This window comes from Mus musculus, chromosome 18, assembly GCF_000001635.26.
Source record: "Mus musculus strain C57BL/6J chromosome 18, GRCm38.p6 C57BL/6J".
NCBI classification, from domain to species: Eukaryota; Metazoa; Chordata; class Mammalia; order Rodentia; family Muridae; genus Mus; species Mus musculus.
The window spans coordinates 24,417,323-24,561,501 of NC_000084.6; the positions used below are offsets into that span (position 1 = coordinate 24,417,323).

The following is a 144,179-nucleotide window of genomic DNA, read 5'->3' on the forward strand; positions in this document are numbered from 1 at the left end:
CACATACAACCACACACTCACAGGCATCACACATGTATACACATGACAGTACACAAACACACATACATACACACACATACACACACAACTCAGCAAGCAGGTTTTCCAGGGTGTACAGAGAGAATAAGGCCAGCTTCAGGAGCTGATAAGATAGTTTAATGGGCAAAGAATTCACTACATAAGGGCAAGAACTTGAGTTTAACCCCAGCACCCAAATACAATGCTGGGCTTGGTACTGTGTGCTTGTAATCCAAGCTCTGGGGTGGGGGATGGAGACAGCTGGATTCTTGGGGTTCACTGGCCAGCCAGCTTAACTGAATTGGAAGGCCACAGGTCCCAGTGAGAGACTTTGTCTCATAAAACAAGTTGGATGGTTCCTGAGGAACAACATTGAGGTTAATCTGTGACCTCTGTGTGAATGCATACACCAGCAGGCACACATGCACACACACACAAACCATCTTCCAGGAGATAACCTTGCCTGGATAATGTGACCTGGAACCCAGTGACACTGTAGAAACAACTCCAGTGATGCTAGTGAAAAGGCAGAGCTGAGGACTGAGAAGAATGTGAGAGAACCAAGGCTAAGTGAGCACTGCTACACTCTCATCATAACCAAAGGGAAGACACAGGATGAGCAGTGTCTTGTAAGGCTACACCCACAATGCACTTCACTAAAGCCAGAGGATGCTCGTGGATGAGACATTCACTAGAAACTGAACACAGCAAACGAAGGGAAAGTCCTTCGCCTGCACAGATGATAAATGGCTCTCCAGCATGCCTGGGATGTGACATTTACCTTAGTCACATTGCAGAGAGGATCTATGTGGCTGCAGGCATCAGTTGGGGCTCCACCAGGTAACTCATGGCTGCTCCAAAGGGCAAGTGAGGAGAGCTTAAGGGAGGAAACTGTAGGACTGAGGAACCCGAGAGGCAAGGAGGCACTCCTGGGGTGCGATCTTGTTGCACCCTTAAAGCTGTAGGAGTTAAAGAGCAGGATCTGCAACAAGAACCCTGTGGGAGCTGTGGGATAGGTGACGTTGGGTGCTTGGGTGGAGAGCAGTTGTCTCATCTGGACAAAAGCCTGAGGCCAGGAACTTCCAGCTTTCATAGTCTATAGAAGTCAGCCTGTGGAGGGGGTGGAGTGGGGCACAGAATCGGCCCAGGAAGGTGGAGTGCATAGAAATATTCATCCACTGCCTGGTCGTTTCTCAGTGATTCTAGAAATAATTGGATTTGGTGAAGCCTTCGCAAGGATGCCAACTATACAAACTTTCATTTGCCCAGGATTGGGGTGACATGGAAGGGAAGCCCCAAGAGGAGAAACCACAGGAAGAAAGAAGTGTCCGTGGGGGAGGGTTGGGTGTGGGGGGGGGGGGAGTGGCTCTCTGCGCTTGCGCACATCCCAGGGCTGAGCAGAGCTGTCTACTCACCTGGAGCACTCTGTACAGCCCCGCGTCTGTTCCGATCTTGGGTGTACTCCTGAGACTCTCTTGTCCCTCCTGGGCCCATTCTCTGTTTGTTAAAGCACTTTTTAAATCGTCCGTCTTCCTGGGCAGAGAAAGCCTTATGGAAATGCAGCTTGAAACCAGCAGCAATCAGCAGAGATCCATCAATTAGCATTCGGCATTAAGCGATGCGGAATATCTTCTGAGGCTCTCAAGGCCTCTCCACACCTGAGCATTTCACAGGCTCATTCTCTCCTGTTGGAATATGTTCAGAGCTCTTGACTTGCAGTTCTGACTGGCTAGGGATTTTTTTGTTTTCTTTCTTTCTTTCTTTCTTTCTTTCTTTCTTTCTTTCTTTCTTTCTTCCATTGGATATTTTCTTTATCTACATTTTCAATGTTATTATCCCCTTTCCTGGTTTCCTCTCCGAAAAACATCCTCCCCCTATCTCCTCCCCCTCCCCCTGCTCACCAACCCACCCACTCCCACTTCCTGGTACTGGCATTCCCCCACACTGGGGCATAGAGCCTTCATAGGACCAAGGGCCTCTCCTCCCATTGATGTCCGACTAGGCCATCCTCTGCTACATATGCAGCTAGAGCCATGAGTCCCTTCATGTGTACTTTTTCGTTAGTGGTTTAGTCCCTGGGCGCTCTGGGGGTACTGGTTAGTTCACACATTGTTGTTCCTCCTATGGGGCTGCAAACCCCTTCAGCTCCTTAGGTCCCTTCTCTAGCTCCTACATTGAGGACCTTATGCTCAGTCTAATGGATGTTTGATTTCTTTTTTGATGCTTTTTTTAGGCTGCCCAAAGAATACAGAGCTTCTTTGGGTAGCTCTAACACAAATGGTTCAGCGCCTATAAAGCTCTTCACAGCCCCCTCCCCACAAATCTTTTTTTTTTAAGTATCTGCTTCAAACCACTAATTATAATTTATTATAACAATACTACTCAGGAAAAAGTGTTCTCAGTATAATTAACTGCTGGAGAGTAGGATGCATACTTGGTTTCAATCTACTTGTTTGGAATTTGTTACCACTTGAAAGTTAACTCACAATCAGATCTAAACTCTAAATGTTATAGAATGGTCACCGAAATTTGCTTTTTTTTTTTTTTTTTTTTTTTGGAGGGGGGATGACGCCTGCCATTCTGTGTAGCTGAGAGGGAAAGATCTTATCCTAAAATGTTAACATATTTATGCCTTTTCTGGAAGATGAGATGCATGGCTCCCGGGCATCGGGCACAGCTTTCAAGTGCTGGGTTGTGAGAACTGGAAATGCTCTTCTCTCCGGTCATGCTCCATCAAGCATCGAAATGAAGAGGCGTTGTCTCCTGTGGTCTGTCCCGAGACTTGCACTGATTCTGTCTCCTTATCTGAAAAATTCGGTGATGACAGAGTGTCGTGGCTGAGCCTCATCTAAAGCATTTGGCAAAGGGCTTGGCAGCAAGCAAGCAATCCTGACTTCATTCTGTGCCAGCTAACGAGGTCACGGTGGTAGCGCTAAGGCAGATGGGAGAGTAGATGCTTGGGCTTCGGCTGAGCTGGGACAGGTACTGCCTACAAATGAACAGCAGCCCTTTGTCTCCATGCAGGTCAGACTTCTAAGGCAACGTTCAGTGCTTAATTCAAACAGTGGCCAGAACCAAGTGGTTTTTAAATTACTTGGCTCTCAAGTGGTTGGGTGACAAATCCCTCAGTCACCTTCTTATCACCCTGTTACTGGCTTTCAGGTCCTTTGGCCCCCAGACTGAGATTTTTCTTTTGAGAGTGAAGTGAAGAGTTTTTGTTCCTGGCCTTGAGTGGTGTAAATTCCTGAGGATATTTGCCAGGCCTTGGGAATGCCTACCAATATTCATGCTCACATAGTACCATGTCCCCTGCAGTTATTGAAATGTCACTCTGGTAGTTCAGAAGGCTGGCACATGGAGATTTAGCTTGATGACACAATATTAAAATAACACCGTGCAGATGTGTTTGAAGCATTGCCCTTTTTTGCAGAATAGAAATATTAATAGTTCAGTTGTGCCGGAGGGCCCTCATTTGACAAGAGTGTTTGCATACTGTGCACAAAAGTGCGGGGCTCAGTCCCCAGTGCGGCAGAAACTGGGTATGGTGGTCCACACCAGGGTCATAGGGATAGGAGTTTCAAAAATTCAAGACCACTCTTGGCGGCACAGTGAATAAAGTATAAACTCACCAGCCTTGGGTTGCTCAAACTCTGAATGCTCCCCCGCTGTCAAGAGTGTCCAGGGTCTAGCTCTCGGGAGCATCCTGTACAGAGCATCTGTACACCGGAGGCCTTGGTATTAACAATGACGTTTATGGTGAACAATGACATTTGTCAAGATTTTGGGCCACATTGCATTGCATCTTTTCTGAAGTGTTGAGTGTCCTGGTCAGTGTTCTACTGCTGGGAAGAGACTCCACGAGCAAGGCAACTCTTACAAAAGGAACCATTTAATTGGGAATTATTACGATTTAATTATCGTAATTGTGGGAGGCAGGCAGAAATGGTGCTGGAGTGGTGGCTGAGAGCTTTACATCCTGATCTGTAGGCAGGAGAGAGAGAGAGAGAGAGAGAGAGAGAGAGAGAGAGAGAGAGAGAGAGAGAGAGAGAGAGAGAGAGAGAGACTGGGCAGGTGGGCAGCAGGGTGGAGCCTTTTAAAACCACAGAGCCCACTCTCAATGGAGTGAGTCCTGTAGTAAGGCCACACATAGACCAACAAGACCACATCTCCTAATCCTTCTCAAACAATTCAAGTAACTGGAGACCAAGCTTTCAAACATATGCACCAATAGGAGCTGATCTCCTTCAAACCACCACTCTGGAACAAGGAGCTGAGGCTAGCTACACAGGCACTGTGTGTCCATGTGATTGCCCCTGAATTCCAAAGCTCAAAGCATCCCTGCATGGGAGCAGTTCTCATGTGATGTCACATCACAGCTGGGGGAATCTCAGCTGTATGTGATTCTCCAGGGGAGACAGTCAGAAGGGGTCCTTAGTTTCTCCTGTGCCTTTCCCCATTGTTGATATTCATCTCTAGCATCCTGCTATAGTAAACAAACTGAACCATCTTTTGGAGATCCTATGAATCTCCCAGTAAGTCATCAAAAATGAGGATCATCTTGGGGACCCCCAGTGCAAATAAAAAAGAAGCAGAAGTGGCGCATGCCTTTAATCCCAGCACTTGGGAGGCAGAGGCAGAGGCAGGAGGATTTCTGAGTTCGAGACCAGCCTGGTCTACAGAGTTACAGAGTGAGTTTCAGGACAGCTAGAGCTACACAGAGAGAAACCCTGTCTCAAAAAAATCAAAAAAAAATTAAAAATTAAAAAAAGAAAGAAGAAAGAAGGAAGGAAGGAAGACAGACAGACAGACAGACAGACAGAAAGAAAGAAAGAAAGAAAGAAAGAAAGAAAGAAAGGAAAATTACCCATTTTAAACCTCTTAAAGGCAAGTTAAATACATGACAATCATACACACACTTGAAGGTTTGTTTGTTTGTTTTTAATGGAAAACAGATTATTCTGTTTAACAAGCTTTTCTTGATCAATACACAATGGATGTGTTTTCCTACAGCCTTAAATACAGGGATGTTATTTGTATGACATTCCATTGTATAGAATATATAGAACTTGAGGTACATTTGTTTAATCAATTATCTACAAATAGATACATGGTTGCTTTTCTCTGTTCTTTGTGTTATAAACAATGCTGCAGTAAGCCTCTCCATAGAGAATCTCTCTGTGAGCTCATCTAAGTGTTTGTGGTACAACTGTGATGCAGTTATTGTATAACAAGGATAGTAACTCTGAGCCAGGAAGTGGGCTCAGCAAGCTCAGGCACTTGCAGCTGAGCCTGATGGCCTGAGCTTGATCCCTGGGACCCACAAGACAGTAAGAGAAAATCCCTGTAAGTTGTCCTCTGATATCTACAAGAATTTGACACACATGTGTACCACACATAAATTAAATAAATACAATACAAATTTAAAGACTGTAATACAAAGATTTCATAACTGTGATGAAAACTCTTTAAGTGATAAAATGAGGTGTGTTACAGCAGATCATGATTTTAAGACTCCCTCCAAGAGGGACTCTGATATTTAAAATGATTGGAATTGGTCTAGATTCTGAAGAAATCCTCACTTACATTAACGGGAGCCTGCATCCACACTATTTCCAATATATCAACATCATAGGCTGTTATTTACTGTAAGTCTGAAAACATGCAAGATTTTTCACTGAGATTTATTACAATCCATTTGTCAAAAGTTTTCAGCTGTAAAGGAAAAAAAATAATAACCTGGCTCAAAGCCCAAACGGTATGAGATCAAGTGTAGCCACTAATAATAATCTAGCCATCTCTAGGACAAAAGCTATCCAACCTCAAACAAAAGCAGCGGAGCCCAGAATCTATACACATATCATTAACAATGTCTGACAACGTCAGGAAAAAATGATCACAACACGAAATCTTTAATCAAGAGGAAACAGCAAATTAATAAAAATCCATGCATGGCTAAGATATCAGAATTACCAGACCAAAAAAAAAAAACCTTATAAAAACAATAACTCTGTGTGTGTGTGTGTGCATGTGTGCGTCTGTGTGTGTGTGTGTGCGTCTGTGTGTGTGTGTGTGTGTGTGTGTGTGCATGTGTGCGTCTGTGTGTGTGTGTGTGTGTGTGTGTGTGAAATGAGTTAAAATGAAAAACGTAAGGTGAGTGAGCAGGTGTAAAGGTACAAAGGGAAGGAAAGGAACTCTGAAAATAATCAGAATTTTATTCTACTGGAAAAAAAGTGGAATTTGCAGAAAAACAGATGAATTTGGGAAGTATATTTAAAGAGGTGACCCACGGTCAGAAGTACAAAATCTACACATTCTCCTTCATCCTCGTGCAAGCCCAGGCTGAGCTACATCTCAAGATCATGTCTCAAAAAAATCAAAACAGGAAAAAGAAAGAAATTGGGCCAAAAGCATTAATGGATTTTTCACCAAGCCAGACCAGCGGGTGGCAGATAACCATGAGCAAAGACTTCAACACTATTGACTGTGGGGAAATGAAGACTTGAACCACCATAAAATGGTGTTAAAAGTCTAATGGGATGTCAGTAAGTAGGCTGCTCAGACTGTGAGGGAGTGGCTCTCACACATAGGCCCATGACAGGGTGTGAGGTGGATACACTCTGGAGAACACCAAGTGGTTACAACACCCACCCACAACACCTACCTACCACTGGCCCAGCACCTGCCATCTTGGGAATTTATCCCAGAGGAATGAGAACTATTGTCTCACATAAAACCTTGTGCATGAGTGTTTCTAGAAGGTTTATTCATAACTGCCAAAATATAAAAATGTCCAAATGCCCTCAACAGGTGCAGTAATCTGAATGAGAATGGCTCCCAAAGGCCCTTAAGTTTGAATACTTGGTCTCCAGGTAATGGAACTGTTTTGGAAGAATTAGGAGGTGTGGCCTTGTTGGAGGAGATGTGTCACTGGGTGAGGGCTTGGAGGTTTCAAAGCCTTCACCATTCCCAGTGGTACCCACACTCCGTTTTAGCTCTCTGCCTGCTTCCTGCTTGTGGAACAGATGTAAGCTTCAGCTACTGTCGGCATCATACCCACCTGTGCACTGCCATAATGGTCTCAGACTCACACTCAGAAACTGTAAGCCCTTGTAAATTCCCACCCCTCTAAGTTCCCTTGACCATGGTGTCTTATCAGACCAATACAAAAGTAATTAAGGCAGCAGGTGAATAGATAAACTAACTGTGATAGATTTCTATAATGGAACACTACTCTGTAATTAAAAGGGGCAAAATGTATTGATCAGTGACACACATGGTTGATTGGATTTTAGGGCATCATTAAAGAATGAAAAGCTATCTCAAGACTATATCCTATAAGAGTTAAATTCTACAGCATTCTCAAAGTAATTGTAGAGATGGAGAACAAGTTCATGGGTGCCAGGAGAACAGAGAGTGGAGGGACAAGAAATGAGCATTACACCAAAGCGCCCGGTCATTCCTGTGCAGCAGTGGACAGGTCTATCTTCATGGGTAACTATATAAACCACACAAGCGCACACTGCAGAAAGGCACACTTATGCACTTATCTGCAAAAATCTGGGAAAGAAACAGTCTAAAGTCCTGAACCAATAGGCTTCCTAGTTCTATGGTAGTGATCAGGCAATGTGGCACTATGTGGTGAGGGATGGGCAGTCAGGATTTCATGTTACTTTCTTCTTGTGAATCTAAAAAAAAATTTAAGACAGAAGACTTTGAAAGACTATTCATTGCCAAAGTTGAAAACAGTGTTTAGAGGGGTTTATAACACATAGAGAAGATAAAATGCACAACAAAACAACACAGGATGGGAAACAACATGAAGTACTGTTGTGTCTCTGAGAAATAGAGTAATGTTAATTCAAGGTGAGTTGTAATGACTCAAGAGTCTGTACTGACTCTTTACGTAATAAATTCTCTCCCTAGATCAATAAGTGATAGAAAGACAGATGGGAGAGTTAGAACTCTGCTGGGTGTAGCTAGAAAGCAAACGAGGCAAATGAGAACACTGCAAAGTTCAAGGCTAATCCTCAAGAAAATGAGGACAAGTCAGGCGAACAGAAAGGGCAAAATGGCAGACTGAGCCTAACCATGCTAGGAGCTGTGGTGACTCCAAGTGGGCTAAATACTTCAGTAAAAGATATACCTTGTCGTGTGTGTGTGTGTGTGTGTGTGTGTGTGTGTGTGTGTGTGTGTTTTAAATGAAGTTCCTGCTACTAACAGAAGGTACACAATAGATATAAACATAGAAGGACCAAAAGTAAAAGGCTCAAAAGAACCAAACACTAATCCTGAGAATGTTAGTGCAGCTCTGTTGTTATAAAAATGGGCTTTGAGATCAGAAGTATGGCTGATGATGTGGGGAAATGGCAAATGAGCGCTGGAGGTGTAGCTGAGCATGCAGTGTTTGCTGGAATGCTTGAGGCTCTGGGTTCTCTCTCCAGCATGGCATAAACTGGATTTCAGTGATATATGCCTGTAATCCCAACACTTTAGAGATATAGTTCAAGGTCATTATAGGCTACACAGTGAATTTCATAATAGCCTGAAATACACGGAACCCTGAATCAAAAATAAAATTAATAGTAATAATAATAATAATAATAAAAATAAACAATTCCCTTAACAGGACATAGTGACCTTAAAAATGCACATTGTCCAATCTTCATGTGCAACTCATGAAACACAAACAAGATTGGTCCCAGGTGTGGTCCCAGCACTGTGAGTTTCAGGCCAGCCTGGTCTACATAGTGAGTTTCAGGCCAGTGTGGTCTACATAGTGAGTTCTGGGTCAGCTTGGTCTACATAATGAGTTCCAGGACAGCTACAGCTACAAAGAGAGACCTCGTCTCAAAAAAACCAACCCACCCACCCATCTGGTATCATAAACAAAGGAACTGTGTAAACAAACAAACAAACAAACAAACAAAAAACAATGATGGAAGGCATGGGAGACAGCTCAACACACAAAACAAGCACTTGTTTGTGGTTCAGAGTAGTCCTCTGACCTCCACGTGTGCATCCATACACCCCACATATATTGCACATACAGTGGTGGCTCACAGCCATGGGTGGCTCCAATTTCAGGGATCTGACACCCTCTTCTGAGCTACACAGCCTCCAAGCACATACACGCAGGCAAAACACGCATGCATAGCAAAACAGATCTAACAAAATGTTAAACTGAACCAACAGAAGTAACCTCTACAGGCCCATTCGGAGATTTTGGCATTCCTGTCAGTGTGTGCCTGCTTTTCAGAACACGGAGGTTTTGAATATTATCAGCCGGGGATTTTCTAGACTGCATCTCAGTCTCAGCTCCTCTGACGTTTCCTTGTGAAGAGATTCAGGTCCTTCAGCTTTGGCAGGAGGCTACAGGAGTGATCGTGTGTCTGTGGTTCTAACAGAGATTGCGACGTTGCAGTCTGTTCTCTGTGGATGATATCCACCAGGTCGTTTGCTGGAGGGCAGGGCCTGCCAGGTTCCTCCGTAGCAATGTCCTCCCTGGGCCTCTGGGAATGGTGAAGCACCCGCCCCTCACCTAGCACTCAGCTCGTGTACTTCTATTTGTTTGGTTTTGGTTTTGGTGTTTGGTCAGCATGGGCTCATATTTTACTTAATTCAATATGTAATTTGGTATGTTGGATGTGGTGGCACATGCCTTTAATCCTAGCACTCAGGAGTCAGAGACAAGTTCTATGAGTTCGAGGCCAGCCTGATCTATATACATAGTGAGACCCTGTATTGCCCCACCAAAACCTGCCACAGTACACATGTATATTTTATTGATCAAATAGTCCCAAATATGGTCATGGTAGCCTCTTCAGCTGGTTTCTATGTCCTTTTTGATGAGTATCACTTTTTTAAAGAGTTGTTATTAGTGTGTGAGATGTATGTGTGGGGTGGGGTTAGATGCACACGTGGGGGTCAGAGGAGAACTCTGGAGTCATTCTCTCCTGTCAGGCAAGCTCTTTGCCTGTGGAGCCATCTTGCCAGCTCTCTCATCTGACATTTCTTTCGTTATGGTATCAGATGACCCAGGCTTATCTTGTATGTCTTATCCCAGACCCAGAATCAGCCACTTCTTTAAGGAGCTCTGGACACTGTTCGGGTAACGTAGTCTTTGCAAACAAAGATCTGGGTATGAGGTGTGCTCTGTCTTCTTGGGATAGCATAGTCTTCTCTGTGGATGAGAGTTAAGGAAGAGTTATGCATGCACATGCCCCCCCCCCCCCGTGTGTGTGTGTGTATGTATGTGTGTATGTGTGTGTATGTGTGTGTGTATGTATGTGTGTGTGTGTGTATGTGTGTGTGTGTGTGTATGTGTGTGTGTGTCCATCTACACTGATCGTGTGACCTTTGATTCTACAGTACCATTGACTCTGGGGTGTTTGTCCTCTTTTAGTTATGAAACAGTCTCTTTCCATCTTGTAAGACTTCTCAGGGTTGAAGAGATGGCTCAGCCATTAGGTGCATTTTTGTTCTTGCAGAGGACCTGGGTTCGATTCCCAGCACCAAAGGTGGTTCATAACCATCCATAACTCTAGTTCAGGGTATCCAATGCCTTGTTCTGACCTCTATAGACACCAAGCCTGCATGTTATACACACACTACATGTAGAAAAAACACAAAAAAATGAATAAATCTAATAAAAGAAAAAATTCAAAGACTTCTCTTTCTGGTAGTAATATTGCTTATATTGTCCTTAATGTGTTTACGTACCTGATTACTCCACTGTATGTCACCCATTTTCCTGACAATGTCCCTCAACACAGTCATAGAGCATTTTACAGAATACCTTACCTGCACAGGGGTTTATATGCAGCATCTGTTTCCTTCCTTCCTCTGGATCGTCTAACTGGTGTGAGCCACATTTCTCCTGACCTGATTTGAATTTCTCGTTAGTCTTTACTAAGCAGGACATCACTAACACAGTGTCTAGTTTATGGATACCATGCACCATGGCCGCCTTAGCTTGGGAGTTTGCTATCCTGAGGCAGAGCAGCTCTAGACTCTCAACCCTTTCAAATTCCTGGCTTTCCTATTGGTTCAGACTAAATCACAGCCTCCAATGTTACTCAGTTTCCCTCCAAGGCACGCAAGAGAAGGAAGAAATACTGAACTGAATGTATTTATGTATTTAATACATTCCTTGGAAAAGGGGGGCCCTATAGATAGTGTAAGGTTCATTGAAAGTGCAGCATTTGATGCTTTCTGCGCAGGATACAGGGCAGACATTGAGATTCACAGCAGGCAGTCCTAGGTGCTGGAGAGAATCTGGTCATAACTGAAGGAAATAAATGAGAGCCTTTGGATGGGGAACTGCAGAAAAGTGACCCTCAGGCCCCAAGTAGGAAGCCAAGCATCACTTATCCTGCGCTCTCAGGACTGCCCCAGCCTCCATGTCCTGTCCAATCTTTCAAAATTGCAACACTGTTACACTATGTTGCCACCCACAACATTCAAGGCTAAATACTACAGAGAATTTAGCCCCCACCCCCCACCCCAGGCTAACGCCTTCCCCTTCCTCCAGCTTATCTTATTTCACGTTTATGGCTTTTGTCTTGTGCTGCACTCCTAACTGTGCTCAGCACACGCAGCCAGCCTCAGGGCCCAGGTTCAACATGCCTGACTGAATGGATGAAGGAGTCTTAGGTTCAAGATCTGCTATACAACCCACTCCCCTTCTGCCCTAGCCTTTCCAAAGTGCCTTGCCGTGTGTCAAATCCCTCAGGGGCCACCAGGCAGGCTCTGCTGCAGACCTGCGTCCCTCCGGCTGCAACACAAGACACGAGGGGTCAGAGCAGCGCCCGGGTCCTGTGTTGTAGCCTGAGGACCCGCATTGTATCCTGTGAGCCCAGGGAGCCTGCCCAGCATGGCTCCTCCTCTGGGTGGGCTACTGGCTTCTGCTTGGGGAGTCCCATCTGCTGTGTACCCAGTGAGGAAGCTATAGAACAGAGAGTAGCATGGTTAGTGGGTCCTGGGACTGGCACTGTGCTGCCCCCTAGGGGAAAACCCAGTGGTGGAAATGAGGCTGACCTTGCATGGTGAAGAAACCCCGCCTAGGCCACAAGCCTGGTGCTGATGTTGAGAGACAGAGGCTATGTGCACGCCCATGACCATGTCCTTCCTCCTCTAAACAGCAAATTATGGCTGTGTATAAGCCACTAATTATAGTTTAGTACAATGACACCTCCTAGGAAGTGGCTCTCACTCTAACACCACGATGAGAATTTTATAAATGCCAGGCTGATACAATGAATTGCCCTGGATTATAAATATCTTGACTGGGAGAATGGCAGAAAACACAACATTATTGCTACCCACTTGCACCAGGCCTATGGAGAATTTATTGTTTGTTTATGGCTTATTTTTATTCAAAAGCTCATGTATAACATTTTTGTGTGGACTCTTTTTGGTGAGTCATTCAGTGCTTTCTTATAAAATTCAAATGAAGTTGGTCTAAAATCAAGACAATGTCCTAATGTCAGTTCCTCCAAAGTGACATGTTGATATTTTTTCTCCAGACTCACTGTCGGGTAAACTCTTTGCAGAAAAGCCCATGGGCTTCAGGACTGAGGAGTGAACAGCAGTATTCCCCTCCCTCCCTCCCTCCCTCCCTCCCTCCCTCCCTCCCTCCCTCCCTCATTCCCTCATTCCCTCCCTCCCTCCCTCATTCCCTCATTCCCTCCCTCCCTCCCTCATTCCCTCCCTCCCTCCTTCATTCCCCCTCCCTCCCTCCCTCTCCCTCCCTCCCTCTCCCTCCCTCCCTCCCTCCCTCCCTCCCTCCCTCCCTCTTCTCTTCCCTCTTCCTTTCCTTCCTGCTCCCCCTCCCCCTCCTTTTTCTCTGTCTCTCTTTCTCCCTCATCTGTCCTCCTTTCCCCTCCCTCTGTCAATCTTCAGTGTTTCCTAGCCAGTCTCTACCCGCCCCACCCCCCCCCAAAGGCTCACACAATCAGCCTCTTGGGTAGCTGGGACCAAACCACACCACTGGGTCCAGCTCTCACTGGCTTGTGTCTTCAGTAACGCGACATGGCTTTTGGTTCCAGCAGAAGGCAGGAGACTCTGGGGACAGATTAGAGGTCAAGCTTCAGTGCAGAACTTAAGTGTCACACGTTTTTCTACCAATGAAGGAAGAATCTCAAGACTTGCCAAGCAGGGGGTGGGACAATGTCCACTCATGTCCACCTTTGTACCTGGATTTAACATTAAACAATTTAGAGGGGGAAATAAAATCCTGCCGCTTGCCCAAATTATCTAAACAATGTCTGAGAGGCTCTTACCAGATGGCATGGCACTCCCTGTGATATCTGTGGAGCTCTCCTCTCGCAGGACTGTAGGACATGCTGGAAGTGACCAAAGGATGCATGAGAGGCAGCCATCCCTGCTGGCAGCCATTCCCCTCTCTTCCCTCCCTTCTTCCTCTCTAGCAGAGCTGGTGAGCACAGCCAAGTGACTGTTTTCTCTAGACCAGAGGGAGGCAGGAGGCTCATAAAACACCCAAGGAATGGCTAAGATTCATAAGCTCCTCCCAGGGATTACCTAAGCATTAAAAAATTACTGAGGGAGGGGGAGACTCTTGTGTGGAGCTGCCTATAAGTTGCACAGGGTGCCCCAGGGATGTAGTCTTGTGAATTGTCACCATGCTAGGGAGGACTTTTTGCAAGGCAACAGCCACCCATGGTCCTGTAAGTAACCCCAATAAATCCACTGTCACCACAATAGACTATTTGTCATTAGTACCCCATCTGGGATAGACAGGTGTTTGTTCATTTCCCTAGGAAAAGTCACACAACATTTGGAAGTCAAGATGAACACAGTCACACAACACTGGGATGTCAAAATGAACCCTCACATCCCCAGGAACCAAGGACAAGCAACTGGAGTGTGGACCAGCAGAGACTGTGTGAGCCTGTGTGAGCCTGTGTGAGCCTCTGCACCTGCAGCATGGCATGTCTTCCCAGGTGCCATGGGCTGGGTCCTCTCTCCACACTACATTCAGGACTAGAAAAGCAGATGAGCACGCAGGGAAACACATGGGCAGACATAGTGACAGGCAATGAAGCAAGCCAAGGAAAAGAAAAGCCTCCTGTCCCTGCTGGCTGCCAGGGACTGTCCACCTCCACCTTCACCCGTGTCTCCACCTCAACCTCCGCCTCCGTCTCCACCTGCACCTCCTGCATACTGGAGAGAACCAGCCACTCCCTCAAACCCACACTGAGAAGACTGCCTGGCTCCACATGCCAAGGAGAAGTAGATGGAAGAAAGAATGAAAACCAGAAAGGAGCTGCCCCCTTTGGTGAACTCGGGGCTCACCCCACCCCCCTTCCAGAGAAGGCAACAAGGAAAGGGAGGGTGTTACACAAGGACAGGGAGAGAAGGCTCTGGTTATCACAGTGCCTGTGACAAGTAGAGGGTCAGGAGCCTTCTAGGGGTGGTAAAGCCTGGAATGGGGTAGGACTCAGGGTGAAAAAAGAAGTTCCTATTGAGTAGCCAGTATGCCTTGTTGCAATGCAAACAGATTCCAGGGCTTAAATAGGAGGCACCAAGTGTCCCAGGAGCTTTTCCTACAATCAGGAGAGGAGGCATAAGATGGACCAAAGCCTGTAGGAGAGGACAATGGTAGAGCTCCTGCCAAGCTTGGGGGACACAGATTCCCTAGTGTCCCTGGAAACTGGAAAGCACATAGCAACCTGCCCAGTACTTTTCTGGGGGAAAGACTGAGCCAGAGGACAGGGTGTTGGGGGATTTTGAAGCAAGCCTGTCTGGCTTACAGCATGCACAGATGTGGTCAACTTTAACTCAAAGAGCCTCTGTGACAGCCATTGTTCCATCCCTGCCTGACCAGCACAGGTCAGGACAGGTCAGCCCAGGTGAGGATGAGACCACTAGGAACAGAGGAAGGAGACAGCAGGATAAGACACTCCTCATGCCCCGAGAGTGCATGCAGAGAAACTGGGAAGCTACAGCTGTTGTTTGCAAGATAGCCACTAAGAGGCTGCAGAAATGGCTGTTGTCAAGCAGGTGTTGCTGTTGCACACAAAGCAGGCCTGTTTGCCTTCCATTTGCAGCAGGTTCTGTTTGACCTCTACTTTCCTCTATTTATTTCTATACCCTAAACAGGGGAGCCTGAACCTTAAATAATCGCCTTTCAGCCATTTGCAGTTCCGTCCCCCTGGTGCACCATACATCTCCCTGGTATGATTGTCACAGTAGAGAATAAGTATGTTTCTGTCTTTATTTTCGATGTGTAACAGGCCGGAGACCTTAGCACAACTGACTCCAGGATGGAAGCAGCATTCAGGCCTCAGAACCCAGCATGAAAGCAGCAACACCTGACAAAACAAAAGTCACAGAAAGCTTACTGCATTTAGTAAATGTGACCACTAGTAAAATAGTTATGTTCACTTCTTATAATGCTAATGAGAAACTGCGCATGCATCGAAGAGTCTACCTTAGACTCTTTAGAGGAGGTGATGGAGAAAGAGTACTAACCTTAGTCAGACTCAGTCCTGCAAAGCCATACTCTGTGACTTTAGACAAATCACTTAAATGTTCTAAGCTTTGGTTCTTTACTCTGCAAAATGGAGTTACAAAAACATATTCTGGCTGTCTTAGTTAGGGTTTTGTAGCTGTGAACTGACACCATGACCAATGCAATTCTTATAAAGGACAACATTTAATTGTGGTTGGCTTACTTACAGCTTCAGAGGTTCAGTCCATTATCATCAGACCGGGAAGCATGACAGCAACCAGGCAGGTCTGGCACTGGAGGAGCTGAGAGTTCTACACCTTGATCTGAAGGCCTCTAGGAGAAGACTAGCTTCCAGACATCTAGGAGGAGGGTCTCAAAGTCCACCCCACAGTGACATGACACACTTCCTCCTTGTGAAGTCGGCCACACCTACTCCAACAAGGCCACACCTCCCCTGGGCCAAGCATATTCAAACCACCACACTGGGGCTGGAGCAATGGCTTAGTTGGTAAAGTGCTTATCACATGAATATGAGGACCTAATTTGATCCCAGAACCCATGTAAAAACATCAGGCATGGTGAGATGTGTTTATCATCCCAGAGCTGGGGAGGCAAAGACAAGCAGATGGCTGTGGCTTATTGACCAGCCAGCCTAGCTGAATCAGTGAGTTCCAGGTAAAGTGAGAGGCCCTGTCTCAAAAAAAAAAAAAAAAAAAAAAAAAAAAAAAAAAAAAGAAAAGAAAAAAGAAAAAGAAAAAGGAAAAGAAAAAAAAAAACAAGATGGAGGGTGACTGGGGAAGGCACCTGGGAGTGTGACCTCTGGCCTCTAATTGCATAGGCACACATGCACCTCTGCACCTGCCCACGCATGAACACACACACACACACACACACACACACACACACACACACTGATCTAGCCTCTGTACTGCTGTATTTATAGGCAGTATAGGGTGGGTCTTCTCTGTGACTCCAGAAATAAAAGCTTAAAGAAAGGGTTAACAACAAAATATTAGCAGAATAATTACTTAAGGGAATGTTTCACCCTGAATTCATTCATCAAACACATGTTGGGCCTTTTTGTATACCAGGGCTATGCTACACTCTGAAAAGGCCGTAAACCCCTCACCTGCTTGGGTTGAGGTCAAGGTTGTTCTGAGTTCAAATCCAGCCATTGAGCTATGTGACTAGAAGACTGTTCCTCTGAAAGCAAGCTTCTACATCTGAGAAGTGGGAGTGGGTGACGAACATCACAGGTCTAGAACAACAGCAGGAGGGCTGCAGTGTGTCATCTGTCAGAAAGGGCAGATTCAAGGGGAGACACCAGCTTGGATGTCCCCCAAGCACTTCAGGTCCAGAGGAGTTGATTTGCTTCTATCGCACACACACCCTTTGCCTTTGCCTCTACCGTCTCCCATGAGGCAGCCCCTCCTGCATACTCCCCAGGGTCAGCTGGGGTGGTGGGAAGGAGCTGGGGGTGGTTCATGTCTCATCTTCTCATGTGTTCAGACTCTATGGAGCTTCTGAGATTTCTCTATATCATACATCTTTTGCAATAGTAAATGCATCTGGAAGCTGTGGGGTGGAAACTCCTGTCCTGCCCATCAGGAACTGAATCTTATATCCCAAGGTCTCTAATAAAGATATTAAATATTAAGGGTATATAATAAATATTTGCTAGATAAGTTACCTCATAACACGCCCCTCCCCCATTTTATCATTGAAATGGCCTTTTTCTTGCAGATATAACACAACTCAATATCTCAAAACTTTAGCTGAGATCATTTTCTCAAGCACGGTTATTAATAATTTGCCTTAAAATGCTCATTTAAGTGCCCAATGCAGAGATAAGAGGTCTGCTTTCCTGTTGATGCTCACGCTCAACCATAATTATCTGTCACAAGAGGCCTGAAGAGGTGTGAAGATGAAAGCTCAGAAGGGCCAGTGTGTCACTTCAGAACCCTGCCGGTGAAGCAATTAGCAGCAGCCTTAAGTGCTGGGGTGGGGAGGGGCACGGCTAATCATCCGAGGCGGTGAGTTTGTGCACGCACGCGCGCACGCGCGTGTGCACACACACACACACACACACACACACACACACACACACACACAGACACATGCGCACACAGACACACACACACACACAGACACACACACACACATACAAACACACACACAAACATTCTTCTCCCTGTCACAAAGGAATACACTGAAGCCTGAAGAGAGCTGCACTGTGTAAGGATACGCATGGGATTGTCTTGCTCTCCTAAGCGTGAGATTGTTGGCACTACTCAGCCATCCTCCTTCACTCGGGGTCACTGTCACAAACATTATTCACAGCACCATGCGTCTGTGACTTCCTGAGACACTCCGTGCCCTTTTTTTCTTGGTTGCTAAGATATTTAGTTTCTGAGTCTGTTCTTCATAACCTTTCAATCTTGCCCTGACTGCCAAATTCTCTGTTGTGAGGGGACAGACTGCAGAAGCCCAGCAGATACTTTTACTAAGGAAGCTGAGCAGGTTGGCTGATCATCACCAAGCAAGATGGATGCAGCTGGCACAGAGAGCAGCTGCCCCAGTACGTTTATTCTGGGAAAGCTGGCACCTCTTACCGTGTGGTCCAGCTCGTTTCAAACCCATTTCAATCCTCCTGCTTCAGGCAGTTGAAGGTTAAGATGGAAAGCTGGTACCAGGACACCAGGGTCCTAGCAAATCCAAGCAGTAAAGAGACTCAGTTCAGAATGAAGATGGCAGGACAGCTCTGTCCACTCTGTGAGTGACAAGTTAATTTCATCACACCAACAGTCATCAAGTGAAATAAATACCACTAACCTGAAGTGTATTGGGCTTGTAGCTTTTATGACTTTTCATTCAGGAATGGGTGTTGGCTTTACAACTGTCGGTGAGTTTGCATATACTGAAGTAGCATATATATCAAACTCAGCCCTGGGAAGCTGCAAGAATTCTCCTCCATTCAGCTGTACAGAATCTCCGCTGCCTGACCTTTGCCATGCCCTCAGCAGGACACTTGTCCTTGCCTTGGCTCTTGGCTAGCACATGCTGCTGGTTGGTGCACCTGAAGGTCAGCTCACTTTCTGCCTTTGCCTCATGCAGGGTGGGTCTCCTCTCCTCAGTAAAACCTCTCTATAAACTCCCTCAAAGTGCATCCAGAGGCGTATCTACTACCAGAGGCGTCTCACCCTGAAGACAATGAAGGGTCAACATTCCCTCACTTACACAGATAGAGTGAAGCTCTGGCTTCAGGGTCTGTGTCTCTCCAAGTTTCTTCTGAAATCCTGAATGTGATCGTAAGTCGCTGTAAATTTTCCATAACTCATGTTATAACCACAACTGAAGTCACTCCCCATCTCTAATCCCATCCCCCCCCCACCCCCGAACACACACACAAGGTAAGGAGGGAGGAGTGGTCATGGGTACTTGGAAGAGACCCAGAGGAAGTAAGGTCAGGATGACAACTAATCCAGACTTGATGGTTTTGCCGTCCCTGTGTGTAATATGATATGTCTTCTTGGACTTCTCTGGACATGACTGTCTCCTGGAGAAAGTTCTCCCAGTCTCCCCTCCTGGCCAGTGCCCTTGGTCTGGTCAAAGCTTGTGTGTGACTTCATCACTCAGCCACAGGAGTATCTAGGTAGAGTGGGAAACAAGATTTGATGTGTACACACTGGCTGTGCACAATCTTCCGTTCCCACATGGTTGAGACAGAGGTTCTCTCCAACCAGGGCCACTGTGATGTCTCAGTGAGGAAATGCGGTGCTTTGAATGTTTGGCTCAGGGAGTGGTACTATTAGGAGCTGTGATCTTGTTGGAGTGGGTGTGGCCTTGTTGGAGGAAGTATGTCACTGTTGGGGTGAGCTTGGAGACAAACCCTCCTCCTAGTTGCCTGGAAACAGTCTTCTCCTGTCTGCCTTTGGATCAAAATGTAGAACTTTCACTTCCTCCAGCCTCATGTCTGCCTAGATGCTGTCATGCTCCCGCCTTGACAATGTACTGAACCTCTGAACCTGTAAGCCAGTCCCAATTAAATGTTGTGCCTTGGTCATGGTGTCTCTTCACAGCAATGGAAGTCCTAAGACAGAAAGCTTGGTTTTGAGAGACCTAATCCATGAATGTTTCCCTCTACCCACCACTGAAGGAGACCATGCCTGTAGCCACACATCATAAGGTGCTGAGATGGAGAGCTAGGAATTTGGCAGGGATTTGTCATTGGGCTAGGACAAGAAAGCAAGCTCAAGATGAATACAGCTGAGAAATGTGGTTTTTTATATCTTGATGGGTTTTGTTAAGATCCTGAATACAACAATCATGGGGCCTTTGTTTATGCCTTGTTTGTTCCTTGACTACTTTGTTTATGCCTTAGGACTGACCGTATTCTTAGTATGTACCTAAAATGATTTAAAAGCAGACTGGAAAGAAATAAACCCATGTCAGCTTCAACTTCAGAACTGGTCAGGGTCATGTTCTAGTGTTGTCTAGTTGTCTTTTTACTTTCAATCCTCCCTCCCTCGAGCCCTGTTGACTGACTGAGCTGGCTTGGTCACAGAGGTGTTCAGACAGTCCCATGGGTTACCACTTCCTAAAGCTGCTTGAGCTCTTGGATTCCAGATCTCAGTTTCTGTTGTCACTCCTGCCTCCGTCTCATAATGATCCTTGTGATTATGCTTGGCCACTCCAGAAAAAGCTCTGGCCACAAGATACTTCCTTTACCCTCTAAGGGAACACATTCACACACATCCTAAATAAGGATGTGACCACTGCTCAGGGACATTATTCTGTCTACAATAACCCCCCCCCCCCCAACTAGTGTGATCTTGATGAAGCCATCAACTCTCTGAATCTGCCTCATCTTATACATAAGGAAGAATTAGACTAAATCCTGTCATTTATTTCTAAAATTCTGCAGTTCTGTAACAAAGCACAATGACACACCGATGAGATGTGAAGACAAGCCAAGTGCCATTTCTCTGCCTAAGGGTCCCTGAGGAAGCCACACAGCAAGGAGGTGAGATAGAGACTTGTGATTTAGTGTGTTAGATTCTGTTTTAAAGACACTTGGAATAATGTAAAAGATATTCTCAAGAAGCCACTCTCTGCTTTTTATCTCTTTCTTGAGTACGGATGGCTGGAAAAGCTGCTGTGCGTGGATCTAGACTTGCAGACGCACTCCTCAGGACATTGCTTATTCTCCCTAAGATGCTGTGCTTAGTTAACAGAACACATTAGTGTTTCCTGTGACCGCCGGCTTCCCTTTCCTTCTTCCCCTTTCTAGTGTGCTCAGGGAAACATCTCTTTCCCTCCCTCAGTTACAGACCACCCCCTCAGCTCAATCTACTTCAACTCTTAGCCTCACATCTGGCTCTGTATCTACTCTGGTTAAATTCGCTCTTAGCCTCACATCTGGCCCTGTATCTATTCTGGCTAAATTTGCTCGGGGGCCAGTAAGAAGGACTCTATTTTGTACACCCAATCTCTCTTTTCTCCTCTCCTTATCATAAAGGTGGAAAGGAGGGCAGGAGAATGGACCAAAAGGATCTGGAAATGTGGTTTCCTTTTTGTGGTGACCCAAGAGCTACCTGACAACTGTGCTGTCCTCTGAAAAGGTGGGCATCCAAATGCTGTAGACCCAGGCGGAGGCAGGCTTCCCTACATGCCTGAGCCTCACCATTCCTTCACCAAGGAACCCAGATGAGCTACCTCACTCTCCCTCTTCCAGTCCTGCCCTGGATCCAGCCTCTAGTAGCTCCTCCACTACACATCCCAGCTCAGCCAATGACCCAACACCCACATGAGCCACAACCATTTGAGCCCCACCAGATGCAGTCTCCCCGTTGTCCATGCAACACTCATAGGCTCTTGGTCCTCTGTCCAGAGTGAGTGCTAGAGGTGCCAAAACCAGGCAGAGAGTGGCTCTGCCCTTGGCGCCTCCATTTACTCAACAGCCTCCTGGGAGGAAGGTATGGCACAGGTACCACTGAAGGCACCAAGAATATAATGTAAGACTTTCCCACAAGAAATGTATATGCTAACTGAGAAGGAATAGGACTGAGCAAAGTGCATGGGATAAAGAGCTCAAGTGACTTGGGGGATCTGAGACTGAGGAAAATAAGAAGCAAGAGGAGCCCAGGGGTATGGCTGAGGCAGGAGGAACAAGGGAGTATCGGGAGGGAGTTTTCAGGGGTAAGTGGGTAAAGCAAACAGCAAAAGATGTTATGGCTACTATAGTAGTTTGGTTTTGTTTCCATAATGAAATAACCCGAGGCAGGCTACTTTATAAAAAAAAAAAAAAAAAAAAAAAAAAAAAAAAAAAAGGCAGGGGCTGGAGTGATGGCTCAGCACTTAAGAGCACCGACTGCTCTTCTGAAGGTCGTGAGTTCAAATCCCAGCAACCACATGATGGCTCACAACCATCAGTAATGAGATCTGATGCCCTCTTCTGGGGTGTCTGAAGACAGCTACAGTGTATTTACATATAATAAATAAATAAATCTTAAAAAAAAAAAGAAAAAAGAAAAAGAAAAGGCAGCTACTGAGCTAATAAGCTGAAGATACAAGTTCCAGAGACTTCATCCGGTGATAGTCTTGTTGTTGGAAGAATTTCAAAGTGTCACAGGGCATCACAGGGTTGGAGATATGGGGTGTGTGTGTGTGTGTGTGTGTGTGTGTTCATTCCCGAGTGTATGCTCATATATGTGTGTCCTTCATATGAAGCCACCAGGATCCACTCATGGAGAATACATCCTGTGAGCCTTACCTAGTACAATCCCCTTTCTGTAGATCCACCTCTAAACACTACAGTTAAATTAAATCTCCCTCCTCCTCCTCACACTTCACAGTGGGACATTTGGGGGCCCCTGAGACTGTATTCACATAAGATCTCTGAAACCCCTCCTGAATCCATGAGGGAGATATTAGAAGGAACTGGGCAGAAGAGTGGCATGATGGGGCAGGAACTTCCTGATGCTCAGTGGCCAACCAATAACAGGAAGCAAGATCAGAAGTATCTGGACCACTCAGGAGGCCTGAGTAACACAAGCAACGAGATGAAAGGGGCTGGGATCAGCAGGGTCAGTGCTGAGAAATGGCTATGTTCCTGGTCTGTTCTAAAGTCAACATCTCCTGCCATAGTTGGTAAGGATTGTGAGGGGAGACAGACATCATCTGGGCCTAAGCAGCATGAAGGAGTTGCTATTCCGTGAGATGGAGGAGGAGAGAAGACCGAGGCAGGTGATAAAGCTGTGGTAGTTTGGACGTGCTCAGTCTGTTATTAGGCATCCAGGAGACATAGAGAGGCAATAGTATGTTCCTCTGGACTTCAGGGGGAAAGTCTGGGCTGGTTGTATAAATTGAAATTATATTTAAAGCTACAACATGGAAGAATAGGAAACCTAGAAACAGACCCACACGAAAACAGCCAACCGATCTTTGACAAAGAAGCCAAGGCAATTAAGTAGAGGAAGAATAGTCTTTTCAACAGACAGCACTGGGACAATTGAATGCTGGTAGAAAAAATGAAATGGACACAGACTGCCTTAGGCTTTTCATAAAAACTGGCTCACCACGGGTCACGGCAGAGAGGCAAACCATAAGACCAAGAGGCTTGTGGAAGATACAGGAGGCAATCTAGGTAACCTGGGGTTTAGTGACAAGTTTTTGGATAAGACACCAGAAGCAGAAGCTTTGTTTTGTTTTGTTTTGTGTTTTAAGGAACAGAAAGAAATAGTTAACCTTGGTTTACAAAAACAAAGTCACAGACTGGACAAGACAACGAAGGGAAGATGGAGGAAACAAGGCAGCCTAAGGAGGGACGGATGCTCTAACACTTTCGGCTCTCCAGATAGCCCTGTGAGATCCTGAGCGCTTAGGATGGCACAGGGTTGGTGTGATGGCTAGCCTTGTCACCTTGCTTGAACTGAGAAGTTCCTTAAAGCTCAATAAGGCATACGCAGTGTTGCCTGCGTTTCTCCTTCTCTGAGAAAAACAACTTAAGAAATGGGAGATTTGGGGCTGCAGAGATGGCCCCATGGTCAAGAACACTTGTCTCTCTCAAAGAGGACCCAAGTACAGTTCCCAGCACCTATATGATAGCTCACAACCATGGGTAACTCCAGTTCTGGGGAAATTCAATGTCTTCTCCTGACCACCAAAGGCACCAGGCACATAGTGCACATACATATAAGCAAAATACATATACGATAAAATAAATAAATCTAAAAGTGAGAGAGGAGGGATTTATATAAGGTCACAAATGGTAAGATATGATCTATTGTGGTAGAAAGCATGGTGGCTGGGGGGAGGGGCTTTGTCTATGGCAGAGGGAGGGCAAAACAATATGTTTACAATCTAATGAAACTGGAGGCAAGGGAGTGGGACCAAAATAAGGCCAGGTTGTCATTTTTAACCTCCCTTCCACGATCCCTTCCATCAGTCAATCTCCAAACCTCCCCCAAAACAGCTTGACACCAGGTGTTTAGACATCAGAGCCCGTAGAGGATAGTTCACATTCACACTCCAACAGAGGGTAGACTGGCCCTGAGTGTGGGTAACACATCTACAGGCAGGGGGGTCTATATGTAATAAATGGAAAAAGGGAGAAATCCCCCAGTGACTTGTTGGCTACTAATATCTGTTCTACCACCCCTTCCCCCTTCTAATTACAGAAACCTCCAAAACCAGAAGCCAAAATAAGTCTTTGCTCCTTCACATTGTATTGTTCGGGTATTATGTCATAGAGAGAAAAAAAATGACCAACACAGCTGGAGATACAAACTTGGAAGTCAGCATGGAATATGTTTAAAGAACTTGCCAGTCTGCATGATCTGATCTAAGAGTGTCCCCATCAGAGGAAGGGGAAGATAAAGAACAAAGCCACAGGAGTGGAGTGGAGTCTCCTCTAGGCATGGGCACTAGCCAGTATAGCAGAGAGACAAGAAGCTAAGGGGCATCCCAAAGACCAGGCAACCTGGGTTTCTAGAAAGAAGCCTGGTCAGAGTGTGACAGGCAACTGACAACAGTGGCGTTTGAGGACTCCATTGGATTGGCCACAAGGGACTTAGCAGCCAAGCTCTGGGCTATTCTGGTGCAAAGCTCTGCCTAGGCGCATTCTGGAAGAGATGAATGGAGCAGCAACAGGGGCAGCCCGTAGGCAATCCTCTCACAGAAGAGTCTTGAAAGAGAATCAGAGATGATAAGCAACGTATGGAGGGGGATTTCATCAAAGAGAGGGACACTGTGGATGGAAGACATTGCAGCAAGCTGTGGCTGCAGTGCATGGTCTAGAAGAGAGGGACAACTCAGCCACACAGAAGGGACAGGAAGAACTGGGGAGGAGAGGACTGGGAGAGAGGGGAGGAGATGGTCACTTGGCCACGGACATGGGAGACTCAAAGCCCTCTGGGAATTGGAACGTTGGGCCCACTTCCTCATACTTTGGAAGACTCTGAGGAGGACACGTGGGCAAAGTTAAACTGACAACACCGAGCTTCAGAGGAAAATAAAAGGATAAACAAAACTGGAAGTTGGGGCCTTTAAGACAGAGGATGACTGAAATGCCTTCCCCGCCGGGAGTACAAGAGACGCTGTGCACAGGGAGCTGCATCTTTAGTACATTCGAATTGTCAGTCCTTTAACTGTGACACTTAGCACCATCTTATGCAAAAACAGTCGGCTTAGCTATGTTTCTCATCACTGCAGGCGCAGGGCAGCTGTGCCCAAGAAGCCCATGCTGTCTCCTCAGAGAAAGCCTATCCCTGCTCACCCAGGCCTGAGGTACCTACAGAATGAGGATGCACAACTGCCAGAAGACGCGTGTTAAAAGGATGGATGGACACGTCTCCAGAAGACTTGCATTTGGTTCAAGTTCATCTCTGATGACTTGATTGGCAGCTTCCAAACACATTTATGAAGAACTCAGCACTGGGCACCGCTCACAGCCACAGCGCTCCTCAGAGGACAGGTGGAGGTCACAAGAAGACACAGCACTTGCTTCTTGTGGTTGTCCGTTTTTTGCTGTTATAACAAAATATCTGAGGCTGGGTAATATATAAAGAAAAGAGGATTGTTTAGCTCTGTTTTAGAGATCAAGGGCATAGTGTCAGCGGGTGGTATCTGGGGTGACATCTTCCTAGTGAATGGCATCATGGTAGAAGTTCGTGCAAGAGTAGAAGGTCATGTGATGGGACAGGAAGCCAGGGAGAATTAGGACAGGCCAGCCATCATATTCATCCACAACCTCCTTAAGATGCTCAGCCCCAGCTTCCATGTTGCTAAAGTGTATATGGGAGGGGGAGGAATTGACTTACGCAACTCCCAGTAGGCTCTACCTCCTAAGGGTATCACTGCATTAACATAGCAACACTGGGAATGAAGCTTCTGACATAGCAGCCCCATGGATACACTCTTACCTTCCCTGGACCATATGCCCATCCAGCCAAACTTTCCCTCTTCACTTTTTATTCATCCAAATTCCGATTTTCTCACTTAACTTTCACTCTGTGTCTGCTTGGCTTTGCTCCTGACTGTCTCAGGGTCTCTGCATTTCAGGAGGATCTGCCTCTTGGATTGCAGGGCCACGCAGGTGACACACACATCAGCATGGTCTTCTGCGAAAACTTCCAGGAGTTGGTATAGGTTCCCTCTGAAAGCCCCTGAGCCCCTGAGTCCCCCGAAAGAACAGGGGGAGTCTTGGCTGCACATTTTACCAACTGTTTTCACCTCTGTGGATCCAGCGCTGTGGCTGTCTCTAACAGCAGCAGCCTCCTCCATGGCCTGAAGTCTGTGGACAGTAGCTGGCAGACTCTCTAAGTTTCCGGGTGGGATTTAGGCAAACCCCTCTCCTTTAAGGCTGCCTGTGTGCAGCCCTCCAGCTCCTGGCCTCCCTTGGCTTTTCTCTCCTGCTCTCATGGCCATTCTTCTCTCTCCAGCCTGCTCATCCTTTATTCCTTGGCTCCGCATCCCTCTTCAACACAAATCTTTCCTGTGTGACCTGAGCAGCTGGGGGCTGAGACTCAAGTCCTTCCTCCTCCTGTCCTCTGGGCACCTTAGGGAAGCATGCTGGGCACCGCTGTACCATTTAGTGTCTTCCTCTGCTGTGAGATTAAATGGCTAATGCAGAGTGAGGTGTTTATTAGCACATTTGTAGCTAGCTCTTCCCGTGGCCAATGAGCCATGCCATCCGCTGCAATGCCTCTGGGAAACTTTGGGTCTGGGCCCTTTCCAGCTGCCTTCAATCTTGTTGTGTGTGACTCAGGGAAGCTGTTTTATTGCCAGGAACCTGCCTCTCTTCTCTTCCACACTGACGCCCAAGTTCAAGATCACTGGGGCTGTTGACTCTGAATAACAAACTTGTTTTCTACTACTTATTTGTACCCAGCTCTTATTTCTCTGATTGCAGAGTGTCTGAACTCCTATTGGCACTTCCTTGCTCCTGTGTGTCCCCAGACCTACTTGGTTCTCTGTCACACACACACACACACACACACACACACACACACACACTCATCCTAGAAGCAGCAAGTGTATCTCCATTTGTAAGCACAAAACCCTTGTGTCCTCCTAGGAACTCATTTCCATCTCCAACCCTAATTCTTTGCCCTTTTAGACCCAGCTATTATTGCTTCTAATTTGCATTGAATGGCCCCTTAGCAACCATCACAAGTGCTTTGGATACCAGCTCACTTCCAATGCTGCTGGATTCACCAGAATCGAAACTCTTCCAGAGTACAATTTAACATGTGATAAACAGAGTCTCAAGCAGCTCTCACTGCATCCAGATGCACGTATGCCCTCTACCGAATAATGGCACAGAACCAAGCTGCTCCGAAGGCACATCTGGAGTGCAGCATATTGTTCGTTGGCCATTAAAGGAAGAAAACGAAATCTGAACAGTTTACTGCCCGTGAAATGCTATCAGGTCCTATTAGACACTTTCGAGCTACTACTTCTGGCAGAATGGACTTGGAGTCGGGGACTTCAGACAGACGAGCAGTGGGTGCATGAAAATAGCCAGAGAAATGTAGACCAAAGCCACATAAGATCCCTCTCTCTCCGGTAAAGTGGTTATTATATAAATAAGTCCATAAGATGACAGGTGCTGTAGAGAACGAGAAGAAAGGGGAGCTTTGGGTGTTGATAGGCATGTGAATTTGTACAGCCATTGCGGACAGCGGTATGAAGAGCCTTTCCAAATTTGTAAAAAGAACCAAAGCTGATGTTGTGATGCACACTTTAATCTTAGTTCTCAGAAGGTAGAAGCAGGAGGATTTCTGTGGGTTTGAGGCTACCCTGGTCTGTATAGCAAGTTCCAGGCCAGCCAGAGATTCATAGTGAGACTCTGTCTAAAAAAGCAGAACAAACAAACAAACAAACAAAATCAATAAACCAGGCATGGTGAAGCACACCTTTAATCCCAGCTCTTGGGAGGCAGAGGCAGGCAGATCTCTGAGTTAAAAGCCAGCCTGCTTTACAGAGTGAGCCCAGGACAGCCAGGGTTCTGTTACAAAGAGAAACCCTGTCTCAAAAAACAAAAACCAACAAACAAACAAAAAACATAGAGCAACAATCCCACTGCTGGGTATATTTGACATGTAAATAATGTTCATATTCTGAGAGACATCAGTGCCCTGCTACTGGATACACTGTTCACCACATCTATAAAATGGACGCAAATGGGCTGGGGATGTAGCCCAGTCAATAGAGTGCTTGCCTACTGGCATGCATAAAGCCCTTGGTTTGATTGCCAGTACTTCATAAAGGTAGGGGAGATGGGAAATGCCTGAAATTGGCTCTCAGTGGATGGAGGCTGGAGGACCCAAAATTCAAGGTTATCCTTGACTAAACAGTTTGAGGACAACCTGGACTACAAGAGAGTCCCTGTTGAGGTTGGGGTTGGGGAGGCAGAGACAGATAGAGACACAGGGAGAGAAAGGGATTGAGAGATAGAGAAAGGATAAGGAAGAAAGAGAAAGAAAGGGGCTGGTGAGATGGCTCAGTGGTTAAGAGCACCGACTGCTCTTCTGAAGGTCCCGAGTTCAAATCCCAGCAACCGCATGGTGGCTCACAACCATCCGTAACGAAATCTGATGCCCTCTTCTGGAGTATCTGAGGACAGCTACAGTGTACTTATAAATAAATAAATAAATCTCTAAAACAAAACAAAAAAAAAAAAAAGAAAGAAAGAGAAAGAAAAAGAAAGGAGGGAAGTAGGGAGGGAAACCACTTATGTGTCCACCAGCCTATAAATGGTTAGTGAAATATCGTACAGAGAACAAGAGAGTGCTCTTCAGCCAGAATCATCACAGAACAGAATCCTGACATGTGAGACAACCTTTGAAGGGACCAGATAGCATTCAAGCCAGACATGGAAACACAAATACCACAGAGCCACAGTCATTTGTCCATGATGTCACTGGAGGCTGGGAGAGCAGGTGGGAGAAGGCATGGGTTGAGGTTGGCCCGTGAGTCCTATGGGGCAGCTGCACAGAACAGGTTCTCGTGTTTACTGACCAATAGGGTCACTGTAGATACTAAAACATTGCATATCCCAAGGAGGTATGTTTGAGGTGACAGATGTGTGGAACCTGGTTAAAACAGTACTGGTGTGTTGAAGTGTCTGTCACATGGAGTGCTTCAAATATAGATGCTTACACTTTAGAGCATCAGTTAGAAGTGGTTCTCATTTGAATTTTGAAATGAATAAAGGAAAAAGTTTAAACTATATGTAATATTAAAGGAAACAGATAATTTATAATACCCTTTTTAAAAGCTGGTCAGTGGTGGTGCACACCTTTAATCCCAGCACTCAGGAGGCAGAGACAAGTGGAGTTTGAGGCCAGCTTAATCTACAGAGTGAGTTCCAAGGCAGCCAGGGCTACACAGAGAAACACTGTCTCAAACAACAACAACATCCATATCTTTTTTTAAAAATCACATTTTGCTAGATTCTGCCTTTCCCAGAACAGATCTAAACACTGCTGTGCTGGCAGACTAATTTCCTGGGAGAAAAAAAACCTGAAGCTCTAACTCTTAGTGTTTCGTGCATTCTGTGGTATGAATGATCCCACCATAATGGTTTCCAGCCATGGACTATGTGAGAAGAAACCACATTAACAAAAGTTCTGCAGGTTTCTGACAGCCAAGAAAGCAGACCGCAACCGCAGCAAGATGATGTGTAAGGATGGGAGACAAAAGAAAGCAGCAAGCATAGAGGTTAAAAATGGCGCCCGGAGGGCTGGGGGTGGGGTAGCTCAGCTGGCAGAATATTTAACTCTCAAACTTGGGGATCTGAGCTGAACACCCAGAACCCATGGGGAAACGACTAGATCTGGTGGCATGCGGCTAGATCTGATGGCATGCAGGTTGCTGGCCAACCTGCCTGTGCCATTGCATGAACTCCAGGCCGGTGAGAAATCTTGTCTCAAAAATAAACCGTGGAGCCACCAAGATGGCTCAGCAGGTGAAAGCACTGCTGCCCAAGCCTGGTGACCTGAGTTTGTCCCCTGGAAGCCACAAAAATTGGAAGGAGAGGACCGACTCCACAGCGTTGTCTTGTGACACCACACATAAATAATAAATTACATAGTCCAAGGCCCTACCAAATCTAGGGTGAGACTTGATTTTTAATTTTTTTTAAAGTGGACAGAAACTGAGGAATAACACTTGGGGTTGTTTTCTGACCTTCGAACACTCACACTCACATATACATACACTCACACATGTACACACACATGCACACGCAGAGTGAATGGACCCAGGCATTAGTAAATACAAACATTCATTGCCAGGCAAGGTGGCACCCTCCGGTAATCCCTGCACTCTGGATGCTGAGGCAGGAGGATAGAATACTAAGCCTGACTGTAATAGAAATGCCATGGAGCCCAAGATACCTTTGAATCATCGCATTTGGCTTTAAGGCTCCCCAGCACTGCAAGGAGCCTTACCTGGTCCACCATGTTCTAAAGATAAAAAGTCACATGCTGAGAAGTGCCACTTTCCTCTTCTACAAGTAGGTCGTGTTCCTCTGCCTCCCCCGGAGCCTGGAAGCAGCAACTGTGCCCTTCACTCAGCACTCGCTCACATCAGCGTCAGCCTGGTGCTCTGACCTTGGAACTGAAAAGGCCAGCCACAGGCCAGGGATGCAGGAGTGGGGGACTCAGCGCCCCGGATTCCCGCTTTGCTCTGCTTGGCAGAGCTGGGATGGATGCCATGGCACAGCCTCTGAGGAGTTGCCTATGCCTGCACCAAGGACCAGACCTGGCGAGTTTGCAATGCTCATTCCTGAAGTACAGGTGCTGGATGTAAGACCTCTTTATTCTTGTGAAAATGTGTGAGAAACTCGTACTTTAAAAATAAGCTTTTCTAAATGGACAAGATGACTTACGTGTACAATCCCAACACTTGAGAAACTGAGACAGAAAGATTTCTACAGGTTAAAGGCTAGCCAGACTACAAAGTAAGGACCAGGCACCAGTACTTCACAGTAAGACTGTCTCAAAACAAAACAGACACGTACACACACACACACCCCAGGCTGTGTCCTGCTTTAAGCTATTCTATATTGTATACAGAGTGTATGAAAAAGTGTTTCTTCACGCTGTTTTTCAGACTTCATTGTGCAAGCAGCTTCTGACTCTGTTTTGAGTCTGGAAAATGTCTCTGCACCTGGGTAGACATGAATGACATTGTCTGTCTGGCACCATCGACTGATAAATGACTTATTCCTGGGAATACCCCACAAGTTTACTGTGTGAACTGAGACTGTAGGAGCACATAGGTACATTAAGATTATATCAGAAAAAAAAAAAAAAAAAACAAGCCTAAGAACCCACCAGAAAGGTGTAACTCCTTCGCCTGCCCCCATGAAGTGGCGGACAGCTACCGCTAAGATGGCACCAGCTTCGTCTGAGCACACAATGTCAAAGACCAATAGGCAGAGAATCTCCAGCTGTCCCAGGGGCTTCAGCTGGATTTGGTCCCTACTGCTGCCGTGACCACCTGACACCTACCTCTCTTCGTGGCCACCCATCTGGCCCCGAGTCATCTACCCATGTGCTTCCACTCAGTCCTGCCTGTTCGCCTCTGTGCCGTGCTCCATTCTGCAGCTTTCCTCTCAGACCTGTGGCCCACAGTGGCCTGACTCCCTCTCCAGCTGCTTGTTATTTTCCCTCTCACCAAGATGCCACTACCTTTCAGCCGTCAGCCTTCCTCCCCTCGGGCCTTGGGACCCTCGAACTCTGCTGTGGCCTCTCAGTCCTTTACAGCTCCTCTGTGATCCAAACATGTATATATGGAGACATATCCACCCCTTTACAGCTCTTTTGTAATCTTCACATGTATATATGGAGACATATCCACCCCTTTTCAGGTATTCTGTAATCCACACATGTATATATGGAGACATATCCACACCTTTACAGCTCTTCTGTGATCTGCACATGTATATATGGAGACATATCAATCCCTTTGCCGCTCTTCTATGATCTACACTGCGGAGACATATCCACTGTGTGATTTGTAATGTGTGACCTGAGAGTTACTATGTTCATCTCAGTCAGAGCTGCCAAGGAAAGCAGGTATCTGGTAGGTTGGTGCCACTGCGGAAACACACACACACACACACACACACACACACACACACACACGTTCTAATGTGTGGCTGACAAGCACACACACAGCAATGAGGTTTTTGTTACAGTGTGATATACACACAGGAAAGTTCAGAAATCATGGCACAAAAGAGCCAGGACACCCACAGCCCCCTCCAGCCCTCACTCTCACTTCACTGAGCATGACCTGTCCCCAGTGGCCTCCTTACGTTTTCCAGTCACTTCACAGTCACTGACACCTTTGACTAACAGGGTAACTGATTAATGAAAACATATAGTGAGTGTGGAAGGAAAAGGCCATTAATACTAAACCAGAAAATGGAGCAGGTACCTGTTACAGAATTTTTAGAAGCTTGGTCCAGAAATCTCCAATTGCTAGTCTATGTCCACTATCACCTGACTCCACAGAGTAACAGCCCCACACCCCAGGACCCACTAACTAAGGCTGAACTTCGATCAACCAGGACTGCTCATATTTACACGGCTCTTATTTGCACGGTAGATTGCAGACTTGGAAATGCATGGCGGCTCATACTAACTTCATAGAACTGAACACTAGCCAGTTTTGTCTCCCTTCACAAGGCACAAGTTACATGTCAGGAAACCGAACAGAAATGGAGACACCCCTCCCACTCACTTCCCTGTCGTCCATTACCCTAAACCTCAGGTAAAATTACTACCCAGTCTGCTGTCTTCCTATAGTCCCGTCAATAAACTGTTCTTAGTCTGTTCCAGAGGGTGATTTCACTCCCTGCCCACCTACCCTGCCCCCACTACTGCTAACCCACTGCAGTAAATAGTGTGTTGGGTTTCTCCTACTCATGCCTGGGAGAGTCATCTACAGTGTGACACATGGGTCCTGATTATCTAGGACCATTGCTGTAGAAAGACTGTTTAAATATATCCCAGTGTATCTAAAAATTTTGCTTTTCTGCTAAAGCTTTTATTATCATTTGTCTTAGTTTCATTGCTGTGAAGAGACACCATGACCAAGGCAACTCTTATAAGGACAGCATTTAATTGGGGCTGGCTTACAGGTTCAAAGGGTCAGTCCATTATTATCATGGTGGGAAGCATGACAGCATCCAGGCAGACATGGCTCCAGAGGAACTAAGGACTCTACATCTTGCTCCAAGGGCAAAGAGGAGACGACTGAAGACTCTCAGGCAGCTACTTGGAGGGTCTCAAAGCCTACCCCCACAGTGACACACCTACTCCAACAATGACACGCCTCCTAATAGTGCCACTCCCTGGGTCAAGCATATTTAAACCACCACATCGTTCCAGCACACATTTAGGCTGTGTGTGTGTGTGTGTATCACACCGCTTTGCTTTATTAAATGTTGCTATAATGTTTGATCAGAGTAATTGAACTGAAATGTGACAACTTATTTATTCAGTTAAACAAAACTCTTTTAAAGTGTAATGATCCATGCTGAAGAAGTCATGGCAGGTCTGGTGCTTTAGTGTTCGGCTTGTAGCAGCTCTCTGCAATCTAATGTCACAGAGCTCTGTGCAATAGAGAGACCTGCTAATTCAACATGAAGATCTTAGGTTATCAGTCCAAAATGTAGAGGAGTAAATATCCATTCGTTCACTATGCAAACTGAAATACACCACCCAGGCTGTGTGTGACCACGACGGGGCTTGTTTTTCATTATCAGCATTTCTATTACATAAGGAGCAGGAATAGATGCTCTCCTCTAGACTATGGTTCGGTGCTCTGTTGCAGGGAGTAGTCACCACATATAGATTAGAGAAAGCCTGGCTTACAGAAGGGCAAAAGAGGAAATTAGCATATGCTATCTGCAGATGACAGGAGTTCACGCCTGCAAAGATCTAGAGAATCAAAGTGACTAACTCTACAAAGCGTCAAAGCAAAAGAATGTAATGTAAACCTTTCAAAGCAATGACCTTCGTACCTCAGAAGACTCAAGGCAAGAGCCAATCCCACCCATAGACAGCAGTAAGAAACAAAGGGAAATGTGAGGGCCTAGGTGGTTAGAAACATCTGAACCTAAATGAGAAAGTCAAAGCTTGTGATGGCGGGCGGGAAGGAGACTAGGACAGAGGGGACTGCGCTTTGACTCTAAGTAGGAAACGCCACATCCAAAGATGCCAGTTCTCATCTCACTAATGGACAAGGGTAATGAAAGGCCAGCTATGGTGGTTTGAAGGAGAATGCCCCCATAGGTGCATGTGTTTGACTGCTTGTTCCCAGTTAGTGGAACTATTTCAGAAGAATTAGGAGGTGTGGCCTATTTGGAGGAGGTGTGGCACTGGGAGTGGCTTTGTGGCTTCAAAATCCCACCCAGGCCCAGGGTCTCTCTCTGCCTGCTGCCTGAATATCAGGGTGTAGCTCTCAGCTACCTCTCCAATGCCATGCCTGCCTGCCGGCCGGCCTGTAACCAGGCTCCCATCATGATGATAATGAACTAACCCTCTGAAACTGTTAGCAAACCCCCAATTAAATGTTTTCTATAAGTTGCTTTGGTGGTGGTAACTCTTCACAATAATAGATGAGTAGTAACTAAGATACCAACCAAATAGCAATGAGCATTTTCATCACACAGAAGGTGATCAGTCATCAGCGGACACATAGTATATGACTATAGTTACAGAGAAGTCAAAGGAGGAGGGGGGGTTGGAGGAGGAGGAGCTAATAATGACAGAAATGTCAGTGATTGCTTAAGCAGGGACAAAGGTGGAAGGTAGAAATGATAATGGTGATAATGCATAGATAGCTTCATTTAAGAGGGACAAATTACTCTAAGATTAGATAGCAGAGGTTGCTTCAATACCCTGTGAATATACTAAAAACTATTAATTTGGATATTTTAAGTAGCTGATACATATACACACACCACAATAGTGTGTGTGTGTGTGTGTGTGTGTGTGTGTGTTATAACCCCAATAAAAACCACTTATATTTTATGTAGAAAAACAGCCATACATAATTTAGAAAGTAATTTAAACAAAAGTCAAGGCAGGGCTAATCATATGATATACTAAAACATGCGCCCTACATTTAAAATATTAAGGTGCTTGGGCGTGAGGGTTGGCTCAGCAGTAGGAACACTGGCTGTTCTTGCAGGGGATCTGATTTTGGTTCCCAGAACTCCCAGAGCTCACAAGTGTCTCTAACTCCAGTTCCAAAAGATCCACTGATCTTCTGACTTCTAAAGGCATCAGGCACACACGTGTTGCACAGATGTATGTGCAGACATGAAATAAAATAATTTTAAAGATATCCACACATATTAAAATGAAATAAAAATTTAAGAGTGATGTTCCTGCTGGGTGGTGATGGTGCACTTGGCAGGCAGAAATAGGCAGGTCTCTGTGAGTTCAAGACCAGCCTGCTCTGTAGAGCTAGTTCCATGATAGCCAGAGCTACACAGAGAAACGCTATCACAAAAACAAAACAAAACAAAACAAAACACCAGGAGAGATTCTTCTATGCCTGGCAAAAGAGAGAGCGGTAGAGATACCCAAGAAATACATGGCCCAGCCCCCACTCACTAAGCCTGGGAGAGCTGTGAGCCCAGCACCATGTTAGGCTCCAGGAGAGGAGAACAGTGTATGCCCTGTAGGAAGGGCCTTCTGGATGCCTGTCCTTAGGGCTGACACTAACCCACACTGCATACAGACATGAGTTATAATGAGGACTCTCTCTTGCATAGACCCAGACCTCTATTAAGGGATACAACTTGGGTGAAGAACCTTGCCTGGACTTCCCCCCACTTCCCCCCACACTCCCAAGCTTTTGTGAAAAGCAGAAACTATGCAGCTGCCCTCATGGGTTCTGCGTTGCCTGGGTTTACAGCCCTGCCCTTTCTTCATTGGTCAGTGAGGCCTAAAGCCAAAACAAGGACTCAGAACAGCTGCCTGTATGCCCAGAGTCTCGAAACCTCACCATGTTCACTGCTCACAAGTCAGAGCTTTTGCCCTAAACCCTGGCCAACAGGCTGAGCCCAAGAACTGGAGCCTCCACTGAGTTTCTGTAAATGCCCCAGGCGGATGAACCCAGGGCTCCCTGGCCAAGCAGGGTAGACAAGCTAAGGAGACACAGGGAGGTAAAGAAACCCCTCGCCCTAGAACCTAGCTGGGATCAGAAACTTTGCCAAGCTGTGAGCTCGAACAGCCTGGAGCCAGCATCCCCTGTGCCAAGCCTATTTTAAGATGCTTAAAGCAACAAATGAGCCACACTTGCTTAGGCCCAGGATGGCTGTGACCTTGAGCTTTACCACCTTAGCACTCCTTTCTCATCTCCGAACCCAAGCATGCACTTCAAAGAACCACTTTACAAAAAGAAACCCTTAAAGGAGTCAGAATGCTAACTCATATAGATCTACTTGCTTTTTAAACTTAACTTAAAATTTAAGCTTTGCATAATCTTTCAATCATTTTACAAATTACATTCTTTTGAGTAACGTGGCTTAAAAGCCAAATAATTGCTTCTAAAAAGCCCACAGCAAAGCCCTGGATGTACACTGTCCTTTCCTTAACACTTTCTCTCTATATATATTTATCTCCCCCCCTCTGCCCCCCCCCATCTCTTCTCTTCTCTATCCTGTGTATCCATCAGAAATAAGTTTTTCTCTACCTAATAAACCCACTAACTTGGATCACCCTTGTTTATCCGGAAACTCATTTCTAGTGTAGTCTAGCATGCAGCTTTACCTGATGGACGGTGGGATCCTGTGGCAGTGGCCGCAGCAGTGCTGGGCTGTGTCGCCCTGAAGCTGATGACAAGATAATCCTCAGAGCCCAGCATCCTTTGAGGCTCATCCCTCTATCTGAGCTGCTTCTCTAGCCCTACCCTTGGTAGCCTTGTTCCCCGTTTTTCCTCCCCAGAGCACCCTTTCACCAAGCTCACCGCCTCTCACTCCCCACCCCAACCCTGGCTCATCCCCCCTCACTCCCCACCCCAACCCCAGACAAATGGACCACATTCATTGATGGGCAGCAGTGTCCAATCTTGGTGGCCTCACTTACCTTGTGCTTTCACCAAAAGTATACTGGGTCCAAAAAACACAGCAGTGGCACCAACAGGAAGATGTGCTAATCAGTCAGCAGGAATTCCTGAGAAAGTGCTACCTCCTGATGCTGCCAGCACCCGCCCCAGTGCTGAAACAGCCTGAGCCACCTTGGCCTGGTTTTCCTTATTAGGATAATCACCAAACTCTCAACTCTGGGGTGATGGAGGCACTGTGTCCTTACAGCAGTGGGCAGGCTCTTGGGGTGTCCCCTCACTGGCCAGCACATCCATTCTTCCTTGCTGGACTGTTTTCTTCCTAATACTTCCCAGGACTTGGGTATTGGAGCCCATGGCCAAAGCTTTGGTCTGCAAAGGGAACTCAGAAAGCATACCCTGCAGACTTCATGGGTGGTGGGGTGGAGTGCTCCCCTTCTCTCCAGCAGGGACAGGATGGAGTGCTCCCCTTCCCTCTAGCAGGGACAGGGTGGTGGGGTGGAGTGCTCCCCTTCCCTCTAGCAGAGACAGGATGGTGGGGTGGAGTGCTCCCCTTCTCTCCAGCAGGGACAGGGTGGTGGGGTGAAGTGCTCCCCTTCTCTCCAGCAGGGACAGGATGGAGTGCTCCCCTTCCCTCTAGCAGAGACAGGATGGTGGAGTGGAGTGCTCCCCTTCCCTCTAGCAGGGGCAGGGTGGTGGGGTGGAGTGCTCCCCTTCTCTCTAGCAGGGACAGGGTGGTGGGGTGGAGTGTTCCCCCTTCTCTCCAGCAGGGACAGGGTGGTAGAGTAGGATGCTCCCCTTCTCTCCAGGCAGAGACAGGATGGTGGGGTGAAGTGCTCCCCTTCTCTCCAGCAGGGACAGGATGGGAGAGTAGAGTGCTCCCCTTCTCTCTAGCAGGGACAGGATGGTGGGGTGGAGTGCTCCCCTTCTCTCCAGCAGGGACAGGATGGGAGAGTAGAGTGCTCCCCTTCTCTCCAGCAGGGACAGGATGGGAGAGTAGAGTGCTCCCCTTCTCTCTAGCAGGGACAGGATGGTGGGGTGGAGTGCTCCCCTTCTCTCCAGCAGGGACAGGGTGGGAGAGTAGAGTGCTCCCCTTCTCTCTAGCAGGGACAGGGTGGTAGAGGTAAACAGCCCTGAGGTGTGAAGGGACATGTGTGTTGTGAAAGCAAACGGAAGAGACAATGAAAAGAAATCCTTTTCAAAATGGAAACTGGGGACCTGGGAAGAAGAATTCCAGCAGGACTCCAGCCTAATGCAAACTGCAGCCGCCTTTACCAGAGCCACTGCAACCAGAACCGCTGGGCCACTGCAGTGTGCCCAGAAGCCCCTGACACAGATGATGACCCTTCTTGCCCATGTCCCCATCCTATTCCCTCAGGCACTACTACTATTCCCTCAACACCACAGCCCCCACCCCATTCTCCATCTGCCGAGCACTCACACACAGAGCTGCCTGAACCCAGGGCCTTCTGCCACAGCTTCAACCCCCTAAGATCCAAAGTGAGGGTTTTCCTGACAGTTCCTGAGTCAGGGGTGAGGTGAAGGTGTGTTGAGTGTGTGTGTCAAATGTGCATTGCCAGGGTTCCCTTTCCTGTGAAGTCTGGTGGTTCCCGGCCAGCCATTGAGATTAGGCATAGACGATAAAGGGACATAAGAAAACCCTGGTGGTGGTGATGAGAAAGAAAAACGGGGGGGGGGGGGGTGCGGGGGTTGGGGGGGAGGTGTTGTTTTGTTTTCTTTTGGGGAGCTGGTTGGTTAGTTGGATTTTGTTGTTGTTGTTTGATTTCTGGGTTTTTGGTTTTTTGGGTTTTTTTTTTGAAACAGGGTTTCTCTGTGTATCCCTGGCTGTCCTTGTAACTCAATCTGTAGAGTAGGCTGGCCTTGAACTCAGAGATCTGCCTGCCTCTGCCTCCCAGAGCACAGCGCCACCACTGCCCGGCTGAAAAGGTTATTTTCTAAAACAAACTGGTATAGTCATTGGTTACTCCAGACAAAGACGTTTCCACAGCAGCTCTTTGCAGAACTGTATGAGGTGTGTGGCCCGAGGAGAGGGACATGCTCATATACACGTGTGGAAGTGGCAGGACATCAAACTCAAGTCGCCAGGCTCGGTAGTAAGCACTTTGCCCACTGAGACATCTCGCTAAACTGAGAAAGGGCCAAGATCCAACTGTTGTTTAGAGACAAGGTCTTCAGATCCCAAGTGGGCTGGAAGTGAGGCAGGGGCTGACCTTGAATTCCTTCCGATCCTCCCGCCTCCACCTCCACACTGACAGATTTCAGGCCTCTGTGTCACCACCTTGGTTTAGTGATGTGGGGGATTAAAGGTGGGTCTCTGGCACAATAAGGGGACACCCTACCAACTCAGCTACATCCCCAGCACCGGCTTGTTGTGCGGCAGGGTTTCCTGTAGTTTAGACTGAGCTAACCTTCTTCCTCCACCATATCCCAAGTGCCAGGATTCAAGGTGTGCACCTCCACGCCCAGCTCAACCCCTACCTATAAACGCCCTTGAGTGCAGATCTCAAGGGAATCTGGGTGGTTGGTGGGCCCATAGAACGGCAAAGCTCTGGGATGAGAATATGCAAAGAGCTGGGTGTGATGGCGCACACCTTTAATCCCAGCACTCAGGAGGCAGAGGCAGGTGGATTTCTGAGTTCAAGGTCAGCCAGGTCTACAAAGTGAGTTCCAGGACAGCCAGGGCTACACAGAGAAATCCTGTCTCAAAAAACAAAACAAAACAAAAAAATGTTTAAAAAAAAAAGAGAGAGAATATGCAAAGAATGAATGCTGGAAGCTTTCCACCCCACCCCAGTCCCCACTCCCATTTTGGAAGAATCGTGAGGCTCATTCTCCCTGGGGTCCTGGCAGTGAGAACCTACGGATAATCGAGATGGAGTCCTAACAGACAGGTGCACACAGCCTTGGAGGAGCGCACCTGTGAAGAATCCCCTTCTCTCTTGGAGGAGGGCTGGCAGACCTGTCTCTCACCCTACTCACCCTACTGTGAAGCACTGAGCTATGTGTGGGGCAGCTATTGTGGTCTCCTAGCTTCATTTGGGCCTGATCTGTCTAGTTCATTTGAGGCATCTCTATTCATTGTGCTGTGGTGTTCAGTTCATACATCCCTGCAGAGAAAATGGCCCATGCAGAACACACAGGGTCATGATCAGAGGCAGCTAGCAATCCTCCAGCTTCCGGCCTGAAAGAAGGCTAGCACAGAATAGAACCAGAGAAGGAGAGAGAGAACCAAGAACCCAGAATCCCTACCCAGCATAACTAGAACCCAAATAGATGTGCTACAAAACCTGGGCCTAAGTTCAAGGATGCATATGTGAGTATATTTCTCATAATGGAAACTGAAACAGCCACCTAAAATGCCACATATCCTCTGAATTGTTAAGCAACCATAGGACAGAATCAAGCTAGGAAGACAGCTGTCTCTATAGTGCTTGCTAGGCAAGCATGGGGACCCAAGTCTGAATCCCCAGCACCCACAGAAAATGTTGAGTGCAGCAGCACACAGCTGTCATCCCAGAGACAGGAGGGAGCATGGGACTTGCTGGCTAGCCAGTCTAACTGAATGCATGAGCTCCAAGTTCCCACAGAGACCCCAGCTCAAAAAATAAAGACAGTAGTTGAGAAAGACACTTCATGTATGCAGGTATGCATGCATGCATGCATGCATGTATGTATGCAAGCATTCACACATGTGCACATACATAAATACATATGCACACACAAGAACAGATGTACACACATGAACATGTATGTGTACCCAAACAAATGAACACACATGAACACTTGTACAGACACATGAACACACACACATACACACACACACACACACACACACACACACACACACACACCATCTCAGGTGACAAGCTCTGGAAATGCTGGCTTTGAGAGGGGTGATTCTCAAGATTGACCAATCAGCTACACAGACTGCTCTATGGAGTATTGCTTGACTTGTCAGATCATTCGTGAATTGTTCTCAGCTCCCACACTGCTTGCTCCTTGGAGGATTTGAGTAACTTTATAAGGGTCTTGGAATGTTATAAGACTGGCCTGTATTTGTGGGCGATTAAAATAGGAATTAATTATTGTGGTGGTTTGAATGAGACTGGCCCCTATATGCATGTATGTTTGAATGTTTTGTCTCCGGTTAGTGGAACTGTTTGAGAAGGATTAGGAGGTGTGGCTTTACTGGACTAGGTGTGGCCTTGTTGAAGGCCCCTATCAAGTCCATTTCTCCTCCCACCTCCCACCCCCCCACTGTAGATCAGGATATGAAGCTCTCATGCCTGTCTGATTCCTGACATGATTATCATGGACGAACGCTCTGAAATTGTAAGCATCTCATTTAATGTTTGCTTGGGCTTTTGTTTGTTGTTTAAGTAAGAGTTGCCTTGGCCATTGTGTCTCTTCACAGCAATAGACAGTAACAAAGACAATTATCCAGGAAAAAGGCCAATAAATCATGAACCATCAATAAGGTTTAATTGTGATACTCACACCGTTAGCTGGGCACATTCTGCCAGCCAAGAAAAAAAAATGTGATCTTACTATCCGAAAAAGAAAGGATGCTTTCCCTGGCAGCCAGTTTGTAAAGTTTAGGCTCTTAAATGCTGACATTAGCAGAACCACACTTCAGCTTATCTGTATTTCAAGCGACACCAAAAATGTCAACATTAATCTAAGTGCTGGCAGTGCTCGAATGTCACCGATCCTGGCAGAGAAACGTTCACATCAGCACTCACAAGAAAGCACAGTGGGCAGCAGTGAGATTTTTCAAAGGAAGCTCAGCCTGGCGGCAGCAGCAGGAGGACTCTGAGGTTACAGACTGTGTGGCATCCTCTGCACACAGGGCGAAGGGGTGGAGAAGCAGGGGATAGCATGGGGTGGGATCTCAGCAGGACAGCTAAGCTCCTAGTCCCAGATAATGAGGTGGGAGAGGCCATGGAGGGGCGGGGTAGCTGTGGCTAACTTAGAAATGCAGCAAGCTGCTCACAATCGCTATAGGAAGACCTTACATAACCATAGCTAATCTCACCACAAGGTAAGTTTGACAATAACTTTACCCCCATTACACTGCTGAGGAGACTGCTGATTGGCTACTTGCCTGAGTTCTCATAGATGGGAGCCTGGCCCAAAAGCCACCACTCAGCTATATGGCCACCGCCATCCAATTTACCCTTCTCTGGGGCAGTTCCCTGGGAGCTGGGCTAGCAGCTCCACCCCTGGCTTATGCTGAGCCTTTTCACATCACCACATGATCCCTCTACAGCAGTCCAGACGTGTAAACCAGTGAACGTCTCTAGGTAGCTACAATCAAAGGGCACCAGGAGCTGATGAGAAACATGCAGGTTTGAGATCCATTTAGCCCAGGGTCCTGCACCTAGCCCAACCAAAGAAACTCACTCCCCACCATCACTACCCGCCCCCCATCTCATTCTCCCTCCCCACATAAACCATGAGCAGCCGAATTTTCGCTAGAAACTTAAACTGCGGTGCTTTGAATAAGAATGGCCCTTATAGGCTCGTATACGTGGATGTTTGGTCATCGGGGAGTGGCACTGCTTAGGAGGATTAGTGTGGCCGTGGAGGAAATATGGAACTGGGGATGGGCTTTGAGGTTTCAGAAGCTCTAGCTAAGCCTGGTGGACCTCTCTCTTCCTGCTACCTTCAGATCTGGATGTAGAATTCTTGGCTGCTTCTCCAGTACCATGTCTGCCTGCATAATTCCGTGCATTCCCACCATGATGATAAAAGCATCAACTGAATGCTTTCTTTTGTAACAGTTGCCGTGGTCAGCTGGGCAGTGGTGGCGCACGCCTTTAGTCCCAGTACTTGGGAGGCAGAGGGAGGTGGACTTCTGAGTTCGAGGCCAGCCTAAGAGAAGCCATCTTCATTGAAGGACAAACACCCCAGAGAGAACATGCTATAAGAGCCCCAGTAGGTTCAGACCTTCGCTGAAGTCCCTGAGTGCCACCTGCCAGGACCAGAGAAGCCACAGAGGAGCAGGGCACAGAAGGAATGACCCCGGCTCAGCCGAAGGAAAAGAACCCCTAGGGCTATGCCTGCCAAGCTACACACTTTCTGAAGGATGACGCTGCACTTCCAAGTTAATCATAATAGGTGTCACCAGACTCTGGGCCTGCCACACAACTTGTGGAGGTCTCAGAAAAAAAAAAAAATGTATTTGAGAGCATTCCTTTGCTCCTGGGCAGCTGTGGGAGGCCACTGAGCTGGATCTGAGGAAGGATGCTTAGTTTCCCAGTCAGTGGAGCCCAAGCCTCTCCTTTTACACAGGGGAAAAAATGACCCTATTGATTCCGTTTTCATATTTTAATGCTGTCAGCTCCTGGGGCTATTAAATAAGCAGTGGGAGGAGGGGAAGATGTCTGAAGGCCTAAGCTTCACCTCCAGAATCCATAAGGTGGGAAGGGAGAACCAACTCCAGCAAGCTGACCTTTCACCTCCACACGCGCACCGTGGCATTTCACTATGTGGTACATACACACACATGGGGAGGGGGGTGTCAGGGGGAGTCTTGCACCTACGACTAAGTCCCAGCAGGACACACTGGGGAGAGGGTTCTTAGACATAGGACTAAGTCCCAGCCAGATGGAATTGGAAATATGTTGTTCGGAGCTCCCAGTCTCAGAGTTTACTCTCAGGCTACTCTGGCCCCAAGGAAGCAGTCTCCAAGAGAGGCATGGAGTGGCCACGTGACCTGTTTAGGCCTCATCCCTATTCCCAACTTCCAACCCCACCTTAGAGACAGAGAAAACTAGGGGCACAGAAGGGGGCAAGACATGACCAAATAATTTTCTTCTGACTTCATGATTTTTTGTTGATATATATACATATACATATACATATACATATACATATACATATACATATACATATACATATACATATACACACATACACACACACACACACACACACACACACACACACACACACACACATATATATAAGATAGGGTTTCTCTGTATAGCCCTGGACAGTCCTGGAACTCACTCTGTAGACCAGGCTCAGAAATATACCTCCCAAATTCTGGGATTAAAGGTGTGAGCCACCATACCTAGCTTTTTAAAAGTAATTTAAAAATACTATTTACAGCATTTTAACTTGTTAAGTGTAGTAACAACAGGGGCAATAACTTCAGTAGGAAAGAACTCTCAATTTTACAATGACCATCTATAGAAAAATGTCTTTGGATTGATAGCTAAAGCTCTGACCAACATTCTTAGGAGCTGGAGAGATATCTCAGTGGTTAAGAGCACATACTGCTCTTCCATAGGACCTGAATTGGATTCCTAACACCCTTATTAGCACATTGAGTGGTTCACAGCCACCTATAACTCCAGCTCCAGGGGATCTGGTGCCCTCTTCCAGCACATGGGTATCTGTGCTCAAGGGCACATACCCACACACAGCTTATGCTCATACACAGACTTCTTTAACGTGTTTCAATCTATCCTTTGACAGCTTCATAAAAGTACACGCTATATCTTGGTCATACCCATTACCCACTCTCCCCGCTCACTCCTGCCGAACCCCTCATTCTGCCCAGCAAGCCCATGTTTAAGCTTCTTCTCCTGCTGCTGCGATAAAATACCCCAAAGAGGCACCTTAAGGGAGAAAGGCTCCTTCTGGCCCTCAGCTCAAGAGTATGAAGCCAAAGCAGCAAACACCTGAAGCAGCATGTCAAGTCACATTCACAGGTGGGACGCAGAGGATGATGGACGTGCGCTGCCTCTCGGCTTCCTTTCTCCGTGTATACTATCCAGCATCCCAGCCAGGGACCACACACAATAAAGATGGGTTCAGGAAAGCGAGATGGTCCACGAATGGAAGAATTTCCACCAAGCCTGACAGTCTAAATCAGACCTCTGAGTTCAACAGGGTGGAACGAGAACAGACTCCTGCAGGCTCATCTCCCAAGTGAGTCTAGATTGTCAGGATGATAATTAGCACTGACCATCACATCCCCTCCTACTTCCAAGTCTCTTTATTGTTGTTTGATGCTGGAAGAAGAGGGGAAAGAAGTGTCTCTAATTAGGGTTGCTTGCATGAGGATGGTGGAATTATTCACAGGGACAAGGGCAATGTACACCACGGATAAAAACTCCTCTCCTGCCCCAGCAGCCATTAACCTCCAATGGCCCTTAAGGAAGAAGAACAGCTAACTGTTGAAGTAACATTGACTCTACAACCACTCGGTTGTTTACACAAGGTGAAACAAAACCCGTACAAGGACGGACGGCCACTATTGCTGAGAAAATACTATATGTCTTCTCCTTTAATGTCACGATAACCCACTGAAATGGATACCAGAAGCCTCATTTTACAATGAGAAAACTGAGGCAACATACAACAATACACGCCCAGGGTCACATTGGCCAGGGGAAAGCCTATCTGGTTCTCTTAAAGCTCAAGAACATGTCTGCTACACCACCGAGACTTCCCTCTCTGCTCAGGCATGCTCATAAAACCTCTGCGACTATGTTCACCATACTCCTTAAGGGAACCCACATCTGGCCCTCCCACAGCTCCATTATAAGCAAAACTCACAAAGCTGCATCCCCTGCCACACCTGGCTGCAGAGAGCTGTGCAGACAATGCAGGTGTGAGCAAGGCCGGGTGACACAGAGCTTGTCCTGCTCATCAGCTGAGAACAGGAGCAAGGTGGCTCTAGGCACTGGACCTGCAGCCGTGAGCATGCCTTATGCCAGGGCCCATCAGGCACAGAAACCAGGAGTAGAGGAAGAAGCCTAAGGATGCCAAGGAGGCCAAAGCCAGGTGAGCTGGCTCAGGGTGGGTCTTACAATCTATGGGGGAGCAACTGGGACTGGGGCACCAAGACTGATGCCTCCACAAGAGCAGCTGGAGGAGTTAGAGGTTAGGCCTCTGTCATCATGATTATCCACAAAGAGGACTAGACTAAGGCTCTACACAGCAGCCGGATTCCACGAATGAGAATGAGACACAGAAGCAGCAAGGCCTCTCTGGGCCTTTCAAAGCATTCTATTGGCCAAAGTGGGACAGCCAGGGCTATGTAGAGAGACCCTGTCTCAAAATATAAAACAAACAACAAACAACTCAGAGAAACCCTATCTCGAAAAAAAATCATAGAACCAGCTCTGACTTAAGGAAATGAAAAATAGACTCCACTTCTTGATAGGAGAAGTGACACGTGCCTACAGGGATCACCGGCTGTTCTTGCAGACAATCTGCCACACACAAATTCAAGCAGCCCAGCTGCATAGACTTCCCTGCCTTTATTTCTCCTTATGCCTGCGTGGAATGCAGGTGTGGTGGCTGGAACTTCAGCAGCTATCTTTCATCCATGAGGTAACCTGGGTGATGAGGGCTGTACACTGAGAAAAGGAGAGCGGGAGAGAGAAGGAGGAAGGTTCACCCAACAGAAGGAAGATCACACCAGGCCACCTTCTCCCAGAGGCACCTGCTATTTCTCCATTATAGAAAATACAGTGTGCTCGGATGCAAATGTACACAGCCAACAGAAGGAACTACACAGGCAGCCTACATTGCAGCGTTTCCTAGTGTGGGAATCTGTACCAGGAGCCTGGGGGTGTTCAAGTGATAGACTGCTTACCTGGATTACAAGAAGGGTTGAGAGCCCCTCGCCACATAAGCCTGGGCATGGTGGTGCACGATTGTAATCTCAGCTCCCAGGAGGTGAAGGCAGGAAGGTCAGGACCATCAAGCCATATACAGAATTTGAGGCCCAACCTGAGCTACAAGAGACCCAGGCTTCAAAACAAGATGAGCTGGAGAGATGGCTTAGTGGTTAAGAGTAGCCGCTGTGCAAACATGAGGATCTGAGCTTGGATTCCCAGCACCCATAAAAACAAAAACAAAAAAATGGGTGCTTCTGCCTGGACAACACAGTAGAGCCGGCTGTGATGCTGAAGGGAGGAGTGAGCCAGCCCCAAGGGTGCCAGAGCAGGAGAGCTGGCCCAGCCCTTTGCAGGCTGTACTACTTGGGAGAGTGAGCCGCCCCAAGCCTCACTGGGCAGCACAGTGGACATGGACACCTACTGTGTCCCCCTTTGACAAACAGAATGCTTTGAAAGGCCCAGCAAGGCCTCGCTGATGGCATGGGTGACCTAGCCAGGGCAGTGCTGGTGAACTCACCCGGGAGATGTGGCTAGAGAAGAGCCAGGAGGCGACCAGCTCAGCCACCCCCAAGGCCTAGATCCAGGGCTTTGAATTGGCCCACTAAAATCTAAATCATCTGTGAACTGTTGAGTCGAGTAAAAGGGCCAGGCCGATCCTACTGACCCAAAGGTACAGGATCGCCATGACACAGGGCAACAACAGAATAACCAGGAGTCCCAGTGAGGATCCAATATTGATGCTATCACAGAAGCCAGAGGCCAGAGTGACTCACTGCATGAGAAGATGTGTGGACAATGGGGTGTATTGTGGGACACACTGCAGCTTCCAGGATGAGATGTTTCTAAGTTTTGTTTTGTTTATTTGTGTGTGTGTCTGTGTGTGTGTGTGTGTGTGTGTGTGTGTGTGTGTGTGTGTGTTTTATTAGGGTGAGGGGGGAGATTGCAGGGGTTAAGGGTGGACACCAGAGGATGGCGAAATGAGTAAGATTGGGGTGCATGACGTAAAATTCACAAAGAATCAATAAAACTAGGTGCTATGGTATGCACCAGAAATGCTAGTGTGTGGCATGGGGGCAGAGCCATGGATCCAGGACTGACTCACTGGCCTACTGGCCAAGATGAAATAGTTCAGCGGTCAACTCAAAAGATAAAGTGATCCAGGCAGTGGTGGTGCACACCTTTAGTCCCAGCACTTGGGAGGCAGAGGCAGGCAGATCTCTGTGAGTTTGAGCCCAGCCTGGTCTACAGAGTGAGTTCCAGGACAACCAGGGCTACACAGAGAAACCCTGCCTTGAAAGACCAAAGGAAGGAAGGAAGGAAGGAAGGAAGAAAGAAAGAAAGAAAGAAAGAAAGAAAGAAAGAAAGAAAGAAAGAAAGAAAGGAAGGAAGGAAGGAAGAAAGAAAGGAAGGAAGGAAGGGGAGAGGGAGGGAGGGAGGGTCCAGAGATGGCTTAGTGGTTAAGAGCTCCCAAGAGTTCCAGGTTTGACCCTCCAGCACTACAGAGCAGCTTACAACCACTTGTAACTCCAGGTCTAGGGGGCCCGATGTCCTCTTTTGGACTCCTTGGGCACCAGGTATGCATGTATTGCACAGACAAACACATAAGCAAAACACTCCTTCACATAAAATAAACAAATCTTTTAAATAAAATAAGGTGAAGAAGAGACTGAGAAAGACATTCTGACATCAACCTCTGGTCTCCACATTCACAGGTGAATGTACCTGCACACATATACATACACACAGGCATCTCTCTCTCTCTCTCTCTCTCTCTCTCTCTCTCTCTCTCACACACACACGCACGCACGCACACACACACACACACACAAGTACAAGGCCATCCTCAGCTACATAGCAAGTTCAAGGCTAGCTTGGTCCACATGAGTGATATTTATAATATATGTTAGCTCTAATCCTGATTAATTGTGAACGTTCATTACAGTAAGTCACATTCTAAGTTCAAGTTTGAGGAATCCCGGGGTTATAAGACATACAAGGCACACCTCTATACTTTTATCTACATGTTGCTTGAGGAGAGACTCCCTTACGACCTTTCAATCACAATGGATCTTCGGTAAGGGCTCCCAGTATGGCACCTTTTAGGGGAAACAGCACGGAAGTTCAAGCCTGGTAATCAAACCCACTCTCCCACCTCCCAAGGATTTCTCACTGTCGACAACCCACTCTCAGCACCGACCTCTACCGCCACCATCTGAGTACCTTGACTTCTTCCAAATTCACACAGCAGGCAAATGTCTGAAGCAAGAGCGGGTGTGCACGGGGACCCCACAACTGCCAAGTCAAACAAGAGAAGCAAGCTGGATGTTGCAGATGAACGCGGGGCACACAGGAATGAGTCTGCCAGGACGAGAAGTCCCTCTCCCCTCAAGCGCCAGGGAAAGGACGGCTGTCCAGCACTATAGATTTCTTTTGAAGAAGCCGAACTTGGCTCGGCTATTGTTTAACTCGTTTTCGTGTAAAGTTTGGCAAAACTTTTACATATATTTCAAATTATTGAAATATTTTTATTGCCCCTATCTATTTCCAGGGAGCACTTAGCTATCTAAAAACAAATGGACCCTTTCTGAATATATTTAAATATAATTAAGGAGGCAAGGCGGCTGCACATACTATTACTGAGTCTTCGTGTAAACAAATTACTCATTGCGCTGCACTGGCAAGACCTTGGGGTCCTGATGTCTAATTTTTTTTTTAACACTAATGATTTTTAAGAAATTCCTCGGAGCACAGAAAAATACAGCACCTACCCGCGGGCCTCCAAATCTCATAGAGCTCCGCGTCTTCCCCTTTGGTCCCGCCCAGAGCAAACCTGTTGCCTGCGCGCCGCGGTTTCTACCACCGGGTCGGATGCTTCAAACATCGGCGGTGACAGGTGGACTCCGGACTGCCGGACTCCCGTTCCCTTGCCCGGCGCTGGCGGAGGTGCGGATCCAGCCGGTTGCTTCCAGGCTGTTCCCAAGTCTAACCTCCCACCCCGCTGCGCGTTTCCGCTCTTTGCTTCCTGTGTGCAATCTAAGTGAGCTTCTGCTCCCATCCACTGTACCTGGAACGGTCCCTGGAGCAGGTCCGTTTCTTACTTTCCGTAGCTCACTGACCCAGGCTCTGTCACTGCTCGCCATAGTCCAGCCGACGTAATTCTTCGTGTCCGTTCTAATACAATAGCCGCTCCCCAGTCCCCGCACTGCCCGATTTACTAGAGTGATTGTTTTTACTTCCACACCTCAGCAGGTAGAAGGACCTTTCCAGGATCCGTGCCCGCAGCCGGGATCCTTCTGCACTCCGACTAACTGCCCTAGTCCTCTGCCCGGCCCTGGTCATTACTTGGGCCGGATGAACTGGGCACCGGGGATGCGCGGGGAAGCTGGCGCGAGCTTGTCAGGATCGCATTCGAATCCGGATTCTCGCCTAGATCGCACTCGAACCCCAGAAGATGCTTACCTGGTTTGCATTCGGACCCGAATTCGGGCCCTCAGAATTACACTAGGACCGGGGCTTGAGCTCCCTGGATTGCACCTAGACTCGCCTCCCGAGTCCTCCCGAATGAGAGAAGGCTTTGCTCTGCAGCAAAGAAGTCCGGGACTGGGCGGCCAGCAGGGCGGACCCAACCAAGTTATCCCTCTCAGTTCGTTTAAGGGGAGCTGCCGAGAGTCTACGCACTGATCTGGCTGGGCCTGAGCGGTCCGAATGACTCCTCCAGGCCAGTTTACCCGCCCATAGACCAGGGTCTCCCGGTTGCTCTCGGTTGCTTCTCTTTAGTGAGAGAATTTGCGCCCCGCGGAGATCCATGCGAAATAAAACTACTTTTCCCTCTGCTGGTGACTGTCGGGAACTGCATTGCAAGTGAAGCTGGTTTGCCTCTCCGCTGGCCCATTCAGTTTAGGATCTTCCCTCCAATATAGGGTTTGGACCCGCGCACTTCCTTTAAGCAGTTTATTTTATTGTACTGTGTTTCGTTTTATATGTCATATTAAAACAAAGTAGCTCATTTAATGCTTAAGAGTCACTTCTCCACCTTATTTTATGTTAATTTCTTAATGCAGGAGTTTTGCCTACAGACATGTTTGTCTGTAGGCAAACATGTCTGTAGGCAACAGACATAAACAGATATGTATGCCTGGTACTCAAGGAGTCCAAAGAGGGCAACGGATCCTCTGGACCTGAAGTTACAGATGCTTGTGAACTGCTTGTTTGCAAAGCCAGTTCCAGGACTGCCAGGACTACACAGAGAAACCCCTTCTCGAACAAACAAACAAAGCAAAACAAAAAACTAGAGTTCTCTTCTGACATTTTTGGCCAGAGAACCAAGGACATCTCCAGAGAAGCTGTATTTTGATTTTTGGGTTTTATCTTTTCCTGGACTCAGTGTGTGAGTTAACCCTCTGAGGAAATGCCGGGCTTAGTGGTACAGAGTCATGGTTTGTGACTCATGGAGGCAGCTATTAACCTGAGGGCAGAGCAGTGGCAAGTGGTGGAAAGAGGAGTCAGGAGTGGGACTCGGGATGTGAGACTGGAATCAGCAGTGGGGCTCGGGATCATAGGCTGGAAGCACGAGTGGGGCTCGGAGTCCGAGGCTGGAAGTACAAGTGGAGCTCAGGGTCCGAGCCTGGAAGCAGGAGTGGGACTCGGGGTCCAAGGCTGGAATCAGGAGTGTGCTCAGGATCTGAGGCTGGAAGCATGAGTGGGGTTCGGGATCATAGGCTGGAAGCACGAGTGGGACTCGGGGTTTGTGGCTGGAATCAGGAGTGGGCTCAGGATCCGAGGCTGGAAGTAGATCAGACATCTGGACAGGTCTGTGTGGAAAATCAGGAGAATGATTTCGGCAACTTTGCCACTTTGAAAACAAGTAATACCTCAAGCAAAACTGCTGAGTAGGCGTCTGAATACAAGACTGTGGTGCTTAGAGGAGAGGCAAGGGCCAGGTGAAGGCTGTCTGGTGGAAGGCGAAGTGTGTATTCCCCTTCTTTTTTGCTCTATGGGTTGGTGAAATAGATCAAAGGGTCTGGAAATACTCTTGGCCACTCACACTTAAATAATCTGTGGCAACAGGGTAAGATCAAGGACTGCCTGGATTAAATAGTTTGAGGCTATCCTGGACTACGTGGTGTGTCTCAACCGAAAGAGAGAGAGAGAGAGAGAGAGAGAGAGAGAGAGAGAGAGAGAGAGAGAGAGAGAGAGAGAGAGAGAGAGAGAGAGAGAGAGAGAGAGAAGCACCTGGGGGGCTGGAGAGGATGGCTCAGTGGTTAAGAGCACTAACTGCTTTTCCAGAAGTCCTGAGTTCAAATCCCAGCAGCCACGTGGTGGCTCACAACCATCTGTAATGAGATCTGATGTCCTCTTCTGGTGTGTCTGGAGATAGCTACAGTGTACTTAGTAAATAAATAAGTAAATAAGAAGAAAAAAAGAAAAGAGAAGCACGTGGATTGCACGTGGACCTGGATTACACGTGGTAGTGCACACCTTTAATCCCAGCATTTGGGAGGTAGAAACAGGAGAATCCCTGAGTTGGAGGCCAGCCTGTTTGTAGTTACAGGACAGCCAGGGCTACACAGATACACAGAGAAACCCTGTCTCGAGGAAGGGACAAAGGAAGGGAGGGAGGGAGGGAGGGAGGCAAGGCACCTGGCAGTAATGCTCATTACAAATTGTTTCTCATTTTACGTCAGTGAGAACAGGCCAGGGTCTATGATAAAAGGCCTTAACATAACTTGTTGTTCACTTTATAAAAATAATCATGCTTAATATCAGCTAAGAATGTGTGTGTGTGTGTGTGTGTGTGTGTGTGTGTGTGTGTGTGTGTGTGTGTGTGTGACTATCAGGGTGAATGCCTTTAAACCTAGCATTCTGGAGGATGAGGCAGGCAGATCTCTGTGAGTTGCCAACCTGGTCTACATAGAAAGGTCCAGGACAACCATAGCTATGTAGAGAGACTGTCTCAAGAAATTAAATTAAATTAGTAAAATGCATTCATTAAAAAAATGTGTGTGTGTAATAAATCACACTGGGGCTGGAGAGATGGCTCAGTTATTAGTGACACTTGGTGGCTTAGTACTTAAGATCATTGATTGAGCCTGGTAGTGATGACACACACCTTTAATCCCATCATTCCAGCATTTAATCCCAGCATTCCAGAGGCAGACAGATCTACAGAGCAAGTTCCAGGACAGCCTAAACTTGCTGCACAAAGAAACCCTGTCTCGAAAATCATAAACAAAACAAAGAAACAAACATTCGTTGAGTGTTCTTGCAGAGGACCCTAGTTTGGTTCCCAAGACCCTCATGGCAGCTCACAACTATTTATAATTCCAGTTCCAAGGGATCAGAAATCTGAGTTTCCCAGGCACTGCACCCAAGTGAGGCACATACATTATAAACAGACAAAGCACTCATACACATAATAAATCTCTTTTCAAAAAAGAAACCAAACTAGAAAGTAAAACACCTGATGGTAGTTAATTGATTAACCTTGTTAAGCTACCCAGAAAAATCTTGACTTGATGGTTAGTAGAGGAAGGAAGTCAGTGTGGCCGGGGGAGCCCTGGGCTTCGGAGCCTGTCACCATTCTGGGTACAAGAACTTCGCTCTGGATGTTGTAATGGTGTTGGGGACAGGGACCCGGGTAAGACGACAAGACCCAAGTCATAAGCTAGATGACCTCGAACTCCATACACGACACGGAGGAGACCGGAACTCCTGTGTCGCGAATGCGTGTTTCCGGAGGGAGTTTGAGCGCAGAGGCCTAGGATGGTTACACTGAGAAAGCCGACTTCCGGCGTGGAGTTCTTTCGCAGCGTTTGAGCGACTGAGTTCTCGAGCGATGCGGCAGAAGTATTACATTGAAGCGGCTGCTCGGGGCCTGGTGGGAAGCTGCCCGGGCCAGGCTCGGTACCTCCTGTAAGAGAGGGGCGGAGGACGGGCGGACGGGCGGGCGGGCGGCCACGGTGCCCTGGCCTCACCCCCGCTTTTCTTTTGCAGATGGGCCTACAGTTCGACACACGGTAGGAGAACGCCGGCTGCCGTGGCTACGGCCTTTGTCACCCCAGTGGTCCAAAAGAGAAGGGTGATCGACTTGTCTCATTTAAAAAAAAAAAAAAAAAAAAAAAAAAAAAAAAAAAAAAAAAAGCTCCAGGCTTCTCAGTTGCATGAAAACCCCAGATTCCTTAATGTCTTAATCCTTAGCACTAGATACATTGGTCAGTCTATTTTATTCTTAAATGTGTTTTGGTGATTTGTGTGTTTGTCTGGGCACAAGATACGTGCCTGATGCAGCGGAAACCAGAAGAGGGCGTAGAAACCCCTGGAGCCGCATTTAAAACCGGCCCTGAGACTCCATGTGGGTGCTGGGAACTAAGCCCGAGTCTTTGCAAAGAGCAACCAATACTCCAAACCCCTAAGCCATCTCCCTTGTCCCTTGATCTGCTTTTATTTTTAAATTTTATTCAATTGAGTTTTGCCCTCATGTCTGCATCACTTGGGAGCTTGGTGACCAGAAGAGTGTGATGGAATCTAGACCTTTGTTGGATGGGCTCCCGTGGATGGAACTCAGGTTGTCTAGCTTGGTAGAAGTGCCTTGATCCCTTGAACCAACTCAACAGCACCACATTGGTCAGGGTTTCAGTAGTTCCCACCTGTCTTCCAGGCATCTACCTCTTACTCCTGTACCTCTTGGTTTTCCTAATAATCTTCCAAGAGCCAAACATTGTTGTGTCCCAGAACTCAGTTCTTAGATGACATTTTTTTTTTTATTCAGTCTTGGGACTGGCTACAATATACTGAGACCTTCCTGTCCTCACCCCTCCTTTTTTAAACAACTAGTTCTTACCTTAGTAAACAGTGATCTTGTCTTTATCTTGGAGCTATTTCTTGAAACCCTTGGTCTACCTTGTACTAGCAAATCACAGTGGCTTTAAAATACCTCCCAACTGACCCACTCCCCCCTTTCCCTTCTCCCTCTTGGTTTGCCCCACCCCCCACCCCCCAGTACTCCCAGGCTCACTCTGGCCCAAATCATTATGGGTGGTTATGAGCCACCGTGTGGTTGGTGGTTGCTGGGATTTGAACTCATGACTTCCAGAAGAGCAGTCAATGCTCTTAACTGCTGAGCCATCTCACCAGCCCACTGACCCACTTTTTATCCATGCTTGCAACCTGATCCAAACAATTACTGCTGGCTGCCAGAGGGCATTCTGTAGTCTTTCTTAGCTGGAATGCCACATAACCTCCGTGACATACTGCCAGTTGTTCACTCAACTTCAGCCATGGTGGACTTTCATGCTGTTGTGTTCCTGGGCTTTGCAGATGCCTTATCGTGCCTGGAACGCTACTTTCTGCCTGCTGTCATTTTTCTCTGCAATGCTCATTTGATGACACTTCCCTAGACATCCTTCTTTCAATTACAATAACTTTGCCAGCCTCTGCATCTCCTTCATTAGTCCCATCCCTTGGCCCAGCATTAACATGTGCTGGTCTATGTCATCTAGTTGTCCTCTGTTCACATTACACAGAGGACAATACAACACTAGTTGTATTGATGGTAGAGAAGGAAGGGAAGAAAAATCCTGTGCCGATTGCTTTGTAGTAAATGTGTTGATAACTAAGCAACAAATGAACAGAGAAGTATAGGCCAGTGACCTGCCTACCGCCTGCTGCAGGAGTGGATGGGGAAATTAAGAGAATTCTGTAAGGTATATTATTGGCAGTTTGCTCTTATGCATTTTCATATCTGAGGTTTGCTTCACGAGACTGTATCTGCTGATAGCATCAGTATGCTTTTTTCCCCCATTTATGATACCAGTTGTTTGAGGTAACAAAATATTCTGACTTGCAAACTGTGAATTTTATTTGTTTGCTTGTTTATTTGTAGAGGATAACAGCACTTTCCAGGAAACATGTCCACACTGCTTCCAATTGTTGGTTCTGGATAACTCTAGAGTGCGCCTCAAACCTAAAGCCAAATTGACACCAAAGATACAGAAACTTCTTAATCGGGAAGCAAGAAATGATACACTCAGTTTTAAAGAAGCAAAACTGTTGAGAAAGTATAAAGACTCTACAAGTGTGCTGGTAAGGTTGCAGTTTAGTACATAAAAACAAGCTGTCGTTTTGTCTTCTTTCCCTTGGGGAGAGAATCAGCCTGACCAGAGCTAAGTTCTAGTTGTTCATTTGGAGTGTCAGAGTGCACACATAATGTTTCTGTGGTAGTGAGTCACCGAGAGTATAATTTATGTTAAGACAGGGCTTCTGAAAGCCCTGGCTGTCCTAGAACTTGCTTTGTAGACCAGACTGATTTCGAACTCAGGGTCAGCCTGCCTCTGCCTCCCCAGTGCTGGGATTAAATGTGTGCATTATCACACTGGCTAGTTTTGATTTTTGATAATTCCCCAAAACCATGGATTGATGCTCTTACATGCTTTCACCTCACTGTTGAGCGCAGTATTTTCAGTTTTGAGAATTCCTTATGTTTAGCAGTCACACTCATAAGCTCAGTCACCATTTAATCATTTCTTCAGTAACAAATAATTCCCTCCTCACTCACCTTGTGTATGAAGTCCTAGGGTCAGCACGTGTCCACCCAGCAAAGTGTTTAGTGTATAAAATGGAATAAAACAAAAATTCCTAAAGGCTTACTCGATGGAGTCCATTGTCAAGTATATCTTCTATTTTGCATGCTTTGTGTGAACATTACCAACTTACTCAAGTGTATGCAGGCACTGAGGTAAGGTCTTGCTGTGTAGCCCAGACTGGCCTTAAACCCACTGTGTAGCCTAGGTGACCTCAACCTCTGAGCTTCCTGCCACAGGAACTTACTAGAAAACAGATCAATATATTGGGAATCTATTTCCAGCTGTTGAGAATGTTCCCCTAGGAAGATCTGCAGTGTTCTGATGGTTTACTCTGCTGAAGTTTATACTCTACTGTATTTAGTTAGACACCTGAAAGAGGCTCATGGGGGATGTTTTACTAACTTATCTGTATATAGCCTTTTTCCAAAAACTACAGGGCAGCAGGCCTTCATCTATGCAGACTGCTCTAGTTACTTTTCTGTTGCTGTGACAGAACACCCTGACTAAAGCATCTTATAAAAGGAAGTGTTTAATTATGCGTACTGCTTCACAGGGCTAGAGTCCATGTTGGCCAAGTGGAGGAACAGCTGAGGGCTCATGTCCTGATCCACAACCTTAAGGCAGAGACAGACACTGGGAGTCACCTTCTTTGAAACCTCAAAGCTTGCCCTCAGTCCAACTTCCCAGTCGTTCTCAAACAGCTATACTAACTGAGACCAAGTGTTGAAGCTTATGAGCCTAAGTGGGTCATTCTCACTCAAATCACCACATAGATCTTTATTTGAATTTTTGTCTGTTTGAAATCTGAGTACGTCTCACGTAACTAGCTTACATTCTGCTGAGACATAGGCTATGTAGAAAAGGCATTTAGGTACAAAGTGGACCATGTCTTGGCAATGCATCCTACTGAGGCTGGAGAGATGGCTCAGCAGCTCAAAGCACTCGCTGCCTGTTTGGTTCCCATGAGCCATTCCATAATCAACACACTTTCTGTGCCTTCTGGCCTCTTCAAGGGGCCCAGTCTTGTACAAGGTGCACATATTTTCATGCAAACAGACACCCATAAACATAAAATAACAATAAATATTGATGGAAATGGAAGGGTTTTATTAGTCAGACTAGCATTCACATAGTCACTGTGGATTCAAAGGTGCTACTTAAAATGCCAGTGATCGGCTCTGTTTTATTGAGAAAAGAACTAAAGTTCACCAGCTAGAAACAGTAAATCTCTCCTGCTGTTAAAAAGAACATCCAAGGGTTAGTGAGTGCCCTCCTATCCCTAGCTCCTACACAAATAAGTTTCATAATGAGTCCATTATCTTTTTAAAATTATTTTATTTTTGAGGTAGAAATATGATTGCACCATTTTTCCTTCCCTTTCCTCCCTTCAAACTTTACCCCTCATTCCTCTCTTTCAAATTCATGGCCTTTTCTCTCTGCTACATGTGTATATGTGTATATGTATGTACACATATACTCCTAACTATAACCTGCTCCATCGATATAGTGCTATGTATGTTTCCAGGGCTAGCCAATTGGTGTGCTCCCTCCCAGAAAAACGATTCCTCCTGCTTTCCACATTCCTTAGTTACCTATAGTTCTTTCTGTAGGACTAGGGGCTCAGGGTGTCTCACTGCCCCCAACCCTGTTGTCTTTTTAAAGTATTTAAATATAAATGCCTAACCAGCACCTTCTCGTTGGCAATTTTATTGTTTTGAATTTGTCTTATCTGACTCCTCCATAGATTGCAAGCTCCCAGAGGACAGTTTCTGTGCTAAGTTGTCTCTGTCATACTCACATAGGAATTGGGGAAACACGGTTATATTGAGTTACATTACCAGAGAACTCACGGGACCAACTTCTTTTTTGTGGTAGCTGATTACCTGTAGAACATGCAACAGAACAGTGAGACACCATGGTAAGAGTAGAAGCTTTCTGTGGGCTCTGAAGAGCAACGCCGCCACTGCTGCCAACAAGGCCAGCCCGAAGACGCCAAAGAGAACGGCTCCAGGCTCTGCAAACCTCGGTCAGAGTACAAATGGTTCCAAAGGCAAGAGTCCCTCCTTGACCATCAGGTACTTAAACTTGTTAGCTGTGTGAAACATGAAGTGTCTGTTTCATGTGCATCCTGAGCACCGCATGCATTACATTACAGGCTGTGGCACATTTGTCTCCCATGCCCATTGTTGTCTGATAGTTCTAATCCTCATCAGTGCATATGGCTCCTCCTATGCAGTCTCTCCCAACACCTGACAAACAGCCACAGCCACCCTCCAAGTCTTCCCTTCCTCCAATTTCTTAACTCTGAACAAGATGTCCTTTTATGCATCCTTACCTAAACTGGCAGAGAGATTGGCAGCTTCTATGCTGCAGTTTGTTACCAGTTTCTCTTTTCTACTGCTGCTGTCCTGGGCCAGGTCCTCAGTAACCTTTTGTCAGGACTAGGACAGTGCTTCCCTGAGGAAGACCTGGCTCAAGTGCAGCTGTCAGCAGTCTTTAATAAGCCCAGCTCTATCGCATTGGGTAAATATAAGACCGTGGCCTCCCAGTCCCGCACTTGCCTGTCTTGTGTGTTGCCTCAGTTTCCCGTGTGTTGTCTGAAGCCCTCGAACTGTGTTTCCAAATGGTATTACTCTTTCCTCTGTCACCTCTGGGAAGGTAGATGAAGCGAGATTTGCCACAGATTCCAAGTTTTCATTTTAGGACTCCTCAGTATGATATTCATGAATTTAAGTACAGTCCCACAGCTACTGTGTGAAGAATATTTTGTTACAAAAGAAACTGAATGTGGTCAATGTCCTGAACATAAACAACAAAATCTAGCCAGGACTGGATTATTTCTGTTTAATGATTGAAATTTTATATTGAGCTTCAAGTTGATGATACTGAGTTAAAATGTCAAATCCAGTTTTCTGTATATTACTGATTTTAGTCAATATTTGGTATAAATACAACCAAAATTTCACTTTTTGTGTAAATGTGGATAAAAGAAAATTTTGCTGTATTTAAAGCCATTTATTTGCCTTTAGGAGTTCTGAGGAAAGGGTTCAGTTGGTAGTCCTTGCTGTGTAGACATAACTGAGTTCTGATCCCCAGCACCCAAGTGCAAACTCATACTAGATAGTAAACGGCGTAGTCTGTGGATGTTTGTGGAGTGTGTCCTATGCACCTGGCACTATCCAAAAACACCAGTAGTCTAGTGCCTGTGCTGTGACACTGCCATCCTAGTGGGGAAGACATAGTGGAACAGTGCCTCCTCAGGGCCTTCGCTGTAGAGGAATGAAGTCTGCAGTTGTAAGAGTTGTCGTGAATGTTGGTGTCGGGTGTAAATTCAGCCCGGAAACATCTTACCTCTAGTTTAATCTTTCAGGTATCATGGGTGCTTCTAAATGCCTCCTGAAGTGCTCTAAGTGCCTCCTAAATGATGCCAGGATTGGATATTCCATGAGGCTTTTGTTGTTGTTCGTGGGAATTACTATGATAAGCACAGCCAGTGTCCATACGGAGCTGTAGTGCAGTGTGGTCTTCACAGCAGATGATGTTGGGCGCAGTGCACTTAGCAGGAGGAACATTTTGTCCTTTGGCAGTGTGATTGACAGGAGTTTCTCTCTCCTTTCAGAACACCTACATCTGGACAGTCAACACCCATTTGCTCCTCAAGGAATGGGAGCAAAAGAAAAAAACACTTCTCTCAACTAAAAGCACTGCTTAGTCAGAGTGCATCTGACAAGAACCCAAAGCTGGACTTCAGGCACTTCTTATCTTCTCTATGAAGAGAATGGCCTCTGAAAGAAAGAACTGTCTAGTGCAGCTTTTGTCCTCACTTTGATGTCTGAGCACATGGAAACCAAGTCAAAAGCAAGCTGTTCTCGTCACCCTTCAGTGCTGTGGGAAGTGCCTCATTAAACCAAGCCTCCTCGGCCTCCCTGGTGAATGTGAAGACCAAAAAGTAAAGGACCAAAGGGAAAGGTACTGCTGCAGCCACGCCTACAGCTCTATCTTATCTCCAGGACCAACGGAGCAGAAGGAACCCCAGCCTACAGGTTGTTCTCTGAGCTCCACATGAGTGCCCGCCCTGCAGCAGATGAATAAATGTAATAAACGGCTTTGAAAACTAAGACAGTTTTTATGATAAAGGTATAATGTGTACCGAATGGTAGTATTTAATTTAGATTTTGAAGTTTTATTATCATTTCAGAAGGAAACAAGGTTTCTTCCATGTATAAATAACTATTTCTAACTAATATAGAAAAATCAAATGTATTTCCTCAGTCATGTGCATAACAATATTAGTAAACTAACTATGATCATTTTCCACATTTTGAAAGATAAATACCTGCCCCCTCCATGCCCGTTCTAGAGATTAAGCTCGGGGCCTTGCTTGCTGAGCAAGCACTGTACCAAGGGTTGGGCTAACAAGGGTTAAGCACTGCAGCAGTGAGCCAGGCCAGTCATTCCTTATGTGTCTACAAAGTCCACCCTGTTACTACTACTGAGCCTCTCCTGATTTAGATCATGAATTCTGAAGAGTAAAAAAGGGATTGTGCAGTGTGTTTTAGGAGTTGAGGTAAAGTGAATCACTGGGGAGTTCTTCAGTGCACTGTTTCCTAGTCTTAAAGAACTGCAGGAAAACATTTTGAGCATTAGTTTTGTTGGTCTTTTTAGGAAGGTGTAAAAAAAATCCTAACACTTCTGAAAATAGTTACTGAAGAAATGTTTTTCTCCTTTTGCTAATCAAAGTGCACTTGTACAGTTTTAGGGTTCATTAAAAAATGAAGGACAATTTTAATTGGCAACACACACAAAAAAAGGTCATATTTAAAATAATTTCCAAACTTTTAAAAAGCAAGATTTCTAGTGTGCTTTGTTGTCATACTCACCCTCTGTCCACACAGTGCACCTGTAGAATTAAGGTAAAGATCAAAACAAGAAAATCAAATGGTATTTTAAACCACTGATGGTTTTTGGCAATGCCTACAGTTTTATAAGAAACTAAGTTCCTGAAATGACAGAAAACAAACATGGAGAATTCCAGTCATGAACTGACAAAAATAGACCTCATACATGTTTCATTTCGTATATCACTTATTTCATGTTTCATAACAACTAAAACTGCAGGCCTACTGTGCTGGTTTATCTGAAAAAGTGATTAGTGCACTGACTTAAGGCTAAAACTACCCAGAGGGCTGCAAGTTTGACAGGTAAAAGCACTTGCCGAAACCTTCTGACCCAACTTTAGTTTCTAGGACACACATGGTGGAAACAGAGGAACAACTCCTGCAAGCCACCCCTTGACCTCCACACATCAACTGTGGTGTGTGCACAAGCACGTGAGGTCTGGAGAGCACTCGTTGCTCTCGGAGAGGACCCAGGTTTGCCACCACATACATGGTGCCTCACAACCATCTGAGACTCTAGTCCCAGATCAAATCCCTGCCCTCTTCTGACCTCCCTGGGCTTCAGGCATACATGTAATACACATACATACAAGCAGGCAAACCATTAAAATAAACATAAATACATCTAGAAAGGTCATAATGAAAATACTTTCCCTAGATTGTAAACATTTCTCTTTTAACTACTGTTACTTAAATGGTATGCTTTGAAGTGTGTACTATTTAAAAATGCTGTAACTCCAGCACAACACCGTATTACTGAAAATGTTGGTTAAGGGAACATGGAGGAAAAATGCATGTTAATGAACCAGTAAGCTCAGTCATTGGAAGTTAGCTTTCGATAGGTTCACAGTGGGGAGACTAGATCTATCAGGAAAGACTGTTTAAAATGTTACTACAGCTGTAATTGTTCTGTCCCATTAATGGACATAAAAAGAAGCAAAGAGGCAGGGGCTGACAACTGCAGCCTTCAGTCTTCCTAAGTGCTTGCAAAGGCATGCAGACTAGCAGCTCAGTGAAAAAGCACCAGTGACATTTGCTGCTAATTTGGGCATCCATGTCCAATAGACTGGGCTGTGATGAACTGGCCATAAAGCTCACCTGAGGCCATACAATACTCAAATACTAGCTCAACAACAACACAAAGTGTTAACTGCAGCTCGGATCCAAAACCACAACCACACCCAGGTTCCCCCTATTTATGACAGTGTAGTGAATATGGTGAAATTGTACAACATTTATAGCATTTCAAATGATCAAATAATTTGGTCCCAACACTCAGGAAGACTGAATTCAAGGCCAGCCTAAACTGTATATAGTGAAACACTGTACCAACAAGCAATAGAGTTCACTGACAGAAGACAACTCAAGACAGTATTATTTAGGAAAAGCCACATATTAATGTCTGATTCTTAAAATACACCCCTCCCCTCAACTTGTACTTCCAAATAAATATGGTGAGATTTTAGATATGTTTAAATTAGCCAATGATTCTGAGTCACAGGATTCTTTAATTCAAAATTCTAGTTTTATACTTTTCTGTGAAGTGCAGAATTCAAATGTGGTAATTCTAAAATTTGTTGCATATCCTACTTTAGCAAATTATCCATTTGGATCACTGCTGGATGCTTAGGATATAATGTTCTGGGATGGACAGACAACTCAACAATTAAGAGGTGTACTGCTCTTGCAGAGGACCCAACATTTCACACTGTGTATAACTCCACCTCTGACTTGTGACTTGCAGGTATACATACACACACAAGCATGCACAATAAATCTTTAAAAGACAAAGTGTTTATTTAAAAAGCAACATTCTTTAAAAATCTTAAATTACCTAAAGGATTTGCTTAAGAGGAGTATGTCCCTAACCTTGGATATTGTGACTCTGTAAATCTGGGCCCAATTATTTGCACTAAGAACAAGCTCCTGGCCGAGGCTAATGGTTGTTATCTAACACACTTAGGAAGATGAAGCTCTGAAAATTGTACTATCCCATTCCTACTACCTTTTATACATTTGAAGATACGCATATAGATGAGTAGTGATCTTTGTGCCCCAGAAGATGTTCCATCAAACACCACCTGAAAACACCCCATCAACAGTTCATTCTACCCGCTGTGCTGGTACAAACTATAACACACACACACACATACATACACACACACACCGTCTCAACTTCGCTAACTTGGGAGGGAGTAAAGCAATGTGGAGAGTAGATTTAAAGGTGGAAATAGAAAGGAAATGAACACAGCAAGTCCAGCAATTAATATCAGAAGGAGAAGGTAGAAGGAACAGTAAATAAAAGAGGTAATCAATAAAGACAGAGGGAAGAGACAAACAAGGTAGCTCTAAAAGTGAGAATGAAGAAGAGAGTAAGAAACATGACCAGGGGCTGGCGAGATGGCTCAGTGGTTAAGAGTGCCGACTGCTCTTCCAAAGGTGCAGAGTTCAAATCCCAGCAACCACATGGTGGCTCACAACCATCCATAATGAAATCTGATGCCCTCTTCTGGAGTGTCTGAAGACAGCTACAGTGTACTTACATATAATAAATAAATAAATCTTAAAAAAAAAAAAAAAAAAAGCAAAACTGAATGTACGGAAATGGCCCCAAGACAAGAAAATCAGGGCCTCGATTTAAAAAAAAAAGAAAGAAAGAAAGAAAGAAAGAAAGAAAGAAAGAAAGAAAGGAAGGAAGGAAGGAAGGAAGGAAGGAAGGAAGGAAGGAAGAAAGAAAGAAAGAAAGAAAGAAAGAAAGAAAGAAAGAAAGAAAGAAAGAAAGAAAGAAAGAAAGAAAGAAAGAAAGAAAGAAAGAAAGAAAGAAAGAAACGTGACCAGTCCCAATCAATACTAGCACTGAGCAGGTTCAGGCAGGGAGGCCCAACCCAAGGCCAGCCTGTGCTTTGAGATGGTTAAAAGAACAAGGCAGGAAAAGCTGGCTCACTGAGCTGAAATTAGATATCAGGGAAGTGGAAATGTGAAGGAGAGACCTGGGAAGATGCAGAGTTGGCATGCAAACCCTTGGGGATCCCTCATTAGTCCACTATGCCCACCTCTGCAGCCTCTGGCTATGTGTCAGTTTATAAAACCCACTCTCTATAATGTAAATAGGAAACATGAATCCAGATGAGGTTGACAAATGGGAGAATGGGAGGAATGGGAGGGACGGGGCACTAGCCAGAGCAATGTTACCTCCCAAACTTTCCCGACTACAAGAATCAGAATATTCTGATCCATTTGATTAGAATCCGTTTTTAGTAAGCCTCAGCTAAGTCCTCTCTCTCTCTCTCTCTCTCTCTGTGTGTGTGTGTGTGTGTGTGTGTGTGTGTGTGTGTGTGTTACGTCACAGATCTAACTAGGGCTTATGTTTAAAGTGTTCTACAATTGAACTATATTCCCAGGTGCAACTGAATTATCAAAAGCTCAAGCCAACACAGCCCTACAAATCCCCACAGCTTCTAATATTTCTCAGTTTTACTTTAAATCCAAAGCATGGGAACTGGAGTGCTGGTTTAGCTAGCACTACAGCATATACCTAGCATACAGGGATCCTGATTTTGAGCCCTAGCACCACAAAAATTAACTTGGGTTGTCACAAGGAAGCTTCAGGTGTCAACTGAAACTGTGAGGAAGGAACCAACTATATGACGAACAGTAAAACCTATACTTCATTATTCTCCATAATTGCTTAAATATTTAGTGTTTGTGTGTATGCATGGTACACGTGCCCAAGCAGAGGCTAAAGAGGATATTGGCTTCTTTCCTCCATTGCTCTCTGTGGCACTGTCTTCAGATGTTGTGGGGAGCCACCCTCACATTTACCATCACCGGCGCAAGGAAGATCCCTCATTCTGGAACCAGAACTGCGAGTCACGGTCATAAAGGTTCCCGTAAAACAGACTGTTGAGAAGGATCCAGCCTGGATTCAGAACTCTTCAGCTGGGGAACGGTGGTAATGAAGTGTTCCCGTAAAACAGACTGTTGAGAAGGATCTGGTGTGGATTCAGAACTCTTCAGCTGGGGAATGGTGGTAATGAAGTGTTCCCATAACACAGACTGTTGAGAAGGATTCAACTGCGTGGATTCAGAACTCTTCAGCTGGGGAACAGGGGTACCCGTAAGTATAGCTTTACAAGGTAGGTCTGGCTTTGAACTTTCTAACGAAATTCAAGACAGTCTATCAGAAGTAAAGTGGGAAATAGCTTTACAAGGTATGTTTGGCCTTGAACTTTCTCCAGTGTTAGGAGCCTTTTTGTTCCTTTTCACATGTTATCAAGCGGTTAAGGCAGGGCTGAAAATTCTGGATGAAATTCAGGGCAATCTATCAGAAGTAAAGCGGGGAGAGAGAGTAGGAGCAAAGAGGAAAATATGGTGCACAAAATAAGTATACAGGCCTTTCCAAGGGTCTTGAACCCGAGGAAAAGTTTGGGTCAGGGAAAAATACCTGGGGAGAGATTGGAAGGAAGGAGAAGGAAAAAGAAAAGAAAGAAGATCAATCAGCGGAGGTCTCTAGGAGAAGGAGACTATACTCATCACTAGATGAGCTCAAGGAGCCAGTTCTTAGTAGTTCTGAATCCGATGAAAAGGCTATTAGGGCCTGGAAGGCGCTCTCCCGAGCAGGTGAAGCCACTGGACAACTAACAAAGATCGTCCAGAAACCCCAGGAGTCCTTCTCAGATTTTGTGGCCAGAATGACAGAGGCAGCAGAGCGTATTTTTGCAGATTTGGAGCAAGCCGCACCTCTGGTAGAACAGCTCATTTATGAGCAAGCTATGCAGGAATGCCGAGCGGCCATAGCCCCAAGAAAGAACAAAGGTTTACAAGACTGGCTCAGGGTTTGTCAGGAGCTTGGGGGACCTCTCACCAATGCAGGCTTAGCGGCCGCCATCCTCCAATCTCAAAAATGCTCCATGGGCAGAAATGAATCAACGCATAGATCTTGTCCAGGAACAACTAGATGTATTATGGCAAATAGCTCAGCTGGGATGTGAACAAAAGTTTCCGGGATTGTGCGTTACTTCCATTCAGTATGAAAAATTTACTAGGGCAGCTAATTTGTCAAAAAGTCTTTCTCAGTATATGTTACAGAATTGGACGGCTGAATTTGAACAGACCCTTCGGGAATTGAGAATTGCCATCATTCAGGTCAACTCCACGAGCTTGGACCTGTCCCTGACCAAAGGATTACCCAATTGGATCTCCTCAGCATTTTCCTTCTTTAAAGAATGGGTGGGATTATTTGGAGATACACTTTGCTGTGGATTAGTGTTGCTTCTTTGGTTGGTCTGTAAGCTTAAGGCCCAAACTAGGAGAGACAAGGTGGTTATTGCCCAGGCACTTGCAGCTCTAGAACATGGTGCTTCCCCTGATATATCTATGCTTAAGCAATAGGTCGCTGGCCACTCAGCTCTTGAACCCCACAAGGCTAGTCTCATTGCACGGGATAGAGTGAGTGTGCTTCAGCAGCCCGAGAGAGTTGCACGGCTAAGCACTGCAGTAGAAGGGCTCTGCGGCATATATGAGCCTATTCTAAGGAGACATGTCATCTTTCAAGAAGGTTGAGTGTCCAAGTGTCCTTCTCCCCAGGTAAAACGACACGGGACCAGACCAGGACCCCTCTGGGTGATGAGCCTGGGAGGAGGTTATGTGTACGGCTCCTTTACCTGCACACTGGGGATTTGACCTCTATCTCCACTCTCATTAATATGGGTGACCTATTGCTCTTATTAAAAGGAAAGGGGGATATGTGGGGAGCCGCCCTCACATTTGCCATTATAAGATGGCGCTGACAGCTGTGTTCTAAGTAGTAAATAATCTGCACACGTGCAGGGGCAGTTTTCCCGCCACGTGTTCTGCCTTTCTCGTGATGACAACTGGGCCGATGGGCTGCAGCCAATCAGGGAGCGACACGTCCTAGGCGGAGGATAATTCTCCTTAAAAGGGATGGGGTTTCGCCATTCTCTCTCTTGCTCTCTTGCTCCTGAAGATGTAAGCAATAAAGCTTTTGCCGCAGAAGATTCCGGTTTGTTGCGTTCTTCCTGGCCGGTCGCGAACGCGTGTAAGACGATGTGTTCCTGCAATGTGGCTGTCTCCACCCCCAGTACTGGCACTTGAGCCATGCCCAGCTTTTTATGCAGGTGCTGAGGAACCAAACTCTGGTCCTCATGTTTATACAGCATGGGCTCTTACCCACTGAGCTACTTCCCCAGGCCCTATTTGAATATTTGAGAAAAGAATCAAGTTGGTGCTCAGCCACCTGCAGTCTAATGAATACCTCTGATGATACTTTTCTGTTGTCTCTGCTTCACTGACTACTCCCAGGACTTTCCCAACTCCCTCCCGTTAGCCCCACACCTTCCTGTCCTTTATCAATGAACTGGATTCAGAAAATAACACACACACACACAAACTCTTCAAAAAGAACATAAAACTTTATTAGGATCTTACACTGTCATCAGATACAGCCAAAGAAAAGGGTTTATAAAAGATGGAGTATCCTTTTTCCATGTGCTCTTGACACGGCAGACTAGATGGCAACAGATGCTGTGTATACACAAATCCATTAAGTAACCCAGTGTTCCCTTCTGTACAGAGAAGAACTGAATTCACACCGTCAAAAGCTTTTTCTAGCACAACTGAGAAGCAGGGCTCATCTCTAGGAGGAACTCCTAATAGCTAGTACAATTAATAGCTAGTGTCGGGCTTTTGCATGACTTCAGAGTGGGGACTGAGGAAGGCCCTCCTACCTCCCAGTCACTGTCCTCTCCAGACTCCAGACCAGTTCATGAACCACACACCACAAAGCTACTCACAGCAGTGACAGCAGACAACATCCTCTGAACTGTGAAAATCATGAAGGGTGGATCATCGTAGTTTTTGTTAATGCTACGGGATTTCTTACAGAGAAACCCTGATTCAGAACGCTGTGAGCAGCTATCACAGCAGCTACAGGCAGGACGGCCTTCCTCGGGGAAGGCCGGCTACAGAGCTCAGCTCCTCTCCAGACTCCCCGCTCCCCTACGGCTCATTTACTTACTGTAGTATTGTAGGAGCAGAGGGAGCACCGGGAATCTGCTCAAATTGCCACTCCGACAGCTCTCTGCACTGTTTGTGGAAAAAAGAGGAATGGTGTCCATTCACAGCACAGGACCTTGCTACAATGTGACATACTTTCCCTTGAGGGCCAGACCAGGTTGCTCTCATACTTGTAATTTGCCTCCGGTACATGGGAGAGAAAATGTGCATGATTTACAGCTTGGTATTTTATACCCCTCACCTAGGCCCATTTCTTTTTTTCTTTTTCTTACTGCAGAGTCTCACTCATGTAACTAATGGCATTGATCTCACTCTACAGACCAGGCTGGCCTTCACAGAGATCCTCCTGCCTCTGCCTCCCAAGTACTGAAATTAAAGGCATGAACCACCACACCTGGTTTAAGCCCATTAAGTTTAGTCTTCCTTTCAGAAAGGAACATTAACGACTGTAAGGCTGAAAAACTTACTTCTAGAACAAACTGTACAGTCTGTTCAATTAGTGAGCTAACCAACAACTTGTGGTTTGGGGATTCGGGTTTTGAGTACTAGCATTTATCACAGATCTCATCACGCTCTTTAAAAAAATAATACATTTTATCATAAATATTTAGATCAGATAGTGGCATCAAAAGAGTATCTAAGTCTGTCTTCATGGTGAAAATATTTCAGGAAACTTCTAAAAGAGTTTATATCTTCCCAAGAGTATACCATTTATAAGTTAGTTTTAAATGGAAAAGTATCTAGTTTAGATGGATAAATCACTGTGTCAGCAAATCATAAATAAGTTTAAGATACTGAAAATAAGTTAACACACAAAGCTTTTGCTTTCCAAAACAACAAAAACTTACTTGGCATACTTTCAAAACAGGCATAATCAGGGTATGTAATGTGCATCTCCTTTGCTGACTCTTTCTTAGATCACTACCCCTAAGGAAAGGATAGCAGCACTGGCAGCCACCCCAGTGTGAAGGTCTGGCTGCTGCACACAAACCCTTATTTGACAGACAAACGCTGCTCAGGATGTGCGAGAGCCACTTGTCAGCTCATTACAAGCATATCCGAGGTCCAGTGGTTTGGGCTTCCAGTTGAGCTTCAGCGGTGTGCACAGAGAACAGCTATAGCTTCTGTGAGGAAATGTGTCCTAATTCCCAAAAGTTGTCATTGGAAGATAGAACATTCATGGGACGGGGTGATGCCATACATGTAACTCTGTTTTGGAGAAAGGCCAGTGTTTAAAGCACTGTTCCCAAATCTACTGGCTATTAAAGAAAATTACCTGTCATTTCTTCACATGGAAATTCATTTCAACTATATCCTCTAATACTGAGAAAGAAACAGTGAAGCCATTCAGAGTAGTGAGTATAACTGGCCTGTGAAATCTAAAAGGTGTCCTACAAACTATTCACTTGGACTCCGATTACATGAGAAATGCAAAGCAATAAAGGAGAAAAACATCTCCCTCTGCCATCATGAAACACAAACCTGCAGCTTCACAGTGGAACTTAAGAGAAAGCTGGAGAGCATGCACCTGCTCTAACACACCAGGTTCAAGTACAGATAAAGGTACATTTGCTGTGTATTTACACCTGTAAACAGACAAATATAAAACTCACCACATCTACCCTGTAGTACAGCATTGCTTAATTCCAAAATATAATCATTCAAAAACATTACAGAAATAAACTGTTTCGGGCTGCGTAATTGAGCACTATGGGTACTGAGTTGTTGAGCTGCTCAGGCTAAGAGCTACGTTTACATGACATGGGCAGGGATTAAGCACTGGGACTGTGTCGCTGCCTGGTGTTCCCTTTACACCCCACAGCTGGTGTTTTGTTAAAGGGATCTGATGTAAGAAGACTGACGACAGAAGCAGTCAGCTGGAGAGCTGGAGTTGTGCTCATTAGGACAGCAGAACTTACAACATTCGTAAAGCATTAACTGCACTTAGTCTAAATAGTGCGATCCAGGGAGTGTCTAGTTAACAGACCTTCGATCCTGGGATGGCATTTGAGATGGAACTACTATAGTACTACCGGGGAACCTTCTCTAGGCTTTATTTGACCCTGCACGGCATCCATGTCTAGTGTTAAACTCGAAAGGCATGAGGACACACAGAACCAGTATTTGGGTGGCAAGAGTAAGGTGAAGTTGAAACATTTAGTCTCTTCTATAATCAAGCTCTAACGATCCCATAAACAGTCTCACATCAGCTCCTGATCAGTTCTTCCCATTAGGAATTAGATAGTGTACAGTGATTAGATACTGAAAAAAAATAAAGAAAAGTAATTGAAAATACATGAAGAAATAGAAACATGGAATTTCTCACAAGGCCTTGGATCAAAAAAAAAACTTACAAAAGATTTTTTTGAAAATAATCATTAAGTTCATTAATACACAGAAATCATCACTTGGTTTTAACTAAGTCATGTTAACTCACTAATAAAATAGCAAAACAAACCAACATTTTAACATTTTATACTTCCTTGTCATTTCTTATGTTAGTACCATTCTCAACAATGTACAAAAATAACTCTACAGGACTATTCACCTAACCTGTCTCCATGTCTGCCAAAGTCCTGGCCCTGGAGGAGACTGGCCATCAGTCTTCACTGTAGATGTCCCCCGCAAAGGGCAGGTGCATGTGACTGCCAGTGACATTGGGCAAACGAGATAAATCTGGCAGGCTCTGGATCCGGGCTCTTAGTTCTTTGCGTACCAGGGAAACTCGGGCTAACTTGCGCTTGTATTCCTGCAACAACAAACCACTCGTTAGCTTTCATGTTGAAAAAGCAGTCTAGCTTTCTGCTGATTCTCTGCAGAATTTTGTATTATTCAGCCACTGGCAAATAAATGATCATTCCATTGTGAGTTTGAGTCAAATGGGCTACAGAGGTAGTAGAGAGCAGTAAAAGTACATAATAGCCATGCAATTAAATATCACGATGTGTGTCTTTTCTATTTTTGTTGTTGTGTTTTGTTTTTTTTGAGACAGGGTTTCTCTGTGTAGCCCTGGCTGTCCTGGAACTCACTCTGTAGACCAGGCTGGCCTCGAACTCAGAAAATCGCCTGCCTCTGCCTCCCAAGAGCTGGGATTAAAGGTGTGTACCACCACCACCCGGCTAGTGTGTATTTTCTTTTTTTTTTTTTTTTTTTCCATTTTTTATTAGGTATTTAGCTCATTTACATTTCCAATGCTATACCAAAAGTCCCCCATATCCACCCACCCCCACTCCCCTGCCCACCTACTCCCCCTTTTTGGCCCTGGTGTTCCCTTGTACTGGGGCATATAAAGTTTGCAAGTCCAATGGGCCTCTCTTTTCAGTGATGGCCGACTAGGCCATCTTTTGATATATATACAGCTAGAGTCAAGAGCTCCGGGGTACTGGTTAGTTCATAATGTTGTTCCACCTATAGGGTTGCAGATCTCTTTAGCTCCTTGGGTACTTTCTCTAGCTCCTCCATTGGGAGCCCTATGATCCATCCATTAGCTGACTGTGAGCATCCACTTCTGTGTTTGCTAGGCCCCGGCATAGTCTCACAAGAGACAGCTACATCTGGGTCCTTTCGATAAAAACTTTCTAGTGTATGCAATGGTGTCAGCGTTTGGATGCTGATTATGGGGTGGATCCCTGGATATGGCAGTCTCTACATGGTCCATCCTTTCATCTCAGCTCCAAACTTTGTCTCTGTATAGTGTGTATTTTCTTAAGCTGAAGTCTCAAAGTGTTCTCTGTGATTGCTAGCAACCACTGCAGCATTATCATAAATGGGACTTTGTCTCCAACACAAACCAGCTGCTTCATAATTTCATTGGTGGTAGGTTTAAAATAGTTCCCTGTAACTGAGGCTGGCCTTGGACTCAGTATGTAGCTAAGGGTGACCCTGTAATTCTGATCCTGCTGCCTAAACCTCGTGAGTACTAGAATAAGAGCAATGAATCACAGCACCCAGTTTATGTGGTGCTGGAGACACAATGGGATTCTGGGTATACTAGACAAGTACTGTATCAACAAAGCTAGAACACCAACCCCTAGAATCTTTTATTACTATCTATATAACTGCCTTAAAATTAACATCATGACTATACCCCACTATTATTAATAAAGGATATATTATTATACACATTTTAAAATTCCGACAGCCTCTCTTCAATACAACTTGCAACATCTGTAAATGATATGCATTTTATGTATTAACTTCCAATGGGGAACACAGATCACCAAACTGTGCACCAAAAGCAAGAAAAAGGATTTTAAAAGGCTGGCAACCCTTAACTCAAGGAACAAAAGGCAGGCAGTCAGTCAAGATGGTCTTTGGTTTAGCAAGAAGAGCCCACTGTCTGTAGAAGATATTTCTCACCCTAAATGAATCCTCAAAATCCTCACTTAAATCCTCTCCAGAGAGCACGTGGACCTTCTCACACTCTTAGCCAATAGAGATGAGGCATGAGAAGGAGCAAAAAAGTAGATAGCCAGAGCCCTTCTTCAGTGTACCTCAGTGTTAGCGGCATACCTGAATTTCCTTAGTGATTTCTAAGGAGAATATACCCCTTCTTTTGTTTGCTTGCTTTTGTTTCTAAGAAAACTACTGATCCCACTATGTATGAGTATCTGAGAACATCCAGAAAAGGGTCCAGACCATACGAATTGTATAAAAGCCTCCCAAATGAAGCTACCACCCAACCAGAATTGTCAGTCACTTCCCTCTATTTTTGATGCCTAAAATACTATCAACCAGGGAGTAGTCTTAGTATTTATTTCTAAGCCTCCTCTAAAAATAATACAATTGCCCTGATAGGGCAAAGGATTTGTCAGATTAGTATAACCCACAGCTCTAAGGAAACGAGAGGGAAAGATCTAGAACAAAGAACTGGGCACATTAGCTGTAAATCACAGATAACCACAAACATGAGGGGTTTCAATATCCTTGCCTTTCGAACCAATTCTGACAACAAGGTGCACTAACCCATGCTTCAAAGACAACAACCTAAAGGGCTGACTCCCTTCTTACTTTTTACACTTGCCAGACACTGTCTCAGAAACCAAAGGTGCATCCCACCACAGTACCTTGGGTAGTATACACACACATTTAAAAGTAGAGGAGTAGGGCATGGTGGTGCACGCCTTTAATCCCAGTACTCGGGAGGCAGAGGCAGGTGGATTTGAGCTCAAGGCCAGCCTGGTCTACAGAGTGATCCCTAGGACAGCCAGGGCTATACAGAGAAACCCTGTCTCGAAAAACCAAAAAAAAGTATAACCTTTTAGCCGGGCGTGGTGGCGCATGCCTTTAATCCCAGCACTCGGGAGGCAGAGGCAGGCAGATTTCTGAGTTTGAGCCAGCCTGGTCTACAAAGTGAGTTCCAGGACAGCCAGGGCTATACAGAGAAACCCTGTCTCGAAAAACAAAACAAAAACAAACAAACAAACAAACAAAAAAGTAGAGGAGCAGGTTTCTTTGGTTTAACTACACACTTCTAAACATCACTTTTAAAGAGGAAGGATACACCTCAGTGATAGAATGCTTGCTTGCCTAGCATGTGCAAAGCCCTGGGCTCAACTCTTCAGGAAGAGTGCATCTGGTGGCTAGTTCTAAATATTGAAGTACAGCCAGGAGCAGTGGCACCTTCAGTCCTAGCACTGAGGAGGTGGCAGCAGGTGGATCTCTGCGAATTCAATACCAATCTGGTGTGCCCAGGAGGTTCTAGGCCAGCCACAGCTACAAAAGGGGACCCTGCCTCACATACATATGTACATAAATACATACATACATAGTAACATAACACTCTAGACTATATGCTTGAAATAGGATCTGTGTGTGTGAACTGGGCAGAAGCAATAAGGCTGACATTTTTCTATTTGACATTCAGGAGTTTAATAACCCTGAGTATTTTTTTAAATTTATTCAAAATTGAAAATAACTCTACCTACTAGTATAACCAACTTGTTTCTTTTCTATGTGTTCCATTAAATTACTCTACAGCCTTAGTCCCACACACTGTTCTCTGACCTCCACATGTTCAACCTGGCACACAAAAACGTACATACACAAACAAAATACATTTAGTTTTGAAAGAATATGGGCTTTTTTCAGAAGCCTAGACAACTTCCTCCTAACATTTTCCCCTAATTTAAATCACTATCAGTCGAGCTTTGGATGTGGCATCATTTATGTCTTTATCAAAACCAGGTACACCACTCTCATATATCTAAGCTAACTCACTAAAAACTCTGCACTGTAAAAAGTAAAACTTAAGAAAGCGTGTGTGCTAATTTGGGTTTAACTCAGCCAGTAAGAACAGAACTGACACTCTCTGGGGCAGCCTGCAGCATGGGAACCGCTCCGAACCTTGGTCTTTTATGTCCCCACGCGGCTGCTCACTTACAAAGGGCCACATTTCTGACCCTGCCCACTCATCTCCAGTCTACCTACCAGTCTCCTCCCACAGCGGCAGTCCTGCAGTCTTTGAAGTTCAAGTTTCATTCAAACTCAATTGCACTGATTTAACCCATGCCCTCCATTCTTAACTTTTTTAGCTCTAAACCAAGTGTGGTGGTGCCCATCTTTAATCCCAGCAGAGGCAGAGGCAGTGGAAGCTAAGAGCTTGAGGCCAGCCTGGTCTACATAGAGAGAGTTCCAGGTTAGGCAGAGATACATAGAGACTCCATCTCAAACAAAGGGTTGGGGGCTAGAAGATGGCTCAGCTCTTAAAGGCTAGGCCCAAAAGGGGAGGGGGGAAACACAGAAAAACATACCATTGTTACCAAGCTGTTTCTCTATCTAGAGAACATTTTTCTGGCCATTCTTCCACCTATGTCGTCTTTACCAGAAGGAGCCTTCATCTTGTCAGGCTTCAACACTAAGTTAAGGTTCAGGTTTAAATCTGAGGTAAAACACTTTTATCATGTTAAAGTCCTGGGCCCAAGCCTAGCACCAAAGGTAGTGGTGGTAGTAAACTAGTCCCTTAAAAGATGTGATCAGCCTTTTAAGGTCTGCCAAGTTCAGATTTCAAACTAGAAGTTTCTCTCTGTAGCCAATCCTTATGTATAGGAGACTTCAAAAACTCTCTTGACCAAAGTTGACCGCCAACACTGCCTCCTTCTGCCTCTGTGGACCTCTGTGCTCGCTTTTCAAAGCTCATTCTTTCTAACCTTAAATACTACAGGATTGTTTCCAAACTTCATATTTGTACTGGGGAGGTAAGAAGTTTTCCTGAGTCAACTTTTTACAGAGTAACAAGCAGAGCACTAACGACTAACATCAAGTCAGGACCGAGACAAATGCTGCCTCCTTAATCTTCTACCTCCATGACCTTGAGCAAGGATTACCTTTGATTATCTTAGTCTCTGTGCTTTTTTCTTTTCATTTTTTTTTAGAAAGGGCAGTTTTGCAGATCTGTAATGCTTAAACTGTGATTATCACTCTAGGATAGCATCTGAATTAGCTCAAAAACAGCAGCTGGAGCAGTGGTTCTCAACTGCCCTAATGCTGTGGTCCTTTAATATTGTGATGACTCCCAACCATAACATTATTTTTGTTGCTACTACATAACTGTAATTCTGTAACTGTTATGAATCATAATGCAAATATCAGTGTTTTTCCATGGTCTTAGACAACCCCTTGAAAAGGGTCATTCAATCCCTAGGTTTGAGAACCACTGGGCTAGAAGAGTAAACTTCCCAAGCTAGGTGGGTCATGCACTTGGAAGGCACAGGTAAAATACCCTAAAGTTTGTAACTAGCCTGGTCTATATAGTGAGTGTCAGGCCAGCATGAGCTACAGAGCTCTGGAGACCCTACCTTAAGAGGAACACTAAAATAAAACAGAATACATCAAGAGTTATTTTAGGCATCATATAGTTATTCTAAAACTCTCAATAATTTAAAGGTTTTTAAACTTGTACTTTTATTCACTTTTCCTTGATCCTATTTCTACTCTTTCTTTTCTACACAATTGTGACAAAAACCAAACCAAAGCAAAACCAAAAATCCACAGAACTAGGTGTAGTTCATGCCTGTGCTTTCAGTACTAAGAATAACGCAGGAAAGAGGTTCAAGTCAGTCTGAGCTAGTGATACCCAGTCTCAAAAGACCTATCCAAATTAAATATGTATTTAAAAACAAACAAGGGCTGGTGAGATGGCTCAGTGGGTAAGAGCACCTGCTCTTCCAAAGGTCCCGAGTTCAAATCCCAGCAACCACATGGTGGCTCACAACCATCCGTAACGAGATCTGACTCCCTCTTCTGGATCGTCTGAAGACAGCTACAGTGTACTTACATATAGTAAATAAATAAATCTTTAAAAAACAAAAACAAAACCTATCAAAACAAAGATGAATTTCCACTACATCTCCCAGATGCCAGAAAGACTGAAGAGAAGGACCTGCCTATTAAAGGCCCCCACTTCTTGGGAGCCCTCTGCTATAGTGTGAAGTGTACTACAACAAACCGGAAACACCATGATTAATTCTTTTGAGCTGGTTTTGTGACCTGTTGGAAGCAACTTGAGCAGATTTCAGAACACTATAAAAACAGGCTCAGACAAGTCACTCCCTCCTCTTTGCAACGACTAGATTGACAATACCCAATATCAACACCTATACTTTTAGAATAGTGACATCCTAGCACAATCAAAGACTTTTCCCTCCACAAAAATTTTAAAAGAAGTAAATACAACACTATTTCCATATAATTTCAGATGGTGAATCTATGTAAATATTCAATTGGTTTATCTCTTTAAATCACTGTGTATCATTATATGATATCTGATCACTTAAATTGTGCTTTGAACTCATCTAGCACACTCTAACCCAAACAAAAAATGCCAGTCATTATTTTAAATCCTCCATTTAATTTCTACATGTAAAGACTACATGCTATACAAGATGAAACTTGTCTTAGGGTTTTAATGCTGTGAACAGACACCATGACCAAGTCTTATAAAGGACAATATTTAATAGGGGCTGGCTTACAGGTTCATAGGTTTAGTCCATTATCACCAAGGAGCATCCAGGCAGGCATGGTGCAGGAGGAGCTGAGAGTTCTACATCTTCATCTGAAGGCTGCTAGCAGAATACTGACTTCCAGGCAGCTAGGAAGAGGGTCTTATAGCCCACACCCACAGTGGTACACCTACTCCAACAGGGTTACACCTTCTAATAGTGCCACTCCCTGGACCTAGCATATACAAACCATCCCAAAACTTATGTCCTTGCCATTAGAAACCTTCAAAGTCAACAGTAAAATGAAAAACAAAGGTTCAAAGTTTGACTGGCTCGGTCCTAATGCTTCCCATTGCGCCCACCTGTTTCTTGAATCCTGGAGTCAATCGAGCAGAGTGTTCTGAATGTTACCTAACTGAAAGCTCCTAAATCACCACAGGATCACCAGCTGAAGGGGTGAGCCATCATGACTCCCTAACTCACGATCCAAGGAGAAAGCTGTGACTAGATACCTTTGCCTTTTTAGAAGTAGACTCACCACTTTCACCTATGTAAATATTTGGGTGATTTTTTACATTCACTAACATGGGCAAGTTCATTCAGAAATGGTGCCTAGCATTCCAGGAAAGTTGAATCCATCAGCAACCCTAAGTTTAACCTTCAAAGAACCGAGGTAGGCTCCCAATGGAGGAGCTAGAGAAAGTACCCAAGGAGCTAAAGGGATCTGCAACCCTATAGGTGGAACAACATTATGAACTAACCAGTACCCCGGAGCTCTTGACTCTAGCTGCATATGTATCAAAAGATGGCCTAGTCGGCCATCACTGAAAAGAGAGGCCCATTGGACACGCAAACTTTATATGCCCCAGTACAGGGGAACGCCAGGGCCAAAAAGGGGGAGTGGGTGGGTAGGGGAGTGGGGGTGGGTGGGTATGGGGGACTTTTGATATAGCATTGGAAATGTAAATGAGCTAAATACCTAATAAAAAATGGAAAGAAAAAAAAAAAAAAGAACCGAGGTATTGGTAAAATGGGAACTGATAGGCAGCATATGACACTGGTGACTTCTCCATTAACCAGGCAACCTCAAAAGCAATATAATGCAACTTAAAAAAAAGACCTGCTTCTACAAATAACGGATGACTAAGTGGAGCTGACATAACTTGCACGTTTTATCTTCTGATTATTATTACATCACAGTATCTTAGGACTGTTAAATATCATGTGACATCCTATTTAAGGATGCCCCATTGTTCTACAGCTTCAAAGAAGTATGCCAGAAAGGTAAGTTGGGGCTAGTGTTTGGAATAAAAATTATATATAGTGGCCTGTGCTACATCTGTTGTATCCTCGGTGGGCTGATAACATGAGGTGCACACCCAAAAGTTCTGTGTGACGCTTCTTCATTCACACAGATTTTACTTAGGTTGACAACGACCCCAACTTTCCCCTCATCCTTGTCACGTACATAATCCCATCATACTATCACCTCCAACAGCAAGACTACTTTGCTTTCAAATGTCTTTCAACATAAAACCCACACTGGTGGGTTTTCAACACTTTTTGTCAGTTTTCCTGGGATGTTGGGCATCAATACCAACCAGGCCCCACTTCCAACTTCTTGCCTGCACAACTTTGCCAAGTCCATTGCAATTCTGTTGCACTACACGAATTTCCCCCCGGCTTCTTTTAAGGCTTTTTCTTTGGTGTTCTATGATGTGAACAGGATTTGCCTACAAGAAGACTGCATTTTGTTTTCTCAATCTCACTTGACATTCTAGTTTCCCTAGATCAGGAATTTGGTTTCTGCCATTCATCCTGGAAACCCTTAGTCATTGGGGCTTCATGTCTCTGCTGCTTCTCTCTTCCAGTATTCCAGGCATGTAACAAAACATCTCAACCTTGGATGTACTACTTGTGGGTTTGTCTTCCTGTACATTTTCCATTCTGCATTTGTTCAGGGAAGTTCTCATTAGACTCTCACACCCTCACCAACTATCTCCATGGCTGTCCTAAACGGAGTCAGGTGCCTGTCTGAAGAACTAGGTGAATTTTTCTTTCATGTCTTTATTTGGGATATTTTCACCTCTCTACTTGAATTACTGCCCAATGAGGCATGTATCTGCTTTACCCACTTGAACCCTTAGCATATTAATCATTTATGTTAAATTCCTGGCCTGGTCATTTAAAAAACAAAAAACTTCCTCAAACAGGTTAAGTTTGGTTCCTATGCTTGCTTTGTCTCTACATTGTTTTAACTGACATTTAACAATGTACCATGCAACAGTGACGCAATCATGCTAGGGTGTGAAGCTTTATGTTAGCATCTCATGAATTAGGCTGTATAATGTTGAAGATATAGGTGTCAGACATTGAGATCCCAACATTAGCAGTAGTGCTCCTAGTTCTGCCCTTGGAAGTAAACCAAACTCTTGGGATAGTGTCCAAAGCACCTGAAGGCAAGCATTCACACACATGCATTTGGTCCCAGCGCTCGCTCTCCTCCTGCTCTACTTTGAGGCATTCTGTATGTACATCTGCTACTGCCCTGGCCCTGGCTCCTGCCTCTGGATAGACTGTGGACAGCTCACTCACTTTGTTAATATGGAATCCCATGTTTACTAGTTCAGCTCAATGCCATCCTATCTACATTACCTGGCTAATAGATTACACTGACTAGTACTTTCCCATATTTGGTATTACCTAGTAAATAGCAAATCTTAACCATGGGTGAAGTTAGCTAATCTTGGGTAAGTCTTCAGAAGCAGCTCTAAGCAAATGTGCATATACATTTAAAATATGTACATTTTTCTAAGCTGTTGGCAACAAAAAGCTGTCTCCTCCAAATTATCCAATAGGCTTCTGATGTTGTGTGTTTATCTTTTTTTAATCCAGAAAACCTAAACATGGTTATAATCTCAACAGTCTATTAACTAGAATATTCTTTGGAATTAAAATAATTAAAACATTGCAGCACAACAAACTTACTTAAGTCTTATCACAATCAACTTCTATTTAGTTCTACATTGTAACTTGTTGAGTTATCTCAATTCTGAAGTGTACTAATTTTTCCTATAAACTCCCAAGTGTTTATATGCTGGAACAAGACTCAGAGAGGCTTCAAGAATGAAAAAGAGTTTCTTCCACAGCAGTTAGTATTCTACAAAAGCTGACTATAGGCCAGTAAGCCTGACCAAATTTTACCTATGAGATTACAGTACTCTAAACATCACTGAGCCACCCTTAAATGACTAATCATTACTGCTTAAGAGGCTCATGTTTTATCTCACTGCCAGCCCCATGAGTTACTGATCAGAGAGGCCCCTCAAACTCCACAAGCTATTGCTATCACACTTGGTTGCATACTAGAACCAGACCGTAAAATCCTGTTGCTGCACTTTGATTGTAGGACACAAGAAACTGCACTGCCTTGTTAATTGCTCCTACTGTTTTGTTCCATGGTCTCAATCCAGTATCAAACCTCAAAATCTACCCATGCCAAACTTCCACACAAAAGCTCACTTTGCTACAGTATACAACAGGTTCTTGTTCCTGTCAAATGTGAATTCTATAATCCACACTTCAGTTCTGAACAGCAGGTTCGATGGAGTGATTTTAGTTCTAGCACTTGTGAAAGACAGAAAACAGATACCATAAGTAGCAAATGTTGGTTCATTCACACTGACTTTCAGCTGCTGATAATGTGTGCCACACCATAGGAAAATAAGGGATGTGGTACACCTGAACTTGCAGCATCAAAAAACAGTGACACAAGTGGAAGGTTTGTGGATTCAAAAAGAAATCAAGAAACAGATTTCTACACATCTCTTGTTAGGCAGAAAGTTCATGAGATGAACATGCCCACCAAAATCAGCAACAGAAACATTTAATCTACTAAAGATGGTTACATTTTACTCTTCTTTAGCTCTAAGGGGAAACATTTACAACTACATTCTCTTTATTTTATAATTTACTTATAATGAGTATACAAAGTTCATACCTTGGATACTAAAGGACTTATAAGCCAAAATGTAAACAATTTTGTAATTAAAACCTTTAAAAAAAACTGAGAAAAAAAACCTCCAATCGTGTGCATTATGCATAAGCGTTGGTACACTGTATTCTTCAGAAGGGGTCTCATACAGCTCAGACTGGCCTCCAAGTCACTATGCAGCTAAGCAGGACCTGAACTTCTGATCCTCCTGGTTCCATCTACCCAGTGCTGGGATTACTGGCATGAACCACTGTGGTGTTGGGGATCAAACCCAAGGCTTCAGGCATGCTAGGCAAATATGCAACCATCTAATTCATCTCCAGTCTAATCATCCATCCAGAGAAGGGGACATGCATGTATCAAAGGCACAATATAGAGGCCATGGAACAAGCTGAAGGAGTCAGCTTTTGCCTTCCTGCACATGGGCTCTGGGGATTAAACTCAGGCCAGGCTTGGCAGCAAAGTGCCTTTACTTGCTGAGCCATCTTGCTGGTCTGCCGATACTTTGTTTTATACACGTTTTAAAATTTTCTTTTAAATATAGTGTCCATACGCTTGTAGAGATTAGAGGACAGCTTGCAGGGATCAGTTCTCTCCTTCCAGTGTGTGGGTCCCAGGGGCTGAGCTCAGGTCATCCGGCTTGGGGGCAAGGGCTGAGCCCACTGAGCCATCTTGCCAGTTCCTTTTAAACGTATTTATAACAGTATCCTGTTCGCAGGTAAGTACCACCATAACACATTAACCTTAAACTACAAATCCAACCACATGTCACTTTGCTGTACCATGCCCTGTTCTTAGGTCACAGCCACAATGTCTGGCTGCTGTTGTTTATATTGTTCCTTTCTTGCCATGCCTAGATTATACCTTTGATGATTCTGGAAAAAAACAAAACAAAACAAAGAGCTTTCCTCATACCTACAGCATGTGTCTTATGATGGACACTAACTAGTTAGGGCATTTTCAATAGTTACTCTATTGTGACCATTTTTCCACCACACACATAACCTACTCCACCAGCTCTTGTAGTGCTGAGATAGTAGTGGGCTGATCTCAGAGCCTCATGCATGCATGGTAGGCAAGCACATTACCACTGAGTCACAAACAGCTCAGTGCCCAGATAATTGCTGCGAGAGGATGCATACATTCTTCAGTGTAAGAAGGAATAAGAGGGTAACAGGGATGAATGTGATCAAATAATGGTATATGTGTATAATATTGTTAAAATAAATACTAACAAAAAATTTTTAAAGGTCAGTGCCTACAAGAAAAAAATTTCCATAAATTATTTATGCCATAAAAAGGACTTATTTACTCAAATGTTTGAATATTCTCTAAAAACTAGAAATGAAAGATTCACTATATATTTTACAAACTTACTTTCCTCAGAGGCCATAACCTGCCTATCAACCATATACTTTAAAATGTTGATTTCCCTAATACTTCAATGCATGGATTAGGTGAAGTGGGACATGGGAGACAGAAGCAGATAGATCTCTGAATTCAAGGCCATAGTGAGCTCCAGGACAGCCGTGGCTATGTAGTCTCTTTAGGGAGGGGAAGGAAGGGGAGGGGAAGAAAAGGGAGGAGAGGAGAGGGAAGAAGAAGGGAGAGGGAAATAGAGTAACTATTGGAAATGCCCTAGTTAGTTAGTGTCCATCATAAGACACATGCTATAGGTATGAGGAAGGCTCTTTGGTTTTTTTTTTTTTTTTTTCTTTTCTGGAATCATCAAAGGAAATCTTGGCAAGGCAAGTAAGAGCACTGTTAGCAATCAATAAAGTCTAAGGAATTAGCAAACTAAGCAAGAAGCTTAGTTTCACCTTTGTAGAAAATGCACAAGAGCTAATTAAATGGTATTTCACACTTATGCTAACAGATCTGACACTACAGTAGTCTCTGCTAAGCCCTGCAGGCATGGATATTTTAAGTCACTGCAGACATTCATAATCCTTGCTAACTCGCTGTGTCGTCTTTAAAAGGAATCCTGTATTTCCTGTGGCTCCCCAAAGCAAGAAAAAAGTCCTAAAGGCCATGACAACAGTAGGTAAACTGTTTGGACAGTAGTCACCATACACTTGGAAAATCTACTTCCAGTCAGCTCTAGGTGAGTCCAGAAAACCAAAGTCTTGACTCCTGACTCTCTCTTTACTCACCCTAAGCAACAGCTTGCAAACTAGTTAAGCACCTGTGATAGTATATTCCTTTCTTCAACAAAGACCTTAACAAATTGGCCAAATCAACTCCACTCATAATTAATGTGGGCATAGTGAAAAATGCCTGTAATTCGAGCACTTGGACGTCTGAGGAAGGATTCAAGCCAGTCTATACACAGAGGGAGATCTCATTAATGAGCAAAAGAGGACAGTTAGGAGACAATACTAAAAACACTAGACAAGCCAAGAGTAAGGCTTTCTAAAAGAATAAAGCAAGCAGAACCCAGCATATATATGACAGAATATAGAGGAAAACCTTGTAGAAATAGTTCAAACAGGAGAAAAGATGAGCAATATGGAGTAGCAATCCAGAACATTTCATGTATGTAATAAGAATATAATGAGAAGCTCTAAGTAACTCAGAAGTAAAACCAAAATTCAGCAAAAAGAACAGGTCTCCAAAACCAACATCCTAGTATGTGCACAAAACCATGACCCTCTAATAATGCAGAGGAGGAAAGGGTTGCTCAGCAACACCACTGTTTACTGAAGACAATGCTGACAAAGTCAACTAGAATAACCTTTCTTTCTTTTTCTTGAGACAGGATCTCACTCCAGGCTATCCTAGAACTCACCATGAAGACCAGACCCACCTCAAATTTGGAGATCCGCCTGCCTCTGCCACCCAAATGGTGGAATTAAAGGTGTGTGCCTCTATGCCTGGGCCAGGATAACTTTTCAAGCCAATCAACAAAATTATGAAAACTAATAAACACCAATAAAAGGAACTAAATTATTTTTGACAGAAGCTATAGAATGGATGGACCTAGAAGTTGGCATGCAAATTAGACAAACATTTCACTATTCTAGTAGTCAGGGTTCCTGACAATGGAAATGGTAGCAAAGGAAAAGGGAAGCATAGAAAACTGCTGTTTCCCGGTGGGAGAGCTTCAGCTTTGCAGGAATTCCAGAAACTGACAACAGAGGCCTCATAAGCATGAGGAATTGGATTTGGTTCCCAGAACCCACAAAAAATAATTTGAGTGTGGAGAGGCTCACTTTAATCCCAGCCCTGGGGAGTAAGAGACAGGGAGATCTCTGAGGCTCATCAACCAACCAGCCTAGCCTACTTGGCAAATACAAAGCTAATAAGAGACCCTGTCTCAAAACACCAGGTCAATGGTGCTTGGGAAAGAAACAGTAGCTGATGTTGTCCTGTGGCATATATACACATAAAAACTGTGCATCTCTTGTTGGGTTATTTTTTTTCCTCCTAAGAACTTAAAACTATCACAAATAAGCAAAGATTTAACTTGAGATTCAGAGCAGTAGTTTCCAACAGCAACAAGATGAATGTAATAGACATCCCAAAATGTTATTTAAGCCAACAGTTTTCAAAAGTAAAAACTGAAAGAAACAAAGTAGGTAGATGCCATTTTACAAAAGAGGATATAACTTGGCTATTAAAGTTAGACTGGTAATCAACAAAGAGTAGATGGCAGAGAGCTTGCTTCTCACAGGAAAAGTTTTGGGTGTCATCCCCAAAAATAAAGGAAAAGAGGAGGTGTAATAATTATATGGAAATGTTTACAGTTAATGTGCAAAGTAAGACAATATATAAAACAGTTGTTCATACAACAATCTCATCTTTCAAATCTTAAGGATGAGAAAAGTTTAAGGAATAATGGAATTGTAGATAGCAATGCATGTAAAACTATGATGACCACACACCACCTTTACAGTATTAACAAAATTTCACCTCAGGTAAGCATGGTGGTGCACACTTGTAAGCAACAGGAAGGCTGCACTAGGCTTCAGAACTAGCCTGTCCATCACTTCATTGCTACCACTCAAACAAGCTCAGACCACTGTCTGGAATACTAACTGTTAGATGAATTCCTCTAAGAACTCAGCACATCCCACCTTTCCTTCTAGTTTACTCAGCAACCAGAGTACAGCCAATGTCACTGCTCCTTCCTGTGCTCTGAGCTTCTGTCACCATCTCTTCAAGACATTCAAGTGCCTTCCTCACTGCAGGGCCAACCTACTTTGAATTCCATGTCACTTGTACGAGCCCTCTGCCTCTGCAAGGCAGCACACCAGTCATCTGTACATGCTCTCCATCCCGGAAGGGGCGAGGGGAATTCCAGATGCATTTGGCCCTGTCCCCTTTTCAGCCTCAGCCCACTCAGTGGCCGGCAGAGTGCACTCTACAAGTCATAGACCACTCAGGTGTTCCTCTTTTACCAAGGGAAAGGACAAAATAGGAACACTTTCACAATGTAAAGAGTGGCCATTTTCACCTTTGTTCAAATTACCGAGCCAAACTTGTAGCTACCTTATGCCCTGAACTAAGGCCTTTCTAGCAAGCAGTCCTCTTCCCAGCCTCTCTTTCCAGGGTCAGTCATACTCAACCACCATGGCCCACAGAGTTTACTACAGCCAACTAAGATAGAGAGGCAAAGAAACCACATTTCATAGTCTTACTTCAATACATTGCTTTAATGTACTGCTATTAATTCCTTATTATATCTACCTTATACATTAAACTTTACCTTAGGTATAAGTGACAAGAAAAATGACCCATAACATGAAGGAATAAGCATTCTCAATTAAAATACAAAGTATGAAAATAAAACTCTACACACACAATAACCATGTTGTTGCAATGACAAACATGACAGGTATTAGAAAGCAACCAAAGTCACAGTTTGCACAATTAAATTTAACTTACAGGTCAGTATACACACACAGGAATTAAAGGCTGGGGCAGAATCTCACTATGTGAAGGCCAGCCTGGAACTTCCTACAAAGATCAAGCTGAGAGCTGGGCAGTGGTGGTGCACACCTTTCATCCCAGCACTTGGGAGGCAGAGGCAGGCAGATTTCTGAGTTCGAGGCCAGCCTGGTCTACAGAGTGAGTTCCAGGACAGCCAGGGCTACACAGAGGAACACAAGCTGACGTCAAACTCATGCTCTCCTGCCTCAGTCTACACAGTGCACTAAGACTAAGACACATGAGCTATTATACCTGGCCTATTAATTATTAAAGGGATAATTATCTTCTTCAGTTTGTCACATCTCTAACTCATATGCAAAACAATTTCCAATAAAACAGGGGTTCTATCTCTGCCCCCCAGTACTGGAATCACGGGTTCACACCACTTACAGATGGAACTTGCTTCGTTCAAGGCTGACTCTGAACTCAAGAGGTCCACCTCTGCTTCCTAAGTGCTGGGACTAGAGGAGTCAAGCACTTTATAAAGGCATGCTTATTTCACAAACTGTACTGTGGAAGCTGAGCAATCAAGGATCTCACTGATATGGAAGAATTTCTCATCTGAACATTGCTTCCTCTCCAAAAACATCAAATGAAAATGTCACTTTAAATCATCCTACCATGGCAGACACAGACAATCCCAGGACTCCTGAGGCTGAGGCAGGAAGCTTGGGGTTCCAGACCAAATCAATCAGTCTATCAATATCTGTCTTATCTATCTGTTCAAATCAATCTATTCACCCCATTTCAGATCAAGTCAATCAATCTACTAAGTGTACATAACTATCTAGTGTGCAACAAATTACCTAGTATATAAAATTTTCAGTGATTCCAAATGCTTTAATCCTGCCTTCCTCAAGACATTAAACAGCCACTTCTTAAACTTATACTTTTGTTTAATTTTTGCACAAAGAATAACTGGTGACAGCAATACATCATCAGTTTCACTGAGGCTCCTGAGGACTGTGACCTGAGCCATCACAGCTGATACAAAACCGCACACTTTCAACTTTCAGTCCTTAGTCTCTATGTCAGGGTGGTGATGCCTTCTAATACAAAGCATATGTAAATACCAACTCACGGTCACAGCTTACAACAAAAATGACAACTGCCCAATGACAATTTATAAGGAGTTCTTGCTATTTTAAACTTCCTAGTTTATGTAACTAGAATCCTTAAAAGGATGATTCTGAGCTGGGCATGGTGGCACACACTCAGCACTTGGGAGGCAGAGGCAGACAGATCTGAGTTTGAGGCCAGCCTGGACTACAAAGTGAATTCTAAGACAACCAGGGCTACACAGAGAAACACTGCCTTGAAAAACCAGAAAGATTTAAAACAAACAAACAACATAAAAAAAAAAATCTGGTTATTTTTTCAAAATAAAATTCAAATGTGCTGAACACTAAAACTCCCTCCAAGACTATTTCAAGTCAGTGCATAGATGGAACAGGAAGGATTAGAAAGCTGGAGAAACACTTCTAATTTTGCAAAGGGGGTATGCTTTTTTCTATAAAAACAAAAAGCCAGGACGGCTTTTCAGGTAGGATGCACTGATGCTGAAGACTGGATGCTGTGTCTGGGCTCTAAGCAATCCAATAGCACTCTGTGAAAATGTGGGAGCTGCTTTGTTTCCCTGTGCCTCACTGCTATGACTATAAAGTGTGGATAATAATGCACCCTGCTGTGCAGGGCTGAGTAAGGTGATTATGTGAAACGCCTAGAACAGGACTCCCAAGACATGGTAAATGCTAGTATTGCCACCATCAGCTCTGTGCGTGACTATTAACTAGGAAACTTGGCTAGACTGCACCAGCAAAAGGTCTGGGGGTGGGGGTGGGGGTGATCTATTTTTTTATACATCAAATATAAATTCCATTTTTGAATCCAATGATAGTCAACATCAAAAGTGAGAAAGCAGGTATTAAAGTAGAATAATAAAGCTTCGCTCTTCAATTTTCAAAAACATGAGACAATACAGGCTTTGGAGTTTGATTTTATTTTTAGCTGGAAGAATATGCTAACGATGATGGCATCAATAGAAGATACGCCGTGTCCAATATCTGCAATAGAAGCTCAACAGAAGTTAAAGAAACTGTACCAAAAGGCTGAAGACAAACACTGTTGACATACTCACCCTTAGTGCTGTGAACAGTGAAAGAAGTAATGACAGATTATTAAGACTGAAGGCCACTATAACATCTCAAACAGGTAAGTCAACTAGCAAATTCATGTTCTAAGAAATTCCATTGTATCTTTCCCATTTCAAGTGGGCAACCTCTTCCAAGACAGAGCATAGCACCAATAATTGAGCAAGTTTATGTGAGCAGAAAGGCAGCAAACTAAAAAGGGACAGTGCAAAATTAGGAGTTGAGCATTTGGTGCTCTCAGAACTGCAACAGCAGAGCCAGTACAAACAGCACCTGGGGCTTACTGAAAAACTAATGAGCCAAGAGCTAAATAATAAAAAATAAACAGCCTGGCGTGGTAGTGCACGCCTTTAATCCCAGCACTTAGGAGGCAGAGGCAGGTAGAATTCTGAGTTTGAGGCCAGCCTGATCTATAGAGTGAGTTCCAGGACAGCCAGGTTTACACAGAGAAACCCTGTCTCGAAAAACCAATAAACAAACAAACAAACAAACAAACAAACAAACCTAAGAGGTAATACCATGATATACCTGCAAATTTAGAACAAGCTGTCTATAAAAAAAGGGACTCAAACAGAACAGTCTTACACAGTACTAGAATTAGAACAATTCAAGTAAGAACTAGTAAACCCAATGGTCTTTTAAATAAAACCCAGCTCTCCTATACTGATAATGGCCACTCTGCTCAAAATACATGATGAGACTGCTTCTTTATTAGCTCCTAAGCTCCCAGACTCATTACCAACAGTAACAACCGTACCTCACCCATCCACACCCTTCTCTGGAACAGCGTGTGCAAGCCCAGAGAGTGTGCATGTCCAGAAATATGTTAAGTATGAGAATAAAGAGGGGGAGAGAATAATTTGAATACTTAAAAGATGGTGGTATTTACTAGAATAAGAATTCGATAAAACAAACAATTTATTGCCGCTAACACAAGACTTCATTAGAGTTGTTATGTTCTTATTATTTTTGTGCTTGAAGAGTTTCTATTTTTACTATATGAAATTTCTTATAAATGATTTTCAAATGTAACAAATTCTGCTAACACCAAAATTTCAGGTTTACTTAATCAGGCTGCTGAGGTCAAGGGCAAAGAAAAATTCTTGATAGCAAGAAAAAGCTTACCTGAGCCACTGGCTAGAACAGTCCGAGATGCAAGAACTCTAAGATGCACAGATACATTAAAATATATTAAAATTAAATTAATATGCACTAAAGAAGAAAAAGGTTACGCACTTCCAATTTATGTTCTTTCTCTGCAAGGGCTTCCTTTTGACAACGAAGAAAATCTGCTAACATTCGGGTGAGTTGCTTTCTATCATCTATTTCTGCCGCCAGTCTGCCATTATAATCTGCCAGCAGCATACAAGCATCTTCTACCATTTTAGAAAGCCTCTCTCCAGATTCTTTGTCTAAGAAAGCAGAGAGCAAGGCAAACATTACACACGGAATGACGGTGTGCTCCTCCCAAGCGACACCATGCGTGGGTCTCACCTCCTCGTCTTACCTGTTATCTTCTCAAGCAGGGACACTTCTTGAACTTCGACAGGCAAAGACGCTATCCTTTGATGGACTGCTGCGTCACCTGAGGCTGCATTTTCTAAATCTTGTAATGCTCTAACAAGGTCGAGAGTCTAAAAGATTATACAACTTCAGAACCAGAAGAAAGCAAGCTCTAACAAACACACAGGACTTGACACCTCTTTCATATTTCTAATCTTTAGGAAGCATTCACCAGTAAAGTCTGCAATATATAACGCTTAAAACAACCCTTTTTGCATGTGTTTGGCCTCTGTTTGTGTGTCTGTGCAACATGATCATGCCTGGGGCCACCAGAGGCCAGAAAAGGGTGCCAAATGCCCCAGAACTGAAGTTATAGATGTTGTGAGCTGCCTAATGTGTGCTGGGACCAAACCAAACCTAGTTCTCAGGCTAAGAGATTAACTGATGTTAAGAGCAGCTCTTAACTGGCAGCCATCTCTCCTGTTTCTACATGTTAAGAAATTGGTTAGGTAATGCTAGTGCACACCTTTAATCCCAGGAGACGGGAGGCAGAGGTAGGTAGGTAGTTCTTTGTGAGTTCAAGGCCAGCCTGGTCTATATAGTGAGTTCCAGGACAGCCAGGGCTACACAGAGAAACCCTGTCTCAAAAAATGAAAAATAACAACAAAATCTTATGCACGCACGCGCACGTGTACACGCGCGCGCACACACACACACACACACACACACACACACACACACAACCATACTACTTCAAACAAAAGCAAAAGCAATTTGTTAACCAGGAAAGAGAGAAAGATTAACTTAGTGCCTTTCTTATACCCAGAACACTGAAGTCATCAAAGCCCAAAGGTAATCCAGAGCTAACATCCCAGAGCTGCTTTGTGATTTACCTGTGGTGGCTCACTTGGGGACCCTAGAGAGGAACAATTTTCATTCTCATCCACCTTTATTTGCTCATAAGTCCTCTTCCTTGCCTTCTTATCTCCATCTGATTTAAAAGACATGAAATGTTAATGAGATGTTTTCCTAAGAGGGTCACACAAAGAGAGCAAGATCCTGTACTTACACAGCGCGTGCTTGAGTTGCTCTAATACATCATTTTCATAAACAGATCGTTCTTCCCAAATAGATAACACTCTTCCAAGGTGCTTCTTACAGCTTTCATCAGTTTCACTGAAAAAAAGAGAGACAGACAGACATTAAAAACTAAGAATAAAAATGTAGTTAGTAAGTGCTAGCACAAAGTAATGATTTTAAATGTGTCCCCCCCCCCCACACACACACACACACACTGGCCCCCAGCGAGAGCTCCCAAACACAGCTGAGCATCATGGCAGCAACTCAGGAAAGGTGACTGAAACACTGCCCTTGCCTCCCTTAAGAACTCAGTAATAAAACTGTACATCAAAATGGTTTTAATTGTCAAAGGCTGATCAGGATCAGGGGAGGAGGACACAACATTTGCTCCAACACCACTGGGAGTAACTGGGACCAGCGGGCTCCAGGGATGCAGGAAGCCTGCCTGACCAGTGGCTTGGGTTCCTTCCGGTCTGTGCCTGTTTCCCTTGGGCACAAACTTCACAGCCAGTTTCACAACACGGAGAGGAAGCTCCACTCCCAGGTGCTCTAACAGGCCCAGGATCATAGGATCAAGGTGAGGAGGACACAACATCTGTTCTAATTGTCAAAGGCTTTAGGAGGAGACACTAAGGGTTTACAAAGATGATGTTCCCAAGTGAAAGAGCTAAAGGACCCAGCACTAGGGAGGCAGAGGCAGGCGCATTTCTGAGTTCGAGGCCAGCCTGGTCTACAAAGTGAGTTCCAGGACAGCCAGAGCTACATAGAGAAACCCTGTCTCGAGAGAAAAAAAAAAAAAAGAAAGAGCTAAAGGAAAGTGTCAGGTCACTTTTTAATTTTACTGAACCCATCAATATATTTGGCATGGAAATCAAATGGAGCTTTTCAGCAGCTCTTGTCCATAAGTGCTATGAATGGGAACATGGTGCACTGAAGAGATCTAGCCCAGTTAAGAGAAATCAGGAGCATTATCTGGGAATTAAGAGCAAATCTGAAGACTGGCTCTACATGGGACTTAGGTGACTTTCATTTTTTTCAGCACTACCTAACCTGGGTTTTGCATTTGTGTCACAAGCCTAGGGACTGGAGTCCAATTCCCTGGGACTTACGTTATAGAAAGAGTGAATCAACTCTAATCTCCATCTGTGTGCAATAATACATGTGAATATGCAAATAAATGAAACAGAAACATTTTAAAGTGCATAAAAGATTTCCATGCACAAAATTACCTGAAGAAAATCTTTTCGAAAGTTTATGATTATTTTAAATAGTCTTTATTTCTAAAGCACTTAATTGTTAGGAAATACACGCACACACTAGAAACCTGAAGAAACACTGTGGTATTAAGTCCAGAATATCAGACATAAGATGAAGGTGTACAAGAATACATTTCCAGTTCAGTTCCTTCCTCTGCTCTCAGTGATGTTCATCCCAGCAGGATACAGCAGGACATACAGGAAAGCTGAGATTCAAGCATTCAAAAGCCCCTCATCAGCCACATAACTCCTCACAGAAAGCAAAACCATCACACACTGTATGAACGCTTTAAGCAAACCCAATCTGTTTATCTTGCTGATTCTAAACCTTACCTCATGCACAGAAAGGATCCTACCTTGAAACATGCTTGAATGCCTCCACTATTACTGGTGCAAAATCTTTTGTGAACTCTGGCCCCTTCCTTTTGCTGTTTTGAATGACATCATTGGCCAAGTAGAGAAAAGTAAGCTTCCTGTTGGGTTTGGCTAAAAAATTAGAAAATGAAAAAAATTAAGATACTAAAACCTCCCCATTTAATTTAGGCAAACTTTTTAGAACATGAACAGTTCCCACTTCTCCGAACACACTCATCACGTCGCTGCTACTAACATCTCCAGGGTAGCTACTCAGCCGCTTCTCAAGGTTGGTCATGTGTCGGGAAGAAAGGTCTTAAAGGGGTCAGTGATGGCTTGTAGGTTTATCATGGCGCCTGGGCCACTGGTGTCTTCCATCTCTGATCTCATCATCACTCCCAAGCTAAACATATTTTATATCCAGAAATGCTCAACATGCACAAAAACTACATCTCTGTAAGTCTTTATGTATTAAGCTTTACAAAAAAACTGAAAATTGCTATTTAGTAAGGTGGTGACGAGTCAGCATTCTAAACATGGAGTCAAATGTATTAGTGAACTCAAAGTCTTTAAACTATTGTGAAAAAGCAGAGTACAAAATATAGAACAGATTGCAAGACATATCACTCAATTATGTATATTGCCTTATGCAATACATATTTGCCATTTGACCAGTAAGACAAAATAATAAAAGGTTAGATTTTTTTTTCCTCTTTAGATTACATACACGGCCTTATGTCACTGAGTCCATCGTGATAAAACATTCTTCTACCTGCTATATAGTCTGTGGTATCATGAGGCCACAAGATTCCAATAGCTGTGGCCGCAGTATACTTTACCAGTGAGTTTGGCGATAAGGTTGAGAAGCAGAGGATACTGTTTAACTTTTATCAAGACCAGGCTTGCAAGTTGAAGAGTTCTACAGACTGGGAATACAGCTCTATGGAAGAACATTTACTTGGTATCCATGAGGCCTTGGAAGGAGATGGAGGTGGGGGCAGGGGGTAGACAGAATTGGTTGGATAACTATGAACAAGAATTCCCAAAAGAAACTGTCTGCAAAGGAATGTTATCAAGAGGTTGGAATGTCACAGACCCAGAGTCTAAGGACAATTTATCTTTAGTTCTCTTGCTCCTCCTTGGCCACCTCTGTGCCAGGCCTAATATCCTGTGACTAACAGAGAAGGAGCCCTTGGATGTATGAACAGATCCCCTAGTTTCCAACAATTAAACAACTAAGAAAGAAGTCAGGTGTGATGACACATGCCTTTAGCCTCAGCACTCAGGAGGCAGACAGAAGGATCTACTCGAGGTCAAGGCCAGCCGGCCTGATCTACAAAGCTAGTTCCAGTACAACCAGGGCTACACAAAGAATCCCTGTCTTGAAAAACTAGCCCCTCCCCCCAAAAAGAGCAAGGAGAGAATCCTGTCAGATAGCACTAAAAGCCTGTGTAGCAGGTTTCTCCGTTTTGCTGTAACCTGCTTTTCAGATGTACTCACTAAGGTATTTGAAAAGTATTGTGATATTATAGCTTTCCTTGCTCTGTTACTACAAAATTCATGAACTAGGCTAGGCATGGAGGCACATGCCTTTCCTCTCCCCCATCAGTAGGCAGAAACAAGAGGATCTCTGGGAGTTCCAGGCCACCCTCGTCTATACAGTGAGATCCTAACTCAAAGCACAGACAAGTGTGGTGCCAAGGAGGCAGGCACAAGTCCATCTCGGGTCCAGCTCAGACTGCATGGTCCTAACACCAAGATATTATTTTCAATTTTTCCTCTTGTGGAACCAAGGTTAAAATATGAGAAATTCTGAGTGCTCCCTATAAAGCCAGATGTGATAGCGAACACATTTAATCCCAGCACTTGGAAGGCAGAGGCAGGTAAATCTTTGTGAGTTCAAGGCCAGCCTGGTCTACAAATTGAGTTAGTTTTGGGACAGCTAGGGCTGTTACACAGAGAAACCTGTCTCAGAGCAAGGAAGGGAGGGAGGGAAGAGGGTGGAGAGAGAGGGAAAGAGGGAGGGAATCATGAGAATGCTAGGAGGAAATTGCAAAAAAAAAATTTTTTTAAATAAATTTAGACAGTTTTAAACATAATAGCCATTAATATTTTCACACAGGCCTGTAACAGTGGCACCTGGGAGATAGCTGCAATAAAGACTGAGAGTTCAAAGCCAGCCTAAGATGTAAAGAAAGACCCTGTCTAAAAACCTAAAACAAAAAAGCTAGGGTTGTGGCTCAGTAGTAGAGTATTTGCCTAGTATGCATTAAAACCTGGTGTTTTCCATCTCAAATTTCTAATTCCCTAAAGAAACTCTGGGGTGGCAGGCAGATCATCAGTCTAGGCCACAAATCTGACCTAGTCAGTTCCTACACTTTTGCTGTTCACAAAATTCCCTAAAGATACCTAGTTTCCATATCTTCAATTTAAACAGTTTTTATGCTATGTCTGCTGTGTGCCAGAGATCATAACTGGCACAAAAAACAAAAACATCTTTCCTACCCTGTTCATATTTTTGTTGTTTGCTTTTTTGTTTTTTGTTTTTCAAGACAGGGTTTCTTTGTGTAGCCCTGGCTGTCCTGGAACTCACTCTGTAGACCAGGCTGGCCTCGAACTCAGAAATCTGCCTGCCTCTGCCTCCCAAGTGCTGAGATGAAAGGCATGCACCACCACTGCCTGGCCATGTTAAAAATTTTTGCATGCTAGTCACACACTGGCAGATTATAAACCTAATACTAAAATGCATGTTCCTTCTTCCTTTACTTCCTCTTCATAAATAGTCACACCAACATGAAAGCAATGATAAACACAACACCCACTGTGCCCTTCTTATGTTTTGCTATATTATCATCAATAAAGTATAAGCCAAGTAAGTGTCACTCACTATCTGTATCATGTAGTACTATCACTGTACATCCCACTTCCCTGAGGGAAACCATATGCTGCTCTGGGTGGACAAGTATAAACCCTTTCCCTAGAGCCAGTATATCAACACACACACACACACACACACACACACACACACACACACTTAAAAAATGGCTTATAGCATTTCTGCAAGTGGATGGTGGGCAGGCACACAAATATACCTTCTAGAAAGCTCAATCAACCAGGAAAGATCTGTATCTTGTGTAGAACAGTGGTCCTAACTGGCAGGTAGTAAGAAACTTCAGAAGGCAGGGGTCTTGATGGAAGAAGGTCACTGAAGACATTCCCTTAAAAGCTATATTTGAATCTGGCTGCCCCTTCCCCTCCCCCTCCTGCTTCCTGGCAGCAGTCAAGGTCACCATAAGGCTGCTTCTCCACAGTTCCAAAACCAAAGAAGCCAACCAACCATGGACTGAACCATGAGTAAAAGAAAAGCCCTCTTCCACTTCTGGTTTTGGTTTGTGGGTGTTGATGAGACAAGGTAGGCCTTAAACTTGGAGTTTTCTTGTCTCCTGTTCACTATCTCAGATATTGTATCACAGTAGTCGAAAGTTACAACTAAACCGTGAGAATACTACAAAGGGCCAGATAGGAGGAGGAGGTTCCAAACTGGAGCTGAGATTTCTGTCTTGTTCTCCTTGCCCACCTTAACCACCTCTATCAATTCCCTTGCTTTCTAGAGGGGCAATGCTTACATAGAAGAAAAGGTGTTCTCTTCACTGTCATGATGTCCTGCCTCATCCTAGGGCCAAAACAATGGGACAAAGGACCTCAGACAAAACCTGTGAAGCCATGAGCCAAAAACTTTCCTCCTTAGACATTGTTAATGTAAGGGATTCTGTGGCACTAATAAGGAAGGCTACTAATGCAGTTTGAGCCTCAATGCTATACCCATTTCACACAGGTCTCCGACGATACTAATGCTATCAGTCTGAGGCCCAAACTTTTTTTTAACGTAAGGTCTCAGTCACTATATAGCCTTAGTGTGATGGTTTGTATATCCTTGGACCAGGGAGTGGCACCATCTGAAGGTGTGGCATTGTTGGAATAGGTGTGACCTGGTTGGAATGGGTGTGTCACTGTGGGTATGGGTATAAGATCCTCACTCTAGTTCCCTGAAGTCAGTCTTCCACTAGCAGCCTTTGGATGAAGACAGAACTCTCAGCTCCTCCTGCGTCATGCCTGTCTGGATACTGCCATGCTCCCTCTTTGATGACAATGGACTGAACCTCTGAACCTGTAAGCCAGCCCCAATTAAATGTTGTTTTCTATAAGACTTGCCTTGGTCATGGTGTCTGTACACAGCAATAAAACCCTAACTAAGACACTTAGCTAGCTTAAACAGAGTCCCTATATAGACCAGTTATACCTTGAACTTGAGCTTATTCTATTGCCTGTCTCCAGAGTGCTGCAAACACAAGTATACACCAACATGCCTAGCTGAAGCCATGAGAAGACACAATCTCTTCAGCAAATAAATTGCATGAAATAAAAAACAATACACAAACAAAAACAGGGGAAGGATTCCAGGCATAGTGATTGCACACCTTTACACCCAGAGCTCAAGAGGCAAGGCAGGCAGAGCTCTGAGTTTGAAGTCAGCCTGCCTGATTCCAGGTCAGTCAGAGATACACAGTGAAATCCTGTCTCAAAGTTAAAGGAGGAGGGTAAAGAAAAGAAAAGATCTGACAACCAAAATCTACGTGTGCTACTTTATAACATTATTCAAGACATTTCTAAGGGGAGTTGACTCTAAACATAGAGTGTAGGATGAAAATCATCAGTTATGGGGCTCTCAATTATGATGATGGCTCAGAGAGGAACAAACAAGCACACACACAAATTTAAAAATAATTATGATTAATGTTATTAGGTATGATTGCCCCCTTATGGTTGTATTAAAAGTTCAATATAGGTCTTAGAGTATGGTAAATGCATCCTGATATGTTATGATAAAATGGCTCTATATCTGATATTTGCTTTAAACAAAGGGAAGAATCAAACAGCAAAATGAAGTCAGGTTTGGGCTCTACAGCTGAAGCTAGTGCTCAGCTGGAAGGTACTTGCCCACCATACATTCGAAAACTTTGGATCAATCAATCCCCAGGACTGCATAAACTAGGAAGTAGTGGTGTATGTACACTTGTAATCCCAGCACCTGGAAGGTTAGAGGCAGGAGAACCATATGTTCAAGGTCATGCTTGACTATACAATGAGTTGGAGGCAGCCCTGAATACATACAGAGAGTCTGTCTCAAAAGCAATGGCGATGATGAAAACCGGATGGTGTTCATGCAGTAGCCGCCCATTGCTTACTTTGGTGTATGACTGGGGATTTGTTTGTTTGGTTTTTTTCTGAGTTGTTTTTGTTTTTGAGACAGGATCTCAAAGAACAAGCTGTGTAGACCAGGCTGTCCTCAAACTCACAGAAATCCATTTTCGTCTGCCTCCTGCCTGCTTAGATTAAAAGGTGTGTACCACTACACCTGGCCTTCAGTGAATAATTTTAAAGTTCATTATAGGCAATGAGCTAGTGGGATATTCTCATCTCTATGTACCAATACAGACAAACAGGTGACTTTTTCATAAATGAAATGCTATATATTATGCTTTAAAAAGAGCCAACACACTTCATTAGACTGTACCTTTTGTACTGATAAACAGGTAAACACTTCCCAACAACTTCCATTTCTTCATGGCTACAGGGACAGGGTTCAAATCATTTATACCTTTTATTCCATGAATCTGAGCAAATATAGGATGGATTCCAAGAGGCAGAGATGATGTACTGGAAGGTATACAATAAATTTCAACAGATGCTGTCGTGTCCACCATGGTACACTCCCTGTAACAACACACTATACAACCAACAAGCATTTAAAATTTTTGCCAATCTTGTGAAATCAACGGTACTTTTATCTGCAATTCCAAACTAGTAAGGATTTTAAAAACTGACAGTTGTTTTGGGGAGGGGAGGGGAGGGAAGGGGAGGGGGAGGGGAGGATGAATAATGAACCAACTGGGCCTGGAGTAATGCACACACCTTTTTAATATGAGCACTTGGGAGCTGAGACAAGCCTTAAGCCTGCGCACGTTCCACCCTGCCTAAAAAAGTTTAAGGTGTAAACAGCTCACCAGCAAAGCACTCCCCTAGCACGTGACAAGCAGGAGAGAGCTTGACCACTAGCACACCCTCCAAACACAGTAACAAACAGAGTAGGAGTCTAAGAGGTCCAAGCATTACATCCAGTCTCAGTCACCTGCCGGAGACTTGTGACTCTAGGGAGAAAACACAGGCATCTTCTACTCCTGCTGCTGGTATTAACCATGACTAAAGCCAACAGGAGAGAGAAATGAAAGACTGGCTTGGGACACTGGAACTCAAAACAGCAGCATGATACTTCCCCAGTTTCTTTGTAGCTGAGGGTCTGAGAAACTGTAACAAAAGCTGACATAAAAACTGCTAAAAGAGCCGGGGCAGGGCGTGGTGGGGCACGCCTTTAATCCCAGCACTGGGGAGGCAGAGGCAGGCGGATTTCTGAGTTCCAGGCCAGCCTGGTCTACAGAGTGAGTTCCAGGACAGCCAGGGCTACACAGAGAAACCCTGTCTGGAAAAAAAAAAAACAAAAAAACAAAAAAACAAAACATCATTTTGGGGGTTTGCTATCTGTTGTTTTCTGAGACAGGTTCTCACTATTCTTTGAATCTGGGTGGTGTTTGTTTCTCAAATGCTGTTATACCTGGGAGTGAATTCGTTTTTATTCACCCCAACTAAAGACAAGAAGCTTTCAAACAGAATAAAAACCACAATTATCAATAGTTGTCAATACCAAGGAGATGTGAGAAGTATCTGACAAAAGCCTTGAAACAGTCATCATAAAAAGGCAAATCAGCATGAAAATGTGTTTAAAAATACATTTCCTATCCGTGGGACACAGGTGTACTGGTCCCAAGAAAGGAGCCTGAAACCGTGAGTGCACACTGCAGAAAGGATGTCTCAGATCACCAACACACTCAGAGCTCAAAGTCTAGGGAGGTACGGCGTGCCACAAAATAAAGCTAAACAGGCTGGAGTGGTGGAGTGAGGACCATTACACTGAAAAGAACTGGTGAAAACAATCTCATCTTGGAAAAAAAAATTAATCCAACTGGAAACGCCTAGCTCTGGCCGGCTCAGAACTGTAGTAATGTAAACTCAGTTGTAACTGAGCCACCTGGAATTAAAGGCATAGACCACCAGACCAGCCAACTGAAAATTCTTTAGCATGACCGGCCAAGAAAAAAAAGAGGGGGAACACCAATCATGAGTATCCGTAACTATGCAAGGACACATTATCTGAAGAGGTCACAAGTTCCTAATGAAACCTTTACTTTTAAAATGAAAAAAAATCAAAATATTGCACAACTCTCAGATTTTATTTTCTGAGATCCAATCAATAATTCATATAATGCATACCTATAAAATATCTAGTGAGCTTTATGTTTAAAAAAAAAAAAAGACAAAGGCTCAGTCTTGGGGCTGGCTGGCGAGATGGCTCAACAGGTAAGAGCACTGACTAGTGTTCCAAATGGCCTCAGTTCAAATCCCAGCAACCACATGGTGGCTCACAACCACCCGTAATGAGAACTGACACCCTCTTCTGGTGAGTCTGAAGACAGCAAGAGTGTACTTACAGTAATAAATAAATCTTTGGGCCAGAGGGAGCGGGAACTGAGGGAGCGGGGCTGACAGGAGGGAGCAGAGGTCCTAAATTCAATTCCCAACAACCACATGAAGGCTCATAACTATCTGTACAGCTACAGTGTACTCATATACATAAAATAAATCTTTCCAAAAAAAAAAAAGGCTGTCTTCCAATATGAAGAAATTCAATCCAGACTTGTTATAATGCATATAAGAAATGCTATAATACAAGAAAGAACTAGGAAAGTGATACCCTCCACTTAGTAATACCCACCTATTAAGAAAAAAAAAAATCAGCCGGGCGTGGTGGCACACACCTTTAATCCCAGCACTCACAGAGGCAGGTGGATTTCTGAGTTTCGAGGCCAGCCTGATCTACAAAGTGAGTTCCAGGACAGCCAGGGCTATACAGAGAAACCCTGTCTCGAAAAACCAAAGGAGAGAGAGAGAGAGAGAGAGAGAGAGAGAGAGAGAGAGAGAGAGAGAGAGAAAAGAAATCATATGCTCCAGTCATATATGGTAAGGACGTATGTTCTACTCTTGAGGCTTTAAGGACTTACGCTGGCTTTGCTGTGACAGCTTATAAGTGTATGTTATGACCACAGTGCCTGACATGTGCTTTGCTAAAATGGAAAATCCATTAATCTCTGTGTATATGTTTAAGGGGGAAGCCGTGAGCAATGCTACCAATGGCTTTGGGGAGCCATGGTGATAGGTGAGTAAGTGGGACTACTGTAATGATTGAAAACTCTAAAACTTGAGCAAACACGGGAATCTACAAACCCCATCTTAGTGAACTCAAAAGAACTCGCACACAGACATCCAAGTACAAGATGACAACAGTAAGATGCTCACACAGAGACAACTAACTAGGGAATGACAGCGGTGACGTAAACAAAGCAGTAAGCAATTACTACCTTCTCCACAAGAGACTAGAAACCAGTTACTCATCAGAAACAATGAACACGGGAAGATTGATACACAATGTCCTGAAACAACATAGATGTAGTGATCCTATTAACCAACAATTCCGGGTAGGCACAGCTGTTCCTGCCTGTAATCCCAGCACACAGGCTACAGTGGGATTACCATGAGTTAAGGCACAGTCTTACTATGCATGAAACAACTCTTAAGAATGTATTTTATTTTTTGCGTGTGTGGGTGTTTTGCTGGCATGTATGTCTGTACCACTTGGGTGCCTGGTGCCTAGAGGCCAGAAGCCATTATCAGCTCCCCCAGAACAGAGACAGTTTGTGTGAGCTGCCCTGGGGCTGCTGAGTACTGAACCAGGACCTCTGAAAGAACAGCCAGTGCTCTTCTCTTCTCCAGCTCCTCCAAGACTGCGCTGTTGCTGAAAGAGAACCTAAAACCCTTCAAGCTATCAAAGCTAAGGTAGGTTAATTCAACACTTCTAACCTAACTCTAGGTGTGACGTTATAAAAGGACTCTTTGGGGCTGGAGAGATGGCTCAGTGGTTAAGAGCACTGACTGCTCTTCCAGAAGTCCTGAGTTCAATTCCCAGCAACCACATGGTGGCTCACAACCACCTGAAGGACTCTTTAAGGCTGACCTGAAAAACACAGATATTAAAAATCCAAAGATATAATACTCAAAAGGGCAAGTATGAAACCAAATGCATGAAAAAAATAATTTTATTTATAATTGTTACATGACTCTGAAGAAGGGTTCACTCACTGAACTTAGCTAATTTAATTTTCTTTCTTTTATTGGGAGTTGGTCAATATGGGGCTTCTTTGTGTAGTCCTGGCTGTCCTGGAACTAGATCAGGCTAGCCTCAAACTCAAGAGATTCACCTGCCTCTGCCTCTCCAGCGCTGGGGTTAAAGATGTGCACCACCACCACCACCACCCCCCAGGAAGATTTTATTTGTAAATCCATCCAATCCCTTTCCTATAATCAATCCCCAGCTGCTTCTCCCCTAGAGTTACCTTGGCCCCCAGGAATAAGAGATCTGAACAGTTATTTATTTATTTATTTATTTATTTAGCTATTTTAAGTTACTTACTTGGATCAGGTAGTGGAACAAAGAGAGCCAAGGTTCAGACAACTTGTAGGATTCAATTTTCTCCTTCTGTCATGTGGGTTCCAACTGAGGTTGTCAGGTTTGGCAAGTGTCTTTACCTAATGAGATACCTGGGTGGCCCCTTACTAATTAATGTCTTTAAGACAAAGAATGGACACTATTCTCTATGGAACAGAGACATTGACACTAATGAAGGCCTGAAGAGCAGAACTTTTGAGTGAGCCTACAGGGCTGAAAAATACCTAATGACTACTGTGAAACCCTCTCTCCTGGCCCTTCTGTCTTCAGGACTTCTTGAAGCATTTAGGTGATCCCAACACTAAATCTCTGGACTTTCCAAACTGAGCTCATGGGAAGGGCTGGTGCACTGATTTACACTTAACAGGCTAGGGAGGTAGTGGGAGTTTCAAGAGGTGAGGCCTACTTAGATGAACCAGGGTAGGCTTGGAGAGGATACCTTGTCCTTAGCCAGTCACTTATATCCTTTCTCCTTCTTCCTGGCCACCACGAACCAAGCATGGCTCTACTACATACATGTTCCTTGCCCTGACTGATATTCTGTCTTACGTTGGGCCCAAAAGCAATAGAACTACTGAGCACAGACTGAGACCTATGAGACCATGGACTTGTAACATGCTGCCAAGAGTACTTTATCACAGCGATAGAAAGTAAACAAACGATAGCTTCCACTTTCCTTTTGTTTTCTTTTTAAATTTGGTTGGTAACTGAGTGAGTCTCACTATGTATCACAAGCTAATCTTAAACTGTGGCTCTGCTTCTACAGTACTTTGATTACAGATGTGCAACATTACATGTGGGAAAAAAAGCAAAAAATGTATATGTATTTACTGACTCATGCCCAACCCAGAAAGATGTAAACTGTGATGACAACCAAATAAAAGCAGGGGACAGAGCTGTACAACACATTTAACTTGGATGCTACTGAAGGAAACTGGTAACCAAGGTGGCTGTTCCACCACAGAGACAACTGCCAACAGAACATGGGAGCTGGGAAACAGGAAAGAGAGAGAACATGCAAGGACACGCATACTCAAGTGTAAAGTGGTAGTATTTTTTTAAAAATGAAACTCACTTAACAAAATAACCATATTAAGATAGAATAAAAATAAGCATATTCAATAGTGTTTAGGACATATGTAAGGTTATTGTGGTGGTCAGAATGGAAATGGCCCCCATAGCTTATAAGGAACAGCATTATTGGAGGCATTGCCTTCCTATAGTAGGTGTGCTCTTGTTGGGAAAGTGTGACACTGGGGATAGGTTTTGAGGTCTCAGAAGTTCCAGCCAAACCAAGTGGCTAACTATCTCTTCCTGTTGCCTGAGGATCCAGATGTAGAACTCCCCCTCCCTTCCCTCCCCTCCCCTCTCCAGCACTGTGTCAACTTACATGCCACCATGCTTCTCACATAACAATATGGACTACACCTGTAACCAGACCCAATTAAATGTTTTCTTTTATAAGAGTTCCTGCAGTCATGATGTCTATTCACCGAAATCAAACTCTAAGACAATTATGTAACCATTACCTCTAGGTAGTTCCAATACATTTTCAGTTCTTCCAAAGACCAAATATACCCATTCATTCCCCCCTGTCTTAGTCAGGGGTTCTATTCCTGCACAAACATCATGACCAAGAAGCAAGTTGGGGAGAAAAAGGTTTATTCGGCTTACACATCCATACTGCTGTTCATCACCAAGGAAGTCAGGACTGGAACTCAAGCAGGTCAGAAAGCAGGAGCTGATGCAGAGGCCATGGAGGGATGTTCTTTACTGGCTTGCCTCCCCTGGCTTGCTCAGCCTGCTCTCTTATAGAACCAAGACTACCAGCCCTGAGATGGTCCCACCCACAAGGGGCCTTTCCCCCTTGATCATTAATTGAGAAAATGCCTTACAGTTGGATCTCATGGAGGCATTTCCTCAACTGAAGCTCCTTTCTCTGTGATAACTCCAGCTGTGTCAAGTTAACACAAAACTAGCCAGTACACCCCCTTTCCTTCCTCCCCTCACTACCACTTTCTAGTCTATGATCCTCTCTAATCTTGTACTTCATATAGACAGAATTACGCAGTATGTGACCTTCTATGTGGGGCTTCTTACTTTCCATGACGTGTACCCAGCCTGTCCATTCTGTTGTATGCACCAGCACTTTCTTCCTTTTTATGGCCCAATATTACTTCAGTAAATAGATATATTACATTTGTTTATCTACTCATCTGGTGGTTGAAATTCTGGTCCACAATGAAGAAAATCACTGGGTTTGGGGCTAGAGGCTCAGAAACTAAGAGTCCTCGCTGCTCTTACAGAGGATCCAGGTTCAGTTAATGAACCAACAGTGGATTGCTCACAATTACTTTTAATCCCAGAACCAGGGGATCTAATGCCCTCTTCAGGCCTCCAAAGGGATCTGCACACACAGGACACTCACACATACATACATGTTTTTTATATTTGGGGGTGGGGAGGGAGGGTTGTTGTTTTGTTTTGTTTTGTTTTGTTTTGTTTTTCAAGAAAAAAAATGTCTCTGTGTAGCCCTAGCTGTCCTGGAAGTTGTTTATAGATCAAGCTAGCCTTGTGTGACAGGATTTTTCCCTGTCCAATCACACTAAAATATTAGGGCAGCAGGAGGCCTGTGATTGGACAGAGAAAGGGTAGGCGGAGCTAAGAGTTAAAGAGACAAGAGAGACTCTGGAGGAGAGAAGACCAAGATGGTGGCAGATATGAACCAGCGTGGCTTTATCAGCCACAGGTAGTTACAATATCATAAAGGTTAGAATATTGGGATAATTTGTCTAATCTAGGTGGGCAGCTTGTACCATTACTAAGTGGCTTGATATTATTGTGTTGGCATCATGTGTGTTGATAATGTATTGATATATAAATCTGACTGGTTAACTATAAGCCTTGAGGCTTTTGATTTACTGGGTTACTGATGTAGGACCGCCGACTACAGGGGTTTATGGCAGAGAAGCAACTAGCATCTCCAGAGACAAGGGACCAGAGCTGGGAACACAGCGACTGGGGCTACCTAGAGACAGAGCTGCGGGGCTGTGCCAGGGCTGAGAGTGGCTGACATAGTGCGGGAAGACTGCTAGTCGTTTTTTTAATATTTCCTGCAACAGCCTTGAAGTCAGAGATCCTCCTGCCTCTGCCTCCCCACTGGCTAATAACTTTTTTAAAAAATCTAAAAACTCATCTAATGTGTTAAGGTATACAGCAGAACTAATGCCATCTAAACCATCCTAAACCATCAGCTGTAAACGTATCAGCTGACTAACATTCATAAGTGTAAAATGCTCAGACAACTCAGAATAACACTCAGGATGTAGACACAACACTGTGTGTCCGAGAATGACAAAGCCATTTATTGTGAGAAATCAATGAGCTCACAGGATTAGGAAGGTTGTTAAGGCCCCATATCTGTAGCTGACAAACGAGAAAGGCAAGAAAGGCAATACTGTAGATCGAGGCGAGCCTGAGAGTGGGAGTGCTCAGTGTTCTGAAGGCTGTGGGCTGCAGGCTGCAGACTGAGCAGATGTTTCTGCTCAAGGCTTGGAGAATGTCTCACTGGATAAGCTCTTACAAGACTGGGGATCCATTCCCAGCACCCACATGGTGGCTTCACTACGATTCCTTAACTCCAGTTCCAGGGATCAAACACACTCTTGACCTTCATGGGCACCAAGCACACATATGATGCACAGACACATGCAGGCAAAACATTCACACTTAAATAAATCTTTAAATAAATGTAGGGAGTCCTTGTCTTAAAAAAAAACAAAGAAAGATACTTGTATCTTTGGATTGACGGAAACTCTGAAGCCTGAAGCAAGAAAACTGCCAAAAACAGGCAATCAGGCACTGCCAAAAGTGAGTGCGCTCGCTTTCATATATATCAAAATAATAGAGCCACATTACAGCAAGACTATTAACTCAAACAAAATCAAAACAAAGACCAATACTTTATAATATGCTACTAAGAAAACTGGATGATCTGGTAGTTTGAAATACAGTCCTTGACTACTCAAATAAATTAAATTTGTTTTAAAGAATAATCTATAAAATTGCTCTTGAGAGGTAGAGACAAGAGGTTCAAAAATTCACAACCATCCTTAGCTACATAGCAAGTAAATCAAGGCCAGCCAGAGTTACATAAGACCCTATCTATAAGTAAATGAAGAAATGAGAAAACTTAAAATCACAACCTAGGAACCAAAGCTCTATCACTTATGATATTTACAAACACTACAACGCTGAGCTTTACTGAACTATCTCTGAACCAGAACTCTGGTCCCTAAACTGGACCAAAGGGCTTCAAGACATTCAACAATACAGACCATTTTCTTAACTTACAAAAACTCAATTACTTTCTTCAGTTAAGTAATTTTTTCAGTTAGGTTACTTTTTTCATAAGGAAGACAAGAGAGGAAGGGACAACAGTGAACCAGTTTGAGAAACACAATAACTACAGATGTAGAATAAGCCTACAGTTGTCAGAGTTAAAAAAAAAAATCGCCATCACAAAGATGTGAACTTTAAGATGAAATAGATTGAAATGATGCTCTCCCAAATACAAAAATGCTTTTTTTCTTGCAACTAGTAAGATAATTCAATAGTTAATGCAGGAAAAACAAGAATATACAAGAAAATTCTGATTAAAAAAGAATAAATGAGCAATTGTGTGGAGTTGGGGAAGTGAGCGATGTCCTGCAAGCCATGAAAATAAATCACAGTGTGGCACCAGAGCCTGAGAACACAGACCAGCAAGGCAGACACAGTAGAGAAGCCCATGAAAGGTTTGTATAAAATGATGTTTCCCTTCCTTTCTCCAAAACAGAAATTATGAATTGGAAATGTCCCATGAAAACGTCAATGGCAAATGCCTACATTCAAATGACCAGCGTGGCTGAGGACAGAGTGGCAAAGCATTTGCTGCAAGGCAATGAAAGAAAACAAACATCTAAAGGGAGAGTAAAAATCTGTCTTCTCACACAGTTTCTAGCAAATTCTACTCACACTAATAAGCTTTAAAAGTCTTCCCAGATTCCCTAAACTAAGTGAGGCCACCTTTGCAGTTACTCAGTAGCAGAATCCACTTTTCTGGCTGCCACATGAGCTCCATTGCAGACAGTTGTAGCACTTTATTTGCTACACCTTCTCAGTCCAGGAAGAAGACTGCAACAAGTATTTACTGAGTAAAGCAACAGTCAACCTGTACATTTCAAATGAAAATTTCATTTTATTTAAAAAAAAAAAATTAGGTGGGGACATGGCTTATGCTTGGTATGCAACCTGAATTCAATCCTTGCACCCATGAAAGGCAGGCAGTGCATCCCAGCATCCAGGAGGCAGAGCCAGGCAGACCCCTCCAGCACTGGCCAGCTAGCTGGGCCTAATCAGTGAGCCCTGGGTGAGACAAGGTGGCTGCTGGCTTCTAAGTAAAGACATCGTCCTCAACCTCTGCCAATGGCATGTGCACACACATAGGTTACACTCACATCCATGCATACAAATGCACATAAGAAATCTTTTATATGGGCATGTGTGTTCTTCAGTGTGCAAGGGGAGATCAGAAAACAACTCTGTCCACATGTAGGTAGCAGAAATAGAACTCAAAGGCTTGGCAGCCAACACCTTAACCCACTGAGCCATTTTATAAGTCCTTTCCCCTAATTTTGTTAAACCTATAAAAAGACACTTGTTTGCTTAATGTAAGAGCACATGTTTATTTTTTTATTAGAAATTACAGGTAATTTACATAACCAGGAACAAAAAAAAATCACCATTTTTAAATAAATACATGTCACAGGAAAGAAAAACTAAAGATACTATTACAAAGCAGAGGGAAATCTCAATTCAGAGGAACTGGTATTTTAGAAGGAGCATGTCTGTTTAAGGCACAGCAATGCATCTTCTGCTCATTATCTAACTACCAGTTTATAGGAAATATAAATATTCCTTAGAAAATAGTCTGTGGGTCCCCTGGGATCTTCAAAACCATTTCCTGGGGGTCAGTGTAGTCAGAGCTACCTTTACAATAATGCTAAATCCCTCTATCTTTTCCTCTTTTTCTCACACACATCGAACCAGGAGGCCTTGAACTGTACCCGCAGCTGCACAAATAACACTGCAGAAATTAGTCACTCCTCTTCCTAATATTCTTTTAGAAAATTCACTTTGATCGAAGCCACTTTGTGATACATGAAATCAATTTAGTAATTTTTAAATATTTACCAAAATACAAATATACATCCCACTTTAAACAAAACAAAACAAAATAACCTGGCATGGAATTACAAGATTATAATCCCAGCCCTTGGGAGTTAGAGGCAGAAGAATACGGAGTTTAAGTCCAGCCTAAACTACATGAGATTGTTGCAAAAAACAAAATCTTAAATTTAAAATCACTTGTGATAGTAAAGGGATCCTCAACCCAGAAAGCCTGGAAAATCCTGACCCCTAGACCGTGCAAACTGTGAGCAACCAAAATGGCTTATTCGAAGAGGAAAGACAGAGAGACAGAGACAGAGAAAGAGAGACACAGAGAGACAGAGAGAGATTGATTGATTGATTTATAGAACATAGCAATATCCTACAACAACCTTTTGATACTGAGCCAAAGAAAAATGGGAGGCAGTGGAAAGAAGATGAACAACAAATACTGGCTGTATATTTGATGCTTTAAAAAATTAACATTTAGGGGCTGCTGAAACGGCTCAGCAGGTAAAGATGCTTGCCACCAAGGCTGAAGGCAATAGAAAACTGACTCCCGACCTTCAGAAGGGCACCATGGCAAGCCCAAACACACACAGAGATGAAGAAAAAGAAAAGGCTAACATGTTTTAAGTGTTAGGGAAGACTCTCTGTTGAATGTGGGTGATGTCTACCTGGTGATTGCATTTATTTGATGTTTCATGGTTTGTTTTTCTTGATCAGCCTACAGGCTGATAACTTAAACTTCCCATCCAAAAAATCTTACAAAATCACTTTATATTACAGTTCTTATTCCTGGAAAGGGATATGAAAAATCCATAAAAATGAGGAAAAAGCTAGATACCTACAAATTCAACAATCATCTTCTAAGATAAAGTTCATACGAGAAAAATCAACTATTTTTAACTATGAAGACTTCAATGAAATCTTCTTCAATTCTAACTCCAGAATAGAAACAAGTAACAACACAGAAAATTATCAATCTATAATAGAATCTCTTCAGGGACGTGTGTGTGTGTGTGTGTGTGTGTGTGTGTGTGTGTGTATAGAAGCAAATGCTGTTTCTAAAACCAAACCAGAGCATATAATACACAATACTTATTTTATTAATGTCATTTCTTGCTAATCTAAAGCATTATCAGTGAGTACAAATTCAACAAATACTTAAGGACTCCCACCATCAAAAGACAATGAAAATTGAAATAGAAAAACCCAAAGGAGCCCATCATCCACTTGATACACAACACACCACCACTCCCCACCTACAACACAACCTAACAGAGGAAAGTTTCCTCGTGCATGCACGCGCTGCAGCAGGGAAGGATCCTATCGGAAGCTGACGAGCAAACTAAAGGAAGTGGCAGGGCCCTCAGGTGAGCCTTTCCTGTGATGAAGAAAGAATGTGGGGGCGGACTAAGCCAGCCCACTGAGAGAGAGCTAGTTCCCATCAACCAAGTTATCCATAGTTAACCTGGAATATATATAGTGCTCGCTCACTCGCTGCTTTTCAGTTTAGGTTGTTTGTTTTGAGACAAGGTCTGTTTATGTAGCCCAGACTGGACTTGAACTTTTAATTTGCCTACCACAGCCTCCCAAGTTGGAATTATAGGTAAGCATGACCAGACCAGAGATAAATGTTTCACTGTAACTGTAGATATTTGTAAACCCTAGATTTTGCTCATTTTCCAAGTTTTCTAAATGGCAAATTGGTCTGTACCTGACTGTTTAATTCAAGATTTGGTTATTTCTTACTTCAGTTATGCTGTTTCACATAGTTCTATCAAGAGTGCCCAAGATTTTGACACTGTAACATACTGTCATCTACAAAACTCACTCAAGAAGCATGCAATAGGGGGCTGTAAAACTGGTTTACTAGTTAAGAACAATTGTTGCAGAGTTCAGCTACTAGTACCCCACAAGGTAGTTCACAACCATCTGTAACTTCACTTTCAGGAGAGACAGCCTCTTATGGCATCCTTGGGTACTGCATGCACATGGTGCACATATATAAATGTGAGTGAAACACTCATAAATTAAAAAAAAAACAAAAAACTATACAATAGGGCTGGAGAGGTCCTGTGCACTTCCTGAGCTTGCAGAGGGGCCAGGTTCGACTTCCAGCACTCATATGGTGGCTCACAATCATCTATAACTCCAATTTCAGGTTTCAACACTCTCTTCAGGTCTCCTCAGACACACAAATGGTGCACAACATACATGTACACCCAAACACAAATCAAATTTTTAAAACTTTTTTCTAAAGAATGGTACAACAGGCGGGGCGTGGTGATGCACGCCTTTAATCCCAGCACTCGGGAGGCAGAGGCAGGTGGATTTCTGAGTTTTTCTGGCCAGCCTGGTTTACAAAGTGAGTTCCAGGACAGCCAGGGATATACAGAGAAACCCTGTCTTGAAACCCCCCCCCCAAAAAAAAGGTACAACAGAATGTCCAAGAATAACAAAACCATACAATTAAAACAAACAAACAAAAAAGATCACACACTGTCATGTTCATGACTGTATTGGGCAACATTTATACTTAGTCTTGACTGGATGGAGCCCTCAGCTGCAGAATACACACATCTGTATCTAGGTCACTGATTAAAAACAAAACAGAAAAACTTGCTGGGCATTACGAATTTTTGTGAATATCACAATTTAAAGGCCTTCTTTTCCTCCTCCTCCTCCTCTTCCTCTTCCTCCTCCTCCTTCTTCCTCTTCTTCTTCTTTCTTGTTTTGTTTTTTTGTTTTGTTTTGTTTTCGTCATCTTTTTACCCACAGCAAACACATAAGTACCCACATCCAAGCAAGGTACACACACACACACAGCACACACACAAACACTAAGTATGGTAAGAAAGGGGACTGGAGAGATGCTGCTCTCTCCGGGTTCAGTTCCTAATACTTGTAACTCCAGTCCTAGGAAACTCCACGCCCTCTTCCGTCATCAGTGGGCACCAGGCACACAGATAGAGCACATACATACATACATACATTAAAGCAAAGAATTGTACATATAAAACTATTTTTTAAAAGTAATAAAAATAAGTTAAAGCCCAGACATAGTATACAAAAGTCATGCAGACACCTGCAACAGTAAAGAACACTGCCACTATTCAATGATCTAAGAATTAAAATACAAGTCAGAGTAAGCCAGTGAAAAAGGACAGGATCTCACTATGCAGCCTTCACACTATGCAGCCTTACTGACTTGGAACTCACTTTGCAGATCAGAAAAACGTAGAGCTCCGAGCCCATCTGCTAAGATCAAAGGCATGTGCCAGCGGGTAGTGGTGGCGCACGCCTTTAATCCCAGCACTTGGGAGGCAGAGGCAGGCAGATTTCTGAGTTCAAGGCCAGCCTGGTTTACAGAGTGAGTTTCAGGACATCCAGGGATACACTGAGAAACACTGTCTCAAAAAGCTAATAAATAAATAAATACATCACTTAGACTCACAGGTCAAAAACTGGCACACCAGTATTGGTAATACGTGAGCAAGTTGATCTATAATAGAAAGGGCACAACTCCCACCCCACGTAGTTTTTTCCTTCTCCTAGCCTCCATGAAAAACTACAGGATGAGAAAAACGCCGACTGAGTGAGTTTCAGACTCTCGCCAGATGCTAGGCCTAAACCTCGGTAATGATCCAATGTTACCATGTTAGATTATGGGACTTTTTGGTTATTTATACTTTTAGTCTGTCACTGCGGACCAAGCACTGGCTCTGTGGGACGCATCAGGTGAACGAAGAGCTGAACACACTACTCCCCCGTCCCGCAGACCCCACGATAGGACGCGCAGAGAGCCAGGGCTAAAAGTCGAGCACCCGGAGCACGACCCCTGACAGTCGGACGGTTCGTTAAGGGCCAAGGGCAAGATGCCGGGAGCCCGGGAAAGGACGCGGGATCCAGAAAGCCGGGGTGAGGCGCGAGATGCCAGGAGTCCGGAGTGGAAAGCGGGGAGCCTGGGGCAGGGCGCAGGATCAGACGACTCGGGGGAACACTCCCCGGAACCTAGGGGAGGTCGCAGGGAGACGGAGCGGGAAGCCAGGGGATCCGGACAGAATCACCAGGAACCTGGGAAAGCCTGAGGAGTCCGAGCAGAACTCAGGAAGCCTGCTCAAGAGGAGCTGGAGGTGGGAAGCTAGAAACCTGGGGAAAAGACCGAGGAGCCTGGAGTGGGAGCCTGGATCCAAGAACCCAGGAGCCCGGGGCAGGACGCGCGCGGCCGCTCACCTTTGCGTAGCTCCCGTTCCCACACCGTGACGATGGGCCGCGAGTGTTTGCGATGGTGGATGAGCCACAGGGACAGGGTCTGCACGCTCTGCTGCGAGTTGCTCAACTCGGACAGCTTCTTCTCCAGCGCCGCCTCAGAGAAGGCGGACATCCCTCCGGAACCACGTTCGCGCCGTCCTACGCCGTGGAGCCGAGGGGAGGAGAGTGTCGCCGCCCTCGTCGCCGCCTCGCCCCCACACCCCACCCTTCCCCACGCCCTCACCACCACCACCCCCGAGTCCGAGGCCGGTCGCAATCCAGCAAGATGGCGCCCGGCCGGCAGTGACGTCACACGCCGGGCCCTGCCCCTCGCGCTGCTCTCCCTGGGAAAGGAGCCGCCGCCTGGAGGCGGGAGCGGGAGGGGAAACCGAGCGGAAAAGAAGAAACTGTACAAATGCGGAGAAAGGGGGCGGGGCGGGGGTGGGGCGGGGCGAGCATCCTCGGGTGTGCCAAGCCCCCAGTGAGCTGTACTGAGCTTTCTGAGTCTTGTTACTAGGGAAAACTGCTCTGCTACATTAACTGTAATGCCAGAGCTCTGAGCAGGTTTGTACGTGAGTATAAGTTGATGTAGTCACTTTGAAGGACAATTTGGATAATCGATAACATTAAATATCTCATAATCCTGCCAGTGACTACAGCTAAGTGTTGGGGGCCAGTTTAGGTAATATAGTATAAAACCCTGTTTTTAAAAGGGGTAGCGGGAGCCGGGCGTGGTAGCGCACGCCTCTAATCCCAGCACTCGGGAGGCAGAGGCAGGCGCATTTCTGAGTTCGAGGCCAGCCTGGTCTACAAAGTGAGCTCCAGGACAGCCAGGGCTATACAGAGAAACCCTGTCTCGAAAAAAACAAAACAAAACAAAACAAAAAAGACTGTGTACAGCCAGGGTTACACAGAGAAACACTGTCTCAAAAAAAAAAAAAAAAAAAAAAAAAAAAAGACTGTGTACCCCAGTCATCATTGTTCTGTGGCCTGCCTGAGCCAAACCCTGTCCTCAGTACTTGCTTTTCCTGATACTCCAGGTGTCTTGAATTTCAGAAGCCCAGGACCTGGAAGGTGCTTTGTGTCCTCACTGTTAACTGCCAGTCTCCTACAAGTTAGCCCTGTTCCCAGGGAAGAGTGTGCAGAAGGAGTCCACAGTATGCCACTGGAAGTGTGGGGTCATGACCTTCCTGACTTCTTTGTTGTACTCTACACACGTGTCAGAGCACCCAGACCCTGAAGGCTTTGACTACATGAGTTACAGTCACCACGGTGTTCACCGTGCGTGCGTGTGTGTGTGTGTGTGTGTGTGTGTGTGTGTGTGGTGTTGTGTATATGTTTGTATATATGTGTGTTGTGTGTAAGCTGTATGGGTTGTGTATGTAGCCTGACCACATACGTACAGATGGGATCCACACTCTGAAGAAGGAATAGGTGGTGGCTACCTCTGGACATTTTCTTGCCCTCAGAAAGCTGTCCAATATTTCTGTGCAACATCTTCAACCTCAACAGCAAAGTTTACTGTCAGCTATTTTGTATCAGATTCAAGACTGAGAACCACATTAAAAAAAGAAACACAATTCATTGAACATTGAAACTTAAGGAATTGGGGGGGGGGGTGGAATCCATCCATGGTGGTTTTTTTATGACTACTGCCCACAGCAGAGAGGAGGATCGGCAGGCAACAGTAATCCATACCAGGAGCTGTGTTCCAGCTGTTCTCTTCTCTGATACAGATCACAACAAGCACATAGAAGTTCGAAAGATGGAGTTAGTGGATCAGTTTGTTTTTAGTTGAAACAAGAAAATTACCATTTAAAACCTGTTTAGAATTTTGTTTTTGTTTTTATTTTGTTTTTCAAGACAGGGTTTCTCTGAATAGTCCTGGCTGCCCTGGAACTCACTTTGTAGACCAGGCTGGCCTTGAACTCAGAAATCCTCCTGCCTCTGCCTCCCAGGTGCTAGGACTAAAGGCATGCGCCACCACGCCGGCTCAAGTGGTTTGGTTTTTTGAGATAGGATCTCGTTACGTATTCCTGCCTGTCCTAGGTCATGCCACCCAGCTCAGGTTAGCTTTGAACTCATAGAAATGTGCCTGCTTCTGCCTTCTGGGTGCTAGATGAAAGGTGAGCACCATCACACCCAAGTTTTTTTTTTAAATATGTATTTTATATGCACTGAGAAGTACTTAAGTGTGCTGTCCTGTAACTATTGAAAGAACTCAGTGGGGAAACCCCCACTCAGCTCCCGATTCGGCGTGCACCCAAGAATCACGAATAGAACACAACACCTTGATGTAACAACAAGAGGTTTTTTAATGGTGGAGCTCCGGGTCGAAACGTATCTCACATAATAGGAGACAGTGGATTCGACCACGAGGCTTGGAAGCTAGGGGTTTTTATAGAAAAGGAGTGGGGCTGGGGGAGGAATTGGCGCGGTTTCACATGATTGGTCCATTTAAACATCAGCAGCCTGTAACATTTAACTTAGGTCAGAGGGGTGGGAGCTAGGGAGGCGATGGGCTTGCCCGGGCATGTCCTGGTCTGTTCTGCTATGTTCTCAGCCCCAGGTTTCAAAGCTCAGAAACAACTCTTTGGGCTATTTAACATACATTACATGAATTACATTTTTATTTCCTTTCATTCCCCTCTTCTTCTGTTTAGACTAATTCTAATCATAGAATTTTAGAGATTGGTGTCCCCTAACTCTTCATCTACCTGAACTATAGGTTGATATTGCCTTTGAAGAACCATGAGTTTTACTGTATCAATTTTACTCTGGATGAAAGCCATTCCTCTATTTATTATACAAGGGCCGAAAACTAAAGCTAAGCATATCATAAGGATTGGTCCGGCTACAGCGGAAATTAAAGAAGTTATCCAAGATGGTCGTGATTCAAACCACGACTCAAACCACCCCCGTTGAGCATCCCGTTCCCGTTTCCTTCGCTCTAATCTTTCTCTCAGTTTCTGCATAGAGTCTCTAACTATTCCTGTATGATCTGCATAGAAGCAGCACTCTTCTTTAAGGGCAGCACACAGTCCTCCTTCCTTTAGGAACAACAAATCAAGACCTCTCCTGTTCTGTAAAACTACCTCAGACAGGGAGGTCAAAGATTTTTCTAAAGCGTCAATGGACTTCTCTATTGCCGCTAGGTCTTCATTGACAGCATCCCTCAAAGACTGAATTCCCTGTCTTCCTTCTATCAAAGCTGACACTCCCGTCCCCACTCCTACTGCCATACCTATTCCCATGAATGCAGCCAGGGTTAAAGTAATTGGTTCTCTTTTTGACCGCCGGCCAGCATAGCTTTCTTCTAAACTGGATGCAGGGTGATAATATACGCGGGGTAACAGCTGGATCATGACACAAAAATCATGAGATGAATTAAAAACCTTAGTTGATACACAGGGAGTAAGTCTTGTATTGCAAGCCCACCATCCAACCGGGGAAGGTACAAGATAGTAATTAGCTTCCGTTCTGGACACGGACTGAATTTGTCCGCATAGGTGTTTGTGAGTGGAAGGTGGGGTACCTATACAGAGACCTGGATTCCTCGCGGATACTTCAGTCAGGGTCAGTTTTTGTCCTGTACCCCAAGAGCAGGAAGTATGGCTGCTGGTTCTGTTGAAATCTCCATTGAAGGCGATTCCTTCATAATAAGGCGGACCCAAGGACAGGCATAGCCAGCAGTCCTCAGTAGCGCTTGGATCAGTTCTGTTAAGGGCATAAAAGGCTCCTCTCACTAGGTTAAACATCCTCTGTCTTGAAGGAATCGCGGGGGTAATAGTTAGAGGTACCTGAGGAGTGGGAGGTTGGGTGATAGCGGCCATATTAAGGGGGTCCGCAATCACTGGAGTAGGCTGAGTAATTGTATGGGTGAGGGGTGTGAACTTGGTTGGGGGGCCTAAAGGATTGTAGGGGGTCTCTATTTTTAATCTGATAGTGAACAATAATCCCTCATCATATCTTTCCTTGTAAATCCTAAGACCCCAGGTATACCCTTTTGTCCATCCCAGAGCTCTCTTCCCTGGTTCAGTGAAGGTGACACGGAGCGGATGGCACCAGTCAGTACACTCGTCTAGGTCAAATCCTCCAGGTACATAAGACGCTAGGGAATAGTTGGCTGTTACTCTAATATAGTCCCAGCTCGAGGAGGGCTTCCAGCGGGCTGTACCTGAAGTCTCGCAACCCCAGCTCTTACAAAAGAAGTCAGCCTTACCTCCACACGTTGGATTGAGGGACTGACTTCGGTGGGGCCCGGGGCAGACATAGAAGGGATGGGTTCGAAGCTTACTTCTATCCCTTTGGTTAGAGCAACCACCCCATGGGTCTCTCGAATGTTTTTCTACGTACGGAGGGGGTGTTAAAGGTGCCCTCTGAATGTCAGAGTACCCCTCCAAGTCCCATCCAGGAGGGGCTCCTATAGCCAACTTACAGATGTCAGGGAAAAGATCAGGCCACCAAGTCCACAGAGGGTGTACCTCGGCGATTGTCCATACAGCCCTACCCCCCTCATTGAGTACCTCCCACGTTTGTTGAACAGGACTGTGGGGGTTGAAGTCTTTTGGGATCGCTCCTACAAAGCAGGCGCAACTTAAAAGGATTAGTAGTCTTCTCCAAAGTCCACTCATCATGGCTGACTCCAGGGGGTGCTCTCTTGACGTGGGATGCGTGGACCCAAGTGGGGATTCCTTCCACTTTGATCGCGGTGGGCGTTGTCAGTAGCACCAAGTAGGGTCCCTTCCACCTCGGTTCTAGGTTTCCCACTCGGTGTCTCCTCACCAGGACTGCGTCTCCTACTTCAAACTGATGCGGCACCTGTGTGTCACCAGCAATATAGGTTTCTTTTAGCTGTTCCCAGACCTCTTTTCTTACTATTTCGAGAGCTTTTAATCGAGCCAAAAGACTAGAAGAAGGAGAGAAAGACACATCCGGGCGATTCTTATCCCCTACGGTCATAAAAATGGGTGGGGGCGCCCCATACATTAATTCAAATGGAGTTAGGCCAAGGGGTCCAGGTGTATTCCGAACCCTGAACAAGGCATAAGGGAGAACGGCTGTCCAATCGCTTCCGCCGGATTCTAAGGCTATTTTAGTCAGAGTCTCCTTTAGCGTTCTGTTCATCCTTTCTACCTGTCCTGAACTCTGGGGTCTGTATGCACAATGTAATTTCCAATTTGTCCCCAGTTGTCTGGCCAATCCCTGACTTACCTGGGAGACGAAGGCAGGTCCGTTGTCTGACCCCATTACCTTAGGTGTCCCAAAGCGGGGAAGGATTTCTTCAAGTATCTTCTTGACCACTACATTAGCCGTTTCTTTCTTGGTGGGGAACGCTTCGACCCATCCTGAAAAGGTGTCTATAAAAACTAGGAGATATTTATTTCCATACCTAGCCGGTTTCACCTCAGTGAAGTCAGTTTCCCAGTAGGCTCCAGGTCTGTCTCCTCACAGTTGTTTTCCTTCCTGGAGCCTGCTAGACCCAGCGTTGGTAAGTGCACAAGCACGGCAGTTTTTTACTATCTCTTCCACAATTCCTTTTAATCCAGGAATGTAATAGGGGGTCTTACTAACCAATTTTAGTAATTTTTTAGTTCCTAAATGAGTCAGATGGTGTATGTTAGCTAAGTAATCTCGCCCCTCTTCTTCTGTGAGGGTTCTTTTATTTATTTCCTCAACAGCGGGCTGTTGGGTTCTCACCACCAGAGTCATTGGCCCTTGGGCTGCTTTTTTAGCTTCTTGGTCTGCCATTTGATTTCCCTTTTCAACGGGCCCAGTTCCCTTCTGGTGTCCTGGGCAATGGATAATTGCCACCCTACGGGGCAAATGAACAGCTTCTAATAAGCTGAGAATTTCTTCTTTATTTTTGATATCTTTGCCGGCAGACGTCAGCAGTCCACGGTGTCGGTATATTGCTCCGTGAACATGAGCCGTGGCAAAAGCGTACCGGCTGTCGGTATAGACATTAAGAGCCCTTCCTTCTGCCAGCCTTAAGGCTTGAATTAATGCGATTAGTTCCGCTTTTTGAGCTGATGTACCCTCCGGCAGACTGCTGGCCCATATGACAGCCTTTCCATCCACTACTGCAGCCCCAGCCTTCCGCTTACCTTCTACCACAAAGCTGCTTCCGTCCGTGAACCAAGTCATCGCCCCTGGCCAAGGTTGGTCTGTGAGGTCTGGCCGGATTCCAGTCTCTTCTGCCAGTATTTCTTCACACTTATGTGCAGGGGCCTCGTCAGCCTCAGGTAGTAAGGAGGCGGGGTTGAGAATGGCTGGGGGTGCAAAACTTACTCGCTCTGTCAGCAATAGGCTCTGGTAGTGCGTCATTCGGGCGTTGGTCATCCAGCGGTCCGGTGGTTGCCTGATGATGCTCTCAAGAGAGTGTGGGGCCACTATAGTAACATTCTGGCCCATAGTCAGTTTGTCAGCATCTTTTACTAGCACAGCCGTGGCTGCTATCGCTCGCAGGCAGGAGGGCCATCCACTGGCCACAGCGTCCAGTTTCTTTGATAAGTAGGCTACCGGGCGCTTCCATGGTCCCAAAACCTGGGTAAGGACTCCCCTTGCCACTCCATTTCTTTCATCAATGTATAGGGTGAAAGGTTTGTTTAAATCTGGCAGGGCCAACGCCGGAGCCTGCAGCAGTGCCTTTTTGAGAGTTTCAAAGGCTAGCTGATGTTCTCTGGTCCAGGTGAATTCCCCTTTCTCTTTGGTTAGTGGATACAAGGGAGCTGCCAGTGTGGCAAATCCGGGAATCCAGAGTCTGCAAAACCCGGCGGTCCCCAGGAACTCTCTTACCTGGCGAGCAGTGGTTGGGGTCGGGATCTGCATAACAGCTTGTTTTCTGGCTTCTGTGAGCCACCGTTGTCCATCTCTCAAGACATATCCTAGGTAGGTCACTTCTATCTGGCATAACTGAGCCTTTTTAGCAGAGGCCCGATACCCCAGCTTACCTAACTCGCCCAGGAGGTTTTGGGTCCCAATTTCACAGTCCTCGCGTGTTTCTGCAGCTAGGAGCAGGTCATCTACATATTGCAGAAGAGTCACCTGTGGGTTATTGGCTCGGAAAAGAGCAAGATCTCGGTGTAGGGCTTCATCGAACAAAGTGGGCGAGTTCTTGAATCCCTGAGGCAGCCTCGTCCATGTGAGCTGTCCGGCTTGTCCACTCTCGGAGTCTCGCCATTCGAAAGCGAACAAGGGCTGGCTGTTGGGGTGTAACCTCAAACAGAAAAAAGCGTCTTTGAGATCCAGGACTGTGTACCATGTCCGACCAGGTGGCAAGGTGCTGAGGAGGTTATAAGGATTTGGCACCGTGGGGTGTATGTCCTGAACTCTCTTGTTGACTTCTCTAAGGTCCTGTACTGGACGGTAGTCCCTGGTCCCTGGTTTTTTTACTGGAAGTAGAGGAGTGTTCCAAGGGGATTTGCATGGGACCAAAATCCCTTGTTGGAGCAGTTTGTTGATTTGGGGGCGTATACCCTCTTGAGCTTCTCTGCTCATGGGATATTGTCGGACCCCTATAGGGGTGGCCCCGGACTTAAGTTCAATCACCACAGGGGGGACCAGTTTTGCCATCCCCACTCCTCCCGTCTCTGCCCACGCCTGAGGGTATCGATTCAACCAGTCCTGTAATCCCTCAGGGGGCTTTACTTTATTTTGGTAAAGTCGATATTCCTCCCCTAGTTGTAAAGACAGCTCTAGAGTCTGGGGCGCTTTTATTCCCCAGAAAACCTCTGGTCGATGAGAGGTGAAAGTTATTTGTGCTTTTAACTTGGTTAGTAAGTCTCTCCCCAATAAAGGCATAGGACACTCTGGAATGACTAGAAACGAATGAGTTACTCGATTTCGCCCTATGTCTACTACTCAGGATGTGGTCCATGGATATGATTTTTGTCCCGTGGCCCCGATCACCAAGGTTTTTTCATTTTTCTTTACTTTTCCTAGAGGTGTTTTGAGTACTGAAAATTCGGCTCCTGTGTCAACTAGAAAGTCCACAGGGGTCCCCTCCACTTCTAAAGTTACCCTAGGCTCGGGGAGGGGAGCCGAGCCCCGTTCCCCCTAGTCTTCATCTTCCCCAAGAGAAAGCACCTTTACCTCTTGTTTTTTTTTCGGACAGTCGCTCTTCCAGTGGCCCATTTCCTTGCAATACGCGCATTGGTTCCTCTCCAGGCGCTGCCCGCCTTCTCTGGGTCTCCTTGGTCCCTGCTGCCTTTTGTCTCCCAGGTTCCCTGACTGTCTACCTCTTCTTCCATTATCTCTTTCTCCTACTGCGGCCAGGATCCTAGTCAAAACCTTTTCTTGCCTCCTGTCTCTCCTATCCTCCTCTTCTCTTTTCTCTCTCTCTAACTTTTCATCTTCTGTTTCTCTCCTATGATACACTTTCTCTGCCTCTCTAACTACATCCCTTATGGTGTAATCCTGCAAGCCCTCAATTCGCTGTAACTTCTTCCTAATGTCAGGAGCTGACTGGCCAATGAAGGCCATAATTACTGAGGCCCTTTGACCCTCAGACGTGGGGTCGAATGGGGTATATCTCCTATAAGCCTCCATGAGCCTTTCAAGGAAGACTGAGGGGGGCTCAGTCGCTCCCTGCATAACCTCTCTTACCTTGGCCAGATTCGTGGGCTGCCGGGCAGCACCTCTGAGACCCGCCACTAGGACCCGGCGATAATTGGACAGTCGTTCCCTACCTGATGCCGTATTATAATCCCATCGGGGCCGGGTTAGCGGAAATCCTTCATCTATCTCAGCTGGAGTTTGGACAGGGCGCCCAGCCTCGTCTCGGACGTTTTTCCGAGCCTCGAGGAGAATCCTCTCTCTCTCCTCGGTTGTGAATAGAGTCTGCAGAAGCTGCTGGCAGTCATCCCAGGTCGGCTGGTGTGAATACATTAATGATTCAACCAACCCAGTGAGTCCTGCAGGGTTTTCTGAAAAAGGGGGGTGATTAGCTTTCCAGTTATAAAGGTCAGAAGAGGAAAAAGGCCAATACTGTAGGGGCTGTAGACTATTTGGATCGGCAGGAGGAGCCCCAATAGCCCTGAGGGGGAGCGCCACGGTTGAATCCCCTCCTCCGGCCGGGGCCTGAGGCAGGGGTCCCGAGGGAGCTAAAGGTTGGGGCTGGGGAGCATACGGTGGGGGTTGAGGGGTGTCAGGCCACTCAGGGGGTTCTTCAATCTCTGGATAGATCTTGGGGGGTTTCGTCACTGGTGTGCTGCGATCATCATCTCCCCCGAGCGGTGGTTTCGGTTTCTCTTTCTCACCATTTTCTCGGATGGCTAGAATCTTGGTGCCAGGGCGGAGAGGCGGGAGGAATGGGCGAACCCACGGGGGTGGGTAGCGTGCCAAGTCCTCCCATACCATGATGTACGGTTGTTGGTCTGGATGCGACCCTGGCCCTTCCTGAAAAACAATGGCCTTCACAGCCCTTATGGTGGGTAAGTAAAAAGTTCCTTCTGCTGGCCAACCTACTCCAAAAACAGGCCATTCTGAGGAACAGAAAGTCATCCATGGCTTTTTCTTCACTTTTACTGACAAATTTTGTCCTCTAGCCCTAACGTCCGTCCAATGGTCCTTAGTTAAAGATAAAGGAGTAGACACGGTCTGTCCCATAGTGAAGAATAAGAGTAAACACAACACAATGACAGAGACGGAAAACACTAAGACATCCAAGCACACTCGTCTGCGTCTGGACTTACACAACCAGCCAAACGCTACCTCTGATGGAGTGGGATTCCGCTCCACTCCTCTGGCAGGAAGAGCACTCACTCTTCTTCACTCTGCCAGACAACAGCCAGGTCCTCCTGACTGTTCCGTACCCCAGGCACTCCAGGGTCTCCCTCGGAATGTCTTCCAAGGGTGCAGCCTGTGGGGAAATAGACTGTCGTCTTCCCACAGCCACTAGGGTCCTTACGGTCCGCAGTGGCAGCTGCCAGAATACAGAATACCAGAACTGGTAACACAGGTGGGGCTCAAACCCACAATCTCAGAACTGAAAAACTAAGACACAAATTCAGCAGTGCCACACTTAGACAACAGACAACATAACAAGACTCACACAAACAAACGCACCTCCAAGGGGTCCTTCGGGGTTCCTGGGTGTCACGCAGATCTCGGTGGAACCTCCAAATGAAAGAACTCAGTGGGGAAACCCCCACTCAGCTCCCGATTCGGCGTGCACCCAAGAATCACGAATAGAACACAACACCTTGATGTAACAACAAGAGGTTTTTTAATGGCGGAGCTCCGGGTCGAAACGTATCTCACATAACAGGAGACAGTGGATTCGACCACGAGGCTTGGAAGCTAGGGGTTTTTATAGAAAAGGAGTGGGGCTGGGGGAGGAATTGGCGCGGTTTCACATGATTGGTCCATTTAAACATCAGCAGCCTGTAACATTTAACTTAGGTCAGAGGGGTGGGAGCTAGGGAGGCGATGGGCTTGCCCGGGCATGTCCTGGTCTGTTCTGCTATGTTCTCAGTCCCAGGTTTCAAAGCTCAGAAACAACTCTTTGGGCTATTTAACATACATTACATGAATTACAGTTTTATTTCCTTTCACTATCACTATGTAGACAAGGCGGGGTTTGAACTCACAGAGATGTGCCTGTCTCTGCCTACTGAGTGCTAAGATTAAAGGAGAGAGCTATGTTTTCATCTTTAACCACAAATTAGTAGGGAAGAGGTAAACTGATATAGATTCATAGAAATCTTGTTGAGTGTGGTGGTGGTGTAGTGTGTCCACCAGAATAGACTACTCGGACATTGGTTTAAGCCAATTGGAAGTTTTTAATAAATACTGTTGAGGATGGGCCTGGTGCTGTTTGTATTTTGATGCCAATTCTACTTTCCTGAGGGAGGGGGGGCGTTGCAGATAAGGAGTGAGTCGTGTACTCAGATGACTTCTTGTGAACCAATCCCCTAATGAATAAAGGAGCCAATCACTGGGCGAGTAGGAGGGACTTCAGGGATGGACAGAGGAAGAGAGGAAGCAGGAGAGGGCTAGGTACTTTTGGACAGGGATAGTGTGAGGACAAGATGTGGCTACAAGCGTCTCCCGGATTCAGTGGTGGATCTGTGAGGATTCGCCTCCAGAGGATTTAGATTTAATAAAGCTTACAAGACTTGGATTTTAGTTGCTGTGCCCAGCGATTGAGTCACTGTCATTTAGGAACTAAGTTTGTGTTGTGCTTTCCTTCATGAGGCGTCTCACCCAGGCACTGCCACAAGTGTGGATTTGCCTGAGGTGCCCCACAAAGGCTGTGGGGGAGTTGAAGCATGGGGTTGGCATGGTAATGACCTGCCAGTGGGAACCTAGAGAGCTGGGTGGAGACGTTTCTGGAGCTCCGGGCTAGAGAGTCTCCCCAAGATAAAAACAGGTCTGCCATTACCCACCAGTGCATTGGCTAGCCCTAATCCCCCACCCCCTGCCAAATGTACCAGTTCATTTTTTTAATATATCCTGAAACATTAGACAGCAAGCTAGGGCATTCAGGATCCTGGTGTAATAAAAGCCTTTCTCAAGGTAAGGTTTTAAACAAAAACATGTCCTGGGTTGACATATTTCGGTTAACAGGAGGCCAAAAGCAGAACTACAGAAGCCAAAAAAATAAGGTCAGTACATTTAGAGACTTTCTAAGAATTATGAGCTTTGATGGCTTGGGCCTTTGTTTTCATTTTGGCAGATGATAATGTCTATGTGCTGAGTTTTATGGCCTGAATGGCACTTCCATCATGGAGTTAGTTGTGGTAAGGCCTGAGGTAAGAGGATCATGAATTTAGGTAATGAATTACAGGCCAAGCAAGACTACGAAATAAGATCCTGTCAAAAACCAAAACAAAATGTATAAGCCAGGACTAGTGGTGCACGCCTTTAATCCTAGAGCTTAGGACACAGATGTAAGTAGATCTCTGTGAGTTCCCAGCCAAGGAGGGATACACAGTGAGATTCTGTTTCAAAACAAAAAAACCATAATTCTAACAAAAAGAAGACAGATACAAAAGATTGGATATTTTGTGATTCCATTTATATGAAATATCCAGAATAGGTTAGCCCAGAAATAAAAAGTGGTTGCCATGGGGACTGGGATAATGGATGACTGTTCAGTGGAAATTTCTTCTTGGAGTGATGAAAATATCCTGGAACTAGAAAGAACTGATGACTACATTGGAGTCTTGATGTGCTAAACACCACTGGCTAGTATGCTTAAAGACAGTTAAGAATTAAAAAGTACAGTAAATGGTTACTTCCCCATCATGTGAATTTTGCCTCAGTAGAAAAGAGAGGAAGAAAACAACAGGAAAAATAAATTTCTTATAGGCTATTACGCGAGGGAGGGAGGGTCATGGGGTACCTTTTGTGGGCCCCTGCCAAGGTGTACGCCTGAGAAATTACATCATGCAACAGGTCTACTGTAAGAGGTTTATTGGGGGAAGGGAGCACAAAAGGTCGTCTCAGAGTGGGCACATGAGGGAAAGATAGAGGCAAGCCGACAGACAGGGAGACAAGGAGACAGAAACGGGTAACAAGAGAGATGAGACAAAGGCTGAGAGAAGACAAGAAAAAGAAAAGAGAAGGCAAGAGAATTCAGAGAGAGAGAGAGATCTGGGGTGGCTGAGGGCCCTTTTATGTGCAGCACCCAGCATACCTGGTGCACCTGGGAGCAGCAGGTGATAACATAAGCTGCTGCTAGGTCCCTGAGAGCAGGCCAGTGGGAATGCCTGGTTACTAACAATTTTCCATTTATCAATTATACATACTTGCTTATTGGGTGGTGAGTATCGAACCCAGGGTTTCATACATGCTAAAGATATAATACCACTGAGCAACACCTCCAGCCACATTCCTCAAATTTTACTTAACAACAAATTACTAATGAGGGATCTTGTGTTTACCAAATTTAGAGAAAAGAGAAAAGAGGTATGTCTTAGTTAGGGTTCTATTACTGTAAAAAGACACCATGACCGTGGCAACTTTTATAAAGAAAAACACTTCCTTGGGGCTGGCTTACAATTCAGAGGTTTAGTCCATTATTGTCATAGTGAGAAGTATGGTGGCATGCAGACCATCACAGGGCTGGAGAGGGAGAGAAGAGTCCTACATCTGGGTAGGCAGGCAGCAGAGCCACTGGGCTTGCTTTTGCTTCTGAAGTCCCAAAGTCCACTCCTAGTTACTCACTTTCTTCAATAAGGCTGCACCTACTACAAGGCCACGTCTTCCTTATGAGCCACTCCCTATGAGCCTATGGGGATCATTTTCATTCAAAGACCACAAGGTAGTCTTCCCAGCATGCAGGAAGCCCTTGGTCCAGTCTCCAGCATCTCATACACTGAGCATGGTGTCACATACTTGTTATCCCAGCACCAGGGAGATGGAGACAGGAAGATCTTTCAATGTCAACTTTAACTACATAGAGAGCTGGAGCCTAACCTGGGACACATGAGAAGCTATCCACTTAAATACCAAGAAGAAGAAGAAGAGAAGAAGAAGAAGAAGAAGAAGAAGAAGAAGAGGAGGAGGAGGAGGAGGAGGAGGAGGAGGAGGAGGAGGAGGAGGAGGGGGAGGAGGAGGAGGAGGAGGAGGAAGAGGAGGGGGAGGAAGAAGAAGAAAAAGAAGAAGAAGAAGAAGAAGAAGAAGAAGAAGAAGAAGAAGAAGAAGAAGAAGAAGAAGAAGAAGAAGAAGACAACCCTAGCATTCTAAAGTAAATCCTATCTTTTCAATGAAGTAATGTGTGAATGGGGCTGGAGAGATGGCTCAGTGGTTTAGATCACTTACTCCTCGGCTCACAACCATTTGTAATGGGATCTGATACCCTCTTCTGGTGTGTCTCAAGAGAGCAAAGATACTTGTCACTTGTCACTGAACTGAGCTGGAATTCAGCCCCTGGGACTAGTGAGATGGCTTAGTAGGTAACAGTGCTTGCTAATGGACAATTCAAGCTAGTAGACCTGAATTCAACCTCTGAAGCCAAGGAAAGGTGGAGAAGTAACTTCACAAAGTTATCTTCTGATCTTTGCATGTGTCCCCATTGCCACCCCCCCCACACACACACACTAAATGTTTTTATTTTAAGAAAAAAAATGATTCTGTGCTTCCCAAAGCTAAAGAATCAAACAACTGTTTATCTATAAGCACTACAAATAAAAACCCGCAGAAGATTTTAGTTACAGGTTTCCAGGTTTAAACACCCTTGTAGCAGGGCGGTGGTGATGCACGCCTTTAATCCCAGCACTTGGAAAGCAGAGGCAGGCAGATTTCTGAGTTCTAGGCCAGTCTGGTCTACAAAGTGAGCTCTAGGACAGACGGGGCTAAACAGAGAAATCCTGTCTCGAAAAACAAACAAACAAACAAAAAACCCAAAAAACCAAACCAAACAAAAAAAACACCCTTGTCAACTGATATCATGTTGTACGTTTTATGAATTAAATTAAAAGACTTGGAATTGTAAAAGATAATCTTACTATCTACAATATAATAGTATTATTAGAATAAACTGTTCTTTAATTAAGTCTCTGATTCTCCTCTGCTTTGATAATGCACTGACACAATAAATTGGAGAACGCAATTGAGCCTGAGTGTCAGTAGATATGAACTGTCCCAGTCCTCGCCTGTCACTTAAGCAGGATCATCAGTTCTTTGGACAAAGAGCTTCTAGTTCCAGAGGAGATCAGAGAAGAGCCTAATGGAAAGGACTTCTTCAATCAGTTAAATGACAGAAGATTCTAAAGTGTTGATAAAATATTGGGTGTCTAAAGATGGAGCCTGTGTGTGAGGGGGGAAAATGACTGTCAGTTATGAGTGCTCGCTGTTCTTGCAGAAGACTGGAGTTCAATTCCCAGCACCCACAGAAACAAGCTCACAACCAACTTTTATTTCTAGCTCCAGGGCATCTGATGCCCCCTTCAGGCATCTGCCTATGCATGCATGTATTATTAACACACATACAACATACTTTAAGCCAGTAAAAATAAATCTTCTTTAACCAAAAAGATGGAACACGTGCCATGTCAAAACAAGGAACCTGTTGTACTTCCTTCCCTATGGGTGTCTACAGAATTTTCAGCATTACTGAATGAGCTCTAGGAAACAAAGGAAACAGAGATGAGATGCTTTGGTTGACTCTCCTGTTCATGCAAATGCTATTCCACAGCCAGGGTGACACTGGGTGACTGACAGTTCATCTTCCAACAAAAGGACCATGACATGCTGATGTTAGATGGGTAACATGCTTTCTACGTAACCTTCTGATGGTTGGAATTTTGATGTAGTTGGTATCATCTTTATCCTCCTGTTTTTTTTTCCTTGTTCCATGAGATAACGACCCTGAGACTTCTTATAGATGAGTAAATGCCTAGACTAATAGCTTTGGCTCTATTTCCTGACTAGATCATAACTTAATTATCCTTTTATTCTATTCTAAATAACGAACCGAGGAAGTACAAAGATAGCATTGGTTGTCCCAAGTATGCTGGAATGTCTCTAATGCAATGTATCCTCAGAGGACATACACAGTATGGAAGTATATTCGGCTATCCTGAACTTAACTATTGAAACGGAAGCTGCTGACGTTATCCAAAACTGAGTAAGGGAAGTTGCAGCTTCTTTACCTGGAGACCCTTAACTCCGCCTTTACCTTCTAGTTTTGTACACACAAGTGATCACCTGCCCTGCTGTGACAGCACTGTCACTGTTGTGCATAAAAACATCCATGCGGGGCTGGAGAGATGGCTCAGTGGTTATGAGCACTGACTGCTCTTCTGAAGGTCCTGAGTTCAAATCCCAGAAACCACATGGTGGCTCACAACCATCTGTAATGAGATCTGGCACCCTCTTCTGGAGTGTCTGAAGACAGCTATGATGTACTTACATATAATAAATAAATAAATCTTAAAAAAAAAATCCATGCGGTGTTTCACATCCATCTGTAACGGGATCCAATGTCCTCTTCTCGTGTGTCAGAAGACAGCGACTGTGAACTCACATACACAAAACAAATAAATCCTTTTAAAAAAAAAGATTTTATGTATTTATTTATTTATTATATGTAAGTACACTGTCGCTGTCTTCAGACACTCCAGAAGAGGGAGTCAGATTTCGTTACGGATGGTTGTGAGCCACCATGTGGTTGCTGGGATTTGAATTCCGGACCTTCGGAAGAGCAGTCGGGTGCTCTTACCCACTGAGCCATCTCACCAGCCCAAATACATCCTTTTTAAAAATTTAAAAACGTGTGAGAGCAATTCTCATAGCTCTAAAGCTCGCCACAGTTGCCTAAGCCGTTCCTGAACCTCTAGCAGTGACAAATGTCTCTGTTCCCCAAACCTATTGTCCACTGCTTCTATCCATTAAACACCCAAATAGCATGTATTAAGACCCTTCTCTAATCTTGAGACTTTAAATTTCCTACTCTGAGATCTCACTGAACCTGGAAAGTTCATATCTACCGTCCTCACACTAAATTGGACTCCCTGGTTTATTATATTAACAGCATTATCAAAATAAAGGGACAAAGAATATATAAAGGTTAACATGATTGCGCTAAGAATACTGATATTCACAGATAGTAAGAATTTCCTTTTTCAGAATAGCCCTCTTTCTCTCTGGGAGTATGAGTGTGTGTGTAAGAGGGTAAATGTGTATGAGTGTATGTGTTATGTATATGAGAAAGTGTGTGTTTTGTGTGTGAGAATGTGAGTGTGAGAGTGTGTGTGTGTGAGTGTGTATGAGAGTGTGTGTGTTTGTGTATGTGAGAGTGTGTGAATATGTGTATGTGAGAATGAGTGAGTGAGTGTATTTGTGTGAGTGAGTGTGTGTGTGTGTGTGTGTGAGTGAGTGAGTGTATGAGTGTGTGACTATGTGTGTGTGAGAATGAGTGTGTGTATGTGTGTGAGTGTACACATGTACACTGGTGCATATATGTGGAGCTCAGAGGACAACCTCAAGTGTTGCTCATCACCTTTCAGGTGACCATGTCTCTTGATTGCTGCTGCATACTCAGGTTTAGCTTGCCCTCGAACTTGCAGGGACTATCCTGTCTCCATCTCCCATCTCACTGTAGGAGTGTTGTGATTACAGGAGTTCTCTGTGTTTCAATCAACTGTGTGGGTTTTGGAGATCTGAACTCAAACCCTTACATTTGAGCAATGGATACTTTCCTACTGAACCACCTCCTTTATCTCAAGAGAATTTTTGTTGTTGTTGTTGTTGTTGTTTTTTGTGTCTTTTGGTTTTTGTTGGTTTTCTTTTTTTTTTTTTTTTTTTTTTTTTTTTTTGAGACAGGGTTTCTCTGTGTAGCCCTGGCTGTCCTGGAACTCACTCTGTAGATCAGGCTGGCCTCGAACTCAGAAATTTGCCTGTCTCTACCTCTCAAGTGCTGGGATTAAAGGCACGTGCCACCACTCCTGACTTGAGAATTTCTTTTTTAATGTTTATTTGGGGTCGGTGAGATGGCTCAGTGGATAAAGGCTCTTGATACCAAGCTGAGGTCCTCAGTTCAATCCCCAGACTCCACATGATAGAAGGAGACAATTGACTGTCCTAGAAGTGACCTCTGGCTTCTAAATGAGAGCTATGCCATGCATGCACACCACACTAAATAAATGAATAGGTAAATAAATAAAAGTAATAATTGGTACTATCAGTTTCTGCTGATTGGAATGAGCACGTGAGAGGATGATCCAAATGAACAACGTACATATAAAAGTAAACTGTTTGATGTACAACAAGGGTGAACCTTGAAAACATCACACTTAAGTGAAATAAGCCAGATATCATGTAATGGAGACAGAAAAAAATAAGAGGGGGCCACTAAAATCAGGGACTAGGCAAGGCTGCCCACTTTCTCCCTACCTATTCAATATAGTACTTGAAGTCCTAGCCAGAGCAATTAGACAACAAAAGGAGATCAAGGGGATACAAATTGAAAAGAAGCAAGTCAAAAATATCATTATTTGCAGATGATATGATAGTATATATAAGTGACCCTAAAAATTCCACCAGAGAACCCCTAAACCTGATAAACAGCTTCAGTGAAGTAGCTGGATATAAAATAAACTCAAACAAATCAGTGGCCTTTCTCTACACAAAGGATAAACAAACTGAGAAAGAAATTAGGGAAACGACACCCTTCACAATAGTCCCAAATAATATAAAATACCTCGGTGCGACTCTAACTAAGGAAGTGAAAGATCTGTATGATAAGAACTTCAGGTCTCTGAAGAAAGAAATCAAAAAATATCTCAGAAGATGGAAAGATCTCCCATGACAATGGATTGGAAGGATCAATATAGTAAAAATGGCTATTTTGCCGAAAGTAATCTACAGATTCAATGCAATCCCTATCAAAATTCCAACTCAATTCTTCACCGAATTAAAAGGGCAATTTGCAAATTCATCTGGAATAACAAAAATCCCAGGATAGCAAAAACTCTTCTCAATGATAAAAGAACCTCTGGTGGAATCACCATGCCTGACCTAAAGCTGTACTACAGAGCAATCGTGATTAAAAACTGCATGGTACTGGTACAGCAACAGACAAGTAGACCAATGGAATAGAATTGAAGACCCAGAAATGAACCCACACACCTATTGTCACTTGATCTTTGACAAGGGAGCTAAAATCATCCAGTGGAAAAAAGACAGCATTTTCAACAAATGGTGCTGGCACAACTGGTGGTTATCATGTAGAAGAATGCAAATTGATCCATTCCTATCTCCTTGTACTAAAGTCAAGTCTAAGAGGATCAAGAAACTCCACTTAAAACCAGAGACACTGAAACTTATAGAGAAAAAGTGAGGGAAAGCCTCGAAGATATGGGCACAGGGGAAAAATTCCTGAACAGAACAGCAATGGCTTGTGCTGTAAAATCGAGAATTGACAAATGAGACCTCATAGAATTGCAAAGCTTCTGTAAGGCAAAAGATACTGTCAAAAACAAAACAAAACAAAACAAAACAAAACAAAACAAAAAGGCCACTAACAGATTGGGAAAGGATCTTTACCAATCCTAAATCAGAGAGGGGAATACTATCCAATATATACAAAGAACTCAAGAAGATGGACTCCAGGAAATCAAATAACCCCATTAAAATGGGGCACAGAATTCTCAACTGCGGAATATCGAATGGCTGAGAAGCACCTGAAAAAATGTTCAACATCCTTAATCATCAGGGAAATGGAAATCAAAACAGCCCTGAGATTCCACCTCACACTAATCAGAATGGCTTAAGATAAAAAACTCAGGTGACAGCAGATGCTGACAAGGATGTAGAGAAAAAGGGACACTCCTCCATTGCTGGTGGGATTGGAAGCTGTTACAACCACTCTGGAAATCAGTCTGGTGGTTCCTCCGAAAATTGGACATAGTACTACCGGAGGATCCCGCAATACCTCTCCTGGGCATATATCCAGAAGATGTCCCAACAGGTAAGAAGAACACATGCTCCACTATGTTCATAGCAGCCTTGTTTATAATAGCCAGAAGCTGGAAAGAACCCAGATGCCCCTCAACAGAGGAATGGATACAGAAAATGTGGTACATTTACACTGCTACATCCACTCCAGTAGTGACAAGCGCGCAGGACCCAAAAACCTGGGCGCTGTCCCGAGGCGAAAAGTTCACAGAAACTTAGTCTCCTGGAATCATGGCATCCTGTATTATGAATGCTCCAATGTCCTTGCTTTAGTTGGTAAATGGATCTGTGTGCTTTCCCTTAATATTGCTTTATTATAAGTGCCTCTATTTGGCACATAGCTAAGTTAGATTCTTCACCAGTCCTAGGCAGTCAGTCCTTGACCAACCCTGGGCATGGATAGCTAAGTCACTGCCCTACACAGGAATTTACCATTATCTAGGAAGAAGGAAGTTTGTGATCTAAGGAGGAACCAGAGTAGATACTTAGAAGTGTAGATAGCTGAGTTACACCCATACACAAGAATTCAGAATAGGAACTATGGTAAAGGCATGAAGCCCTTGCCCCTGACTTCTAAGATTAAGTGGACCTTAGGTGAGGCTGCTTTTGAATCGCAGTTGTTAACACTGAATTTTATCCCTGCTGGTTCCTGCCAATCCTTCCGTGTTTGCATTCCTCTGTTTTATGTAAGAATCCAGTAACCTTATTGTACCTTGCCAGTGTGTCACCCAACTTCCCTATTTTCTCTGTATAAAAAGTCCGATGCTCGATTTGACAAATTACATTCAGATCCAGCACACTCTCTTGTGTCGTATCTGTCTGTCACTTTCGCCAACTCCTTTGCCCACCTACAACCAGAACCCGCTCTGCTTAGATAGGAGACCCAGAAGAGGTTAGTCTGCGGCATTACACAATGGAGTACTACTCAGCAATTAAAAACAATGAATTCATGAAATTCTTAGACATGCATGGATGCATCCATAGGGTATCATCCTGAGTAAGGTAACCCAACCACAAAAGAACACACATGATATGCACTCATTGGTGGATATTAGCTCAGAAACTTAGAATATCCAAGATACAATTTGTAAAACACATGAAACTCAAGAAGAAGGAAGATCAAAGTGTGGATTCTTTGCTCCTTCTTAGAGTTGGGAACAAAATACGCATGGAAAGAGTTACAGACAAAGTTCAGAGCTGAGATGGAAGGAAAGACCATCCAGAGACTGTCCCACCCGGGGATCCATCCCATAATCAGCCACCAAACGCAGACACTATTGCATATGTCAGCAAGATTTTGTTGAGAGGACCCTGACATAGCTCTCTCTTGTGAGGCTATGCCAATGTCTGGCAAATACAGAAGTGGATGCTCACAGTCATCTATTGGATGGAACACAGCTCTAGCCATAATGAAGTAGCTAGAGAAAGTACACAAGGAGCTAAAGGGGTCTGCAACACTATAGGTGGAACAACAGTATGAACTAACCAGTATTACCCAGAGCTCATGTCTCTAGTTGCTGTGTAGCAGAGGATGGCCTAGTCAGCCATCAATGGGAGGAGAGGCCCTTGGTATTGAGAAGATCATATGCTCCAGTACAGGGGACCGCCAGGGCCAGGAAGCGGGAGTGGGTGGGTTGGGAGCAGGGAGGGGGGATGGTATAGGGGACTGTGGGGATAGCACTTGAAATGTAAATGAAGAAAATATCTAATAAAAAATGCCTAAAAAAATTGGAGGGGGAAGAAGAACTTAAAATATGAATAGGCACAGGGTTTCTGTTTGGGATGCAAATGAGCTCTGTCTATCAACAGTGGTGGAGGTTGTATGGCATTGAAGTGTATTTATTGCCCCTGACTTCCATATTTGAAGAGGACTAACTGGCAAATTTTATGTTAGCTGTAATTTACTACAATACCAAAGAAAAACTCTAGATCGAATTTTTATTATGAAAAATTCCAAGAATATACAGTTTAATATTCAATGAACTTGCTGGATGTAGCAGTGCACACCCTTAATTTCAGTAGGCCAAAGACTGAGACAGGAGGATCACAAGTTTGGGGCCAGCCTACAATAGATATTTTCCAAAATAAAATAGAATATAAAACCCTGGAAATACAACAAACTTCCTTCTGTCTGTTACTAGCTTCAATAATTATCAATTCCTGGCCAAATCTTTACACACCAAGTCCCACCTGGACCCCACCACAGCAAACTTCAGCCATTCTGTCTATATATCTGTCATTATTTCAGATGTTTCTCCATAGTATACAAAGTGTTTTCTTACCAGTCAATTGGTATTTCTCACTAGGAACTCAGATCAGGGATGGGCTGTAGCTCATCGAGGCGGGTACTTGCCTACAATGGCCAGAGAGAGCCCTTGGGTCTGTTCCCTAGCACCACATAAGCCGGAAGTACTGGTAGCACACACCTTTGTAATGTCAGCACTCAGAATGTGCAAGCAACAGAGCCAGAAGTTCAAGGTCACCCTTGACTAGGAGTGAGTTTGAGGGTAAGTAGCCACAAGGCACTGTCAAACAGCAATAATAAAACCCCCAAACTCCTCAGATCAGATACCACCTCCTCTGTCAGACCTTTCCGAATTATCCAGAGCAGGACACATTGAAGAATAAAAATTTTTACTGAACTCTTCTTCACCCCAGAACCCGACCCCTCCCATCTAGAGATTGTTCCCGGAACACTCCTGAACTCTTCACCCCAGAATGCATTCCTGAACTCCTCACCCTAGAGTTCGAACCCTCCCAACTAAAAACTGTTCCAAGAACATTTTTGAGATAAGGGCCTCCTGGAACAACCTCAAAATGAACCGGGTACATTGCCAAATGATAGGACATGACCCCTTAGTTACGTAGATTCCCTTGGCAGAACCCCTTGTCCCTTGGCAGAACCCCCTAGTGATGTAAACTTGTACTTTCCTTGCCCAGCTCTCCCCCCTTGAGTTTTACTATATAAGCCTGTGAAAAATTTGGCTGGTCGTCGATTCTCCTCTACACCACTAGGTGCATGAGTTTCGACCCCAGAGCTCTGGTCTATGTTCCATGTGCTTTCTTGCTGTTGTTCTATTAAATCTTGCCTTCTACATTTTGAGTACGGTCTCAGTGTCTTCTTGGGTCCGCGGCTGTCCCGGGGCTTGAGTGCTTGAGTGAGGGTCTCCCTTCGGGGGTCTTTCAACATCTCTTCCTACATGTGTCTTTGACTGTCTGCCTCTGATACACCATTTCTCAAGCATTGGCAAGGCTGATATTTTGAGATAGTAAAAGAATAACTAAGGGTCTCCATGAGGGTGGAAATAAGTGTTGTTAACCAAGAGGAGGAATCAAATAGTGAATGGTACCAGCTTTTAAGAGTCTCCTCATTCTCTCCAGCACCTGTTCAGGCCTTCCCTGACCTTATCCAATGACTCACAAATGACTCCAGGATGGTTAACATAGAAGCAGCACTCCTCATGCAAGGTGCACATAGCCCTCCTTGATGCAGCAAGACTAAGTCTAATTCCCGCCTGTTTTGTAACACCACTTTAGCCAGAGAGTCTGTATTGGTAGATGTCTTTATCTATGTCTGTCTTTAAACTATTATAAATTTTTCCTTGTAATGTTAGCACAGCTATCCCAGTGCCAGGCCTGGCTAGTCCTTCCCCTAGAATTAATACTAAAGTCAAAGAGATAGTTTCCCTCCTTTGCCTCATAAGGTCTCCCTCAATTTGTCCTATAAGGCTCTCAATATTGTTTCCTCTAAATAATAGGTTATTCGAGACACTAATTGAACCAAAATACAGAACCCATCTTGGGTAGAAGAATTAAGAATTGCCCCATTCACCCAAGGGATCAGTCCTGTCGAACAGACCCACCATATTTGTTTGGGAGGAATAATCCATTTGGACTGAACTATGGTGTAGTGGCTATTCCTGGTTGTCAACTTGACAATATTTGGAATGAACTACAATCCGGAATTGGAAGGCTCACCAGTGACCCTTATCTGGAGGCTTGGAGATCCTTATCTGGATCTTGGTTTGAAGATTTTGAGCCATAGTGCCTATGGATTGCAGAAGATTGAATCTCCGAGTTTAAGGAACACACCTTTAATCTGGGCTACACCTTCTGCTGGAGACAATATAAGGACATTGGAAGAAGGGAGTCTAGCTCTTGCTCTTGCTCCTTCGCCTGCTTGCTGCGTGAGACTGAGTAACTGCTAGATCCTTGGACTTCCATTCACAGCTGCGACTGAAGCATTGTTGGGAATTGGGCTGCCGACTGTAAGTCATCAATAAATTCCTTTACTATCTAGGGACTATCCATAAGTTCTGTGACTCTAGAGAACCCTGACTAATACAGAAGTTGGTATCAGAAGTGGTTCTAGAGTAACAGAAGTACAAGGATGAATCTTTTAAAATACTGGAATTGGCTTGTTGATCCACCAGCACTTTCAACTATTGAAACCTCTCCAGATTCTCTCCCTCCTGGGAGCTCAGAGAATTTTGAAGAACCATGGTTGAAACTATATTCTGAACTTAAAGAAGCTAATGACCTTGATTTTCTTAATGAATTAGGTGATTCAGTGCACAAAGCTTTCTACAAGATGGGGAAAAAATCGGAAAATGATTTTACTGGCTGGCTGCTCTTAGTATCTGTGGAAAAAATGATGAATGAAAGAAAGGAGTTGTGTGATAAAATCGAAAGGCTCCAGACACAAGTAAACGATCTAAAAGTTGCTAAGTGTGTCCTTGAGGAGAATCTTCTCTCTTGTAGCAATAGAGCTCAAGTTGCAGAAAATCAAACAGAAACTCTCATTGTAAGGTTGGCTGAACTACAGCGAAAATTCAAGTCTCAGCCTCAGAGTGTGTCGACAGTTAAAGTAAGGGCTCTAATTGGCAAAGAATGGGATCCTACAACATGGGACGGGGATGTGTGGGAAGACCATGTTGAAGCTGAGAATTTTGAATCTTCAGATTCTCAAGGGTTTGCCCCACCTGAGGAAGTAGTACCCTCAGCTCCACCCCTTGAAATAATGCCTTCCCCACATGAGGAAATTAATTTTGCAGAGTCTGATAAACCAGCAATGACTTTCACTACTGATGTTTCTCAAGGCCCACCAATAGTTTCTTCTAGACCTGTAACCAGACTCAAAGCAAAACAGGCTCCTAGAGGGGAGGTAGAAAGTGTAGTCCATGAGGAAATTCGGTACACTACTAAGGAGCTTAATGAGTTTGCTAATTCATTCAAGCAGAAACCTGGTGAATATGTGTGGGGATGAATTTTAAGGGTGTGGGTTAAGGGTGGAAGGAACATAAGACTAGAGCAGGCTGAGTTTATTGACATGGGTCCTCTGAGTAGAGATTCTAGGTTTAATACGGAAGCTCGCATAGTTAAAAAAGGTGTCAAAAGTTTGTTTGAATGGTTGGCTGAGGTGTTTATCAAAAGATGACCTACTGGAAATGACTTGGAGATGCCTGATATTCCGTGGCTTAGTGTTGATGAAGGGATTTTAAGACTTAGGGAAATTGCAATGCTAGAGTGGATATATTGTGTAAAGCATAATTGTCCACAATGGGAAGGTCCAGAAGATATGCCCTTCACCAGCTCTATAAGACGCAAATTGGTGAGAGGGGCACCAGCACATTTGAAGGGTTTTGTTCTTTCCCTTTTCCTTGTGCCAGATCTTAGCATTGGAGATGCTTCTGCTCAATTAGATGAATTAAATTCACTGGGTTTAGTTGGATTCCGAGGTAACAAGGGCCAGGTGGCAGCATTGAATCGCCGGAGACAAGGTGATCCTAGTTATTATAATGGAAGCCTTTAGAGTTGCCTCTGCCAAAGAAAATAGTGAATCAAAAACAGTATCGTATTCCTGGAGGCATTGCAGAAATTACTGCCACTATCAAGGACTTGAAAGATGCAGGGGTGGTGGTTCCCACCACATCTCCATTTAACTCTCCTATCTGGCCAGTGCAGAAAACAGATGGATCATGGAGAATGACAGTTGATTATCGAAAACTAAATCAGGTAGTAACTCCAATTGCAGCTGCTGTACCAGATGTAGTTTCGTTACTTGAGCAAATTAACACATCTCCTGGCACCTGGTATGCGGCTATTGATCTGGCAAATGCCTTCTTCTCAGTACCTGTCCATAAGGACCACCAGAAGCAATTTGCTTTCAGTGGGCAAGGCCAACAGTATACCTTCACAGTTTTGCCTCAAGGATATATTAACTCTCCTGCCCTGTGTCATAATTTAGTTAGAAGGGATCTTGATCGTTTGGATCTTCCACAAAATATCACATTGGTGCACTATATTGATGACATTATGCTGATTGGACCAAGTGAGCAGGAAGTAGCAACCACTTTGGACTCATTGGTAACACATATGCGTATCAGAGGATGGGAAATAAATCCAACCAAAATTCAAGGACCATCTACCTCAGTGAAATTCTTAGGAGTCCAGTGGTGTGGGGCATGCAGAGATATTCCTTCTAAGGTGAAAGATAAGTTATTGCACCTGGCCCCTCCTACAACCAAGAAAGAAGCACAACGTTTAGTGGGTCTATTTGGATTCTGGAGACAACACATCCCTCACTTGGGTGTGTTACTTAGGCCTATTTACCAAGTGACTCGGAAAGCTGCTAGCTTTGTGTGGGGCCTGGAACAGGAGAAGGCCCTTCAACAGGTCCAGGCTGCTGTGCAGGCTGCTCTACCACTTGGACCATATGACCCAGCAGACCCGATGGTACTTGAGGTGTCTGTGGCTGATAGAGATGCTGTTTGGAGCCTCTGGCAGGCCCCTGTAGGTGAATCACAGAAAAGACCTTTGGGATTTTGGAGCAAAGCTCTACCATCATCTGCAGACAACTATTCTCCCTTTGAAAAACAGCTCTTGGCCTGCTCTTGGGCCTTAGTGGAAACTGAACGTTTGACAATAGGACATCAAGTTACTATGCGACCTGAATTACCCATCATGAGCTGGGTACTATCAGACCCTGCAAGTCATAAAGTGGGACGCGCACAGCAGCAGTCTATTATCAAATGGAAGTGGTATATACGTGATCGGGCCAGAGCAGGTCCTGAAGGCACAAGCAAGTTACATGAAGAAGTTGCTCAAATGCCTATGGTTTCTATTCCTGTTACAATGCCATCTGCTGCCAAGCATGCGCCTATAGCCTCATGGGGTGTTCCCTATGATCAACTGACCGAAGAGGAGAAGACTAGAGCCTGGTTTACTGATGGCTCTGCACGTTATGCAGGCACCACCCAGAAGTGGACAGCTGCAGCATTACAAGCCCTTTCTGGGACAACCTTGAAAGACACAGGTGAAGGGAAATCTTCACAGTGGGCAGAACTTCGGGCAGTACACATGGTATTACAGTTTGTTTGTAAGAAGAAATGGCCAGATGTACGATTATTCACTGACTCATGGGCTGTAGCCAATGGATTGGCTGGATGGTCAGGGACTTGGAAAGATCACAATTGGAAAATTGGTGAGAAAGACATCTGGGGAAGAAGTATGTGGATAGATCTCTCCAAATGGGCAAAGGATGTGAAGATATTTGTGTCCCATGTAAATGCTCACCAAAAGGTGACTTCAGCCGAGGAGGAGTTCAATAATCAAGTGGATAAGATGACCCGTTCTGTGGACAGTCAGCCTCTCTCCCCAGCCATCCCTGTCATTGCTCAATGGGCACATGAACAAAGTGGCCATGGTGGTCGAGATGGAGGTTATGCTTGGGCTCAGCAACACGGGCTTCCACTCACCAAAGCTGACCTGGCTACAGCTGCTGCTGATTGCCAGATCTGCCAACAGCAGAAACCAACACTGAGCCCCAGATATGGCACCATTCCTCGAGGTGACCAGCCAGCAACCTGGTGGCAGGTTGACTACATTGGACCACTTCCTTCATGGAAAGGACAGCGTTTTGTTCTTACTGGAGTAGATACGTATTCTGGTTATAGATTTGCCTTTCCTGCACGTAATGCCTCTGCTAAAACCACCATTCACAGATTGACAGAATGCCTTATCTATCGTCATGGTATTCCACACAGTATTGCTTCTGACCAAGGAACTCATTTCACAGCCAGAGAAGTACGACAGTGGGCCCACGATCATGGAATTCACTGGTCTTACCACGTTCCCCATCATCCTGAAGCAGCTGGTCTGATAGAAAGATGGAACGGCCTTTTGAAGACGCAGTTACAGCGCCAATTAGGTGGTAACAGCTTGGAAGGCTGGGGTAGAGTTCTTCAGAAGGCAGTATATGCTTTGAATCAGCGCTCGATATATGGTACAGTTTCACCCATAGCCAGGATTCATGGGTCCAGGAATCAAGGGGTGGAAAAAGGAATAGTTCCACTTACTATCACTCCTAGTGACCCTCTAGGAAAATTTTTGCTTCCTGTCCCCATAACTCTAGGTTCTGCTGGCTTAGAAGTTTTGGCTCCAGAGAGGGGAGTGCTCCTACCAGGAGCTACAACAAACATTCCATTGAACTGGAAGCTCAGACTTCCCCCTGGTCATTTTGGGCTTCTAATGCCCTTAAACCAACAAGCTAAAAAAGGAATAACAGTGTTAGGAGGGGTGATAGATCCAGATTACCATGGGGAAATTGGATTACCTCTTCACAATGGTGGTAAGCAAGATTATGTCTGGAGTGTAGGAGATCCCTTAGGGCGTCTCTTAGTACTACCATGTCCTGTGATTAAAGTCAATGGGAAACTACAACAGCCTAATCCAAGCAGGATGGCAAAGGACGCAGACCCATCAGGAATGAAGGTATGGGTCAATCCTCCAGGAAAAGAGCCAAGACCTACTGAGGTGCTGGCTGAAGGTGAAGGAAATACAGAATGGGTAGTAGAGGAAGGTAGTTATAAATACCAATTAAGGCCACGTAACCAGTTGCAGAAACGAGGATTATAAAGTAATATGAATGCCCACTGTAAATTTACTAATGCGTTTGCGATTGTACGAGGGATAGTTATATCATGTTAGGCGTATTTACAACCTTGTTATTGTTTCATGTGAACATGAGATATTATTTGTGTCAAGTTGACAAGGGGTGGATTGTAGTGGCTATTCCTGGTTGTCAACTTGACAATATTTGGAATGAACTACAATCCGGAATTGGAAGGCTCACCAGTGACCCTTATCTGGAGGCTTGGAGATCCTTATCTGGATCTTGGTTTGAAGATCTTGAGCCATAGTGGCTATGGATTGCAGAAGATTGAATCTCCGAGTTTAAGGAACACACCTTTAATCTGGGCTACACCTTCTGCTGGAGACAATATAAGGACATTGGAAGAAGGGAGTCTAGCTCTTGCTCCTTCGCCTGCTTGCTGCGTGAGACTGAGTAACTGCTAGATCCTTGGACTTCCATTCACAGCTGCGACTGAAGCATTGTTGGGAATTGGGCTGCCGACTGTAAGTCATCAATAAATTCCTTTACTATCTAGAGACTATCCATAAGTTATGTGACTCTAGAGAACCCTGACTAATACATATGGGAACGGTCTGATTGCAGAGGTGTTGATGTGACAAGGGGACCTTTCCCAGACAGATACCTTGTCCTGGAGGGTTAAAGCTGGACCTTCCTGTGACCATCTTATATGCAGAGTGCCTTTCAGAAACATTATACTCAGCTCTTAACCCAATGTCTTCATAAAAGTGGGGAGGGGCTATAATATACACAGTACATAAAATTAGCAGGGACAGCAAACTCAGGACTGAGTCAACTTTATTTATTTATTTATTTATTTATTTATTTTTCGAGACAGGGTTTCTCTGTATAGGCCTGGCTGTCCTGGAACTCACTTTGACTGAATCAACTTTATTTGTTTGTTTGTTTGTTTGTTTGTTTGTTTATTGGTTTTTCGAGACAGGGTTTCTCTGTATAGGCCTGGCTGTCCTGGAAACTCACTTTGTAGACCAGGCTGGCCTCGAACTCAGAAATCTGCCTGCCTCTGCCTCCCGAGTGCTGGGATTAAGGCGTGTGCCACCACTGCCTGGTCAACTTTAACTTGAGGGGGTTGGTGCCCTTTTGAACCCTCTATTCCTGTACACCTATACAGACTATTCAAAGTACTAGGAATGCCCTTCAGATTTGCTTTTCTATGGCGCCCTCTGCTGCACACACTTCCTCATTGCAGAAAGACAAAACCCGATAGGTTTAAATGTTCCTGGTGGTCCTTGTCAACAGCAGGTGGACCTGCTCAACAATTAATATTAATATTAATTGGGTATACAACAGCAGCTAAAACAGACAAAATTTTCTCAGAAATCTTTCTTACGTGGAAATGAAGAATGAAATGTGTAGTTTCAAGTATAATATATGGCATTAGTTCATGCCTACTGGTTTGAGGCAAAGGGAGGTATGGGTTCTAGAACTTTCCAACTAGTTTGCCAGGAAAAGCTTTCCTGAGGTGACATTGCAAGATCTAAAGGAGGGAAGCATGACCCACATACCTATTCAGGGTATCCTTATAGGTGGGGGCCTTGAACGGTGACCAAAGAGGAAACATGGGAAGGCAAACACACGTGGGGAAGAAGGGTCACACGGGGCCTGCAAGGGCTTTGGCTTTTACTCAGACAGCCAGCAAGTTCTTGGAAAGCACTTGAACAGGAGAACAGGATGGCCTGGCATTTCAATTAAAAACAAAAGCACTCTATCTGTTCTGACAAGAGGAACCGGAGGTGGGACAGCATAAATCTACAGAGACCAATTACTGCTTGCATAGGAAGAGCAGGCAGCTAGCATAGCGGGCAGGCTCTGGGGGAGGTCAGACCAGGCTGGTGGGGTCACAGATGAGAGACAGTGAGGTCAAAGATGTTAAGGATTTCAGCTGAGCCAAAACCGGAAGGCTGGAGTTATCATTAGCCAAGACAGAGAAGGCAGTGGGAGGGCAAAGATTATGGGAGAAAAACAATAGGAATTCACATTAAATTTGCAATTTAAGTGGGCAGTGTCAGGTAGGCAGATTCAGAGCAGTCTGGGCTGCAGCTATAATTTGGGGAATCTTGACAATTGGATCTATAATTGAGACAAGCAAGGTGGCATGCAGACAGGTGGGGGGGGGGTCAAGGGCTGAGTTTAGGGTACCCCAAATGCCCAGAGGTTGGAGAAGTGAGAAGAGATGAACTACAAATATCCAGTGCAATAACCAACCACCAGCATCAGGGAGCCAGTGGTGTGGATTTGTGGCACCTGGAGGAATGCTTTTGAAGGTGGGAAGTCAGCTGTTGAATTCTTTTGGCAGAACAGAAAGTTAGGATCTGAGACTCCACTATCAAAAACATAATTTGAATCACAAATCAAATACCTCATGTGGGCTTTTTTCAGGAGAAACACCTGATTTCTTAATATTATTTTTTTCTTTGTGTTTTATAGATATTTCATACAACTATATAATGTACATTGACTATATTCTACCCCATAATTCTTTTTTAAATTTAACTTCCTATTGATTCCCTGTTAACTTCACATCACGCACCCCCAAGCCCCTCATCTGCCTGTCCCTTTCCACTCACGCTCTGCCCCTGCAACCTTCCCCACAAAAGAAAGAAAAAAACGTCTCATTGTGAAAGCTGCAGTGTGTCACAGTGTGTCCCACATACTCACTTTTGTTCCCACTTCTTTACTTAGCGAATGTAAATGTTCATTACAAAGAGTCATCAGGGCTGGAGAGATGGCTCAGCGGGTAAGAGCACCGTCTGCTGTTCCAGAGGTCCTGAGTTCAAATCCAAGCAACCAAATGGTGGCTCACAACATAATGAGATCTGATGCCCTTCTCTGGGGTATCTGAACACAGCTACAGTGTACTCACATATAATAAATAAATAAATAAATCCTTTTAAAAAAGACAATAAACAATGAATCACCAGTCTAGTTCGAGGCCCCTGGCTTCTGCTACATTATCGATACCCAGGAGCCACCTCATGAAGATTTCTCTTACATACCCTGCTGTTGTTGCCCTGTCTGGTGGAGATCCTGCAGCTTTGGATCTACCACATGGATCTTCATGTGCTCCAGCAGTTCACTGGTGGGGTGGATGCTGGGGGCTAACTCAAAGCCCTGGATGGTAGCTAAGCTGGTTATATCACCAGCTCTCCCACACCCACACCACCAGGGCAAGCTCTCCAGCATTGTCCTGAATAGCTCACCCAATGTC

At 44.6% G+C, this 144,179-nt stretch overlaps 3 protein-coding genes, 1 long non-coding RNA gene and 1 other non-coding gene across 12 annotated transcripts; 2 read left to right on the forward strand and 3 right to left on the reverse strand.

Moving 5' to 3' along the window:
- Window positions 1–8,820: 8,820 nt before the first annotated feature.
- Gm32547 lies at window positions 8,821–50,377 on the reverse strand. Of its 4 annotated transcripts, none has more exons than XR_877231.2 (3): window positions 50,206–50,377; window positions 12,967–13,361; window positions 8,821–11,302 (listed from the first exon to the last, which is right to left on the reverse strand). It is a non-coding gene; the product is annotated as a predicted gene, 32547 (long non-coding RNA). The 4 variants fall into 4 exon arrangements; XR_877230.3 differs by lacking the exon at window positions 50,206–50,377 and having other exon boundaries at window positions 12,967–13,080; window positions 13,299–16,135; XR_386108.4 differs by lacking the exon at window positions 50,206–50,377 and having other exon boundaries at window positions 12,967–13,211; window positions 13,299–16,135.
- Window positions 11,788–11,848, reverse strand: Mir187 (microRNA 187). Its single transcript, NR_029573.1, has one exon. It is a non-coding gene; the product is annotated as a microRNA 187 (primary transcript).
- On the forward strand, window positions 47,823–50,569 carry Gm32436 (predicted gene, 32436). Of its 2 annotated transcripts, none has more exons than XR_386107.4 (2): window positions 47,823–49,831; window positions 49,993–50,377. XR_386107.4 is itself a non-coding variant. In XM_006526396.4 (2 exons), the coding sequence occupies exons 1-2, from the start codon at window positions 49,468–49,470 to the stop codon at window positions 50,425–50,427; spliced, it is 657 nt and encodes a 218-aa protein (XP_006526459.1). In that variant the 5' UTR covers window positions 47,823–49,467; the 3' UTR covers window positions 50,428–50,569. The 2 variants fall into 2 exon arrangements, 1 of the variants encoding a protein (XP_006526459.1); XM_006526396.4 differs by having other exon boundaries at window positions 47,823–49,689; window positions 49,993–50,569.
- A 2,979-nt stretch (window positions 50,570–53,548) lies between these two features.
- On the forward strand, window positions 53,549–60,445 carry 2700062C07Rik (RIKEN cDNA 2700062C07 gene). Its single transcript, NM_026529.4, has 5 exons — window positions 53,549–53,658; window positions 53,740–53,762; window positions 55,628–55,827; window positions 58,203–58,402; window positions 59,947–60,445. The coding sequence occupies exons 1-5, from the start codon at window positions 53,582–53,584 to the stop codon at window positions 60,098–60,100; spliced, it is 654 nt and encodes a 217-aa protein (NP_080805.1). The 5' UTR covers window positions 53,549–53,581; the 3' UTR covers window positions 60,101–60,445.
- A 7,192-nt stretch (window positions 60,446–67,637) lies between these two features.
- Rprd1a (regulation of nuclear pre-mRNA domain containing 1A) lies at window positions 67,638–112,913 on the reverse strand. Of its 4 annotated transcripts, none has more exons than XM_006525825.4 (8): window positions 112,594–112,913; window positions 92,471–92,600; window positions 90,848–90,954; window positions 90,672–90,769; window positions 89,783–89,909; window positions 89,512–89,687; window positions 70,814–71,009; window positions 67,638–69,469 (listed from the first exon to the last, which is right to left on the reverse strand). In XM_006525825.4, the coding sequence occupies exons 1-7, from the start codon at window positions 112,742–112,744 to the stop codon at window positions 70,860–70,862; spliced, it is 939 nt and encodes a 312-aa protein (XP_006525888.1). In that variant the 5' UTR covers window positions 112,745–112,913; the 3' UTR covers window positions 67,638–69,469; window positions 70,814–70,859. The 4 variants fall into 4 exon arrangements, with proteins under 4 accessions (XP_006525888.1, NP_001347736.1, NP_659110.1 ...); NM_001360807.1 differs by having other exon boundaries at window positions 67,640–70,522; window positions 112,594–112,882; NM_144861.2 differs by having other exon boundaries at window positions 67,640–71,009; window positions 112,594–112,882.
- Window positions 112,914–144,179: the final 31,266 nt, after the last annotated feature.

What these genes read in the sequence shown, in the direction of transcription:
- Gm32436 (XM_006526396.4), top strand. Translation starts at nt 49,468, where the DNA reads ATGATTTTTAAGAAATTCCTCGGAGCACAGAAAAATACAGCACCTACC. An exon ending in CTTGCCCGGCGCTGGCGGAG is followed by an intron (nt 49,690 to 49,992) that starts GTGCGGATCCAG and finishes TCCACACCTCAG; the next exon opens with CAGGTAGAAGGACCTTTCCA.
- Rprd1a (XM_006525825.4), bottom strand. Translation starts at nt 112,744, where the DNA reads ATGTCCGCCTTCTCTGAGGCGGCGCTGGAGAAGAAGCTGTCCGAGTTG. An exon ending in GCAACTCAAGCACGCGCTGT is followed by an intron (nt 90,770 to 90,847) that starts GTAAGTACAGGA and finishes CTTTTAAATCAG; the next exon opens with ATGGAGATAAGAAGGCAAGG. An exon ending in CCCCAAGTGAGCCACCACAG is followed by an intron (nt 89,910 to 90,671) that starts GTAAATCACAAA and finishes ATAATCTTTTAG; the next exon opens with ACTCTCGACCTTGTTAGAGC.
- 2700062C07Rik (NM_026529.4), top strand. Translation starts at nt 53,582, where the DNA reads ATGCGGCAGAAGTATTACATTGAAGCGGCTGCTCGGGGCCTGGTGGGA. An exon ending in GGCCTACAGTTCGACACACG is followed by an intron (nt 53,763 to 55,627) that starts GTAGGAGAACGC and finishes GTTTATTTGTAG; the next exon opens with AGGATAACAGCACTTTCCAG. An exon ending in AAGACTCTACAAGTGTGCTG is followed by an intron (nt 55,828 to 58,202) that starts GTAAGGTTGCAG and finishes TTTTTGTGGTAG; the next exon opens with CTGATTACCTGTAGAACATG.